The sequence below is a fragment of the Sciurus vulgaris genome, assembly GCF_902686455.1.
Source record: "Sciurus vulgaris genome assembly, chromosome: 6".
Taxonomy (NCBI): domain Eukaryota; kingdom Metazoa; phylum Chordata; class Mammalia; order Rodentia; family Sciuridae; genus Sciurus; species Sciurus vulgaris.
Window position 1 is genome coordinate 61340873 of NC_136466.1, and position 129886 is coordinate 61470758.

The 129886-nt window shown below is 49.0% G+C and overlaps 4 protein-coding genes and 1 long non-coding RNA gene across 10 annotated transcripts; 3 read left to right on the top strand and 2 right to left on the bottom strand.

The window, feature by feature from the left end:
* Window positions 1-8196: 8196 nt before the first annotated feature.
* RBM22 (RNA binding motif protein 22) lies at window positions 8197-17394 on the top strand. Its single transcript, XM_079145991.1, has 11 exons — window positions 8197-8354; window positions 8792-8845; window positions 9967-9996; window positions 10722-10854; window positions 12308-12408; window positions 12563-12735; window positions 13484-13684; window positions 14655-14819; window positions 15835-15923; window positions 16103-16234; window positions 17125-17394. Exons 1-11 carry the CDS (start codon window positions 8301-8303, stop codon window positions 17253-17255), a joined length of 1263 nt encoding a protein of 420 aa, XP_079002117.1. The 5' UTR covers window positions 8197-8300; the 3' UTR covers window positions 17256-17394.
* Window positions 17395-19351: 1957 nt separating this feature from the next.
* MYOZ3 (myozenin 3) lies at window positions 19352-33876 on the bottom strand. Its single transcript, XM_079145992.1, has 7 exons — window positions 33402-33876; window positions 31928-31989; window positions 26548-26702; window positions 25592-25645; window positions 25366-25492; window positions 24830-24992; window positions 19352-21893 (listed from the first exon to the last, which is right to left on the bottom strand). Exons 2-7 carry the CDS (start codon window positions 31986-31988, stop codon window positions 21725-21727), a joined length of 729 nt encoding a protein of 242 aa, XP_079002118.1. The 5' UTR covers window position 31989; window positions 33402-33876; the 3' UTR covers window positions 19352-21724.
* A 1603-nt stretch (window positions 33877-35479) lies between these two features.
* Window positions 35480-91613, bottom strand: SYNPO (synaptopodin). 3 transcript variants are annotated; one of them, XM_079145971.1, is made up of 4 exons: window positions 91489-91613; window positions 72100-72774; window positions 43821-46222; window positions 35480-38147 (listed from the first exon to the last, which is right to left on the bottom strand). In XM_079145971.1, the coding sequence occupies exons 2-4, from the start codon at window positions 72521-72523 to the stop codon at window positions 37485-37487; spliced, it is 3489 nt and encodes a 1162-aa protein (XP_079002097.1). In that variant the 5' UTR covers window positions 72524-72774; window positions 91489-91613; the 3' UTR covers window positions 35480-37484. The 3 variants fall into 3 exon arrangements, with proteins under 3 accessions (XP_079002097.1, XP_079002098.1, XP_079002099.1); XM_079145972.1 differs by lacking the exons at window positions 72100-72774; window positions 91489-91613 and adding an exon at window positions 67081-67198; XM_079145973.1 differs by lacking the exons at window positions 72100-72774; window positions 91489-91613 and adding an exon at window positions 52492-52617.
* Window positions 52757-66376, top strand: LOC306664874. Its single transcript, XR_013764822.1, has 3 exons — window positions 52757-55510; window positions 62967-63080; window positions 64956-66376. It is a non-coding gene; the product is annotated as an uncharacterized lncRNA (long non-coding RNA).
* On the top strand, window positions 73329-94182 carry LOC306664864 (uncharacterized protein). Of its 4 annotated transcripts, none has more exons than XM_079145989.1 (4): window positions 73330-73878; window positions 76097-76432; window positions 88559-88746; window positions 93156-94182. In XM_079145989.1, exons 1-4 carry the CDS (start codon window positions 73840-73842, stop codon window positions 93199-93201), a joined length of 609 nt encoding a protein of 202 aa, XP_079002115.1. In that variant the 5' UTR covers window positions 73330-73839; the 3' UTR covers window positions 93202-94182. The 4 variants fall into 4 exon arrangements, 1 of the variants encoding a protein (XP_079002115.1); XR_013764821.1 differs by lacking the exon at window positions 93156-94182 and adding an exon at window positions 89661-91496 and having other exon boundaries at window positions 73335-75046; XR_013764819.1 differs by lacking the exons at window positions 88559-88746; window positions 93156-94182 and adding an exon at window positions 78861-79783 and having other exon boundaries at window positions 73329-75046.
* The last annotated feature ends 35704 nt before the right edge of the window (window positions 94183-129886 follow it).

Here is a 129886-nt window from a genome sequence, read left to right on the forward strand (position 1 = left end):
TCCACAAGTAGCCACTCATCCATTTTTTGTGCCTACATAACCCTTCCTGTTGCTACAATTAAGTGATTTCTCTTTCTCCTGTCTAAAGCCAGCCCTACCTCTTAATACTCACCTCATCCTCTGACCCTATTCAAGGCTATCACATGAGTAGTTTCCTTCCTTGTCTGCATCATTACCGTTAACATGCTTCTCTCATCTTAAAGAAATTGGCCTCACACTCCTCCCTGACAGCCACCCATTGCTTTACTCCCTTTATGGCAAAACAACTCTACCTTCCTCTTGCCATTCTCACCCAAGCCCATTCCAGTTAGGCCATCACCCCCACTGCTTCATCAAAACTGACCCTGTCAAGGTCACTAGCAATTTCCACACTATTAAGTACAAGGGTCAGTTCTCAGTACTTAACTAGGTAATCTGTCTTTACCTAGTCTTTGTTTATGTGGCCTTCATGTGGCATCTGACAAGTTGTTCTCTCTCTTCAAAGACTATGTTTCCAGAACACAACACTGGTTTTCTTCTGCCTGGCTGGGAACTTTTCTCCCATATCCTTTGCTAGTTCCCGCCTATCTTCTCAGCCTTGCAGTGTTCCTTGTCTCCTCTCTTAACACTTCTTTCTGTGCTTTTTAGTGGTATCATCTAGTTTTTAGGCCATTTCCCATATTCAAGTACCATTTCTAGAATAGTCTCCAAAAGTCCAGAACCATGGTCTGGATTTTCTCACCAAATCTGTCTGTCCTCTAGGGGTTTCAAAATTAAATAGCAACTGTATTTTTGCAATTACAATTAAAAAAAAAAAAAACTTGATTTCTCTTACGTGCCATATCCAGCACGTAAATCATGCCAGCTGTCTTCACACTCTGACCACTTTGCACCATCTCCACCATGACTATTCTACCAAGTCATCATCATCTGTATACAACACCCCTAGAATGTTTTCTAGTGGCACATAAACCTCCCTGGTCCCTCCACCCACCTTAGTCTATCTTCAACACAAGAGGCAGAGTGACTAAGTCATTTCTCTGCTTAAAATCCATGAAAGGTTTCTTAGCTTGCTCAACAACAGTAAATTATAAAATTCCTAGAATAGCATATAAGGACCTACATGACTTGAAATGCTCCCCAACCTCTTCTTTCCAAAATCTATCTCCTATTCCTCCTTGTGCTCATGCCGCCCCAGCCTCCCTGCTGTTAGCGAATCTCCCCAGGCAGGCTCCCTCTCAGGAACTTTGTACTGGCTGCTACCTCTGCTTGGAAAACTCTCATAGATACACATAGCACTCACCCTCACCACAAGGTCTTTTTTCAAATGTTGCCTTCATGTGGCCTTCCCTGACCACTCTTGTCAACTACCTTCCACTAAACGTATTTCCTGGCCCACTTTGCTTAATGCTTGCCCCCCATAGCATTAGTCGCCATTCAACATTGCATACTCTGGTTTATTTTCTGACTCGCCATTCTAAAACATAAGCTCCATTAGGACAGGGGGTTTTTTCTTTCTTTTTAACTGTTATATTTACAAAGCATAGAATGATGGCAAATAGTGGACACCCTATCTTTCTTGAAAAGATTAACACTATCCTGTAGCTGCTGATATTGTTAGTAGACTTTTCTAGAAAAATTTTAGGATCACAGCAAAATTGGAAGACACATTTCCTGCATGCCCTCTCCCTCCACATGTGCACAGCCTCCCCAACTAGCAGTGTATAGTACCAGTGTGGTACATTTGTTACAACTGATGAGCCGAAAAATAATAATACCTAGTGTGTTAGCTTTTCATTGCTGTGATCAAAATACCCAACAATAACAACTTAGAGTAGGAAAATTTTATTTTTGTTCATGGTTTCAGAGGTCCAGTCCATGGTTGGTTGATTCCATTGCTCTGAGCCAGAATGAGGCAGAACATTATGGCAGATGGGTATGGTAAAAAAAAAAAGTTACTCAGCTCATGGCATCTAGGAAGCAAAGAGAGGCGGGCAGGAGCCAGAGGAAAAAGATAACCCTAAGGGCATGTCCCCAGAGACCTTCCTCCAGCCATGCTCCACCTGCCTGCAGTTACCACCCAGTACAGTAGTCCTTTCAAATTATTAATCAATCAAATGCATTAATCCACTGTTTAGGTTACAGCTTTCGGAATCAAATCATTTAACCTGCATCAGTGCAGGAACTTCTGAAGGGCACCTCAAATTTAAACCATAATACCTAGGAATAAATCTAACCTAGCAGGTGATAAACCTCTACAATGAAGACTATAAACACTGAAGAAACTGAGGAAGATAGAAGACAAAAAGATCTTGCATTCTTGGAGAGGCAGAATTAATACTAAAATGGCCATATTACCAAAAGTGGTCTACAGATTCAATGTCATTCTCATTAAGATATCAATGACAAGAAAACACTCTTAAAATTCATGTGGAAGAATAAAAGACTCTAAATAGCCAAAGCAATTTTGAGCAAAAAGAACAAGGCTGGAGGTATCACAAAACCTGATCTCATTAAACAATAGAGTTATAGTAACAAAAACACCATGGTACTAGAATAAAAATAGACATGTGAACCAATGGAATAGAAGACACAGAGATAGACACAGACATCTGATCCTTGACAAAGGCACCAAAAACACCAGAGAAAAGATAGCCTCATTAACAAATAGTGCTAGGTAAAATGGATAGCCATAGGTAGAAGAATGTAACTATATCCCTATCTCTAACCCTGCTCAAAAATCTGAAAATGGATCCAAGACCTAGGAATTAGACCAGAAACTTTGCAACTGCTAGAAGAAAATATAGGGTCAACGCTCCCAACACATAGGCACAGGCAAATAATTTCCCTTGATAGGACTCCTAAGGCTCAGGAAATAATACCAAAAATTAATAAGCAGGATGGCATCAAATTAAAAAGGAAACGAGTGTGGAAAGAGAGCCAACAGAATGGCAGAAAAATCTTTGCCAACTCCTCTTCCAATAACATTAATATTAAGAATACACAAAGATCTCAAAAAAACTGAACACCAAATCAACAACCTAATCAACAAATGGGTAAATAAACTAAAGTCACCTCTCCAAAGAAGAAATATAAATGGTCAACAAATAAAAAAAAAAATGTTCAACAGGAAATGCAAATGAAAACAACACTGAGATTTCAATTCACTCCAGTCAGAACAGCATTATCAAGAATACAAATAAAATGCTGGCAAGAATGTCAGGGGAAAGAATACTTATACACCATTGGGGAAATTGTAAATTAGGATAGCCACTATGGAGATCAATAGCAAGATTCCTCAAGACTAGAAATGAAAGGGGCTGGTTTTGTAGCTCAGTGGTAGACCACTTGCCTAGCAGGTGTGAGGTGCTGGGTTTGATCCCCAGCACCATATGAAAACTGAATAAATTTTTAAAAAGACTAGAAATGAAGACACCATAGGACCCAGCAACACCATTCTTTGGTATTTATCCAAAGAAATTAAAGTCTGCACACTATAGTGATACATGCACATACACCTGTGCTTATGGCAGCACAATTTACAGTAGCCAAATTGTGAAACCATCCTAGGTGTCCATCAACAGATAAATAGATAAAATGTGGTCTATATACATAATGGAGTTTGATTCAGTCACGAAGAACAAAATTGTCATTTGCAGCAAAATGGGTGGAACTTGAGAGCATTATGTTAGACAAAATAAGCCAGACTCAGAAAGCCAAGGGTCAAATATTTTCTCTCATATATGGAAGCTAGAGAAAAAAAAATGGGGGGAGGGGGTCTCATGAAAATAGGAATGAAAAAAGGTGGGCCAAGGAGAGGAAGGAAGGGTGGGAAAGAGGAGGTACTGGGGAATGAAATTGACCAAAGTATGTCATGTGCACATATGAAAGTCACAATGAATCCCACTGTTATATATAATTATAATAAACCAATTTAAAAAAAAAAAAAAACCTGATGAGCCTACCTTGACACACCATGATCACTCAGAGCCCGTAGTTTAGAGTTCATTCATGTTGCACAGTTTGCAGGTTTAGGCAAAGGTATGTGATATATACCCACTATTATAGTACCATCCTCTGTTCTCTGCCTGTTCATCCTTCTCACATCCCAACCATAAATCTTTTTACTGTTTCCATAATTTTTGCCTTTTCCAGAATGTCATAGTTGGAATCACAGTATGCAGTCTTCTCAGACTGGCTTCTTGTGCTTAGTAGTATGCGTTAAGGCTTTTCCATGTTTCCATGACTTGATAGCTCATTTCTTTTTAGTAAATATTGATCATTTATCATTTAAAATATATACACAAATATGTATATATATGTATGTATATATATATATATATATATATATATATATATATATATATACACACACACACACGCACACACACAGAGTCTTTGTCAAAAGCCAAAAGGTGCAGGGCACGGGGGTACACGCCTGTAATCCCAGCAGAGGCAGGAGGATCTTGAGTTAAAAGCCAGCCTCAGCAAAAGCAAGGCACTAAGCAACTTATTGAGACCCTGTCTCTAAATAAAATACAAAATAGGGCTGGGGAATGTGGCTCAGTGGTCGGATGCCCCTGAGTTCAATCCGTGATACCAAGAAAAAAAAAAAAAAAAAAAAAAGCCAAAAGGCCAGCCACAGTGGCACATGCCTATAATCCTAGTGGCTTGAGAGGCTGAGGCAGGAGGATCATGAGTTTAAAGCCAATCTCAACTTAGTGAGACCCTGTCTCAAGATAAAATATTTAAAAAGGACTGGGGATATGGCTCAGTGGTTAGGCACTCCTGGGTTCAATCCCCAGTACAAAAAAAAAAGAAGCCGAAGGGCTTCTTACTTTGTACTTTCTTCTTCTGGTATTTTTTTCTACTTAGGATACTCTTCCCTCTCTCTTAACCGTTAGGATTACTTCTCTTGCTCTCACCTAAATGTGGTTGTTTTTTGTTTGCTTTTGCTTCTGGAAATTGAGCCCAGGTGTGCTTTACCACTGAGCTACATCCCTAACCCTATTCATTCATTCATTCATTCATTCATTCATTCTTTCATCATTTAGACTGGGTCTCTCTAAGTTGCTAAGGCTAGTTTCAAACGTGTGATGCTCCTACCTCAGTCTCCTGAGTCACTGGGATTACATTGTGCACCACCACACCTGGCCTAAATGTGGTCTTAATTCATAACACTGTACTTCTCAAAGGCAGATACCTCTTTCTTCCTTGCATGTAGGATTTTATATGTGCCTAGCTCATTTACTGGATTACAGACTCCCTACAAGCCAAACCCAGGTCCCTTTGTCAGTTTCTCCTACACTCTACTCAAAGGGCAGCCTATAGCAAACTCCAAAACTCAAGCTAAGTTGCTTGCTGAATGGCAATTCAGTCATATGCCACATGACATTTTCAGTTAACGATGAACCATATATATGACAGTGGTCCCATAAGAGATAATAATGAGATTATAGCCATCTTTGTGTAAGGTACACACTATGATATTTACACAATAATAAAACTACATGGCAATGCATTTCTCAGACTTAACCCTATCACTGAGTGACACATTTTCTGGTGGTCAAGATGTTAATAATATATTAAAGCATATTTCACACTATGCAATACCTGCACAAAAGTAGCAACTTAAAGTGTTAAGTGAAAGTAACAAATAATATGGAAATCAAATGGTGGAAAAATTTTTTCTTTCTTGTTATGCTACCACCCCATTTGTGGTTAAATCAAGGGAAAAAATATCAGTGCTATTATGTTTGTATGTTTGTGACATCTAATAGTAAAGTGTCCATACTATTATGTTTGTAACATCTAATACTTCCTTGTTTATTTTTTTTTTAACAGACTTCTGGATAGAGGCTTTCAAAGTCAACAATAGCACTTGCTAAATAACACTGTTTCGTTGTTATTGTACTTGTTTTTAAGGCCACAACTAAGCATGTGATGCTAACTTTCCATCTGCAGAATAATCCTCTTAAAATAAATATAAATAAAAGCTGGTTGACTCCAGAGTTCTGAAGAAGTTCTACCTATCATGTAGACATCTGTAAAGAATCCCACCCCCACCCAAAACCAAAAAGTGAACCGGTGACAAAATCATAACTGTTCTTGGATCTATCAGAAATAATGTGGCACAGCAGTCAAACGACCTGAATTCCAAGGAGAGACAGAGCCCTCAAAGGACAGTCAGGTAGACTGCTTCACCTGTGGCAGATATGGGAGAAGTGTTGACCCACGTACAAGCAGGTAAGAGGAAATCAACTAAAATATTAAAGAACTGCTAAAGGTCAAATATAGGGTACATGATAGTATAACATCTTTGAGCCCAAGACAAGAAGGGAGCTAGCTTGTGTGCACTCACAGGCTCTTTCTAAACCCTCCACCAGGTGTTCATGAGAAAAATGGGCACAGTGGGCGCTCTAGAGAGTCTTGCTTGGTTTGGAGAGCTGCAGGGGGTTGCAAGTGGGAAAGGTTATAAAACTTTGCTCCCTGCCCGGGCCCTTCCCTCATAAGGCGTGAAAGCCCTAAGCCACTGATGGAGGAACAGAAAATCCTGTCTCCCCAGATTAAAATACCATTAAAAGGTCCCCCCCAACACGCACACACCCAGAGGCATAGACAGAGGTTTATGTAGTAAAGTACATACATATTGAAGAAAGAATGGGGGCAATCTCACAAAGAAGTCACCTTTATGGTAAACAAGGATTATGCATCCTATCTCCAGAGGGAGAGACAGCCCATTAAAGGTCTGTGGAAAGGACAGAAACTCTCCCCTACCATAACAGACACAAATAAGAGTTTAACTGCTAGAGGGAAGAGAAGAAGGGAAACTGAGAAAGAAGTCATTCCTAAAGCCCAAAAGACTGAAGCCGAATTGAATTAGAACAGAGAACCCCTTTATCCCTCCTTCACTAACAGCCTAGCCAGCAGCTAGTAACAAGCACCAGTTGCTGGGGGATGGGCAAAGGCACAGAAGGAAACATTCCTCTCTGAGCCTATATGCTCCAGGATAAACTTTCAGAAAAGTTCTACAGCCCCAACCTAAAGCAAAAAATAATGCTAGGGAATGTGAAATCTGTGACACTAGAAGCAACCACAGCAATGAAACCCAAATTCCAGGCATTGAGAGACTAAAGTAGGAGGATCCCAGGTTGAAGGTCAGTATCAGCAACTTAGCATGGCCCTATTTCAAAATAAAAAGGACTAGGGATATAGCTCAAAAACAAACAAACAAAAAATACCTCAGTTCCTGAATAGATTGACCACCAAATTCCAGATAATGGACTTATCAGGATGCAACCCCATATAGGATGGTTGCTCTGTGCTGAGTGCAGGAGTAAGTAACATTTTCTATGGGCACAAAAGAACTCTTTGGGGATGTTGGAACGATTCTGTATTTGTGGTGAATGTATGTAAAAATTCATAACTGTACAAAAAGGTAAAACCTTACCGAATGTAAATCCTACTTCAAATAAACTTGATTTTTTTTAGAAAAAAATGAAGTAATTTAAATAAACTTACTAGTTTAATAAAAGTGACACTAGAATGGCTTGAAGATCATAAAATATTGGCAGAACTGTTGAGTCATTCCAAAAAGGAAAAAATAATGTATGTATTGATCCTAAGGCCTTTCTCGTCAGAAGTTGGAAAAATAGTACTAATGCCTTTGAAGTTGAGGTTTCACCGTTTTAGCTCCACAACCAAGAACAAGTTACTCCATCTCCCTAAATCTCCGTTTCCTTCTCCATAAAAGAGGAATCGACATACTACAGGACGCCTAGTTAAATGTGATTTGCGGATTTAAAAAAATGAAACCAACTTTAGTATAAAATATGTATCAAACGTATTTATACTGAAAGAAAAAAGATTCTTTATCTGAAATTCGACTTAATCAGACGTTCTGTATTTGTTTGCTAAAACTGGCAACCCTACAGAGAGGTTATTGTGAGAATTAAACGAGACTGGCACCGCACGACGTTCACCCAGCGTTTGGCATAATTAGCGCTCGGTGGCGGCTAATGCTGTTCTAATCCCGGCCCCAGCCCCTCATTCATCATTGATTCACTCTTGGGCCTGTACTCGCGGCTTCATCCCAAGTAGGCCACGCGAAGGAAGCGTCAGAGCGTAGGACACAAGAACCTCAACTATTAAGCGAACGTTCCAAGAGAAGCGACGTCACGACGCACAAGGCTCCGCCCCGAGGGAGGCACTAGGCGCGTAAATAAGACGTCGACAGCCGGGCGCCAGCCCCGGGCCTGACGGGATTGTGGCGGTCCGCTTTCCTGACTCGGAAGCTACTGCTGCCTCTGGACGCTCTCAAGATGGCGACCTCTCTGGGTTCCAACACCTACAACAGGCAGAACTGGGAGGATGCGGTGAGTGTACCCGCCGGAGGAGAACGGCAGGAGGCGGCGAAGCCGGGTCTCGTCCAGGCGGGCAGACTGAAGTTGCGGCTCGGCCGACGGAGCTCCAGGGAGGAGCCCGCGCTGTGGCCTAACTCGGCGGGAGCTGGATGCTTGAGCGCGGCCCTCCTGCGGCTTGGAGGGAGGGGACTTAGCCAGGGTCCCGGGACCACCCGCCTTTCCATCCCTGCCCCCTCCAACCTTTTCCAGCTCTTTTTCTCTTCTCCCGCTGCCTGCCGGAAGTGCACACAGCGCCCCCTCCCGCGACCCGGCCCGTGCTGGACCTCGGGTTCCTGCCCTGCCTTTTCCTCCCGGCTCTCGCTCCCCGCCCTCCCCCACCCCCACGAGTGTGACTGAGGTGGCAAGGTCTTTGGAGCTTGATTCTCATCCATATTTCGCATTTTCACCAGGACTTCCCCATTCTATGCCAGACATGTCTGGGAGAAAACCCATATATCCGAATGGTGAGTAATTTCGAGTGTGAAACGGGAGTTATTGCACATGTTCTGTCAATATTGTACTTGAACATACACTGTAAAGTGTTTCCCTTACCGTCAGAAGAAATGATGCTTTCTTACTAACCCAGAGTGCAGGATAATTTGCAGAGGACTGTCATCCTTTCTCTCACTTAGGACTTTAGCAATGACCCTGTAACGGAAGAGTCCACGACTAATATTTGTTGTGTATTTACCTAGGAAATTGGTCTCTATTGACCACAGACCAAGAGAGAGTTTATGACTTCTCATATGGCAAGTAAGGAGTGGAACTGGGATTTAAATTCAAATATTCTGACTTCAAGGACCTTAGCAAATTAGGAGGAGAACCAGGATTAGACAAGTTCCTGACTCCTAAGTCATGTCTCTTAGCCACTGTACTTGGTAGTCTTTTTAGTGTAAGAGACACTCTGTTCTTAAAACCAAGGGTAAAAGAGCAACAGTGATTAAGTTGAAGCTCTATTATTGTGATTAGTCTCAGATATTTATATGTTGTATGTTCAAGGTGTTTAAATAGCTTATGGGAACAGAAGCTTTACTCTCTATACAAGTCATCAGCCTAGGATGCCTCTAGACTAATTCTCTTCAGACCAAACTTTGTAAAAGGTTTGGTCAGATTATTTGTCTTTGTTCCCATGGCTATATCCTGTTATAGGAACTGTGGAAATCATTAGTTCCTGGGAGCCAGAAGTTAACCTAGGAGTTATGGCTGTGCAAAGACACTTACCTGGTATTAGATCCATAGACTTTTTTTTTTTTTTTTTTTTTAACAGTGCTAGGGATTGAACCCAGGGCCTTATGCTTAAAAGGCAAGCACTCTACCAGTTGAGCTGTATCCCCAGCCCCATAGACTCTTGAGAGAGAATAACTCATAGTTTGTTGTTAGAATATTTCCTCTTCCTTTCCCGCCAAAAAGGGTTATTTAGTTTGGTTTTGTTTCCCCCCCTTTAGGATGCCAGAGGTCTCCAGACACATTTCTTGGGTTGTTATATAGTGGAAGAGTAGATGTCTGGTTTTTTTGTTTTGTTTTGTTTTGTTTTTTGTTTTTTTCCTTCCTATAACTAGTTATTTTCTTTCTTTCTCTATTTCAGACCAAAGAAAAGTATGGAAAAGAATGCAAAGTAAGTATGTCTGTTAAGAAGTAATGATTCCTTTTTCTTTCCTTTTTCTCTACAAAATTAGACTTTACATTCTCATCATCAAAGTCAGTGCTCTCTAACTTTCATATATCACTTGATATATTCATTGGCTGGTAACTGTTTAGTGTAGAAGATAAGAAAAGTGATCTCTGTAATGTATAGATTCTTAATGTAGTGATGGTGAATAGTCTTTGAATGACTGAAGTTTGTACAGTAAGTGTTGTTATGACTGTGCACGTGAACATTTTAGCTGAGAAGGAAAGTCATAGCTGTCATAAGATTCTCAATTGATTATGTGATATTCCCTACTTCCTCCTCTCTCAGAAAGATTAAGGGTCAGATTATTTGACTTTGTTGTTTTGTGGTATTTGAAATTGAACCCAGGGCCTTGCTTATGCTAGGCAAGCACTCTACCACTAAGCCACATCCCTGGCCAGGGTCAGATTATTAATGGTGCTCACCTCTAGGGTGGGGAGACTTGACTATTTAAATATTTTGTTTCTGTACTATGTGAATTTTTTTACCTACTGGCAAAGGATGCTGTAAATTTTATTGAAACAGTTGGCATTTAAACAGGTGATTGCTAAGGTCTCTTCTAAACCCTAGATTCGGGGATTCTTTCTGGAATTCTCCATTTTTTTAATATCTCCTGGGTTGATTGTCCAGGTCAAGAGCAGTAACACTCTGTGGCTGTTGTTTGTGTTCAGATCTGTGCCAGGCCATTCACAGTGTTTCGCTGGTGTCCTGGGGTCCGCATGCGCTTCAAGAAGACTGAAGTGTGCCAGACCTGCAGTAAATTGAAGAATGTCTGTCAGACCTGCCTCTTAGACCTAGAATATGGTATGTTTGCCATGTCCAATGGATCTGTAATTGTACATGAGCCCTAAATAACAAACTTGTCCCCTACTTCTCTCCTTGTCTCTGGTTCTGATCCCACTTTGGAATGTCTGTTGTCTACTTTTCCCAGGAATAGAATCATAATTAAGCCACTCTAGAGTCCTGAACAATATAGTAGGATCTTGAGGAACAGCTAAGAAATAAACAGAACTAACCTATACCTCCATCTCTGTAGTCAAGGTGAGGTAAAAGGCATTGATCCTATAATAGGAAATTCTTGGCCTTCAGCTTTTTTCTCAAGCCAAAGCTTTTTTCCTACAATCCCAATCAGAAGCTCATAGGCTAATTGTGCTTTAGACTTTTGTCTCAACTGTGTTGTTAGGACCAAAATACTATATTTTTACTGTTTTCAAGCAGCTGCTTTGGAATGATTTTTTTCTTTTAAACTGTAGGAAACTTATTAAAAATATCAATTTGCCCACTGGGTGCAGTGGCACATCCTGTAATCCCAGCGGCTCTGGAGGCTCAGGCAGGAGGATCATGAATTCAAAGCCAGCCTCAGCAACAGTGAGGCACTAAGCAATTCAGTGAGACCCTATCTCTAAATATAATACAAAAGAAAAAAAGGGGGGACTGGGGATGTGGTTCAGTGGTCAAGTGCCCTGTTCAATTCCTGGCCCCCCCCAAAAAAAGAAAAAAGAAATTTGCTGACAGGAATTCTATATAGTAAAATAAAAGGGGAAAGGAAAATGCATAAGTGTTAACGTATGTTAAATTCAGAAAGGACTCTGCTAACCAGACTACTGGCCACATATTGTTTAACATTATTTATATGTTAAGTAGAATCCTGGTCCTGAAGTACAATGACCCTTATATGTCTGTGACTATCTGTAGGATCTTTAAGATCAGCCTAGAAGTAAACCAATTTACAGTTACTTTAAATAAATTGTGTTAATAAAATTTAGATACATTAATTTTCAGGTCAAATCTGACTATTAACCCAAGTTTGTTTATTTAAAAGATTTTCTAATGCTGGGCATGATGGCACATGCCTATAATCCGAGTGACCTGGGAGGCTGAGGCAGGAGGAGCACAAGATCAAAGCGAGCCTCAGCAACTTGGCAAAACCTGTCTCAAAATAAAACATAGTAAGGACTGTGTGTGTGGCTCAGTGGTTAAGCACCCCTGGGTTCAATCCCTGGTAACAACAACAACAAAAGATTTTCTAAAATATTCACTTCATCAAATTTTATGGCAGCTTAGGAATTTAGACAGTTCTTTGGAATGCTATGTAGCAGTAGTAATCTGATGGTGCTGAAGAATTTGAAAAAAAATACATAGTAAAGTGTCTGATACTAAGTAGGACAAAGAGAAAGGAAGGGTGATTTTTATTCTGTGTATATTGACATGTTTTTAAATATATTTGAGGTTTTTTTCCTCCATTTCTTTGTATCAGGCCTGCCCATCCAGGTTCGTGATGCAGGATTGTCTTTTAAAGATGACATGCCAAAGTCAGATGTGAACAAAGAGTACTACACACAAAATATGGAAAGAGAAGTATGCTGGCACTTTATTGATATATTGGGGTGGCAGGGTTTATTTGTTTTTGTAGTGCTGGGAATTGAGCCTAGGCCTTCTTGAGTGATGTGCTTTTGTATTTGATTAAAATCCTAATTAATTGACAATCTACAAATTTGTCATCCCCATGTAGATTTCTAACTCTGATGGAACACGGCCAGTTGGCATGCTCGGGAAAGCCACATCCACTAGTGACATGCTGCTCAAATTGGCCCGAACCACACCCTATTACAAAAGGAATCGGCCCCACATTTGCTCCTTCTGGGTGAAAGGAGAGTGTAAAAGAGGAGAAGAGTGTCCATACAGGCAAGAGCTGAGCCAAACTTTCAGTATTTGCTTTTGGAGAATGAGTTTGTACTTTAAAACTTAAAGCTTATGCAGCTAGTATACTCTTATCTCAGATCATAGAACCTGATTTAGAAGAGCTTGATTAAATTGTTTGTTTTACTTATGACTGAACCTTAGGAAACTAAATGGCTATGCCATGTAAGATAGATATAATCCTAAGAGTTTCTGCATAAGAAGTGAATCCTCACTGTCATCATATAAATGTGGAATCTCAATGTGGAATGGAAGTCAGAACAAGGCCAGACTTCTAACAAGTGTGTATATTCCAGTCAAGACTGCCAAGCATCTGGATTAGGAGTTCTTAACTTGAGTTTGGTTAACTCCACCCTCCAAAAAATAAAGCCATTTTTCTGGGGCTAGGTCCCTAGTTTTCTTCAGATTTTCAGTGGAATGCAAGACTTCAAATAAATGTTAAGAACAATTGACAGAGAAACGGGTGATCACGTGTTCCTTTTTGTTTTAGGGTGAATTGTGTCAAGAGTATTTATAAGCAAAGTCTGACACCCTAAATGGCCATTTAAATGGATTTTAGGAGACTGGGAAAGAAAGACTGTGATATACTAAAACCCTTGGTATCAGCTGTTTTGATAATTATATTTTGGTATGGCCCTGGTTTCTAGTTCAAAAGGCATAGGATTTTACTATGTAGCTTCTATTGAGTAGTATCAGTATTTTTTCACCTTTATGCATTGCTCTTTTCTCATAGACATGAGAAGCCTACAGATCCAGATGACCCCCTTGCTGATCAGAATATTAAAGACCGGTATTATGGAATCAATGACCCTGTAGCAGATAAGCTTCTAAAGCGGGCTTCAACAATGCCTCGTCTGGACCCACCAGAGGATAAAACTATCACCACACTATATGTTGGTGGTCTGGGCGATACCATTACTGAGACAGATCTCAGGTTTGTGGGTATAATTTTAAGAACTTTTTTGCTTTTAACTGCCTTGGAATAATTCATTTGCAAAAACACAAGCATGATCTATATAAAGTACATTTTTTTTAGCTGTTCTATAGTTAGTATCATGCTGACTCGAATTTTTATAAAATTGTCTTTTATGATGCCAGAGGAATTTGTAATGTTCATCAGGAGTGCTTATCCATCCTTGCATATGCTAATAATTTAAGAATGGCACACTTCCAAGTATGATCAATTATGTAGGGGAGGGAGAGCTTTGTGATTCTAAAACTTTTATGGTTTAAATTGTTGGCTTTTTAAGAGAGACTGGTTATTTGATAAATTTGTGTTATTTTTGGCTTGTATTATGCTTGGCTAGATGAGACATCTGGGCAGATAGTAATGGAAATTACCTCTTCCAAAGAGATAAAGTGGAGAAGAAACTCCTGTAAGTTTATAACCTGCCCTTGGTAGCCTGTCTCCATTAAACCCTATCTTAGTGAGCTACATAATTCCCAGGGGTTGGCAGACTTTCTGTGAAAGGCTAGAGAGTGAATATTTTTAGGCTTTGTGGGCCACATACAGTCTTTCTCCCTTTTTTTTTTTTTTTTTTTTTCTTTTAACTTTAAATTAAAAAAAAAAAAAAAAAATTTTTTGCTCATGGGCAATGAGCACTGTGCTTTGCCAACATCTTATGTAGGACCTAGGGTCCTTAAGGAACCTATAGAGCCCTCTTTCTTCTGTGGGAACAACACTGAGATGTTTGAGAACCCCTGCTTATTGTTTTTTCTCCCACCTAAGTAAGCTGCACATACAGTAGGGCAAGATATGGGGGGAAATAAGTGCAAGTAGTTAGGTACATAACCATGGGGCCCACCTGCCTAGTGGTGAGTCAGAGAAAGATTTCATATCCATTGTCAGTCGTGTGGGCATGTCTGTGTTGTTGACCTTTCTCTTTCTGCCTGTGTCCCTTCAGAAATCATTTCTACCAGTTCGGAGAGATCCGAACAATCACTGTTGTGCAGAGACAACAGTGTGCTTTCATCCAGTTTGCCACAAGGCAGGCTGCAGAAGTGGCTGCTGAGAAGTCCTTTAATAAGTTGATTGTCAATGGCCGCAGACTCAATGTGAAATGGGGAAGGTAAGAATAAGACTATTTTAAAATTTATTGAGACCTTTTTTTATTGAGACCTTTTTTTTTTTTTTTTTGGTACTAGGAATTGAACCTGGGTCCTTAACCCCACTGAGCCACATCCCGAGCCCTTTTTTATATTTTATTTAGAGACAGAGTCTCACTGAGTTGCTTAGGGCCTCACTAGTTGCTAAGGCTGGCTTTGAACTACTTGTGATCCTCCTGCCTGAGCCTCCCAAGTCACTGGAATTATAGGCATGCGCCACTATGCCCAGCTATATTGAAACTTTTAATAAATTGTTTCATTATTTGGAAAGTAGTAAGCTTTTGGTAAATAGGCTTAAATCAACAGTGTCTTTAGAAAGATCTTAGGAAGGTCATTCTCTGTCTGATTCCCATGGGTGTTGGAAGAGTTCTGCTTTGGAAATGTATTCAGGGTTTTGCTGTTAATAATACGACTCTTTGAAGGTTCATGTTTTTTTGACCAGCATTTGTAGACTAAGTATAATGCCCAGGCATAAAAGATAGATTCATGGGTTTATAATAAAATTAGACCTAGATTCTACTTCAGAGACTGATTGCCCTGGGGGAGAAGATAAAACAGAAGAATAGCTGTTTAAGCTTGAAAGTGATGATTACATAAGAAAGACACAGGTAACTGTGTAAGAGACACAGGTAAAATGCTCTAAATTTTAAGTTCAAAGGGAGACCTTACTTCTAGCTTGGAACCAGGGAGGAGGTAGCTAATAGCAGCAGCTCTTCTTACATGCTAAGCACTTTGCCAAACATATATGTTGCCTCTTCTAGTACTGACAACGGTTCTAGCAAGTTTTGAACCCAGATCTTTCTGCCTTCAAAATCATTGCTCTTATCTACTCTGCACTTTGGTATTTATGGGAAGACTGCTTGCTGAAGAGGAGGCAAGGAGTGAAGGAACTCCATTTGACCGGGGAACATGACAAGCAGAGGTATGAGCGAAGGTGGGACAAAGTGCTGATGTCCTGTGTGCATGCATATCTCCCAGATCCCAGGCAGCCAGAGGAAAGGAGAAAGAGAAGGATGGAACCACAGACTCTGGGATCAAGCTGGAGCCTGTTCCAGGACTGCCAGGAGGTGAGTGCAGACTTGTCCTGACCAACAAAGCTCAGTTGCCCCATGTTCCTCTATTAGACGAGAAGCATGTGTGTCTCCTCAGTGGCTGTCACTTCTAGAAAGGCCTGGATTTAAAAGTGATAGAAACAGTGTTGCTGGTTGTCCTCCCTTCTAAGTGTTGCCTGTTTTCTCTTCTCTAGCTCTTCCTCCTCCTCCTGCAGCAGAAGAAGAAGCCTCTGCCAACTACTTCAACCTTCCCCCAAGTGGTCCTCCAGCTGTGGTGAACATTGCCCTACCACCACCGCCTGGGATTGCCCCACCCCCTCCCCCAGGTAACTTTCTTCTTTCTTCCAGAGAAGTTCTTGTGAAAGTCCTACACCTCACCCCCATGTCTAAGACAGCTAAATCCTTTGCATTTTCCCTGAAGAAGTTTATAGATAAAGCTGATAGGTTGAGATTTCTAATATTTCATTATTTTCTTAGTCTGCCAAGGAGAGGAAAAGCACTAGTTTTCTGTAAATCTAAATATATGTGTGATCAGGATAGGAATTACTGGGATTATAGTGATCTACCACCAATTTGTTCTCTCTTCTGAACTAGGAAGTCTGTTCTAAAAAAAAGACTGACAACTGAATAAACAGCATACTTCGTGTGTAATTTAGTTACATTTTGGCTCAACATCTTTATCTTATCAGAGGCAGTAATAAACAGTTTAGAAGACTCACACTTTATATAGCATTCTTCTCTAGTAAATGTCGTTGACAGTATGAATAGTGTAAGGAAATCAATCACAGGTGGCCAATTCAGTGGCAGAGAGCACATATCTTTAAAGAAAGTGGTTTCTGAACACCTTCCATCCTGGTGTCAAGCATTGAAGTTAATGATGACAGGGTCTTGCCATTGGCCTCATTTCTTCCTTACTTCCCACATCCTCACTGAGTCTTGTTTCATAGAATTTGGCATGTTTGATACATAACAGAGGTTCACATAACATGCTAGCAGAAGCCCTGGATCCTGAGGATTATTCTGGGCTGAGGGGAAACATTTTAAAATCAAGGATATAATACAGGTAGATGTTCGCTAAGCAAGTCTGATGGAGTGACATTTACTTAAGCCCATGTCAGCCTTGATTTACATGTAGGTGGTTTTGATCTTAGGAAGACAGGTATGAAAAGTTGCCAAGGGAACAAGTCTTAACCACTTTATTCTCTCCCGTGTACAGGTTTTGGGCCACACATGTTCCACCCAATGGGACCACCCCCTCCTTTCATGAGGGCTCCAGGACCAATCCACTATCCTTCTCAGGATCCTCAGAGGATGGGAGCACATGCTGGGAAACACAGCAGCCCCTAGCACATTGCCACCACTCTGGGGCTCTATGGAAGAAAGGGCGCTTTAAAATCCTAGTAAATGAATCTTGGAATAAATATATTTTTCCTTCCTTCGTAGTTTCCATGGTAGCTGAATGTGTTCAGATGTGGGCAGTTGGAGGAGCATAGCCCTGCTTCCCTACATGTGTCAGAAGGATCAGTGGACCTCAAATAAACTGCCATGAGCACAGCTAGTTACCATGATTATATTACTAAGGAAACCTACTGCTGTTCCCCTTAAACCTGTATGGGGGACAAGCAGATGGGTAAATTGGAATAGCCAATGGAGTTACCATCCCAATTATATGTTCATTTTGTATCTTTTGGGGTGGGGGGCAAAAATTGACCTGCGGTAAAAAAAACTTTTGACCGTTTTTATGTCTATTGGTTATTTTCTTTTTTTATCATCTAAAAAAAAATAGTACTAATCATCGTAGTGGCATAAGTGTGATTTAACTTTTTTTGAAGTCACATGCTCAGAGAGACAAGAGGAAACCAGCACCTAACACAGCCCAGAATTTTTCTTTTCCTCATTTTTAAAAGGAATCTGATAGTTTTACTTCTCTATGTCACCAAAAAAAAAAAAAAAAGACAAAAATAAAAATTACTTTTTATTCCTATCAGAAACACAAATTTTATGGATCTATCCTTGAAAAAATCTGGTGTCTGGGATGAAATTATTTTCAAGAACTTCCCACAAAATACCTTCTTTAACAAACTAAAAGGCAAACCTTGGAGTGTGTTTGAATGGAAGACTCGTGAGCTACCAGTGGAACTCTGGTCTTCAGCGTCCCCTTGTGATTGCCTGCTTCTGGGCAGAGGACTGTTGGTCTTAGAATGTTTGGATGTAACTGAATTGTAGATGATAAGGGAAATTTGATGTTGTGTTGTATTGTTTTTAAATAATTAAAACGGGTCAATTTTCCAAATGTTGTTGGCTTATTTCTAGATTTCTGTTTTGTTTGTCCATCAGTAGTTGAACTTAAATCAATGGAAGTTAAAAACAATTCATGCATAAATGTGAAGTTTTTAAGTCTCGTTTTAGACTGTTTTGATTTTTAGCTTTATATCCATTTCCTAATAGTAATAAAGGCCAGGTCTTTTTGTTCTTGGGTCAAAAGTTGGTTGTGAGGTTAAAGTGATGTTTGTAGCTCAGAGCCTGACGAGATGGTTGATAAAGGGCAGCCTTAAAAGTCATCTTTATTTAAGGCATTTTAAAAGGAAACATACAAAACTTCCCCTTAAATCCAATTCCATGACCCTTTTATCTAAAATGTGTACTTGTGGGATAGACATGCCTCCACTCGAAGGGACAATTCCCCTTCTGCGTTTCAGTCCAGTCTCCCAGCCTATTGGATGGTGCTGCCACACTAAGGGTAGGCCTCCCTAGTTAGTTCAGTGACCGACACTCCAGTCTTCTCTGGAAACGCCTTCATAGACACACTCAGAAGTGTGCTTACCAATTTCTAGGCATCCCTCAAGTGTGATTAACCATCACACTCCTTCAAAAATTATTTTCCATTATTGTTGGAAAACATTGCTGTTAGTTTTGAGCATTTTCCTTTTATTCTCCATGTCTTTTAAACCTGTATCACGTAGTTTCCATTTCTTCATCTGTGTGATGCTTTGTGGGTCCTTTAAGTTCACTCATTCTTCAGATATGTCTAATCTATTAATCTTTTCATTAACTTGAAAGAAGGCATCATTTTGATAGAATATATACAGAAAATGCATAAGATACGTGTACGATTAAATAAAGTGAACATTTATGTACTGATCACCCACATTTAGAAGTAGAAAACTTCCAAGTACCCCAGAGGCATTTGAGTCCATTCACATTTATAAACCCTTCCTCCTCATACTATTATTCTGACTTACATTAAACATTTCCTTGCATTCATAAACAAGCCTTCCCTTGCTTACCATTATTCTGAGATAACAGCCATGTGGCTGCACATAATAGTTGTTAATGTTCATCGCTATGTCTAATGTCAGTTTTCTGTGTTTTTGCTATTCTTGGTCACTTTATATAAAGAACAAAAAGAGGCAGAAATAGTTTTATATGAAGGATTCGTTAGGTGCCCAGATGAAATGAAAGGTTAATTTACCTGATTTTTCAGGATCAAAAGTTTACTTGCTGAATGAAGAATGATAAATGTAGTACAAGTCCATTGAAACAAAGGTATAGCCATATACCTATACATGTGTACACATTTACTCACAGAATTTTACAATTCTAAAAGGACCAGACTTACCAGAGGTTTTTCTCTAGTATGCAGAATAGCAGGTTGCAGGAAGGTGAGAAGAGGAATGGTAAGAGGAGCTGTATAAGAGGAGCTGTGTTGGGCAGACACTTTCACATTTTACTTTTATTTATTTTATTTATTTTTTACAGTAAGCATTCTTTATTTAACATCAGCAAGTCACATGATTAAAGGAAGGGAATGAGGATACACTTTTGGCAGCAGGAATTTCCCGCAGTCTCTCTTCTGGGCCTGGCAGCAGTAGTGACCCTCTAGAGCACTGCAGAACCAAGCCAAGGCAATCCATGTCCCCTCTCCTACTTGCCAGACACTTTGATGGTTGGTCTTAAGCTCATGGAAGCCTGACTTTAAACAATAGCCCTCGAATCCTAGAGAACACATCCAGTGCAAACATTCTTAAAGAGTCTGCTGGCCCTTTGGGATCCAGAAGGGGAGCAAAACTGCAGGTCAAAAGGAAAATGCAACCACTCTCCGCACGACTTAGAGTCAGGGAGGAGGAACCCCTGTGCAAAGGGAGGCTTTCCTTCAGGCAGCAGCTTTACTGACCCCAGTGCCATCCCAACAGCTGACTTCTCAAGCTGCACCCATTGCAAGATCCTAGATTCCAGCCAAGAACCGTGGTTGCAAGAAATCTAACAATGACTGAGCTCTCATGACTGTCCTGCACCCCATAAAGGAATTTCTATACTCACCCTCATCTTACAGATGGAGAAACAGTCTCAGATGTGAAATGACATGCCCAAGTTCACAAGACTTGCAATGGCAGAATTAGACCCCATCCCATCCCATCGGTTGCCCCAGCCTCCACTCAACCTGTGAGCTCCATGGCAAGGCACCACGATCAATGATTCCAGAGTGAGTGGGCACTGGCTTCGTCACCCAATATGGTAAAGAGCCAGACAGGTTCTCATTTTGACTCTGCCCCCAGATAAGTCATTTCCCTCTTTTGAGCTTGAACATTCACATCTGTAAATTGGGAACAAAAATACCTTTCTCTCAGGTTGTATTGAGAATTAGGAATCAGGTATGTGGAGAATCCAACCCAAGCACTAGGCACACAAAAAACCTCCACCACCACCATCCTCCTCACTAGAACTCAGAGGCCTGCTTAGAATGGGGGGGTGGAAGGCCGTCCTTATAAGAGCTCCACTTTGCACCACCCCTGTAAAGGGCCCAACAGGGCAACCCTTCTTTGGATCCCCATGGTCACACCTCTAGTCCAGACCTCACCCCTTGAAGACTTCCTGGCTCTCAGCATTGCTCCTCTCCAACCTGTGTTCCCCACAGCAACCAGCAAGATCCATTGCTAAAACCTCCCCATTTCTTAAAATCCCACCTCTAGATCTCACTGACCCCTAATATAACCTCTTTCTTCCCCAAAACAACCTGCATCTGTGCTCAATTCCACACCCAACTCTGAACATGCTGATCCACTTATCAGGAATGCCCTCCCATCGCACCTCTTTCCTTGATGAACTTGCCTTCCTCCTCCAAGATCCCACTCAAATCTTCTGGGAAGCTTCTAGAATTCCACCCCACATCCAGGTTTAGGAACCCTTCCTCTGCTCCATGACACTCGGTTCCTCAGTTGTCAATTAGCATGCTGTAGGAAAAACTAAGGTGATTTACTCCTTCACAAATCGTCCTTCCCCACCATCTTTTCCTCCTGGAGTCCTGAGCCTGGCACAGTGTCTGGCACATAGTAGGTACTTAGCAAACAGCATGCACAGATGACAAGCAACTGCGTCTCAGTAAAAGGAAAAACTCTCTAATTATCAGAGATATCCTCAGGTAGATGGGCTGCTGGTGAGAGCGCACCATCAGGGGAGTGCAAGCTGCTGGAGCAGGAAGAACAGGGGAGTGGGTGTGGATTTCTAAAGACACTAATTGTGGCCCAGTCACACTGGAATCACCCGGAGTATTGGTTACTAACAGAAATTCTCCACACATGAGATTCTGATGCTACAAGTCTGGGGCAGGCCAGAAATCTGTGTTAGGACCAACGTCCCCAGATGATTTTGAAGAACATCTGCATTTGGGGACTACTGAACTTTGTGACCTTTGAGGTCATTTGCAATAATAGTTTGTGTGTGAAGACTCTTCATAAACTGTGAAGTGTTGTCCACGTGTCTTGGCTCCAGATGCTACCTGAGCTCGGAGACTGAGAAATTGAAGCTTCCGACTGGGGCTACAGCTCCTCAGATTCTGGGAGGTTGCGGACCCAGCCCTGAGCCACCCTGTTGAAGCTGGGCCTGAGGCGGAGGAGTTCCAAGCCACTGAAGGGCTCCGAGACAAAAGGGGTGCCTGCCCTGGGAATGGTCTCCCCCATGAGGGGTCCTCCAAATGGCACTGGGGTCCTGGGGAAAGAACAACAGGAGAGGTGGGCTGTGTGGAGCAGGGATGGCAGAGCACTGACATGCAGGTCACGTGTGGCTCCTTCCTGCCTCTCTCTGGACCTGTTTCCCCTTCTGTGCATAGAAGGCTTTGTACTATGGTTAACAATTTCTCCACTCCTGCCCTTTCCCAAGTCTGCCCCTAGTGGGGAAGGAGTAGCAGAGATGTTTTCATAGAATAGGTTTGTCCTTGGCAAAACTAGGCTCCAGTAAGCTCCAGAAGAGAGCAGAAATAGAAGTAAAAGTTTTTCCTTCTTCCTGTCACCTCCCCTTAGGACAAAATACTCATACACTGGAGAGAGAAGGAAGGATTCAAAAGAGCCATGAGAATCAGGAAAATGCAAATTACAACTGAGATATACCATTTTGGCAAATGGAAATAATTTGAAGAGGCAACATTGATGAGGTGGTAGGGTGGTTTCACTCATAGTCAACTGATTAGAGGACAAATTGGTGCTGCTTTCTTGGAGAACAATTGGTGGGATCTTCTTAACCTTGAATTTGTGTCACCCAGCAACTCCATCTGTAAGCCTGGAGCTCAGGGAGGCTCATGTATGAAAGTCCAAGGAAGCAAACATGAATGGTGCATTAGCAACAACCAGAAGCAACCCAGATGTCCCCTGTCTGACAAGACAGAGACAGTGTGTCACCTGACAGAATACTTGCAGCTTAAAAGGAAAGAACTAGATCTACATGTATTGGTGTGGTAGATTTCAAAAGTATAATGTTGAATGAAAAAAGCAAGTTACAGAATAGAATAAAAAGTATTAAAACATGTGCATACTCACAAACCAGTGCCATAAAGTCCATATGTATGCAGCTGCCTTAACAATGTGTGCCAAAACACACGGGCCAACTTGACAACAGTGCTACCTTTAGAAAGGGATCTGGGAAAGGGACCCGGAGGACAGTGAACCAAGGGCCCTGCCTTTATTCGAAGTTGCCTAATTATTTTTTTTCCAAAGAGAATGTATGTGTGTGATTTTAAAACAATGTCTTAATTCTAAGGAAAATATAAAGCACTTCTGAGGAAAGCAATTCTAAGGAAAATATAAAGGGTTTTCCTGCAGCAGGGGCCAGGGGGAAGAGGGGAATCTTGCCTCTGGGTGGAAAGACGAACCATGGGCCAGAGCCTGGGAGCCTGCCAGGAAAGCACTGCTGCCTGGACCACCTCGGCTTTGGCAGCAACAGCCAGGCCCTGCGGGAATAGGCTGGGCAGTGTCCAAGCCGAGCAGCCACACAGTCTGGTCATTGACTGGAAGCCCAGAGCCTAGCATTCTGACTGAGCCCCACGAGGCCCCCAGTACTGCTATTCCTCCTCTCTATGCCTCAGTTCCTCCTTCTGTCTCAGAAAAGGTCTGGGCTCAGGACTCCCTAAAGCCTCCCGCTGCTGGTGAGAACATGCCTCAGCCTGCCATTCAGAGGTAGAGATGGGTAGGATGGGCGCTCTGAGCTGGCCAGACTGGAAGCTGGCTGCCGGGACTGAATGTCCGCTGTGGATTTTAAATAGCTGGGCAGGCAGGGTCTGAGGGCCCAGGAGGAAAGACAGGACAGCCCTGACTGGCAGGGAATTCAGAATGTCTGCCAACGGCTCATGGCTCACACAGAGCCTGTTGGGCCTGATTCTTCCCATCAGGGCCCTCCCGGGGTATTCGACCATCTGAGGGCAGTCACATTTCTCCTGAGCCATCTCTTCTCAAGGCTGATCACCTCCCATTCCCATCCTTCGGTCCTTCCTAAAAGCACCTCATAACAGCCTAGCCAGGCCCTGGCGTGCACCCATCTGCCTCTATCAGACACAGTCTCCATGTGTGGTCTGAGCAGGTGCCAGAAGAACTGGATTGTAGCCTCCTTTCTGTGGACACCTCTTTTCCTCACTTAATATAGCCTAAGCCAAAGGAGTATGTTCAAAAATAGATTCAGACTGAGGTAGCCAATTGCAATTGAAATGCACCCCCAGTCCAAGGCCTTCCTCCAAGTCCAGCTCCAGCCTTGACTCCTATGGTCTGTTTTTGAATTCCCAGGGCAAAATATGATTGAAGTTCTCCCTTTTTAGCTCTACCAATCATCATTTCAGTCTGCAAATAATAGCAGCAGCAGTAGTAGTAGTACTGTTTATGGAGAGTTTATTACTTGTCAGTAACTTTGCCTACGGCTTTTCATGTCATCCTCATGGCAATGCTATGAAGTAGGTACAGGTGCAGCAATGGAGACTCGGGTTAAATTGCTTACCCAAGGTTACACAGCCAGGCCTGGAGTCTACATTCAAGCCCATACAGAGACCTTATGCACTAAACCAATATAAACCACTCCTTTGTGGCCCTGACCTCTGGCCCTACTCCCTGCTTTGGGTAGCCTCACAGTCACCTTGTAGGTCTCTTCACATCATTGGTGAAAGTAAGGACAGGCTGGATTGGCCTTGGAATGGTGAGATCTGGGGCTCTCCAGGGGGAAGGACAGAACCTGATGTCCAATCCAGAGGTGGCCCACAGCAGTAAAGGAGAACAAGACAACAGCTCTGGGGTCAAACAAACCCAGACTTGAATCCCAGTCCTGCTGTTTCCTCCTTGTTCTGACTTTGGGCAGGTTGTTCCTGAGCCTTGTTCTCTCAATTGACAGAACAGGAGAAATCAAGGCATGTTCCCCATCTTGTGAAGATGCACCAAGATTGGGGCACGATCGCCATTCATTCTTCCTATGTTTATTAAGCACCCACTAGGTGCTGAGGCACTTTACTAGCAAGACCTCAATAAATATATATAAAGTGCTGGAACTAGACCTTGAATGTAGAAAGTACTCAGGAAATTCGAGCTACTGCTGCCATACCCTGTACAGTCCTGGGCTCTTCCCCAAACTACACCCCTCCCACCCCGACCCCCTCCCGCCCAGCCTGGTCTTACTTGTTGAAATTCCGATAGTCTCGAAGGCTAGGGGTGTAACTACGGCCATCGATCTGGTAGTCCCGGTAGCTGATGAACTCCTGCCACGGGCAGCGGTAGCCCTTGGGGATGGCGGTGTGATTGAACTTCTCAGGCGGCACGCCTTTCAGTGGCTCCGCGTAGCCTGCGGTAGAAGCAGCAGGCGTGGGGGCCCCGGCGGGAGGAAGCGGTCGCCTGGCCTGTATCTCCGCGGTCCTATTCCCACCACCCCGATCCAGAGGGCCAGGTTGGGGGAGGAAGACCGGAGTTAGGAAAGGGGCGAAAGGAATGTCACAGCAAAGGGGACCCTCCCTCATCCCAGGAAACAAGGAGGACCTGAACAAGTGAACCGAGGGTTCTAGTTTGGGCTCGGATTCTGACTCGCTGTGTGACTTGGGGCGCTGCTGCCACTCTCTGGGCTAGTGTTCTGATCTAGCGTGTGTGCGTGTGCGCGCGCGAGACCACGGTCGCTCTCCACATTCCATCCTTGGTGGCCAGGACTCAAGGTGGCCACTCACCTGGCGCCAGAGCGCTGGGGCTGTGGGCCGTTGCGGCTGCTAGGTGGGCGTCCTCCGGACCTCCGGGCGAAGCCGGGAAGACGTGGAGCTCCGAGCGGTAGTTCGGCCCCTCGGGGCCATTGGCAACCTAGGCACAGGCCGGGCGCTCAGAGCCTCGGACAGCCGCAGCCCGCTGCCCCGCCCCTTCGCGCAGCTTCCCCTCCCGAGGGGTCCCCTCCGCGCTCACCATTCCCGCCTCCGCGGTTCCAGTTACCCTCCTCTTGGCGCTTCCGGCCAGGATCTGCGGGGGCGGGGGGATAAAACACAGAGAGGCTCAGGAGGGCACGGTGCCAGGGTTCTCCTCCTCCCAAAAGAGAAAGAGGAAGGCGAGAACCCTAGCATTCACCTCCAGGGCAAGTTAATCTACAACACTAAGCTCAGCGCCGGGAACAGAAGAACGATGGGTAGTCACTGCGGTTGTCACATGGAATCTGAACAAGAACCTTCCTTGAGCCCCAGATCGCTTCTCTTTCAAGTGGGCATCACCGCGATGATGACATCCACCTCAGAGCACTCTATATAAGGACAAACTGGAAAGCGCCTGGCCAGCACTGTCTCAGGTGCATAGCGGAGGTAGGTATTTGCCATTCTTATTCTTCCTGTCTCATCATTCCCTCTCAGTTGCCTCTTGCGTGGCCGAGAAATTGAGTGGAGTATGGATAAAATAGCTGTGGTTTCATTAGAAGTACCCAAAACTGCCTGCAACCTTTTCCAAGCCTCGGAATAAATCATTCCCACCTTCCTTTTCTGTCAGCAGATTGTTCCATGACCTTTTCTTTCTTTCAGTGGGAAGGAAAAATTTAAAAGGCATTCTGCATTTTCCATCTTTGATCAAGCTGAAGTCTAACTAACCCCTGCCCACTGCAAATTTAGCCCAGAGCACATGGCTATTCTTTAGCAGTTTCTGTGGAACAGGAATCCCATGACTTCACAGTGCATCCTGCCCAATTCACTTTGTGTTCTGTGTCTGGGGAGAGATGCCCAGGGAGAACGCTTTTCAAGGACCACACAGCAAAGCAGGGGCTCTGTCATTGTCTCCCCAGCTGGAGGGACTCTCCAGGGGGCAGAGGTCCTTGGCCAGGCTCACTGTCTGGCTCTTTCTTGGCCTCAGTTTCTCCATAAGCACAATGGAGGCTTACTTACCGCCCGCTGACTCTCCTCAAGCTCAAAGGTGAACCTTTGCACTCTGCGCTGCCTCTTCTGGAAGAGGAGGGATCCTGGATTATTGCGAAGGGACAGCTCCTCTATCATCAGGTCCTGGGGCACACTCAGCTTCTTCCCCAGGTCCAGGGAAGGGACTGCCAGGAGAGGCCAGAGTGAGCTCTTACTACCCAACCCCCAAGGCACTCCTGGTCACTGCCTTGAAGGCACCTGTCACAGCATCATGTGCTATGTAGGAGAATGCCTGCTTCGCCTCACACTTGCTGACCCTGGGAGTCACTGTGTTTTGGATTCTTTGCCCACCTGATGGGCAAAAATGACTCCTCAGAATTGAATTAGTTGTGCATGATATTCTGTGGAGTTGAGCATTGTTCTGGAAGCTCTTTGGCCATCTGTACTTATGTCATGAGTCCCTCCTGCAGGTAGCATGAAATGGTCAGATTCTAAGTGCTTTTTAAAGGTAAACCACAGGTAAGGAATGTGAGAGAAGAATCGAGTCAACTACAAGATTTCTGACCTGAGTCAACAGAAAGGGCTCAGTAAGATGGAAAAGGATGAGGGAAGAGAAAGTTTGGGGAAACATCAGAAGTTTAGTTTTAGACATATTTTTTTTTATACTTTCTTAGATGTTGAGAGACCTTTATTTTTATTCATTTATTTATATGTGGTGCTGAGAATCGAACCCAGTGCCTCACACATGCTAGGCAAGCGCTCTGCCACTGAGCCACAACCCCAGCCCCTAGACATATGTTTTTTCAAAGAAAATTTTTTTAAAGAGATGGGGCTTCATTGTGTTGCCCAGGCTGACCTTGAACTTGTGGTCTTCCTGCCTCAGACTCCTGAGTGGCCACATTACAGGCATGTACCACCATGTCCAGCTCTGTTTTTAAGTTTCAAATAGTCTCTTACTACTATAAAAACTTAAATGTGCATTTAAAAAGTTAGAAAATGTAGGTATAATTTAAAAAAAGAAACTTCATTATCTGTCACTCAAAGATTGCCATTATTAACCCTGCAATGTTTGACCTTTCACTTCCCCTTCTTTTGGGTATTGGGCATGAATCCAGGGGCACTTAACCGCAGAGCCACATCCCCAGCCTTTTTTTTATATTTTATTTAAAAACAGGGACTCACCGCGTTGCTCAGGACCTTGCTAAGTTGCTGAGGCTGGTCTTGAACTCTCAACCCACCTGTCTTAGCCTCCCGAGCTGCAGGGATTACAGGTATGTGCCACTGTGCCAGGCTTCATGTCTTATAATAACTACACATTCATGTGTGAGTTTTTAGTAAAATCATAGCAAACATGCTTTGTAACTTTTTTTTTTTTTTTTTTTTTTTTACCAATTAAAGAGACGTCACTTTTCCAAGTGAACACATTTTGGTTTTATCTAAATATCTAGTCTACATTTAAACTCCCAATTGTCTTCAAAATGCAGTTTGAGGAGCTGACATCCAAGTGGAGAAACTGAGCTGGGAGTAGGATGTGTGATTCTAGTGTTCATGAAAGAAAATTGACCTGGATATTAAAAAAAAAAACGAAGAATCATGAACTTATAAATGGTATTTTGTTGCTGTCATTTTTCAATGAAGAACATTACATTTATTTTTCTTCTCATGGTTAGGATTTGTCATTTGCCTCATGACTGTCCTTAGTAGTGTGGGACCTGTTCTCCAAATCTGGGCTTTTCCTGCCAACAAAATGCATACTTTTATATTTGACTAGGGAGAAAAGCCTTTTGGTGGACAGAGTGACAGGAGGACGGGAGGTTATGCGTCAGCAGCATGGTCATTGTTGTCCAATTCTGAAATCAGATACAGGGCTGGGCGTGTGGCTCAGTGGCAGAGCACTTACCCAGCACACGCAGGATCTTGGGTTCAAATCCCATCCAGAAGAAAAGTAATGAGTTAGCTAACTTATTAAAATAAAATCGTTTGCACACAGGCTCGTGTGCCAGCTCTATAAAATGATATTTTAAACCGGGAAGCTGAAAAACTTCAGGAAGAAATGAGAAAAGATAAAGAGAGCCCCTATGGAGCCCTGAGCTTTCCAAAATTTAGAATGGGAAGGAGCAGTTAGCGGGGTCGGAGGAAAATCTAAAGAGACTGGTGTCCTGGAAACCAAATGATAGAAGATTTCTGGGATGACAAAGTGACCAAGAGGGTCAAATGCTGCTGATTTGCCAAATCAGAAAAGGGATGAAAATTGACTGTCATATTTGTAACATAGAGTCCCTGGTAATCTTCACTAACACTGTTTCTATGGAGCATTTGGGTGTGAAATTCTGATTGGAGAGGATTCAAGAGAAAATGGATGGGGGAACCAGCTTAAATATCCCACAGGGGAGCGATGAGCCAAGTCCAGGGCTTGGAACATTCTACAGGGCAACTGGCCTGTTTGCTTCAAACAAGTAAATGACATGGGGGAAAAGGGGTGAGTTGTTTTAGATTAAGAGAGATTTAAGAGACATAGCAACCAAATAAAAACTATGAGCCTTGTTTAGATCCTGATTAAAACAAACCAGAAAACTGGAGAAAGGTGAAGATAGGATTGGCTAGTAGATGTTGTTAAATCATTACTGCTAATTTTGTTGGGTATGCTAATTTTTTTATAGCACATAAGGAAATGTCTTTTTATTATTTGCATATATGCTGAGGAATTTAGGAGATGAAATGACATGCTCTTTGGTATTTGCTTTGGGATCCAGGAATAAAGGGGGCTGTGGCACCCTCTACTTATGTGTGTGTTTGGAAATTGGCATGATGTGTTGAAAAGAGAGAATGGGAAGAAAAACATAGACAACTGTGTGCGGAAGCTTCAGGCAGCTTGAGATCCAAGGGGGCTTGTCTGTAACCAGGAGATAATGGCCTGTGTGTTAGCTGTGGGGAACTTTTGAAAATGCAATCGAGGGAGAATTGCTGGAGGAATGTCCTTGAGCCCAAGAAGAGGAACAGCAGGGTGTCCTGCCCAGCGAGCTAGAAGGGTTGGCACCAGATAGGTGTGAGGAGAGTTCATCACCCTTGCAAGCGGAGAGGGATTGAGAATAGATGCAAGCCAGTGTACGGATGTGGCAGAGGGGGCTTGCAGATGTTTTCTTTGAGCTACTACATTTTTCTCAGCAAAACAAGAAGCAAGGTCACTAGCTGAGACTGAAGGTATGGGAAGAGTTATTGGAGGCTTCAGGAGAGAAGTTGCCAAAGTCATCTAAGAGAATAAGTTGTCTGGAGGCATGCCCGAACTGGGGAAAGGAATGCGGCTGCCAGCAGCAGTGAGAGCCACCCAGGTGCTGTGATTCACCTGCATAAGACCCCCTGCTCTCCTGCTAAGGATGCCACCCTCATGACCACCATTAAAGGTTAATTAAATATAAATGACATGTCCTAAAACAGGGGAACTGAGGGGAGAGAGGCCGTAAGATAAAACATGCTAGTGTGCAAAGGAGTCTGTGGTATGTTGCTAAGGGAAAAAGGAAGCAAGCTGAAGAACACAGCACATAGCATTTAGCCCATGTGTGTACACATCATGTAAAGACATGTGGACAGAAGACCTTACACAGATACCTGAACAGTGATTATCTACAGATAGTTCCATTATGAGGCACTTTCACTTTCAAAGTTGTACATGGTGTTTTATCTGAATATTTTTTTTAAATGGATGTATTTTGCTGAGCACGGTGGTGCACACCTATAATCTCTGCAGCTTGGGAGGCTGAGGTAGGAAAATCGTAAGTTCAAAGCCCACCTCAGCAACTTAGCAAGGCCCTAAGCAACTCAGTGAGACCCTGTCTCTAAATAAAAAATAGGAAGGGTTGGGGATGTGGCTCAGGGGTTAAGTGCCTCTCGGTTCGATCCCTGTTTTTTTCTTTTGTTGTCTGTTTTTTTTTTTTTTTTTTTTTTTGTTTTTTTTTAAGAATGTATTCTTTGTGTAATTCTGGAGAAATCTCAAGTCAAATCCCAGCTTTGCTACCCACCAGATATGTAGAAACCTAACACCTCTGAGCCAAAATTTTTCATCTGCAGAATGGGAATAATAATATCTAACTTGTAGAATTGTTATGAAGCTGAAATGACAAGACACAAATCCCCTAGCACCCTTTCTGACACAGAGTACCCATGTAATAAGAATAGTGTTTTTATTATTACTATTTAAAAATGACTTTTTAAGTGGTGAGATCATGAGATTTATTTTTCCTTCCTATTTTTCTTTCATTTCAAAGTGTTCTTTAATGAGTGGTTTAGCAATACTCCACAAGTTCTGTATTTCAAGTTTGGCATAATGATGTGTGTCAATGTTTAGAAGACACTAATTAATTGCTTAGACAAGAGAAATGAGAAGGCACTGCCCATCTCTCCCAGCTGAAGTATGAATTCCTCACGATGTTTTCGTATTTCAGCACACAAAATTAAGGAGCGTTGCTGAAAGAAACACGATGCCAACAATAAGAGACAAGAACACACAAACTAGGTTAAAGGGAAAACTTGCACATCAAGCAACACAACTCGATTGACTGCTTCCTAGGACTGACAGAGGCCAACTGCGCAAGAGCTCTTGGACAAGCATTTCTCAGAGCAAGCTCACTGTCACCAGCTTTGAAGTCACCTGAACACTTGTCTAAAAGGCAAATGTATGGCCCCTACCTGCCCCCAGGTCAATGAAATCAGAGTCCCTGAGGGTAGATGTTATGAATCTTTATTACCAAAAACACGGAACCACTGTGACTCACACTAAAGCTGAGGGTCCCCACTGAGTTGAATCCATTTTTAAAATATTTGAAATGCTCTAATGTAGACCAAATAAATATGGACTCCAAAATTATACCAAGAGTTCATGAAGAGGTCTTATAAAGTTGATAAACATGATTTTAGAGGATTTATTCCAGAGATGAGTCTGCTTTGAAGTGAAATGGCTTGAGTTCAACTCAGTGGTCTGCTCTTGCTCTCCTGTCATACTATCCCCCACCACTAATCTTGAGCCCTGGGCTGGCCACCTGGGTCATCCTGAGGCCAACATGAGGCCCACAGGTATCAAAAGCAGGAGCACGTAGGCCAGAACTTGTGGCTACAGTTGATCTGGGACCACAGCCCTCAAGGATTGATTTAGGACAGAGGGAAGGCCTGGAACCAAGGCCAGGGTCATCTTGGGGTCGGGGCCTACTCGGGGGCACTCAATTTCAGCTCCTGGTCTGTGGACATAAGGGCAGGGCCCCTCCAAAGCCTCAGGAAATGCCTGGGCCCAGGTGGCAGATTCCACAGGCACTCCCTCAGGGCTCTGGAACTCACACCTGCTTGCCAGGCCTGGGGCCAGCAGGCCTGAGTGACCACAGTCTGGGACCAAGAGAGAAAGCACAGGTCTGGGCCACCTTACCTGGTCCAGCAAGGTCCCCCATGACAGCCATCACTGGCTCCTTCTGCTCCTTGGGGATCATCCTGTGGAGTAGAGACTTTGACACATGAACCAGGCTGTCCCTCTCCTCCCCAAACCTCCCCCTCCCAAGGCTTCCTCTAAGTCCCTGGTCCACCCAGCCCCAGCCCTGGACAGTCTTGGCCCACCCCAAAATCACGTGCAAAGTGTCTGAGCTGGAAGGGCCTTGTAGGGTCTTTTTGTAGAAAGGAGGAGACTGAGGCTTAGGGAGGACAGGAGAGGTGCTTGAGACATACACATCGGGGTCCATGTTGCTAGGGAGGTACTCTGTCTTCAGGGGCTGGCCTCTAGGGCTGCTCCCCAGGCCTGAAACGCCAGGGATCAGGGAGGCTGGGTCTTAGGCACTAATGTCATCTACTGACCCAGAAGAGGTGGACAGGGGTTAGAGGTCTAAATTGGAGGGAGAGAGCACAGATCAGGCTGGGGCTCCTCTGGGCCTGCATGCTGGTCCTCACTGCCCAGGCTCTGGGCTTGGCCCTGAGGATGGTCCAACAGAACTGAGAGCCATCACTGTCCTCCCCGAGTCCCCGCCCTGGGTTGACTTGCACAATGTTCTCTTCTCCCTTGACCCTTCTCTTCTTCTTTCATGCCCTTTTTCATCTCATGGCACTTTCCAGGCATCTTGGAGACCATTTGTGATTAAAATGAGCCCCAGAGCCTCAGAGAGTCCCTGCAGGCTCCGAACCCAGATTACCTAACTTTCCCCAGGAAAGGAGGCAGCGCCCTTGGGCTCCCTGGCTAACCACCCACCCCAGTGCCCCTCTCCTTTGCTTCCAGGTCTTACCATACTCCTTTCCTCAGGAAAAAATCTGCCCCCATCTGTGTCCCCACACACATCTGCAAGGGCCCTGAGTTAGTGGACACTTGACTGTGTCCACTGCGTCTGGGCCTCAGTTGCCCCCTGTGTCATTTAAGAGAGTGGGGCTAATCATGGGCGTCCATGATGGGCTTGGGGCATCATAAACAGTTAAAACTGTAAATAAACATGAGGGTGTCCAACATGTTTGGGGAGATCATTAGATTATAGAGAGAGCTCCCACTCTGAGCTTTGGAATGCCACAGTCCACAGTCTATTTCTGGATAAACACTCCCTTCACCAGAATTCACAGGTGCTGGGAAGGGGTCCTAATTTACAGACAGGAAGTGACTCTCTCCATTGCCTGGTGATCCTGAAGTCCTGGGCAGAGCCATCATCTATCCCCAACCGTTAATCCTACTTACCCCCTCCCCATTTAATGGAGAGAACCCAGAGCTTTCTCCCCTCCTCCCGATCCGGGATCCTTGCTTCCATGAGGCCCCAAACTCCCCGGATCCTCTGCAGCTCCCTGTCTCTGCAGGCGAAAGAGTTCCTCTGGGAATTGCCTAGCTTCGTCCACCCACTCCCCCAGCTCCTTTAGCTCCCTTAGGATCCTGGTACCTGAGAGGATGAAACCACAGTGGTCAGGAAGGGTGTCCGACCCTCAAGATTAGCACCTCTGTCGGGAAGCTGAGAGTTGCGTGGTCAGTGTCTGTCACAGTCGGCGGTCAGCGGTCAGTGATCGGGGTGTGCCCTGTAGCCAGCTCTGGCTTCAGCTGACGAGAATCATTCTTGCCTTGTCGTGGGTCACAGCCTTATTTCGGGCTGCAACAGGAGACGGGGCCAGATGCTAAAAGCACCAAGCCCTAGGGAAGACAGGTGCTCCGGCAGCAGGCCCTTGCAGACAGAAGGGCTTGCACCCACGGGTCCACATGCACAAGTGCACATATCCAAGGCACCTGGAAACACTGAGAACCAGTTGCTGTCACTTCAGCTTGTTAACTGTTATATTCTTAGGCCTAGAACAGTGCCGCATAGGAACTCAATAGATTTTTGTTGAATAAATGAATGTGTGGATGGATGAATGAACTCTTCCTAATATCTTTGCTTGACTTATCATTTGTCTCCTTCCTTCTGCCTTCTCTCCCTCCCTCCCTCCAGCTTCTCACATTCTCTAAGCCTTTCTCTATGGACTGAAAATAAATAAGCCAGGGAGGGCCCTGTTCTCAAAGAGCTCAGCCAGCTTGAACTCACACCAGTCCACAAGCCTTGTGATGCATCATGGGAAAGGCTTCAGGGGAGTCGGGGAGCCTGTCACCAACTCAGCCTGGAGGTTGGGGAGGCTTCCTAGAGGAGGAGACATTGGACTTGGGCCTTGAAGGATGGGTGAGAGTCCACCAGGCAGAGAGGAGGTAAAGGCAGTGCAGGCAGAGGACACAGTATAGGTACAGATGATAAGAGGTTGGCAAGTAGGACCAGAGCCAGAGATGTGGGGCCATGTTGTGAGATGAGGCCTGAACGGTGGGCAGTGGCCAGATCACAGCAGGCTTCTCAGAAGGAAACTGTTGTAAAGGACTGCTGAGGAGATGCGCTGGCGGAGTGAAGTGATCAGATGGGCATTTTTCACAGATATTTGGCTACCAAGGGTAGCCAGGTGAGACAGGGTTGGCTGGCCTGGACAGGGACAGAGGGGATGGAGACAAGAAGAGGAGGGGCGTTGAGGGTACTTGGAGAACCTGCAGGTCTTGTTGAGCAATTGGAAGTGAGAGGCAAGAAATGGGAGCTGCCCATGACTCTTGTGTCTGACTTGGGAACCAAGGTGCATAACCAGGAGAAGCAAGGTGGGGCAGGGGCAGAGAGAGCTCGGTTTGGGATGAGCTCGGTTTGAGGTGTCAGGTACCAGGGTGAAATCAACAGTAAGCAGTAGGGTACTGCACCCAGGAGCTGTTCCAGCTGACGTGATGACTGGGTCAGATGCACACAAACTACTCCCGTCAAAGTGTGGGCATGCTTGTGTGCCAGCGAGGTTGGTCCAGGGCACATTTCTGATACCTGGAAGGGACAGAAGTTTACTGGATTCTGCTGTGATCCTGCCCCTCGGGCTTCTCTGCTCAGTGTCTGCTGGGCCTGAGCTTCTAAAGAGGAAAGGCAAGGGATGTCCCCAGGCAGGCGTGCCCTCACCTGGGAGCTGGCCACAATCCTCTTCTTCGGGCAAAAGATACAGAAGAGTACTCTGGATAGTCTGGGTCCTGGCCTCACTAGTGTCCAGACTCAGATGTGACTTCTTATAATGGCTTCTATTCTTGTCCTGGACCTCTGACCTGCCATAAGGAAGCAGCCCCAGAGCACTAGGCCTTGACCCAGCCAGGATCTGCCCACTCCGGCGACAGTGCCATCTAGTCAGGGCCTGGGCAATATGACCCTGAGACCTAGTCTAACTCTCCCATTATAGAGATGGGGAAGTTGAGACCTGCAGGAGTGGGCTCATCCAGAGCCACTTAACTAGTCAACTAGGATTTCAATCCAGGGACTTCTTCTATGGTTCCAAGTTTTCCTATTCTTCCCCGTCTCTACTCATATTCCCAAGCTCTCAGCCCACGTACTCAGATATTCCCACCCACTCAGTGTCCCATGGACTATTCATGCCTAGGGAGAAGGGAAGGGTTTTAGATAAGCCAAAAATGACACAGGAGGCAAAAGAATGCAGGAAGCATTTATTTAGCTGAATTCTACAGGAGGTTAGAGGCAGGACACAAGCAATCTCTAGAGGGTTAGAGGAGAGGGTGGGGAGTCACAAGGAGAGAACAGTCAGAGAAAGAACTGCAGCTTCCCAAGGCTGCCTCCTGTTGGCTCTGTGGAGAAATGCAGGTAGAAATGGATCTTCTTTGCCACTGCATCAGCCAGAGGCCTCGGTATCTTTTCTCTGGGCGGTACTCTTAGCCCTGGTTTCCTATGCTACAAGGGTCCCTGCACCAGGTAGGGGCTTTGGTAAATGTGGTCACTTATTAAATGAGGAGGAGTCCCATCTCATCTTCCTACCAACAGAGTCCATGACTTCAGGCCCTAGGAACCCTCTGGGATCACTCCTTTATTCCAAAGTGCCCCACTCCAACCCCGACTCTCTTTCATCATTACCCTTGTTTTCCCTAGCCTTACACAGAAGGTTCTAGGGCTAAAGTTACTCTGCTGGGTGGGCAAGTCTATCCCTAACCCAAAATTATACTGTTCCTCACCACATCCTAATATTCTTTCACCTACAGATACTTGATCCTTAGCCAGTTTCAGTCACCACTCTGCTGCATCCTGGCAAAGTATTCTGAAACTGATAATCTGAACTTCTAGAGGATACCACCATCCTGCTCTGGAAACCACAGAACAGCCACATTCCTCTCTGGTTCCCTCCCAGGGATTGGAATCAGAACTACTAAGATTTAAGGGATGGGCTAGGGCCTGTAGCTAGGGTCCCCAAGGTCACTGGGACGAGGCATGAGCTAGGCCAGACTGCAATGTGATAAAGAGGTAGGTGGGACAGTGCCCACTCTTCTGGTTATGATATGGACACTGGGGATGGGGCCTAAAACTGAAGAGGGAGGCGCTTCCTAGGTGGCCAGAAACTCTGGCCTAACCCTTCACTTACCTACCTAAGGTTGTCTGCCCCTGAATTCAAGCTCAGCCAATCTGTCACCATGACCCTTCCTACTTCCTAATACCATGCAATGCATCTGAGGACTGGAGGAGCTCTTGGAGGTGGTCTGAGCCAATCTATCCCCTGCTAGATTCTCCTTTGTGCACCCTGCATGGTTTGCATACTTTCTATAACAAGGAACTCTTTGCCTCTCTCTTTCCAAACGTGCAACTCCAAACTGAGGGTAATCAGGTAAGGCCACAGGGTAATTCTGTATTTCTTCTTCTCTCTTTAGCTGAGCTTTGAGCCCAGAACCTGCCATGAACAGACCCAGAAGATAGGCAGGTTGGAGGCCCAAGACAGGACTGTGGAAAATTATTGCCCTGACTACAGAAGGGATGCCCTGAACAGTCTGACCTGGGATGGAGAAAGGAGCATGACAAGGTCCAGGGAGAATCTTTCTGCCCCTTCTCTCCGGAGGGATGAGCAAGGCACCTTGAGCTGCCTTGGGAGATCTCTCTAAAGGTCACTGGGTAAAAATAGAGCTTGTCCCAGAAGGGATGGAAAACAGCTGCTCCTGCTTGGGACTTGGTGCCAGGGAGCTGGGTGGTCAAGTCAGGGCCTGGACTTGGGACATGGCCTAGGTTCTTATGAATATACCCCTTATTTGCCAGACTCCAGAGAGCAAAGAGCCAGGAGGGGGTATGGAACCCTGGAATGCAGCAAGTTCAAGGGTCCTATGCACAACTGCATCCTCCAAGGCACTAGTGTTTATGTGTGTTGATGGAAGGGGAATTTTAGATTTTGGCGACTCCTTTGTCCAAAGCTGTATTAAACAGATGAGAAAAGCTGAGGACAAGACGGAGGAAGGGTCTAGTCCAGGGTCACAGCACTGATTAATAGAGCATGAGCTAAGACCCAAGCTTGGATCCTTACTCGGTTCCTAAACCCAGAGCGCTCCTTCCTGACCACTCATCTCTGAGACTATCCAATGAGGCCAGATCCCTTGGGGGTCGCCAGGCCGGGGTCCCCCAGGCCTAATAACTTTTCTTCCGGCTCGGCCCTCCGGGGCTGGGGCTTTAGGTAGTGCAGGAGGCCTCCGTGGGGAGGCTGCCGCGTTTGAGCCTCAGGCTACCGTTCCATCCGCGGGGACAGATGTTGTAGCCGAGGATGCCAGGCGATTTAACCCCAGAGTCCTCGGAATCAAGGGACACGTCTGAGTCCGTGGGCGACCTGCGGTAGGGAAAGGGCCTGGGCGGCGCAGGCAGTGGGCTCCGGGGACTAGTGCAGGACGAGGGTCCGACCAGCAAGGGGCTGGGCGGGATGGGCGTGAACGCAGCTGCCCTAGCCAACCCTGGGCTGGAGCGGGCGGGCTGCGGCGAGCGCATGCGCGGTGGCGGCGGCGGCGGTACCCCGGGAGGCGAAAAGGGCCGAAGGCTCTCGGCGCCCGCTGACCGCGGGGAGGCGCTCTTGCGCCGGGCCGCGTTGATAATGTTTCGCGCCAGGAGCGCTTGCAGTTGGCGGCTGGGCGGACGCACCTCGGTCTCGGTTCGCAGCGGAGATACTGAACGCTCGCTCCACGAGGGAGACATGGGCGGCGGCGGCAGCGGCGGGGGGCTTCCCATGCTGCTCCCGCGGCCCGGTTCCCACGGCCCTGGGCTCACCCAGCCGTCCAGGCTGCTAGGGGGCCGGGACGCGCTGGGCGTCCAGGGCGGGGAGGTAGGCAGGCTCTCCTGGCGGTCCTGGGGAGAGAGCAGAGAGGGTGGGGGCAGGTTTTTAGTGCGAGAGTTCCCTAGACCAGGGTTTTGGAAAGGACTAAGTCTGATTTGTAATTTCTCTAAGGATAGGACTGCACTGACCAAAGTCAGGTAGAGCCTGCCATAAAACCCAGGTGACCCAACTCCCAGCCCAGAAGGCTTATAAAAGCCCACGCTATCAGGAGTCAGCCTCTGCTTTTCACCGCAGATGACTAAGGGGTAAAGAATGCTAGCTTTGGAGACATAATCCTTAATTTACTGGATGAACTGGGCAAGCTGCTTGCCCCGTCTGGGTTTTAGTTTCCTCCTCTGTAAAGTGGATACCTGTTAGCAAATAGGGCCAACAGGGTCAGGGCATACAGCCACGGGGGCAGGGGTATGAGGTTTTTTAAGGTATTCTTATAGAAGTTTAGATTATTTGAACTTTTTTTTTTTTCAAAAAGTTAAATTTGATCATTCATCTGTTGAAGGGCATCTAGGTTGGTTCCACAACCTATCCATTGTGAATTGAGCTGCTGTAAATATTGATGTGGCTGCGTTACTGTAGTATGCTAATTTTAAGTGCTTTGGGTGTAAACCGAGGAGTGGGATAACTGAGTCAAAAGATGGGTCCATCCCAAGTTTTCTGAGGAATCTCCACACTGCTTTCCAGAGTGGCTGCACCAATTTGCAACTCCACCAGTTCCCTTCAACAGATGAATGGATAAAGAAACTGTGGTATATATACACAACAGAATATTATTCAGCAATAAAGAAGAATAGTATTATGGCATTTGCAGATAAATGGATGGAATTGGAGAATATCATGCTAAGTGAAATAAGCCAATGTTTCCCCTGATAAGTGGATGATGATATATAATGGGAGTAGGGTGGTGGGGGTGAGAGAGGAATGGAGGAACTTTAGATTACGTAGAGGGAAATGAGGGGGGTATTAGAAATGGTGGAATGAGACAGACATAACCCTATGTACACGAATGGTATGAATCTACATCTTGTACGACCATAGAAATGAAATGATGTACCCCCTTTGTGTACAGTGAATCAAAATGCAGTCTGTAAAAAATAAAAAAATAAATTTAAAAAAAGTTAAATTTAAGGACTGAGATCAGTGATACAGCACTTGGCTAGTGTGTAGTAGGCCCTGGGTTCAATTCCTGGTAACACACACACACACACACACACACACAAAGTCAAAAATTTAAAACTATTAGTTACTATTATTAAGGTTGGGCTTAGTGAAAGACTCCCTCAGCCCAAACCACTTGCTATGTTGCTGTGATCACCTCCTTGTTCTTCCTTGATTCCTGAGCAGGGAGGAAGTTCCTACTGACAGATGGAAACACGAAAGGTGAGTTGTTCTTCCCTAGGCAGCACACTCCCGTTGTTGGACTTTCAGCTGGCACGAGGGGAGGAGTGTGACTCCAGATGGTAAACAGCTTTGAGGTTCTGAAGCACAACTCTGCCACGCACTCTGCCATACGTGTTTCCTACATTCAAGGACTTCCTGTCTGCAAGGTTCATTCTCATCCTTTACCTCTCATTGATTCCTCACAGCAAAGTGGTGAGGTAGCTGCCATAGTCACACCCAATTTCCTAATAAGGTAAATGAAACTCAGGGGTGTAGACAGCAGCCCAGGGTATTCTGCCATCCCTCCCCCCAAATGTATGTGTGACTGTGCTGCTCAAAGGCTGTCACGTGTCATCAGTTTTAACAGGATTGGAAGTGGAGGGCTTGAGGAATCCATGCTAGCATGGATTCCTCAAGCCACCCAACTGTTGATCCTGTTGCTCCAATCAGATTCCAACAATAACCAGTATACTATGGCTTGAAATCCAATCTGAGTTCACCATCAGCCATTCATCCGAGTCCCTAGCTAGCCAGTCCATTCATTTTTTGCCTCCTACCCAATCTAGACCCATCCACAAGATCCATTCTTTCCTTCAATCAGCAATCAGCCAAAGCCAAGCCAGTCATCCTTTCAACCAGCTGAGAACCTAGTTCCTCCCAGAAAAAGGAAGCAATAGGCAGATTATACTGTTCTCTAAAGAGAAGGCAGCAAGTGCTAGATCAACCCAGACTCAGAATCAGGGCCCTTTAACCTAAAAGAGGAATGTCATGCAACAGCCTGAAGAGGAAGTTTTTCATGGAGTGGTAATGCTGCAGTGGCCTTTAGAGACCTCCTGAGGACATCCAAGCTTACAGCCATGAGTAGGGAAGTTAAGGCTCAGCATGAGAACCCTTTTTCAGAATCAGAGTTGTGTCTGTGTTTGAGTTGGAGACTGAGATCAGCTCTGTCTGACATCCCTGGAAGTGTGCAGTCCAGCTGCCTGTGGAAGCAGAGCCCACACCACAGGGAAAGGAGCTTACAGGGAGGTCCTGGCCACATAGGAAGGAGGAGAGGCTTAAACCAGAGTCTTGGCACTTAGGCATGTCCTATACCCAATTATCATGTCCTCCTGAGCAGGAAGGTGGGGACAAGAGCTCGTGACCCAAACCATCAAGGCAGAAGAACCAGAGTTCTCAGAAGAGGAGGTTGGGCCAGGGGGAGCTGCAAAAGACTAAACTGTCTAAAGAGTTGCCTCTGTTTTTCATGGCCACTGGGGGATTTCTGGGTCCAACAAGCAGAGGGAGTAATGGAATTAACCAGGACCCTGAGGGGAACAGCTCAAGCCAGGGTGGGATGCTGGGGGTAGTGGTGACCAGCTCCTCAACCTCTGGAGGAGGGCCAGGCCTGACCTCATGCTAACTCCATGTCCCAGGACTGACTCTGCATGAGAGGGCAGGCAGAGGGGGTTCACAATACAAAAAGGCTGCAGAAAATCGGAATGGTTCACTATCTACCAAAGTAAAAATGCATCATATATGCTGAACTCCTTGGACATGTAGTAGATGGAAAATTCAGAAAGTAGCACCCAGTCAACCCAGCCCCAGCCCCACAGCAGAACACGTGTGTGGGGTGAAGGTGGGGCTGTCAGTCATTGACTCCCAAACAGAGCTTCCAAGTCACCTTATACAGTCCTATCTTTGCCCAGAAGGAGAAACTGAGGCCAGAGATGGGAAGGGTTGTGCAAGGTCACACTGAAACTAGGTATACATCTAGCAGTTCTTTCCTCTCCAGCAGAGGCGGAAACCTGATGCTTTCGTGAACCAGGAGGTAGTGGTGATGAATGTGGGAAATGGCCAAATTTAGCTAACAGGAATGGGGAGGGGACCTGTAGGAACTGAAGAGCAAATGCTCTAGTCGAAGGCTTTTCAATTTCATTTCTCAGGAACCCAAACAAGGGCTGGGGATGTGAGTCAGTGGTAGAGCACTTGCCTAGTGTGCCCAAGGCCCTGGGTTCAAGCCCCAGCACTGCAAATAAATAAATAAATAAATAAACAAACAAATAAATAAATCTGGGCCATGAGGGGCAGCATGTGTTCCCCACTCACCCTGCCCCACAGTGGTTTGGCCAGACTGAGGGAAGGAGAAAACAGATCAGGGTTCAGGGTGCCTGCGGGTTAACCTGGGGAAGAGAGAGGGCAGCCTCCACTTCCCAGGCAGCCCAGCAGATCCAAACACACGGGGATACACACCTCGCTCTCACACGGTGGCTGACCCCTCCACTGCACTGCCCAGGCCAGGAACAGGAGTGAGGGAGCCATGACCCATGGCAGCAGTAGCACAGAAGAAAGAAAGAAGCAAGACGGATTTGAGGCAGAGTGTATTGAGAACAGGAGAGAAAACAAAGTTGAGGGAAGAGCTCAGCCCAGCCATGGGAGCAGTAGGATGGAAGGTGGCTCTTCCACTGCTGCCCCACCCCACCCCACCAGGGGTCGCAGGGAGCGAGGGCCCCGGGAGGGGCTTCACCCTGTTCTGGGAGGGGCATGGTGTGAAGGAACTGAGCTCCCTTACGGCTCCCCAAGCATGCCCGCTCTGTCTGTGGTTCTGTGCAGAATGAGCTCACTGAGAAGGCACCCCTGTTCCCATGGAGACGAGCCCAGAGCTCACGAAAACTGCAGGCTCAGCCCAGCATGGGCACCGCCTCCACCACCCCTCGCCCCTCTGGGAGCCCAGAAATAGGACTGGGAAAAAGGAAGTGGGTGGTCCTCAGCCCCCAGTCTTGGGCAACTTCCATCTGAATCCTGCTGCTGGTATCTGTCTTCTCTTAGCCCCCACAAAGCTTAGTTTTGGGGGCTGTATCACATCAAAGGGGCTGGGGACGGGGTTGGGGACGTCAGGCTACCTGACTCAACACCCTCACTGTGTGAATGGGAAAATTGACCCATAGAGACACATGAAGTCAGTTCACTAGAATCCAGGTCTAAGTCCCAGGCTTCCCTCAAAACATTAGGGTCTTTTCTGTCCCTTCCCTCTGAGCTGCTGTGTGCCTATCCCAGCCAGCATCATTTCTAGGGTCTCTAGGCAATCCTGACCTGAGCCATCCCAGACCAGGCTTCTGCGCCTTTGGCCTTCTGCAGCAGCTCATGCTAACCATACCTCACTAGACCGTCCTCACAGACATCTAACTCCATCTGTCCTGTTTCCTTTTCCTTTCTTCCTGAGGACTATCTTGACACTTACAAGCCCTTCCTTCCAAAGCACCAGCCTATCCTCTCAATCCTCACAGCTTATCATGGCTAAAAGGGCCCTTGTTGTATAGATGAGAAAACAGGCTCAAAGAGGGAAAGCGACTTGGTCAAAGTCACACACAGCAAGTGGGAGGCACAGAGGGGAGCTCCTCCCCTGCTTCTTTCCCTGGGGCCTGTGCTGTCGCACTGAGATGAAGCCCAGACAGCCCACTGATACCTTACTAAGGAACCACCTCCTAGTGGTACACACACATTTGTACATCTTTCTCTAAGGGATCCCCTGGGATGTCCCCGACCCCAAAACAGAAGGATAAGCCAGGTGCAGGAGGATTGAGGCCTGGACCAGGAGTCTCCCTCAAGTGGAGCCAGGTCTTGGAGAAGGTGCAGAGGCAGCTGGGTAGAGCAGGAAGAACAGCAGCAGACAGCAGTGGTGGGCTAAGTCCACGTCCAGCAGGAAGCCCCAGGAGAGAAGAAAGGGTGGAGGCCAGGCAAGTTCTCTGAAGCAGTGGAGAGGAAACCGTCCAGAGGCAAAGAGGGAAGAGACAGGCCTGCAGAGGTGAGAATCCAGTAACAGGAAGGAAGATGCCAGGAGTGTGGGCCACAAGGGAAGACCTCCGGCCCACTGAGGAGGCAGACTGGCTGGCAGATCCCTCAGGCACTGGCAGGCTCTGTCTGCTCCAGAAGTCCCCTTAGCATCCCGTTCCAGGCCATTCCCCAGCAAGTCGCTGACTTCAGACTGACAGCCCTGCAGCTCACCAAGGCTGGGAGAATCCGCTTGGCCTTATCATGGCCTGCCAGAGGGGAGCTCTCTCCATGACCCTCCTTCCCACCCTGACGTGGAGTCCAAGACCCCTTGTAGTGGAGAAGAAGCTACTGTAGCTCAGAGAGGGGAGGCAGCTCGCCCAAGGTCACATAGCTAGCTGGCAATGGTGCAGACCTTGAACCATGGACTCCCATCCTCCTCACTAGGCCCTGGGCCGCTTCCTGACATCTTTGCTCTCTACCCAGCCCCTGGAGAAGGGGCTGGACAGGCAGTGGGACCCTCGTGGGACCCGTTACTTGAAGCAGAAGGAAGGCTTCCACACCTGAGCCTCGATCCCTGCGTTCCGGGTAGAGAAGGAGGGCCTAGGGGCCTGCTTGGCGCGGGGAGACCATGCCCGGGAGGGAGACACGGGGGAGATATCACTGCTGTAGGTGGGGCTCACGGCAGTGGGCTGGAGGCCATCCTGGCCAGGTGAGGTGTAGAGGCCTGGGGAGGAGCGGGAAGCCCGAGGCAGTGCTGGAGATGGTGGGAGGCCCGCCTTGGGCAGGCTGGGCACTAGGTCCAGGGAGCTGGGCTTGGCGGGGGAGGCGGCTCTTGGTGAGACGGCTCTTGAGGATGCAGCTCTTGAGGAGGCAGATCGAGGGGTGGCCTTGGCAGGTTCCTTGATGGGCGAGAGGACAAAGAGAGAGGGCCGCATCTGGTAGGGGGGCTGCTTGGTGGGCTCTGGGCGCAGGACCCCATTCTCAGGCAGGTAGCCATGGTAGAGGGAGGCAGGCGGGGTCCGCGCTGGGCTTAAGGATGCCACTCGGAAGCCCCCAGGGGCATTAGTGGAGTATTTCCAGGATGAAGGCAGGGACATGGTGGGTGAAGGGCAACGGGCCATTTCAGTGTGGCCTGAAGATTCGATGACGTACTTCTCCATCCGTGACTGGCGGCGGGCGTAGAGCTCAGCCCCCTTCCCAGAGGCTTCTGAGAGGTTCTGGTTGGGTTTGGGCTTCGGCTTGGCCTGGATGCGGGGTGACTTGAGGCAGGAGGCCCACTCGGGGACAGCCTCCTCAGCTGCAGCAGGGCTGGCCCTGTCCCTAGGGGCTGGCTCCTGCTGGAAGTTGGAAGCCTCGGCCCCCAGTGCAAAGGGCTCCTCCTCAGTGCAGGTGTCCCCCTGGTCCCTCTGCCTCCGCTTCTCATCGGCCGTCTGTACCAGATCCAACAGGTCTGGATTGGGGGTGACCTTCGGCTTCTCCACAAAGGTGAACATGGATTTTCGACTGCCTCTGCGGATCATCGACTCCTCCAAAATGCCCGTCTTGCTGGCAGGAACTGCCTGGCCCTTCAGATGGGAAGGCTTGGGGTCGGAGCTAGGATACAGGGCAGAATAAGAGGGGGGAGACCTAACCCGGGACGCCGGGGGAGCCGCAGACAAGGTCTCTGCATAGGTGGGGGGTGGGGTGAAGTTCCCCAAGGGGCATCTCTCCAAGGCAGGGCTTCGCTGCCCCACCAGCCTCCTTTCCACCATGGGGCTGTGGGATATTACATGTCTCTGTGGCCGGGGACTCCTGTCTACCATGGTGGGGTGCTGGGGAGCAGAGGCCTTCTCCCCAAAGTGTCGTCTCTCCATCATGGGACTCCGCTCTATTTGGCTAGTGCCCCCAGGTGCCTGGATCCCAAAAGGTCTGGCCGTCCTGTTCACCACGGACTGGGGCTTGGCCAGCGTGAGGTGGACCTCACTGTACACCTTGGTGGGTGTGGTGGCTGCTGCCAGCCCGGACATCTCTTGTTCTGTTGACATTACTAGGGTGCTGGGCTGCACATCGATGAGCAGGGAGCTGGACATGAAATCTGGGACCAGGGGTCCGGAACCCTGGATGGGGGTAGCTTCTCTGGAGCAGGTGCTGGTGGCAGAAGGTGGAGTTGAGACCTTGTCAATCAGGAGCATGCTGGATCTCACCTCCTCCACTGGCGCCTGGGGCTGCCCATCAGCACACAGGGTGCTGGGTTTGGAATCTGGCCTTGTGCCGTTCTGTGGGCACTGTGCCTCAGAAGAATTCTGTTGGGTGCTAGAATGCGGCAGGCTCTGGGGGGTGACAGCTGCTGGGGGGTTCTGATTGACATCAGTGGCTGGCAGGTTGCGGTTGCTGTTAGGAGCTGGCGTGGTGAGCCCAGTACTGGATGAGGAAAGGTTTTGGTTGACATCTGCTGCTGGGCTGTGGACCTCCGCTGGAGGAGGGGTGGGCGGGGACTCCTGGGCCTCTCGGTTTTGGGACAGGTGGAGCCCATTGGCTGTCAGCAGAGCTGCGTTCTCCTTTAAATAAACCACCAGTGGGACCTCTTCCTCCTCACTGGCCACCTTCTCCAGGTGCCGCAGCAAGCTGGTCTCTTCCGAGTACCCCTCCATACTTTGGGTAGAGACCCTTCTGTGGCGGGTCTCGGGGTCGGGGTGCCTGGAAGAGCCTGGCTTGGGCAGCAAGGTGGAACTCAAGCTGAGTCCTGGGGCATGGCCTGCGGGGCTTGCACAGGGCACTCTTGGGGACTCCTGGCCAGGCTCCTGTATCCTCTGGCCGTGGCTCTCCAAAGTGAACTCGTTCACTCTCTGCCGGCGCCTGTTGAAGAGCTGGACGCCGCGGGAATTGGAGCTAGGAGGGGTGGTCAGCTGGGCTGCAATCTGCTGGCTCCGCGCCTTGGCCTCTTTCAGATCCTTCTCAGTGAGGCTAGTGCTCCGACCCAATGCTGCAGGGAGGGATAGAGGCCAGGTTAGGAAATGGGAATGCAGTGCCACAGGGGTGTGCAGACAGGTGGTCATCCACGCCCCTCCTACACACAACCACTTCCTCTGGAATTTCATCTTTACTCACAGTTTCCTAGAACCAGCTCATGACCCAACTCAAGATACATGACCCAACTCACACACTACCACCTCCGTGAAACCTGCCATGATTTCCTTTTCAGTATTAACTGGCCCTTCATTTGAATTGCCCCCAAAGTATGTTGATACAACACGTCACTAAACTGAGTCTGAACACCTTGTCCTAGAAGTCAAGGACCCATTAGGCCCTGACTCCTTCTCCACCACCCTTGTCCTCCCTATACTCTGCCACTTTCTTTCTGTTCCTTGAAAATGACATGGGTGGTCCTTCCCCAGGGCCTTTGTACACACTGTTCCCTCTGCTTGCAATATACTCTTTCCCCATATGACTCTCCATGTTGGTTCCTTCTTGCTGCTCAGGTCTCAGCTTGGATGTCACCTTTCTGGAGAGGTCTTCCAGTCTCCTATCCCATCTCTTTGCTCTTCATAGAATTCTCCACAATTTGAAACGGTCTTCTATGCACTTCCTCAATTATTACCTGTCTCCTCACCTAGAGCACAGCTGTAAAGAGATGATGGCCTTGCCCAACTAGTTTCTCTCTCTAACCCTAGCCCCTGCATGGCACCTGGTCTAAAGTGGGCACTAAATTAAGATTGCTGACTGGGCAAATGAGCCCTGGGACATTTTCTATGTGCCTTTCTCTCTCTCTCTCTCTCTCTCTTTTTCCAGTACTAGAGATTGAACATGGGGATGATCTACCACTGAGCTATACCCCTAGCCCTTTTTATTTTTTATTTTGAGAAAGGGTCTCCCTAAGTTGCCCAGGCTGGCCTTGAACTTGCAATCCTCCCACCTCAGCCTCCCCTGCCCAGTCACTGGGATTATGGGTGTGTGCCATCATGCCCGACTCTGTCCCTTTCTTATGTTCCTTTACACTTTCAAGCTCATAGTAATTTTCTTTGCTCTTATAGAGTTGCCACTAACATTTCTTTTTAGAATAGATGATACATTCACATTTCACTTATAAAAATAAGGACATAAAAACGACATACAGTGAAAAAGCATCCCTCTGCCCCTGATTATTCCACGTCACAATCACACAACCACAGTCGTCTGTTTCTTCTGTGCTCTTCCAGTGTTACTTCCTGTTTTTACTTAAAAGATAATTTTAAAATTCACATATTTCATGGGGTCGCAAACCTGTAATCCCAGCAACTTGGGAGGCTGAGGCAGGAGGATCATGGTTCCAAAGCCAGCCTCAGCAAAAGTGAGGTGCTAAGCAACTCAGTGAGACCCTGTCTCTAAATAAAATACAAAATAGGGCTGGGGATGTGGCTCAGTGGTTGAGTGCCCCTGAGTTTGATCTCTGGTACACCTCCCCCCCAAAAAAAATTCACATATTTTAACAGTAGAAAAGTAATAAATTGGGCTAATTCAGCAGTGATCACACTGAACATTGCATCCTTCATCTTCATCCTCACATGCATGCCATAAGATGAGTGTTACTTCCCGTTTTGTAGAAGAGAAATACAAGGTTCCACTGAGACTTGTAAGTAACTGACCCAAGGTCACAGAGCTAAGGATGGCAAAGCTGGAGTCAGTCCCCAGCCCATGCACGAGGTTCCTTGGAAAAGCAGGAGGAGGAGAGCTTGGTGATGGTGCAGGTCCAGTCTGGGAACTGAGGTCAGGGATCAGGCCCCTATTAAGTTCTCCTTCTTTCTCTGGTGCCCAGTTGGTACACAGTCAGTGCTCAATTTGTGCTTGTTGAACAACAAATGAACAAATGGATATATGAACAAATGAACTGATGGACAGATGGAGGGATCAGCCTGTGGCCAGGGTCATGAGCTTAGTCAATGGCTGAGAAAATTCCTTCCTCTGTCACCCCTCTCCCCGCTACTGTGGGAAGCTAATTAGTTCTTGAGGAATGTGACCCTGCCCTCCCTCCCACTTGTCCTCATTAGCGCTGGCCATGACGTGCCTAGTGGGTCTCCAGGGATAGTCTTTCTAGGCACCCTGCCAGCCAGGCTCAGAATTCCTGGACTCCCAGGGCTGCAGGGGCCCTTATACGGGAGCAACTCCATTGCCACTCCATTTTATAGATGGCGAAACTGAGGTTCCACAGAGTAGCCCGGGGCAGAGCCTTCTGACTCTGGAGTCAGTAGGGAGGCCAACAGAGGGAGAATGGCGGTTTCACCAAGTCCAGGTCAAGCAGCCACAGGCTGGTGGCCCCAACTCCTTCTTCCCTGCCTTCTAGAGCCTGAATTTCTCCCACCTGTTGGAGACAGTGAGTGCACACAGCCCGCCCCACGTGGGGCCTCTGGGAGGATTCCTCTAAAGTTTGTGTCACCCCATCAGTAAAAAATGAAGGGCTAAACCAGGCGTGGTGACGCATGCCTGTAATCTCAGTGACTCGGGAGGCTGAGGCAGGAGGGTCACAAGTTCAAAGCCAACCTCAGCAATGGCAAGGCGCTAAGCAACTCGGTGGGACCCTGTCTCTAGATAAAATGCAAAACAGGGCTGGGGATGTGGCTCAGTGGTCGAATGCCCCTGAGTTCATCCCTGGTACACACACACACACACACACACACACACACACACAAAATCGAGGGCAAAAGCCAGGTGCAGTGGCATGTAATTTCAGCCACTCAAGAGATCCAGGCAGAAGGAAGGCAAGTCCAAGGCCAACCTGAACATCTAAGCAAGACCCTGTCTCAGATAAAAAAAAAAAAAAAAAAAAAAAAAAAAAAAACCCACAAGGGCTGGGATTTAATTCTGGTAAGAGGGCCCATGGGTTCAATCCCCAGTACCACAAAAAAGAAAAAGAAAAAGAAATGGTTTAGCTAGTTTGCTCCCCTGGGGAGCTGTAGTGGAAGCTGCCAGCCACATAGGGTACCCTGAGAGGTTGCTCAGCCTATGCAGTGTATGTTTCTGCTCTGCTTGGAACCCAGACCACCTGCCCGAATCCAAGTCATTTGCTAGCCGTGTGACCTTAGCAGGTTCTTGCATCTGAGCCACAGTCTCCTTAACTGAGAAGTGGGGTGAAAGCACTTGATGGCAGTGTTGGGAGGCCACTTGAGGTCATGAATGCCAGAGGCTTACGGTCATCAAGCCCAGGTGGATGGAGCAGAGGGCTCATGCCACCCTGGGAAGAGTTGGCAATTGGTGCTCCTACTCTACTCCCTGGAAGAGGTGAGATGTGCTTCCAGCAAAGGAGATTCACTCCATAGGTCAGGGTCCCCAGGGTCACACAGCACAGGATCCCAGAGTTATGGGGAAGAAGAGTGTATGACCCCAAGTCACAGAATCTCAGTGGCCACCAGCACAGGGTCCAGTTCCCCCACACAATTTTGCATCTCCCAAACCGCACCCCTGACATGAGGTCACCACCCCAGAGAGGTGCCTTCCACCCGTGACCACTCCTCAGCAATAAACTGCCACTAACTTCCACTGCTAGGTGTGCCTCTGCCCCCAGCACCACACACATACAAAAAGCTTTCTCTTTCCACCCTGACAATCCTGCAGAGATTCACAAATTCAAATCCACAGGACATGGTCAGGATAATCATTCCAAGTTCCACCAATGTTTCTTAATGACCCAATGGCAACGACAGTAGCTCAGGTTTATTGGGCAGGTACCATGTATCTCTACCTGGACTTTACACATACTATTTAATACAATAGTTCAATAAGGTACAAACTTGTTACTATGCAGATTTTATTGATAAGAAAACCAAGGCTCAGAGAGGTAAAGTGAGCTGCCCAACATCACAGAGCTGGGTTTACACCCTGCTCTATATGGCTACAGAGAGTGCCAAGCTCCTGGCTGGCAGGTTCTCCAAGGGTGAGAGACTCATGAAAAGTGCTTCAGTGTGGGAATATTTCAGACCTTTCAATGCCCCAGCTTCTTTCTGCTTTTCTCCTTACTTTTTTGCTTCAATCTCATCCCCCAGGATGGCTCTGAAAGGCCATGGATTTAGAAAATCCTCAAATGCCAGAGTGTGACAGGCCCTTAGGAATAAACTGGCCTGGGAGGCTCAGAGGGAAAGAGTCACAAAGGAGGACATGCACTCAGGACCAGCTCTAAGTCGGGCTCCACGCACAGCCACACTGCTGCTGCTGAGCGCTTCCCACACCTCTCAGCTTGTAACTACCCCAAGTCACTGGTCTGAGACAGGAGGAATGGCAGAAAAAGCCAGAGGGGAGTGAGCTCTGCCCTGAGGACAGCTCCCGCACCCCCACACCAGCCTGCAGTGACTGCACAGAAAAGGAATTCAGCAGGAGGTTTGGACCAGACCCAGCCAACAAACCAGATGATTTTTGCCACCCTGCACAAACAAAGCTGAAAGAAGGGGGAGGGCTTGACCAAACACAGTCACCCTCAGTCCCTGTCCAGGGCTCTAGGGAGCAGCTCCATCTAAAATTCCCCAGCCTAGGGAGGGGAAAAGGAGGAACTAGGGAATGCAATTGACCACATTATGCTGAGTGCATGTGCCAACATCTAGCAATGAAGCCCACTGTTATGTAAGATGAAAATGCACCAGTTTAAAAAAATCTTAGAAATTAAAAACATAATAAATAAAAAAAAAAAAAATTCCCTGGAACTAGGGAACTGCCACCTGTAGCAAGAGTCACCTGTTCTAAGACTGTGCTCCCTAGTTTCAGAGAGACAAGAGGGGACCAAGGCCCACAGGAGATGTGCCTGGCTGGGGCCTGCACCTGTGCAGGTCATAGGGGCCCCGCCGCCAGCAGTCTCGGCCTCTGCAGGGCCAGGTTGGGATGTTAGCCCACCCTGGACATTGGATCTGGCCTTCAAGGGAGGAAGGGGTGGAGGGCAGATGCAAGGAAGAGCTACCTGGGGTCAGCAGACTCTGTCCAAGAGGGTAAGTCCCCAGGTGGGGGAGGGGTAAGTAGCCCCAAGCGCTGCCTTGGGAGGACTGCAGCAGCTGCCTAGTCACCGGACCTCAGCACAGCCCAGGTGCAGTGCTGTGCACTTGATGCTCATCTTATTTCAGCCTCAAAACCCCAAGAAATAAGCACTGTTAATTCTCCCCATTTGCACATGAAACCAAGGTTGAGATACCTGCCCAGGCTCATCCCACGTGTCCGGGGCAGAGCTGGAATTCAAAACTCAGAAAGCTTGGCTGCTAAGTCTCATCTCCTAACCACTTTTTCTTCTAGACCAATTCAAGGGAGGAGCATCAAGAAGGGCTCCAGGGCTCCTGGATGATGGACTGCACAGCCCTGTTTCCTCATCCCATGATCGGTGCCTTCAGCAGTGCCCTCTCCCCTGAAAACTCAGCTGCCTAGAACAACTCAGGCATTCTCTCCCTTCTTCCTCCCAGTGGGAGAGCTGGAAAACTCATTTTTACTAAGGTAGAAATGACTGATAGGGTATGAAAAATCAGTGGAGTGGAAAGAGCATGAGGTTGGGAGCCAGGAGACCCCCAAGTTCTAGTTTTTCCCTATCACCCTCTGTGGGCAGCTGCCTGTCACCCTCTGAGCCTGCCTGGACCGAGAATCTGAAGGAAGGGGGTGAGGTAGGTACAGGGAAGCCAGAGCGGAAGTTCTAACAGGGAGAATGAAAGGAAATGCTTCTTCACACAGCTGCCGTCAATGGAAATGTCCAGGCCCAGATCGAGTCGGGTAGACAGGGAGCCAGATGTAGGAACAGAGACTGGCGCGGGATAGCCCATTGTGGCTGCGCTAGAGTCTTGGCAGCAGGATGGGTAAACAGTTTGGGTAAGCAGCTCCCCTGGTGGGATCAGGAAGGAACCAATGGCTGGCCTCTGCACAACCTCTGGCTGGGCTGGGGGCAGGAAGATGAAGAGGCCTGAGTAATGGTCTGGCTACCTAGCCAGCACTGGCCTTGCATCCTCCCCACTGAAAGGAGGAAATGACACATTCTCCAAGCCCCAGGCAGCTCTGCAGTCAGCCCTGGGCAGAGGAGTGCAACCCCACTGAGACCAGCAGATGGAGAAAACCCCTACTTGGGTGGGAAGGATTGCAGGCACAGGGGACACAGGAATGGGAGTGGGGAGACCCAGCCTGGCCACTAATAGGCCGACAGAAGTCACCCGTATGCATCTCCATTGATGCCCAAAGTGGAAGCTAAGATCAGAAACAGGATGCCACATGCCCTGAGTCACACCCCCAGCCTCAAAGGCACCTCTGAGTGCTCCTCTTACTCACTCCAGCTGGGTCCTCCCCACAGCCCAGCTCTCCCCGGGGTGCTCTCGCCGGCTGCAGGGACTCCGTTCTCAAAGCCTCCAGGAAGGCGCCCAATCACCCGGTTGCCGAAGAGAGGAAAATCCCACCTCGACAGCAACACGGAGAAGCTGAATATGACTTCTCTCCTCCACAGATGACTCAGCCCAGCTCTTTATCAGGAAAACTGATTTTGCAACAGCCTTTTAAATGGCCTCTCCACCCCCAGTCTCTTCCCCCGCCAATCAACCCACCCCACGCAGCCAGATTCACCTTCCCCGCTCCACTCTCCTTTCTCTCCTGCTCAAAAACCTCGATGTCTCCCAGGACATGGGGATTGAGAAGAGGGTCTCGCTCATCCTGGCATTCAAACACCTGACATCAGGGCCTGCCTGAGAGCTCACTAGCCCTCTCTCTGCGCCCTAAGCAATGGCGGAGGGAGTTCCATGCCTCATGGTTCCCACACCTGCCCTGGGACTTCCTGCCGGCAGAGAGCACCTTTCACACAGACCTCCCCACACGGAACACTGCTGTGTTTCACATTCTTTTTGTGTACCCTAATCCCCAGCCTCCCAACTAACTCAAATGCTACTGTCCCCTCCCACAAGCCCTCCCTGATCACCAAAGTTTCATCTGCACCATTCGGTGCATTATTCATGTTAGTAAAAATTACCCTTCAAGATGTGCTCACGTGCCAGTCCCCACCACAGGCCCGCGCCTCATTTACCTTCACAGTGACCCAGAAGGACAGCAGTAACCCCATCTCCACATTAGAGGAGAAACTGACTCAGTGGGCACAGTAACTTGTTCAGGGTCACACAGTCTCAGAGGTACAGCTATGTTTCAAACCCAAAATGGCCCAACTGAGCCTAGGCCTGTCACATGGCCTGCACGGTCTCTACCAAGATTTAGCTTCATAGCCATCATGGTCTGGGTCTTACCCCCCACCCCTGCCCATAGACTATATAAGCCTTGAGGGCGGGTCTCACTTCTGTATTCCTCCAGCCCATCTTCCACAGCCGCTTGCAGAATAATGATGAGCTGATCAGGATGACAGTAGACAACATTTGGGGAGCACCAGATGCTGCAAGCAAGGGGTTCAATATGTCTTTCATCGAATCCTGACAGCAATCATAAAGACAGTCACTTTATGACCAATGAGGAAAACGAGGGGTGGAGAGTTAGCTAACTCATTCAGGGTCTCACAGCCAGCAAGGGGCACAGCAGAGCTGGAGCATGAACAGTCTGATCCCAAAGTTGGGCACCTTCCTTCTGGAGAGCTCTGCCCGCAACGTGCACACACTTGCCCCACCCACTCTCCTAGACCCAGCCCAACTGCCACCTCTTCCAGGAAGCCCTCATCAACCATCCAGACTCCTAGATTAGTGCTCCTCCCTTGCTTATCCTGGCTCAGGGATCCCAGAACAGGAGGGAGGCTCAGAGGAAATCACAGGCTAAGAAAGCTCAGAAACCACTGAAGAAAGAGGCTGGATCTGTTTGAACTCTTGTATTTTCCCTGCTGACAGTGGAATGGGATCAGGGAGGGCACAGATGGGGGAAGAGGGGAGACAAAGATGTGGGGTCCCAAATCAATGCAGGCGGGACTGGCTGCTATCCCTGCAGACAACAAGCACAGTCCAAACTGCAGGTTTACCAGGACCCTGCCTCAGTGTCCTGGCCAGGAACCAGGAGTCAGGACCAGAGCATCCTTCCTGCCTGTTCTATTGGCCTAATCACTAATATAATCAGAAGATTTTAGAAACTTAGACACTTTGTAAACTTAGGCAGTTTTAGTCCTAGGCAGACAGCAACCTGCAGAGCAGTTTTCCAGAGGGCCAATGTCAGAGCCCAGGCTCCCAGCTCCCATCCCGCCCTTTGGAAGCCAGTCCTGCCCTCTCCGAGCCCCCTCCTCTTGTGTTACTCCCTCACCCCAGCTCCCTGGAAGCCTTGGGCGACTAAAAGGACTGTTGCATCCTTCCCTTCCAGAAAAAACACATAATCCAGGTGACGCAAAGGTGGCAGCCTAGGGCAGAGAAGAGGTGGATCCCCTTAATCTGTGTTTCTGCCAGGAGCAGGTAAAAGCCTAGGTCATCTTGGTCCCCACCACGAGTCCCAGGGCCTGGAACACTCTGGGTCCTGCACAGAGATATGGCTCTTTCCCTTAGCCCTATGCCAGTCAAGGGCCAAAGCCAGCCTTCCTCCTCTCTAAATGCCCCCAGACCCAGCAGAGGTCTTCACCAGGAAGTCTTCAATAATTGCTGACTAAATCACCCCCTTGGGAGAAGCACTCCCACATCCAAAGCCTCCCAGCTTCACATCTGCTTCAACATTTGCCCCTGGAGCCTGATTCTAGATCCCTCTAGATTCTAGACTGGAGATCTTGAGAGCAGATACTGGCGGGTGGGGGAAGAGGGAAGGAGAGAGCGCTACATCTGCGGGTGGAGACGGTGATGAAACCTCAAGTTGCTGTGTTGGACCTGAGAGGTAGACTGTTCTGTGAGGTGCCAGGAGAACACGAGGGAAATGAGTTAAGAGGAAGCAATCAGGAAGGCTCCCTGGAGGGGACGGCATTTACTGCAAGTCTCCAAAGAAGATCTAAGGGGGCGTTACAAGCAATGGGGACAGCGCTCCAAGGGCTGAAAGGCTCAAGGTAATCCCCACACTTCCTTAACCCACCCCCATTACCCAAATGAAGAGCCTCAGGAGAGGAAGGAACCTTTGACGCGACCACGCCCATCGGCCTTGCGCAGAGGCGAGGCGAGGGTGAGCCGGGTGAGCCAGGCACAGATCCACCCGGCCATGTATATTGCAAGGCTCGTGCCCCGAATCCAGGCGCCCCGTGTCCCTGCCCCGGGCCTCCGGGTGGGTTACATAACGCCCACTGCTCCAGTCTCCGAGCCAGCGCGGCCCAGAGCCTCCTCTCCTCTCCTGCCTTCTGTCTCGGCTGCTTCCTTCTCATAGAAGAGGCCGCTGTGCAGCCGAAAACGAAGGCCAGCGCCCTGCGGTAAATTCCCCACATTCCTTCCTCACAGAAAAATAAATAACCCGGGAGGAAAAAACGCAGGAGGAATGGTAATGACGGCCCAAGCCCGCTGGAGACGCAGCGCGGGCTCGCGGGATAAACAGCGAGGGGCCGGGGCGCCCTCCTGGGAGGCAGGTTCTCAAATGTCGCTTTGGCACCGACGCGGGCTCTGGAGCACCAACGCACCCCCGGCCCCTCGCCTCTCGCGGGCTCCCCAGGCGGTGCTCATCCTCCCCGGTCTCGAGCTCGCTCGCACCTGCCCACGAAGGCGCTGGGCATCCCTGGGCAGATGGCAAGGGATCACCATGGGACCATGAGCAAACGTGGCAGGGGCCGGTGCACTCAGGTTCACTCAGGCTGCTGCCTCCTGTGCACGTCTGTGTGAGCGATTCCACCATTAAGTAGGGTATCGTTTTTATGACATTTGATTTTATCCTGGCAAAGCTGTGAGGTAGGGAGTGCGCTTCTCTCCATTTTGCATATGAGGAAGCTTGAGGCTCAGAAAAGTTTGGGAATTAAGATTCAAGATATTTGTCCAGTGAGTTGAATGCGGGTTGCTGGAAGCCAGCCTCTCACTCCTGTATCCCTTCGACTGCCTACTTCTCCCCAGATAGCCCTGCTTCACCATATTCAACCACATGCAGCCTGTTCCCCTCCCCCTGTGTTCAACAGGACATCCCATTCAACATGCTGGGCTACCTTTGGGAAATCACTTCACCTCTCTAAATCTCAACTTCCTCATCAGTAAAACAAGAATGAAATATCTGCTTGAAGGAGTAACTACTGAGCAAATGAGATGCAGAAATGATTTATAAAGTATAAACCACTGTACACACGTGAGCGGAATTTTAACTCTGGACTTTTGCACACACCTACCTCTGCATGACGCTTCAAGGCTGGAGCTCTAGCTGTCTCCTCCCCTTGCTCTTCTTCACCAGCTCTGTCACAGCACACATATCCCAGTTCCTGCCCCATCCCTCACAGCACCCTCTGCAGAGGAGACCCTGGCATTGACCTCTATCCATTGTGCTGTAGCAGGAGAGCAAGTTTGAATCCCTGGGCCCCAGGAGCAGAGCCCAGAGGGATTCCTGGGAGGGAAGGAGCAGCCTGCACTGGCTGGGGGGCTAAAAGGTCCCACCGTGGCTCATCACCAACCAGGGGTTCATCACCAGAGGGGAGCTGGAGGCCACTGCAGGCTGCAGACCCTGCCCCTGCCCCCACTGACATTCCCGGAGTTTCTGACTCCCTCCAACAGGAGGAATCTCCTGGCGGGAGGCTGAATCATCCAGGCCTGCCCTCCCCCTTTCCCTCACACTACAAAAGAAGACTGGAGGTCAGGACATTTGGTGCCAGTGTCTGTCCTATCACAGTTTGGATGACATTTGGCTAGTCCCTAAGGCTCTTTGAGGCTCAGTTTACCCATGTGTTCAAAGGGGTAATTGGACTGGACCAACAAGTCCCAGAGTGTGGTGCCCACCCCCTCTGGTGAAAGCAAAAAGGATTTCAGGTGGAATCCTAACATCTGAAAGTCCCGATAGTTTCAAATACATATTGGAAAATACACACCAAACCTGTGGTCTCAGGTATATTACTACTTACCTGACTAGGGGAAGACTAAAGTTGATATCTCAGTAACAAAATTAGACAATTTAATCTAGGTGGTACATGGACTCATTCATTCAACCCATAGTTACTCATAACGATTAAAAGGTCAGGCACTGTTCATGGTCATGGAGAAAAACAGACAAAAAAATATATATCACTGCTTGTGCCAGGTACAGCGGCACACACCTGTAATTCCACTGATGCAGGAGGCTGAGACAGAAGGATGGCAAGTTTGAGGCCAGCCTTAGCAACTCAGTGAGACCCTAAGCAATTCAGCAAGACCCTGTCTTAGAAAAAAAAAAAAAAAAATGTTAAAAAGGGCTGGAGATGTGGCTTAGTGGCTAATCCCAATCCCCCGTCCCCTAAAAAAAAATCTGCTTGTACCTAGTAGGGGAGCAAGGTAATAAATGTATGATTAAGTCAGATGGTAAATGCTATGGAGAAAAATAAAACATGGATGAGATGCATGGAGTGGGGAATGGTTGGCAAAGGTAAATATGGTAATCAGAGTTGTCCTTACTGAGATGGCACATCCCAGTGAAGCATCCAGAGAGTGAGGCACAGGCCTGTCTAGGGAAAGAGAAGCAGGGGGAGTAGCTAATGCTAAGGTCCTGAGGCAGGCGACACCTGGCAGGTTGCAGGATGGTGTGGAGGTGGAACACAAAAAGGAAAGTGGGTTCTCTAAGTGGAGCTCTACTTTTGCTCTTTGGGATCACTGGGATTCCCCCTGCATTGCCCCCACCCCTCTCTCTCTTTCTCCCGTTCCTGTTCACTTCTCAATGCTGGAGAGAACCCCAAAGAGCAGCAGCATAACTCCTCTGCACATATGCCCAGGCATGGAAGGGCTGCTAGCTTCAAACCTGCACTACATGCATGTGTGCGCTCCACGGCGGGAGCGAGATGTACACACATATATGTGCACACTGAGCATCTGAGGACGTGCGCACAGAGGAACACGCATATATGTGCATCAGGTGCTCACCCTGTGGGAGGGCGCCTGTCCCCCTCCTGCCAGCCTGCCCTGTATATAGGTGACAAGTTCCCAGACAACATTTGCCTCGAGGACACGTGCTACCGGAGGAAGGGAAAGGGTGGTGAGGCTTCAAATCACATCTCAGTATCTCTGACCCTGAGTCATAGTCTTCCCTTTCCCAAGGGTCCATTAAAATCTGCCACCTGATGCTCAAGTGACCCAGGGGATCATGCTGCTGAGGAAAATGTCTCCTTTTCTACCCCTACAGCGATGAAACAGGATAAGTCATGTGAAAGGCTCAGCACAGCACTGTAACGTTAGCAGCCACTACCAGCAGCAGCCACCATCAGAGCCTCCCCACTCCTTTAGGTGCCTGGGGATAGCTGAAGAATAAGAGGCACTGGAGGCCTCGACTTGGTCTCTGACTCAGTGTGAGGCCTGGCGCAAGTTCCTTCCCCTCTTCTGCTCAGACCAGAAACTCAGAAGGTACATCAGAATCCCTCAGGGAATTAGTTCAACATGCAGATCTCTGGGCTTCAACCCAAGCCCATGAGAACACAGTATATGCATAGGCTCTCTGAGGGTTTCTGATGCACAGCCAGGTTGGGGACCCACTGGCTTTAGACTCAATAATTTTATAAGTAATTTATAGTAACACATAGGAAAATGCCTGAACTGTGGTCAGCACATAGTAAGGCTCCATAATGTTAACCAAATATGCATTTAATAAAATATATTTAGATAATTACATGCAGTAATTATATTCTATTCTTTGAATACATGCAACACTTTTATAGTTTTCCTAGCACTTTTTATCTATCAGAAACAGAGGCAGAAGCTGGGTGCTATCGTGCATGCCTGTAATTCCAGCTACTTGGAAGGCTGAGGCAGAAGGATCACAAGTTTGAGGCTAGACTCAGCAACTTAGTGAGACCCTGTCTCAAAATAAAAAATAAAAAGAGCTGTGGGTATACCTGGGTGGTAGAGTATCACTGGGTTCAATGCCCAAGACAACCAAGAAAAGGAAGGAAGGAAGAATGAATAAATAGAGGCAGAGGAGGGACTGTCAAGACGGTTTTACAGACTAGATAAGTGTGGCAGAGAAAGGCCAAGGAACCTCCCCAGGATCTCACAGCACACAGGTACACAGGTCTTTGAGTCCCAGCCTCATGAGATGTGCCACCTTGGAGTCTTGTACACTCACCCCCTGTGATTTCGACTTCCAGCCTACAGAATAGCTGACCTTCCATCCAGGCTCATGAAAACTCTAGACACACATGACTAGCAACTCAGGATTCACCAAGAGCAGGACGATCTCTACCAGCTGATTTTCCTCCAGCATAAAGTTCCCTCTCGTGGGGCAGAACAGGGGTTCCCAAAGCCTTCCCCTCACACTACCATTTGATCTAAAATAGTTTTGTCCTAGCCCATCTGATCATGAGCTATGGTGACTTGGAGCAAGCCTTGTGTGTGCCAAGCCTCAGTTTCCTCCTCTGTAAAAGGGTCTCCTAATTCCTGAGTGGTTGCACAGACCAGCTTACACCTGTGCAAAGTGCCCATTGTCAGGCCTGCACACACGCTGACTTGCTGGCCAACGTGTGAGCTTCTGGAGGCAAGAACTGGGTTTCATTCATCAGCGCACCCACACTTGCTGCCTGTGACCCGTGCTCAATAAACATGGGCTGCACGAATAAAAAATGAAACTATTTCGCCAAGCAACTTTTTCCCAGCCCTAGTTAACCATTCTATTTTATGACCCAATACCCTGCTGGATGGCCAAGGATGGAGGGATGGGCGATGGGTCCTGGGAAGTTTCTCTCCCCTCCGCACACAGACGCAGTGACGAAGGCTGTGCTGTGAGGGCCGTGTCCCAGGAGTCCTGAATGTAATCCTGTTGACTCAGAGGCATAAATAATGCACTAGTATGTTCTCTGCTCACCACCCTGACACTCTAAGAATAGCACTGGCTACCCTTTCAGGGACTCCAAAGGGGAAGAGGGCAGGACACCAAGATGGGGGCAGGCAGGAAAGATGTCACTGGGCTGTGGACTGTGAAGCAGCCTTTATGCAAGTGCACCTTTCCAAACTCCTAAGACAGAGGACCCTGGTGATCAGAGCCAAGAAGGCTCATGAAGGCCACCTGGGCAGCAGTTCCCCCAGGGGTCAAGAGAGGCCTGAGAAGATGTCCCCTCTCCCCACACTGTTTATCTTTTCCTCCTACCCTGACACTCTTCCTGATAAAGCCTGTGCTTCTAACTTACCCTTCCTCGATCCTGGGATGAATCCAGAGTGGCTAGGTCTCCTCTTATGTGTTTCATATTACAAACTTTGGAGAGGGATGATTTTACCGGACCTTAGCCTTTTTTTTTTTTTTTTTTTTTTTTTTTTTTTTTTAAAAATGGTTGGCCTAGAAAGGTGTACTCCTTTCGAGGAGCACAGAGGAATTACCCACAGATGTCGCTGAAATGCACATTCTGATTCAGGAGGTCTTGGGTGGGGCCTGATTCTGCATTTTCAACAGCAAACTTCATTGATGCTGATGCTACACCCATGGGCCACACTTTGAGTACAGAAAAACAAGGGTATTTCCTGTTGCACAGATGGGGAGACTAAGGCCCAAAGAAAAAAGAATGTGGCCAAGAGCAGACAGCAGAGCTGGGCTCAGTATACAAGCGTCTGGACCGCCTTCCTGGGCCTTTGGCTTTAGGGGACCTTGAGTGACTGCAGTCACCTGCCCAGGAGCATGCTCTCACCAGCTGGAGGCTGAGGCTGGTAGACCACCATGCCCTTCCTTGAAGGCAGGTGCATCAGGTGGTCATTCAGATGCAAACGAGATCCAGGCAGAGCAAGAGACAGCCCCATGTACTCTGCATGAAACCACCCAGTGTGGAGGGACACCAGGATGGGCGTGCAGGGAAACAGGTAAGGCAACACCAGCTGAGACCAGCGTCAGGGAGGTTTCTCCTTCCTGGCATCTGCCTCATCCCCTTTGGGCTCCAGACCCAGAATGACTAGCCCCACTGGCCACTGCCTCACACTGCAGATCCTGTCACCTCTCTGAGTGGGGTCTCCAGAACTGCTTCTTAGTTCTAAATGAGAGAAGGGATCTTGGAAGGTTCTATACAGCTATAAAGCTTTTACTGATGTCATTATTCTGCCAATACTTGAGGCCCAGAGAGGGACAGGGCTTCATTCAAAGCCACACAGCCAGTGTGTGGTGACACCCGACCTCCCTGGCACAGCTCAAAGCCAAGAGCTTAGTTTCAGGCCCACCCAAGCTCAATAAGAGCACCATCTGCCTGGAGGCTGGGCAGGGGTGGAGGAGGAGAGGAGAGGGTAGCCAGGGAGCAATGGGCCTCAGGCTCAGAGCCAGTGGGAGGTGGGTGGGGCCCCCAGCAGGAGACCTGAGTGGGGCCTGGCAGCCGGCACAGGGTAGCCAACTGGCTCAGGCTGGGTAGTGGCAGGCTTATTCCCCTTGCGCGTGACAGTCTATTTTTTAATCAGTATCCTCCCCATCCCCCAACTCCTAAAGAGCCCTGTATCAGGAGTCAAGTTCTGGCTGAGGTCTGGGCTACCCTGGGGATCAATGAAGGGCACCCCACGTCCGTCTTTCCATGCTTAGTACTAAGCAGCCCCAAAAGTACACAAGAGGTGTAGGGATAAAGAGCTCCCTCCTCTGTGCAGCCTTGGCTGGTCCCTGGACTCTTCGACCTCAGTTTCCCCTATCTGTACGGTGACGGGGAAGGGGAGCTGCCAACCTGCATGGCAGTATTACACCTCGAGCGTTCAGCATCTACTCCAGCCCCACAACATTAACAATGCTCACTCATCAGGCCCTGGCAGGGCCTTCCATGTTCATGGTGCCCACAGGGCACACTTAATCCTCCCTGACCTACTCCTAGAAGAGGGGAAGGGAAAAAAAGGTGCTGAGCTGGTTCAAATGCCAACCTCAGAAACCTCTGCTTCAGACCTAGTGAAGTTTCCTCCTTCCAGGTCCTGAGGAACAGAAATGGTAAGGATCAAAGGAGAACGCTGTGTGTTCTTGGGCAAGTGGTGTGATCTCTCTGTCTTTGGCACTCCTTCTACAGTAGGAGAGATTGTGTTGTATACTAGTGAAGCTCACAGTCTTTGGTGTCAGACGGCCTGAATTGGCATCTGGCCACTTACTAGCTGTGTGAGTGTGGGAGCTCACTTACCTGACCTCTGTGCCTCAGGTTCCCATATATAAAACGATGATACTGCAGTACTCACCTCACAGAGACGCTGAGGTATAAAGAGCTTGGAACACTCGTGGCCCATAGGAAATAACAATAAGTACTTTTCAGTAACGGTGGCCTTTTACTAGGAATAAAAGTAAGGCTCCCCTTGGAGATCCTTAGTCTGTAAGACATTTTATTCTAGAGGATTAGGTGCCAGGGCCTCAGGTCAGCCCACTCTCTTGTCCTGCTCATCTGACTGTCCCTTCCTTGACCCAGTGATTTTGGTGTCTTTCACACCTAGGATCTCAGATCCTCACTGCCCATTTCACAGCCACTGAGGACTGAAGCCTGAGACCCAAAGGTTTGCCCAAGACCACCAGCCTGTTAGCCATTCCATAAGCTCCGTCCAGACCCCTTCCCATTGTGCTCATGTCCATCCTCCCACTGTCAAAATCTGTTCCTGGGAAAACATCAAAAAGTAATTTACACTGATATATGATGAGTCTTGGGCCCCAGTCCATCTCCTCAAGGGCTTGTTATTTTCACAGAGATCAAGACATGATAATACTATTAATAAGGTGTAGCTCATTTTTAAAATATTTATCACACATTTCATTTTCATAGTAACAGTACAGGGTCTATTATTGTCTCTGTTTTATAGATGAGGAAACAAAAGTCCAGACAGCTTACATAATGTGCTCAAGATCTCCAGCTGATCAGCAGTGGAAGCCAAGGGTCCACCACAGTCCTTGAGCATTGGCCTCGGGGAAAGCGGGTAACACAGGAGCAGGCGGACTGGGTTCCACCTGCAGCACCCTGGGAGGCTGAGCAGACAGGGCAGGATGGGGTCAGCCCAGTACCACACCAGCCTGCCTCACCAAGTGGAAAAGATGAAGCCAGGACGGAGGAATTCCAGGCAGCAGCCAGTGGTGACGATTTCATTCCAGAGAGAGGGCTTTTTGTAAGCCTCTGGAATTGCAGGGCCTGGGGGCTGTTCCCAGATTGACTCCTCCTCTGTCCACACTGAGTAGCAATTGAACCCCAATGCCCTGGGACAGCTCACAAAGGACTCTGTACACACACACTGGCCTAACTTGCAGAGACTCCCCCTAGGCAGGCCCAGGCTCCCTCTGGCCAGATCCCAGGCCCAGCTCCTTTGGGTCTGCAATTGACAGCCCTGGGAGTGGGGGACACAACTAACACCCACCCGCCCACCCCCATTAGGACATTTACCACCCTCTGCCACACCCTTCCACCCAACCCAAACCCCTCCCATTCTTCTGGACCCCAGTTCCTGACAAGCCCGCTCCAGGAAGCCCTCATCACCCTTCAAATACCATTTAGACTTCTGCCCCTCTGTCACCTCCAGAGAAAAGCCTTCCCTAACCATAAACCCAAAGTAGCCCTTCTCGCTCTTCTCCATCTTAAAAGCACAACCTTTTTTTTTTTTTTTTTTTTTCATGCTGATTTACCTATCTGGAATCACCTTGACCATGTATTTCCCTTTTTTCTTTTCTCAGCCCCTCAATTAAAGTGCATGCTCCTTGAGGGCCGGAACCTGCCTGTCCTATTTACTACTAACCCCAGTTCCCAAGCACCCATCCAACCATGGACACTGAGGTCCCTAGAGGGCAAGGGATTTACCCAAGGTTACGAAGCCAGTGAGTAGGCGGCAGGGGTCAGCCTGGCACTGCAGCCTGGGCACTTGGCCTTTCCCAAATCTCTCCCCATTGACCCTTAGCCAGCCTGTCTTGCCCTCATTACAGTGGGGTCAGAGCCTGCAGGTCTCTGCCAATAGTGTCCCCTTCATTTCCCTGGTGACCCATGATGCCCAATCTAGGCAGCCCTGCCTGCTTCCCCTCTGTCCCTCGTCCCTCCCTTCCTGGCATCAGCGGCTCCAATGAGCTCATGTCTGGAAGGTTGGGAGCTGCCCTGAAGGAAAAGGTGCCTCCGGGGGGCCAGAACCCTGGGGCTGGAGGTGTGCTGATCCTCGTGGGAAGGCATCCCTGGCAGCGGGAGGGAATCCACTGACCACACGCAGTCTGCCTCCTGGAGCTACGAAGGGAGCTCAGGGAGACACCCATCAACCGGAGATCAACATGACTAGGGGTGGAGGGGAGATGGAGGGAAGGCTCCTCCTGTGCTTCTCTCCTCCCTCCAGATGCTTCACTGTCACTTGTGCCCTCCCACATATCAAGGAGTTGCTCTTTCCCAAGGAGAGAGGGCTCTGCTGCCTTCTACCCACAGAATCACCCTGGGCAAATAGCTTACCCTTCTTGGTCTCAGTCTCCCTGACAGGAAAACTGGAGACTAGGTAAAATGACTGAAGAAGCTAGCCAGGAACCAAGCACCAGAATGCCACAGGTTTGTGCTCCCCGTCCCCACACTTTAGGGAAAGAACAGAGAAGGGCAATAGCTGACAAGGGGGAGAAGTTCAAGACCTTATTTTAACTATGTAAATGCTGTGACTGAAAAATCACAACTTAGTTCAAATGGGGGTGGGGGTCATGGGGCTGGCTGATGGTTTGCAAAGTGGGAGCAGACCTAAAAGGTGGGGCTGCAAGCCAGGGTGACACAGCAGCAATGATTTATGTGTGAGAAGTTCTTCGAATATCAAACTTGACTGATCCTAGTTCATCCTCTTTTACAGATAGAAAAACAGGACCAGAGAGAAAGAACCATCCCAAGATCTCATACAGAGAACAAGGAAGCAGATGCCCCTAGCAAGCAAACAGGGCATTTCCAACTCTCTTGAGGGGGTCTCATCTCTTCCCAAAGCAATAAGGTAAGTAGTGGCAGGAGTGAACCATTAGTGTCAGTTTGTGCCTCTGGCCCTTGAGACTGGATGGGGGTCAGGCCCAGGGTTGGTGACGGGGCCTTTCCCCAGTGTACCCTCTTTCCCCTGATTAGCATCCTATCTCACCCTCCACTTTCCAACAGGACAAGGTTGGAGCACCTCTGACTGTTCTACAACCACCAGCACAGGGGCCCCTCAGTGACCATCCGGCCAACACTCCCACTGGGAGTCCCAGAGAGCAAGGGGCTTACTCCAAGATCATGCGGCAAATGGTTTGTTCCACTGCCACCTGCCAATCAGGATAGGGTGGAAGTGGGGAATGGGACACATGCTGCTTTCCACTCAGTTCTTGTCCCTTCTAGAAAATTCAGACATGGAACCCGGGGGGGGGGGGGGGGGGTCCCTGTCCCCATCCCAAATAAGCATATAACTTGGGAGTAGTTTGGGGAGATGAAAATAGACCTTTCCCCAAATTCCTCAGAGACCTTGCCAGGACAGTGAATGATGCTCTCCCACCGCCTATTCAACAGCGCTGAGGTTTGAAAGGAGCCCCACCCTAACTCCACTCACTTCACCTTTGGGGCCCCGATTCTCAGAGCAAATGGGGCAATCCCAGGGGTGTTGTAAAAATTTGATGTGGAAGGCCCAGGAGTTTCCCTCAGCCGGAGGGCACTCCGGAAAGCCCGTGATTTCCCCAGGTGAGGCGCCGGCCGGGTGGTCGGTGGCGTAGCGGTTTGGCGTCCTGCGTCCCCGCGCTGAAGGCAGATCCCGGTACCCGGCGGCCCCGCCCGCGGGAGGCGGGGGTGCAGGCCCAGCGCAGGCCGTTCCGCTGCCCCACGGGCGCCCATGTTGGTCCACCCGGGCCGCGCCCCACCCGCGGTTTCCCTGGGTCAAAGTAGCCCCACTTTCCCAGAGCGCCCGTGGGTCGCAGACCCCGGGCGGCTTGCCCGTTCGTGAGCCCGGGGCTGCCTTGACCCCCGATCCGCTGGCGGAGAGGGGCGCGAGGGCTGGAGCCCCCGCAACCCAGAGAACAGCTTCCCGTGGTCAGGGCGTCCTCCGGCTCCGGGGTTGCGGGAGAGCCGGAGATCTCTCCAACCTCAGCGTACAGGTGGAGAAACTGAGGCCCAGAGTGGAGGAGCAAGTTGGCCAAGGTGACCCTGCGTGCGGCGACTGGAGCCCAGATGTGCCACCGCTCCCAACGCGGTGCCAGCAACTGCGCAGGTGGGAAGGGCGAGGCGCCCGGCGCCCGCACCCCTGCCACGCCAGAGCCCCTCACTCACCTCCAGCCGCTGCGCGCGGTCCCCGAGCTCCCGGGCGCCGCCGCCTCGGCACACCTGGCCGCGTCCGTCAGCGCGCCCCGCCCCGAGGTCCCCGCTACCCCGCCCCGCGCTAGGCGCCGGCTTCGCGCCCGAAGCCCCCTCCTTGCCTCCGCCACCGCCGCCGCCGCCGGGAGGGCTGCTCGGGACCGAAGCCGGGAGATGCGAGCGGGGCGGGCGGGTCCGCGGCTCTCCAGCCGCCCGCTCCCCGGGGCCCTAGCGCCGCCCCTCCCGCCCGCCCCGCCCTCAGGGGTACGACTCCCCCCTCCGCTGGCTCGGCCTCCTGTCTCCAGGCGGGTCCCCCTTTCTCTCCCTTTTTCCTCTCGCTCTGACTCCCTCTCTGCTGCCTGGTTGCCTGTCTCTCCCATTTCCTCATCATTTTCTCTATCTCTAGGTCTGTCCGTCTGTCCCCAAATTCAATTTTCTTTCTGACCTGATGTGCTTGGTCGTCTCATTTCCCCCTCTTTTCTTTGTCCTTCCCATTAGTCCCCCTCCCTTAAATCTTTCTTTGTGATTCTGTGCGGCACCAGTGACACCATCTCCCGTCCCGAAAAAGTCCCCTTCAGGGCCATCACCCACCTTCATCTCAGCCTTAAAATCGAAAGGACTCTTTACCCTGGTAGGATTAGGCAAATGGGAGCTGAGGAGGTTTGCCATCTCACCATCAGCCAGACGCTGTTCCCAGACTAGTGGGTCAGCAACAGGGGCATGGGTGCTGAGATGCCTCTGTGGGGCTTTGGTTCCCCATCTTTTCCTTGAAGGGAATGGCATTCACATGGAGCTCTGCAGTCTTGTGACAGTGGTCAGTCTGCTTCAGAGTCACCCTGGGGATGCTATTAAAAGCCCATATTCCCACATTCCAGTCCCCCTCCCATGGGGAGGGTTTGGTGGACTTGGAAACAAGACTAAACAATCACCCTCCACAGCTCCCAAAAATTTTGAAGCAGGACTACACTTGGAAAAATGTTGACCTGAGCAGAGCACAGCGGTGCACACCTGCAATCCCAGTTACTCTGGACGCTGAGGCAGGAGGATGAAAAGTTCAAGGCCAGCCTCAGCAACTTAGCAAGACCCTATCTCAAAATAAAATAGGAAGGGCTGAGGTTGTAGCTCAGTGGTAGAGTGTTTGCCTAGCATGTGTAAGGCCCTGGATTTGATCTCCAGCATAAAAACAACAACAACAACAACAACAAAATGTTGAACTGGGTTTTCACAAGGTTTCCCTGGGTTTCCCACCCCTTGAACCAAGGTGATTGCACTTTCATCTGTCTTCTGTATCAAGAGCTCTATTTAGATTTCTGCAAAAGGGAAGTTAGAAGTGTGCTGATATAAGCCCACCCCACTCAAGGTTTTCTGAAACACAGACCTACAGGAGTTGGGGTCTTGGTTGTTCCCTGTCCACAGTGGGCAGGCTCAGAGTGTAGGAGGTCAGGTGACTGAGGAGACAAACTCTCTGGCCACTCCCATCCCACTGCCTGGCCTCAAGGGCCTCAGAATTCCTCTGACCCTATAGCCACTGGTCCTGTTTTGCTGGAGTGGGGCGGGGGGGTGGGGGGGGGAGGAGATTGGCACCAGGCAGGGTATTGCTTACCCTGAGAGTGCCTGTGCTGGAGAAGTGGTTGCAGCCCAGCCTGTGGGAAACCAGGAAACAAACTGTGTGGGTGAGAGGGAAAGAGAGACAGAGGCTGGGATTACTGTGTGGGTGGGTATGAAAAAGAAAGAGATGGGGAAAAGAAAGAAGGAGAGAAAGTGGTTCTGTCTGTATGTGGGTGTGTGACAGTGGGTGTGCAAGAGGGGATGTGCCTGTAGGAGAGAACGGGAATGCAAGAGAGCGTTCAAAGTGTAGGTGTGCAGCAAAAGAACATAGAAAAGAACAAGCTTTAACCTGCATCTGCGCTGGTAGGAGAAAATGGGCACATGTCTGCTATGTGTTTTCAGGTGGCACTGTAACTCTAAGCAAATCTAAAGCACATGTCCACATGTGACAGGCATGATGGGTGACAGGGCCTTCAGGAGGGTGTGTGCCAGTGTCTCCCCATTGCCCAGATGTGTGTCTGAGGGTATCCGTGTGTGCAGATATGTAAATCCATACATGTGTAACTGTTCGCATGAGAACATGATGTAGTATACATCATGGTTATATACATGTGTTTATGGATGCTTGTGTGTGAGTGCACAGTGAGGTATTTTGATACAGCCACTGTGGTGTGGGGTGTGGAAAGGGCAGTGGGCAGCTTCCTGCTCAGACTTCTGTTCTGGCTGTCCTCTCTCCCACAAGCCTGAGAAGCAGGGGCCTTGTCCTTGGCCCAGTGGCTACTGTCTGCTCTTAGCCTGGGTGCAGGCTCTTCTGTTTAATCAAAATCAATGCAGCCAGGAGCATGGCTCATCTGACAACCTAGACCCCTACTATCACCCCAAGACCATCCTGAGGCTCAGAACAGTATCTACTACAGTTGGAGAGACCTCTAGATACCCCTACCCCAATAACAAAAAGGTCACTGGCAAGGGAGAGGCTGGATTGGCAGTGGGTCCCAGTACCCCACCCCCAGTGCATCTGAAAGGGAGAGAATGTGGTTTGTCCGAATCCCCCCACCTACTCCCAGAGCCTGAACAACCTTTTACCAGCCCCAGGTGGGTGGAAGAACACGGCCTGCTGCCTCGTCTCCATGGAGACGAGGCAGCAGAGAGGGTGTTTAAAAGCATGGGGCCAAACCTCTCAGGGTTCAAATCTCGGTTTCTCCACCCACAGGCTGTGAGACTTTTGCCTTAGTTTCCTCATCTGTAAAACAGAGATAAGAAAAGTATGAACTTCATAGGGTTATTTAGAGCATGAAATGAAGTAGTCCATATGAAGCATCTAGCACAGTGCCTGGCAACTGAACAGGCACTGTTCAGTGAGGTAGAAGCCACCGGTTCCAGCCATTAGCTTTGCCACCAATTTACTATGTGACTTTGGACAAGTTGATCATTGTCCCTGAGCTTCAGAGCCTCCATCTGCAGTGATAATCTCCATGAGCCCAGTTATAACCAGATGAGACTGTGGAGAGGATGGTTACAGCATGAGGCTTTCTTGGTGAGCTGTGGAACAACTAGTTTGGCTGAGACCTGATCGTGAGCCCTATATTACACTTTCCTTCCCACATATATGCTCCTAAGTTGGCAGCAACTGGTGACAAGACACTTGAGCTTCAGGCTGCTGCCCACCTCAGCTGTCGGCAATCCCTCCCCTTACAGCCTACTAGCTGGTACTCAGACCTTGGAGAAATGGTACCAGTGCCCACTAACTCCAAGTGAAGATCTCTGCAGAAGATGCCCTGCCTGTACTTAAAAACCACCAGGGAACCCTCCAAGAGGCAGGTATAATTGCGGAAGAATGGGTGTAATTGTCTGAAGATGCTTATAATCCTTTGGCAATAAAGGAGGAAGCTTTAAAAGGAAGCCCTAATCCACTAATAACCTGGCAGTCCCACAGGCTCCTCTGCAGCTCTTCAGGCAGAGGGAAGGGACTCTGGCCACACCCTTTCCCCAGGGAACAGAAAGTCCAGTATGGGCTGTGACCCAAGACCACCCGGATTTTGTCTCTCCTGCATGACCCAGCTTCCTTCCTGTCTCCACCTCTGAGAAATCTACCCATTCTATCCTCCTGAGGTCATTCTTGTCCCCTTTGTCCCTAGAAATATTCATACTAGAACTAGGTGACCAGTGGATTGGACATTAAAGGAAAAAATGAACCAGACTGTTCAAGGCAAAGAACACCACCATAGTCTCAGTGCTGGTACTGCATTGCCTTGGGCAAGTGACTTGAATCTCTGAGCCTCAGTTTCTTCACCTGTAAAGTGGAGAGAATACTACCAGCCTTGAAAGGCTCTACAAGACAAGAAGAATGACCTAGCTTGGTGTGCGATACCAGTGGGTTACATTTAAGGTAATTCTTTCTTCTCTCCTCTCTACCCATGCTTTTCCACTCCAGGTATCCACGGACAGCGCATACAATTCCAGAGCAGAGTGACGGCTATGAGCACATGCCCGTATTCACAACACTGTGGTTGAAACATGTCCTAGCAGCTCGCTAGCCCCGCATCTCGGACAAATCACTTACATTCTCTGAGCCTCAGTCTTTTCATCTGTATAATGGAGATAACACTACACCCCCGGGGCACTGCCACCTGACTGAATGAAATAATACAGTGGGCTTGGCACAAGAAGCCTCGGCAAATAGTCTAATGGTTGAGTTGATGATAATCATTTCAATTGTTATCAGAGTCCCCACATACCTATTCAGATGATTGTAAAATTTCCAAAACTTTGCCACATCTAAGATCATTGTAACCTCCCAACAGCTTTATGAGGTAGATAGGACACTCCTAGTTTTATTTTACTTTCACAGATGAAAAAACTGAAGGTCACCAAGGGGAAGGGACTTCCTAGGGTTTGGCCAGTGAGCATTGGGTCCAGACTCTGAGCTCTGATCTATGTGAGGGGAGGCAGTAGATCCTGGATTTTCAGGCTCCAGGGGCCCCAGATTTGGACTGACTCTGGAATGAAGGCCCACCTCCAAATTTAATTCTGGTGAGTCTCCCTGGAGCCCTCTTCCTGCCTCAGAGGCACTGAAGGCCCCTCTTTACTCCTGCCCAGCTCCGTGTGTCCCAAGCCTGGGTGGGAACTGTGTTCATGGGGGTGATCAGAGACTGGAGAGAATTATTTCAGAGAGTAGAGTAGGCGGGAAGGCTGGTGAGATGCCAGCCTGGGCGTCAGAAACGCCTGCAGAGAAATGAAGTGTTCCTTCAGTTTCCTGACGCACGAGCCCTCCCAGGACTATGTCCCCCACACGCCCTGCACCCCTGAGATCTCCTGGCAGCAGCTCCTGCCTGAGCTGAGCATGGCCCCGCTCACGTCCTCCCCATCTGGACCCACTTCAGGTTTCCATGGGCCCAGTGGTGGAGGTGATTCAGCGTGGGTTTCCCTGCCCCGCCCTGCTCTGCAAACTCCAGTGCCTGCAGAGAAAATGACCCTCAGGCCTTCCTTCCTCCGTGCCACACGTGGAGTGCTCCCCACGTGCTGTCACTGGATCCTGCTGCAGCCCAGGTGACATAGCTTCTCCTTTGTCATCTCTAACAGATGGGAAAGCAAGGCCTAGGTGAGGAATATGGACCCAGCTCAGTCACTAATATGCCAAGTGACCTCCAGCAGTCTCTCGCTCACTCTTGGTCTATTTCCCCATTGAGGCTGGATTAGATAAAAGACTTCAGTGGCAAGCTTGGGCGCAGTGACCATGTCTGTTTTGTCCTGTCTGTACCCCCGGTATCCCCATGTGACCAGAACTCTCTTCATTTAATGAGGGGTCCTGCCCCATTGAATGATTGGAACTTTCATGGTCATTCATTACCTAATCATTAAAGGGAAGATGAGACTGAGAAATGGACCTTTTTCCATTCAAGGATGATAATGACGATAACGTGGCTTTCTTCCATTGCCTGATCACGTGCCCTCTTTGGCAGAGAAAGAAGTGAAGTTAGACAGGGTGCAGCTGGACCTGCCCGTAACTCACAGCTGCTTCTCTCTCTCCACAGCTGCTAATCTGGGCATGGTTGAGGGACTGCGACAGATCGCCATGTTTCATGGGAAAATATGCTGAAGAACCCCTGCTGGAGGACCTCTAGGGAGAAGGAATGCAAGCTTACCTGGTTTCTGGGCCACCCTGGGCCCAGGGCTGGGGCTGGGGCTGGGGCTGGGGCTGGGGCTGGCTGTCATCACCTGCTGGGCCTTCACCACATTCCAGTCCTGGTTGGTCCTGTTGTCATGCAGGGACCCCCCTGGTGCTTCCCTGGAACATCTGGGTGGCTGGATGCCCAGGGCTCTGGGCAGCTGTGGCAGCTTTTGGGTGGCTCTCCAGGCAGAGTTGCTGCTGCCGCTGCTGCTGCTGGCCACCTTGTTCTCTCCCAGGTCCATGGGCCCCACCTCTCCCTGCAGGCCCTCCTCACTGCTGCTTTCCTCGGCCTCCAGCGCCAGGCACCTGTAGCTCCCATCAGGGATCTGGAAGGTGCAGGGGGTTGGCCTCTCTTCTCCAGGCCCGAGGGGCTGTGGAGGGAAGTGAGGGCCCAGCATGAGGCTGCCTGTCCTGATGATGCAGAGGAGTGGGCACTGGCCTTAGGCTGGGGCAGCCTGAGTGAGCACTGCTCTTGGCTCCTCTTGGGGGCGTCCTCAGGCTCTCTGCAGATCCACCTTCAGAGAGTTGGGGGCGAGGTCCAGCCGAGAAGTAAGGTAAGTCCTTTCTGGGCTGGATGAGGAGACGGGCCCCCAATACCTTCTTCTTAACCCTTCTTGACCTCTGGAGTGGGAGGTCCCTTCAAGAAGATCTATCTGTACAAAGAGAAAAGGAACGGCACATGAGACAGCTCATCAAGTGTTTTGGGCTGAATTTCTGAGACCTGTCCATCTGCGGGTGGGCCAGAAAACTGACTAGGTTTCAGGGTACGGGCCTCACATGTGCACGGGGAAGGGTTGCCTAAGCCTCCATCATTCAGCATCCTAGATCGACACCATCTATTTGTGCTACCTGACACTCTGTTGACTTAATATTTTCCTTTGATAGACTTTAAATAATTTACTTCTATTACTTTAGACTTTCTTAAGCAATAATTACAGAGGGACCACAAGTATATTGAGCTAAGTCACTTCCCCCCCACCCCGATTCACATTAAATAAAAACCTAGTTATTTAAAAATATTTATCTGGGCACCACCAAGAAAAAATTCTTTCATGTCCCACCAAAAGTATATACACCTCAGGAATCACAGGAACAGCAGGTGAGGGTAAGAGACAGGGGACAGTTTTATGGTTGAAATTGGAATGTCCCTCAAGGGTTCATGTGTTGAAGGCTTGGTCTCCAGCACAGCAATATTCTTTTTTTTTTTTTTTTTGTACTGGGAATTGAAAACCCAGGGGTGCTGTATCACTGAACTACATCCCCAGCTCTTCTTATTTTAAGACTGAGTCTCACTAAATTGCTGAGGCTGGCCTCAAACTGGCAAGCCACCTCAGCCTCCCAAGAGACTGGGATTACAGATGTGCACCTCTGCACCTGGTTCCCAATGCAGCAATGTTCAGAAGTGGGACTTTGGGGAAGTGAGAGCTCTGATCTCATCTGTGGTTGAAACCTTGATGGATTTATGATTGGATGGTATTATTGGGAAGTAGTGGAAACTGTACCTAGAAGAAGGGAGTGGGTTCCTTGAGGCTGTGCTCTCGAGGACTCTTTCCCATACCCTTTTTCTCTCTCTCTTTCTCTCTCTCTCCTTTCTGACCTCCTGGAGGTCAGCAGTTCTGCTCCACCATACACTTTCTGGCATAATGTTCCAGATGTCTTAACACAGGCCCAGAGCAATAAGACCAGCTGATCATGGACTGAAACCTCTAAAACCATGAACCAAAATAAAACTTCCCTCCTTCAGTTTTCTCAGGTATTTGTCCCAGTAGCAAACAGCTAACCAAGGCGGTGCACCATGATGTGCTTATATGCTCAGGATCTGAGTTTGACTTGTGATGGTCTCTGAACTTCCACTTCTCCACCTTTAAAATGGGTATTGTAATATAGGTTGATCATCCCTAATCTGGAAATTCAAAATCCCAAACATTCCAAAAAAATAAAACTTTTGGTGGGGGGCGGGGGTGGGGGAAACAGGATACCACAAGTTCATATTCCACACCTGACCTCATGTGGGGGTCACAGTCAAAACATAGGCACACTAAAAGTATTGTGTAAAATCTTATTCAGGCTACATGTGTATATGAAACAAAAATGAATTTCAGTTTTAGGCTTGGGTCCCCTCCCCAAGATGTCTCATTATTTATATGCAAATATTCCAAAATCTGAAAATAGCGGAAATGCTACTGGTTCCAAGTTTTTCAGATAAAGGATACTTAAGCTATCTCTCCAGGGTCACATTGAGGGTTAAACTGCCTCAGTGTTACAGTGAGGTTTAAATGAGAAAATGTATGCAGAGGACTGAGCACAGTTTCTAAGGCATATCTTTGTACATTTTGGCTATTCTCTCATTCCACAAAAAGTTCTTAAGCTCTTATTCTATTTCAGATACCATAAAAATTCGTGGGGATATAGTGAGGATAAAGAAGATATGGTACTCGGGCTCATGAGCCTTAGAATCTGGTGGGAAGAGCTGTGAATGATAATAAGGACAATAATAATAATAGTACGATTATTTATAAATGTTAAGAGTGATGAGAGTCAGCAGAGAAGGGACATAGGCTTCCTGAAGGGATGGATGGGAGAGGTACTTGGGCGGAAGAATTGGCCGGGGCTGGAAGCAGATGGAGAGTGGGTGTGGAGGAAGGGGGAGGAGTCCCGGATACAGTGCAGGTCCCCAGCTCTGGTGACAGAGTGATTTTGTTAATAGAGATCAGGAATACACGGGAAGGAGCTGGTGTTCAGTGGAACATGGGAAGGAGCTGGTGTTCAGTGGAACAGGGAGATGAGATTTTTTTTTAATTTCCAGGGAAGGTGAGCAGTGGGTTCACGGATCAGGGAGAGTTCCAGACTGGGATGGAAGGTTTGGAAAGCATTTGTGGAGGCACAGAGCGGAGGCAGGCGAGATCCCCTAGGTTGAACAGGTAACACTTAAGACAGGGCTCAGGGTCGATTGTGCTTGGAAGGAAGCCTTGGAATGAGCAGGACCCCATGGTTTAGCTGTGTGGACTCTGGATCTCATGTATCCTGTTGGAAAATGGGGAGAGAGCCACATGCCATGAAAGTCTGTGGACGTGAATGACCTCAGGAACTGGACCGACCCTCGTCCCTGAGCAGAGGTCAGGAGCCCCCGCCCACCGCAGCAGGCTGGGTGGAGGCGTTGGCTGCTGGTTGGGACTGTGCCAGGAAAGCATGGTAGGCAGGCGGGGAGATAAGTGCATTACCAGGCCCTAGGGCAAATCAGAGCCAACCAGGGGAAAGGCAAATATACGTCAGTCAGAAAGATAACCAGGCACCTGTTAGAGCAGCCGCTACAGCAGGAATCAGGAGGAAGCAGACAGCCTGTGCTGGGGAAGCAGGGAAGCTCCCAGTACTGAACACATCCCCATCCCGGGTTACACACTTAGGTTATTGCCGTGAATTCTCACAAGCCTGGAAGACAGGCACTGTATTATTACCTCATCTCAGAGGTGAGGAGGTTGAGGCTCAGACAGGTAAAGCAACACAGCCATTGAGGGACAGGGCTGGCACTGGAGCCTAGTTGTGTCACCCTGACGGTAAGTCTGGAGCCAGGGACAGAGGAGATGGCAGCAGGCCCGCAGTCCTCTCCTGGAGCACTCTCACTCACCAGCTGCTGCCACACATCTCGAAGATCTTAACCTCTCTTGAAGGGCTGGGAGATTTCTGAAGAGACCTAAGTGGCTGTGTGATCTTGGGCAGATGGCCTTGCACTCTGGAGTCAGTTTCCCCAAGGGCACAATTTGGGGTTGAGACAGACGGTGCTGGAGGGGCCCTGGGCTCTGGTGTTGCAGGATCCCATGATTCTAAGCTCTGGAGTCACCCACCCCCATCACCACCAGAGCCAGATGGCAGGAGGCAGAGGGAGTGGGTGAGGGGAGGGGGCAGGGCTCTCCAGCTCCCTGCAGGGGCCTCGCCTCACTCTATCCCTGCTTCTGTTTTGCTGCATTTGACAGTGGCCACGGTTTCCAGGAAAGAAGAGAGAGGCGGAAAAGTTAACTTTCCGCCACCCACACAAATATTTTTGGCTGGCGTCGTCTTCAGGCTGCCAAGCCAGGAGGGAGGGGTTGGCAGGAGCACTCCAATTCAAGCCTCCCTCCCATGGTGGGAGGACTCCCAACCCTGCTGGCGGGTGTGGGCAGGCCCTCCACGGGCCTGAGCCCAGGAACATCCACCCTTGGTGCCCAGGACTCAGTGATAATGGTAACTGCCACTTCCAAGCATCTGCAAGGTGCTGGGCCAGCCCCAGACCTTGTACTCCTGTGAGGCAGGTGGATGAGCACTGTCTACAGGTGAGGAAACTGAGGTACAGAGAGGAAACCATGGGGGCCAGGGGTAAAGCGGGGTGTGTGACTCAAGTTCGCTGGAATCTGTGCTCCTACCCGCTGCTCTCTCTGGCTGTGAATTCTGTCTCCAGGGACCCCCATGGCTCCTAAGGCTGCTGAGCTCGGATGGCAGGCCCATCTGTGGGAAGCAGTCTCCTCAGTGGGCAGGAGAGGACCACCTCTGACCTTGGCAGAAATGGGAGAGCGGCCTTCCAAGCCTGATTCCATTTCTACCCACCTGCATACCTCTCATCTGACCTTGGACTCTAAAACTCCTGAACTTTGGCAATCAGGGCTGGTAGAGTCATGGAGCTGCTGCTCTCATCTCAGAGGGGAACTCTGAGCCCAGGTTATATAAGGCATGGCTCTGGAACCCATGTTCCAGTGCAAGAGGCCCAGTTGAGCATCAGATGCCGCTTGGTCTGAGGGCCTGACCGGACATTCTGGGGCTCCTTCTGTTGTTGGCTTGTGGATGGGTGGGTCCAGGGATTGTGGCCTGGGACCCTCACATTCTTTCCACTGCTCCTTTTGGAGTGGGGGAAAGACACTGCTTAGAGTCAGACCCAGGTTCTAATTCTAACTCCACCATCCGGTGGCTGCCTGATCCTGGGCAAGTGCCTTATTTTTCTGAGCTACAGTCTCTCTGCAAAATAGGGTTTAAAATTGGGCCTGCTTCCCAGGGTTGTTGCAGGGATTAATAGAGAAAACATAGGCTCATTGCGGCACCTGGCAGGGAGTGAGAAGGCACTGCTGTGTGCTCACCTGCTGGGCTCTGTGGGCGCCTGGGAAACTGCTCCTTGATGCACAGGCTGCACAAGGCAAGGTCCCGCCTCCCTCAGAGTCCCCACAGGCCTGAAGAGCATGTGGCTGCAGAGGAAGCCAAAGGGAGAGAGGGACTCAGAGTATCAGGGCACATGTAGGTACATGACAGGGGTCAGGACATAGAGTCCTTGTTTTATCTCTCCCATTGCCTCGCTGGGTCATGCTAGGGAAATCACAGCATCTGATTCCACATGTAGAAGACAAAAGTAGGCTGAGAGGAGAGAAGTAGTCCAGGAAGACTAGACAACTCAGTTCTTCAAAGTCCCTTCTGCCAGAAGTCTCCCTACCTGACCTCCCTCCACCTGCAGTTTCTTCCTCGTCTCTATACTATTATAAAGGCAAACCCATTTTCCCAAAGTGCAGCTCAGAATGTGTTGCTCACCTGCTCAAGAGCATTCCATGGCTCCCCACTGCTCACAGAATAAAGTCAAGTTGCCAAAAAGGGAAATGTGAATTTAAAGGCAAATCTCGTTATTCTTGATTGAGGGGAATGAAGGAGGGTTTCCTTAGGAAGAATACCAACCAAGGCCCAGAGGAAACAAGAAGGTAGGGCCACTGGGCATAAATCCAGAGAACACACAGGCTTGGATAGACTGAGGCAGCTGCATGTTTGAAAGAATGAATTAGGATTGAGGGAGAAGGGGGCCAGATCATGACAGACTTCAGTGACCCGGACTCTCTCCTGCTGGCCCAAGAGACGACCTCGGGAAGAGCATTGTAGGATTGGGGAACTGGGCAAGGCCCGTCCCATGGGTTGGTTCTGACAGCAGTGAGGCTGTAGCAGATGGCAGGAGGCTGAAGCAAGGGCTGGTGTGCAGGGTTTCCTGGGAGAGGAGAATTTTGAGAAAGCTCCTCAGCAGCTGGCACGGTGCCAGGCACGTAAAACAATAACGATGATAATAGCTGATGGTCATGAAGTGTGTATTATGTCAGGTGCTATTCCAGACACTGAGTATGCGTGAACTCATCTGATCCTCATCACGAGCCTGGAAGGAAGGTGCTATTATTATCCCCATTCTACAGATAAGGAAGTCAAGATTCCAGACCTGCCAAGCTCACCCAGGGAGCAAGCGGCCAAGTCAGGCTTCACATCCTGATCCTGATTATCCGGCTCCAAATATCACTTTTATCTACAAGCCTGTATTATCCCAGCCACAGAAGTTGTTACTGAATGAATGAATGAAAGAAAGGATGGATGAATGAGCGGAAGGAGGGGAAGATGGAAGGACGGAAGAGAGGGAAGGAGGGAGGGAGGATTCCCTCCAAAGCCTGGTACATGGTCTGGCACATTGTAGGCACTTATTAAGTGAAACAAGGAATGTGTTTGGACCCAGGGGGCAGCTGTTTATGTATCCCATGGTCAAAATGATTGTCCCAGGGAATGGGGTAGCTCAGAAGAGGTTCAGATGGCTCAGGGAGCACCTGCCTTCCCCCCACTGCCAGCAGCAGCTTTAGCCTGAGGTTGTGCGAGGAGCAGTGTCTGGCCTGTCCAGTTGTCCCTGCCACCAGAAAGAGAGCTTGAGCCTTCCTCAAGATTCTAAGCTGAGAGGACGTTCCCTTTTTCTCTCCCCAGGGAAGTATGGGAGGCGGGGCAGGGGCTTCCTTCCAATGGCACCCAAGGTACGAATTCCAAGCCCTTGCTCACACCAGAACTGCCAGGCAGGAGGGGGTTCAGCCTCTGCCACTACCTTGCTGTGCATTCTTGGAAGAGTCACCTCCTGTCACTGGGCCTCTGTCTCTCCAGTTGGAAAAGGCCTTGGCCCTGTGGCTGGCGGGAGCAGGGGCAGCCAGGGTTGCTGCTGCTCCTGACTCCTCCCCGCACCTGCCCTGTCCCACTGTCTTCCAATGGGTGATTTCAGTTCAAGAGGGATATGCAAGGGGTGACCCCACCTTGCCAACCCTACTCCTCATCCTGCAGGATGAACTGAGGGGTGCTGTGCTCTCCCCTTCTGTCTCAGCAGCCTTCAACAGCATTTGGCAGCCCAGCCTGCTGTGACCTCTCCTCTTCTTCCTTCTTCTCTCTGTTCCTGTCCACTTCCTGAAGCAAAAGGGGCTGGTGTTGGATGGGAAGTCTGTGAAGCTTGGAGAGCTCAGGGAGCAGCAGGAGGGTGGCACAAGGGTGCCTTGAGGGGCCCAGAACTTCCAGCTAGCCCTCTTGGTGGGCTCAGGAGCTGTGAGTGTCAGCCAGGCTCAGTTCAGCCTCGAGATAGCTGAGCAACTTTGGATGAGTCACTTCATCTCAGTGAATGTCAGATGCCCTCTTGGCAGCACGGGGACTCAATCATTCATTTATTCCCTCGTTCACTCAGCACGCACTCACTGAACGCCTGCTATATGCCGTTGCTATTTTCAGCGCTGGCAGTACACAGTGAACAAAAGAAAAAGAAACCCTGCCCACGTGAAGCTCACATGTTAGTTGGGATGAACAGATAATAAATAAATAAGAAAGCATATCAGATGGTGCTAAATGGCATGGAAAAATAATTAAGCAGGAAAAAAGACCAGGGGTGGGAGGGTGGGGGGTGCTGTGGATCACTACCATAGAGGAAACCGTGAGAAACCTCCACAGATGCCTTTCTGGGCTTTGCTTGGCATATGTATTTCAAGTTCACTATTATGTTAAATTATCATATGCAACTGTAAAAAACATAAAATCAATATTAGGTAGCAAACTCAGAAACATAAGCCCTGCAAATCCTCAGGAGGTGTATTTCTTTAGCTACTATGCTGATTATACAATTACTTGCCACTATAGAACCTCCTTGTTCCACTATGACTATGCTGACCATTTAGGACACGATTTTTTTTTTTTTTTTGCAATCTGTATATAAACATATCATTTTACATATTAGCATTTTTTTCCTTAAGAATATTCTCTTCCAAATTCATTAAATTGATAGGGCATCTCCTGAAGAATGGCATTGTACGTCACTGGGAAAGTTAAGTAAGTGCTCAACAAGATGCCAAGATTGTCATTGTAATGACTTTGGTGAAGAGATGGCTCAGACACAGTGAGGATGAGAGCTGCCACCTGTTGAACATGACCGTGTGCTGGGCACTGTACCCATGCACAGTGTCAAATGTGGTCCTGTTTATTCCTCACAGGAGTGTTCTGGGATTACCTACTGCTATTCCCAATTAACAGATGAAGAAACAGACTCTCAGGGAGGTGAGACTTAGCCCCTATCCAGAGCAAGGAAATGACCAAGCTGGAACCTGAAGAGTGCCTAGGACAAGGGGCGGTCACTGGGGGTCCACCCAGGGTTCAGAGAGTGGCCACCTCACACGGCACAAAGAACACCTCACTTTGGCATGACTCTGCCACACCTTCTACGACTTTGTCCACATCCCTCCATTCCTGGCTCACTGTGACCCCCACCATACAATCACAGGGCTGGCCTTGAATCTTAAACTCCTCTTCCACCTCAGGATTGCCTGTGGAACCTGGCACCTGAGGACTCGAGCCCGATCCAAATGGACTCACGGAATCCAGTCTACTCACAAATCAGCTAAGTCCCATGCACGTCACATCTATTTCTGCCCTGCTGGGTTTATAAATACATGGGCTAGGGAACCAGCTTCAACAGAACTGGAGAAACTGAAGTCATGGCTATAAATACAGACCTGAGGCTAACTGGGGTCTGGTGGGTTGTGGCAGGTCCAAGGCCAGCCTGGGAAAACACACCCAGGGGTCCTACATGCCGTCTCATCTGCTCCTGGCCAAGGAGGAAATGGAGGCCCAGATGGGAGGTATTTGTCCAAGTCCAGGTGTCTGGTGAAAGTCAAGGGTGGGCATGAAGCATAAGACCCCTGACTCTGAGCTATTCCCAGCCACCCTTGCCCTGCCCTATGGACTCAAATGGGAGGTAACCCCATTGGAAACACAGCAGGATAGTATGAACTGAAACTTTTGCTGGTGCCGTATTTTATCTGTTGTATATATTGGGATTCTCAAATATTTCATTAGCTAAATGATTCTAGATAAAAAATCCAGAAAATTCCTAACCATTTCTCCTACACACCTGATAGGACTGGCGCTACCATGCTGGCTCCACAGAAAATCTCTTCCCACCTCTGCACCTTGGGACATCAGTTGGTAGCTTCAAATAGGCTATGTTGGGAGTAGTTACACCATGGAAATGGGCAGATGACACAAATCAAGGCCCTTGTTTCCCTCTAGAGCACCCGTTGTAGTGTTTATCAGCACAGCACTGGTTAAAACCCTGGCCAGTGACTCCCTAGCAGGCTCCTGTCCTGGAGGTCTGAACTTGAGCCAGTTTCTTTACCTTGCTGATCCTCATGGGTAATGGGAACTCTGACCACACCTGCATCACACCTATTGTGAGGGCTACCTAAGCGTGTGCCCCCAAGGGTTAGCACATAGTTCCAAACTTGCCCACACATTAAAACCACCCAAGAATCTTTCACATGTTCCAAAGCCACAGCCACACCCAGATGAGTTAAATCACAACCTCTGGGAAGAGGATCTGGCCATTGGCACCCTTCGATACTTCCTAGGTGATTCCCATGGGCAAATGACTTTGGGCACCACTGGCTATTTGCAAACACTCCTCGGCCATCCTAGGACCCTAGAGAGAAGGGGAAAGTGCAGACCCCATATCCAGGCTCCATTTATTAATTCATGAGGTTTCCATTAAAAAAATCAGTATTAAAGATGGTGGAGTTTTTTGTTTCTCTGATTGTTTGTTTTTGCCCTGTTAAAGTCCTTGCTTACTGAAGGCATGCAGGAACCTAGGAAGGAGATGTCTTTGCCCCCTCCCTTGCAGCTGTGGGCCTGGTCACCCCTATACCCCAGAGCAGATGGGCCATAGGAGGCCTCCCCAGGAGGCCTCGATTCACGTGACACCTGGCTGGCCAGTCAGGGATATGAGGGGCCTCCATCAGCCTCTCCTCCCCTCTTAGAGAATCAAGCTTGGGCTTCTCAAACCACAGACTAAAGGTTCATGGAGTCGGCTCAGCCTGGGAGACATCAAGCTCCTGGCTTGGAGGATTAAGAATAGGGACATCAGTGTACAGCTTATGCCAAGGGCTTGGCACCTTGACCCAGCGTCTCACTGGCCCAACAACAACCAGTGATAAAAATAATCATACAAGTGGATGACATTTATTGGGTTCTTCTTGTGCACCAGGGTATTCCATAGTAAGAACCTTGAAAAGCAATAAGGTGTGAAACTGTGCTGTCCACAGCCACATATGACATAAGCACTTGAACTGTGGCCAGTCGGAATCATGATGTGCTGTGCATAAAGAATACACACATATTCCCAAGACTTAGTCCATAAAGGACTGTTTAAAATGTCTCATGAATAACTTTTTAAAGTTTATTACATGTTGAAATGATGTTATTTAGTTTTTAAATAAATGCATTATTAAAAAATGATTTCACTGGCTTTTTATAAAACCTTTTAGTGTGACTGCTAGAAACTAAAGTTACATATGTGATCACATTATATTTTGGTGCATAGCACTGGTGTAGAACCCAGGAGGGTATGTTCTCTGATGCCACACCCTGGGCTTCAAATCACATTCTGCATTCTGTCACCAGCTGAGAGAATTTGGCAGGTCATATGACCCTTGCCCCTCAGTCCCCTCATCACTAAGAGTTGGATAGTAATAGTCCCTACTCCTCACAGCTGTAGTTTAAGTGTGCTGGGCATGGAGAAAGCACCCGATAAAGACTAGGGCCAGGGTCAGTAGCACACACCTGCAATCCCAGAGGCTGAGGCAAGAGGATCACAAGTCCAAAGCCAGCCTCAGCAACTTAGCGGGCCCTAAGCAACTCAGTAAGACTCTATTTCTAAATAAAATGTCAAAAAAAAAAAGGACTGGGGATGTGGTTCAGTGGTTCAGCGACCCTGGGTTCAGTCCCCAGTACGAAATAAATAAATAAGATCAGGACCCTGGACCACATAGCACTAGAAAATGATTTCCTTGGCTGGTCCCAGTAGATACAGAGCTCCCCTTCTCTGGGGGGGAACAAGCAGAGCCTGGGAAGGTCGTCCTCAGCCTTCCCCAGGCAAAGTCCAAATAAGGAACCCGGGAGGCACTGGGTGATGGTCTTTGAGGATGGTGTCCAGCAGCCATGCCAAGTGGGAAGGCGGGTGTCCCCGCTGGGTGGGCCCTCCACTCATCCTCCCTCGCCTGCCATGTGCCCTCTTCCTTTCCCCCGTTTCCATTCCATCCAGATGAGCATGATAAACGCCTTTAGGTGCCACTGGGCCAGCATCCCTCAGGACACTGTGCAGAGGACAGAGGGAAGGCAGCTGTGCTCCTGCCTTCAACGACTCTAGCAAGGACAGGAGGCCATGAGGCAGGGACTGGAGTGTCTGTGATCAAGGTGGAAGGTGACAAGAGCTGCGAGAAGCTACTTAACCTCTGGCCTCGGTTTCCCCATCTGTAAAATGGGGCTAAGGACAGTGCCGGCTCCCAGGCCCTGTTGTAGAAATGAAACGAGAGGATGCAGGAGAAGCAACAGACACCGCCCCAGGTCCAGGGTCGGGCTGGGGACGGCTGTTTACTCCATTCCTCGCGGGTGGTGCCCTATTGGTTTCCCCTGCTGTCCATTCACTGGGCAAGTGGTTCCTGAGTGTGTACTGCAAGCCGGAACTGCTCTGTGAGCTGGGAGCCCGGGCAGGGCCTGTCCTGTACTACAGAGTGCTGGGAGGCTCCCGCCATGCCGGCTGACGTCAGAGAATGAAAAGCACTCCAAAGGGGATAGGGCAGGAGGAGACTGTCACATCCCCTCCAGTGCAGCAGCCACCGGGTCCCTAGACCTCCTTGACTGCCTGGCCTCCAGGAGGCACTTGGAAGTCCACGTGAACAGATCTCAAACAAGAAAGGCCATGGGGTGTGGGGAAGTGGGGCCGATTCTTCCTGGACACCTCCTCTGAAGGGGGAATCCGATTTTCAGTCCTTTGGTGACCTGACAGGCTGGAGCCAGGAGCCAGGGCCGCAGACCTGGTTCTACCACCTCCTGGGAGCTCACCTCAGTTGCCTCAGTTTACCCCTCCGTAAGGCGAGGGGTAGACAAGGTGCTCACCAAGGGTTCCCCAACTTCGGAAGCCTGTGGATCTCCCCTGCCCAAGACCCTGTCCTGGCCCTGGGGCAGGGGGAAGCAGCGGGACGGGTATGTGAGCAGGGGCCATGAAGCACACAGGGACTTGAGCTGGCAGGCATGTCCAGGTCGTCATCGTCAGCACCAGGCCCGGAAAGAGCCAGAAGTCGGGAGACACTGACTCAAGGCGGTGAAACGTCGGGTCAAGTCTTGGAATCCCTGTCATTCAGGCACCCAACCTCAGCTTGCTCATCTGTGGGTGGGGGAGCAGATCCAAGCATTCCATCTGTAGAATCCGGTTTTGTTTGTTTGTTTTTTGGTAGAGGGGAATTGAACCCAGGGGCACTTAACCACTGAGCCACATTGCCAGCCCTTTTTTGTATTTTATTTAGAGACAGGGTCTCACTGAGTTGCTTGGAGCCTCACTAAGTTGCTGAGGCTGGCTTGAACTCGCAATCCTCCTGCCTCAGCCTCCCGAGTGGCTAGGATTACAGTTGTGCCCCACTGTGCCCCAGTAGAATCCCTTTTCTTCTATAAAGGTGAAATTTCCCTCCTGGCAGATCCCCACCCCTGTCGCTGACAATCCCTTCTTCAGGGGATGTCCAGAACAACTCATCTCTCTTCTCTTTTTCTCTCTCCCTCCAGTTAACCCTCAATACCCTCACCTATTCCACACCAGAAAGAATTTTCAGAGCCCTTTGCATCCTGTTCACAGCCCCCTCTCTCAGTTTCTCAGAAGTGAACTGAACACAACATTCCAGGAAAACCAGACCTGCACAGAGTATGACAAGACCATCACCTCCCTCCTTCTGAGACTTCTACTTTTATTAATGCAGCTAACATCAAATTCATGGTTTTTCTTTTTTTTTTTTTTTTTCCTTCTTTCAACAGTTACATCCCTGGTGGATCTTATTATGCTCCACAAAGACCTCACCGTACAACTGGCATTTTTATGCCATGTCTTCCACATTCCATACCTGTGTGGTTGGCATTTTTAGCCCAACGGGGGACTTGATAAATATTTTAGTTAGTGTGACCCCCTGCGGGCAAGGACTCTCAGTGGAGACAGACTCAATCCTATCAAAAGAAGAATTCCCTCCCCACCACACACCAGTCCGAAATGAAATAACGGGAGGGAAGTGTGTTTTGTCAACAGTTACCTGACTTACTATTAAGGAAGCTCAGGACACACTTGTTGAGGCAATGTCTGGTGGAGAGAAGAGACACTGGTCAGGTAAGGTCCAAGGGCCAGGTACAGCCCTGGGGCTGGGGCAGGTAGAGGAGAGCAGCCCATGGCAGAGGCTGCAGGAGAGGCCTGGGGTGCGGAGGCTAGCTCAAGCCTGAGGGTTCCGCCCCCACCCCCACTTCCCCTGCCACTCTTCTTCACTGAGCCCCAGCTGAGAGGACACCAAGACATCCTGTCCTGTTCTGTCCATGCACTGTGACCAAGGGCAGGTCACTGCCCCCCTAGCTGGGCTTGGGAAAGGTCAGATTCTATTGCTGCTTCACAGGGCAGGGCCATGACAGAGGTGAAGAACTGATCCCCGAGCAAGAGACTGGTGCCCCGGAGAGTGGGGCAGTGGTCAGTGTGTATGTCTGTCCACATCTGGGTCTGTGTGTGCATGTGTGCACTGTATGTATATGTGCACTGTATGTATCTGTGCATCATTTTTCTGGTACCCTGCTTTGGAGTAGCTGCTAAACAAACTGTGAAACCCTGGGCAAGTTTATTTCCCTCTCTGAGCCTCAATCAGGGCTAATCTCAGTGCCCACCTCATGGGGATTGTGAGGATTAAATTAATCAGTATCAGTGAGGAGTTAGAGTCTGGCCCAGGGTGTGCTCAGTACCTGGTAGGTGTTCTGGTCATTGCAGTAAAGGGGTTGATCTGTACAAATTGTTGGCACAGAGGGGCTGGAGGAAGTTGAACTAGAAGGAGCTACAGAGCCCCCTGTTCTGGCAGCTGCCCTCTAGCACGGAGCTTCTCTGCCATGTGTCTGCACGGGTGTATGTCTGTGTATGGCTTTGTAAGTGCACGTGTGCATGGTATGTATATGTGCAGATATGAATCTGTGTCTGCGTATCTGCATATGCATGTGTCTCTGTTTAGCTGTGTCTGCATCTGGGTGTCCGTGTACACATGCCTCTGTGTCTGTCTATATGTGTGTCTGGGCGTGTACCTTTGTAACTGTTGTTCTGTGTGTCTGTGATTGTGTGTGTGTGTGTGTTGTGTGTGTGTCTGAGAATGTGTGTATGTGAATCTGTGTATATCTGTGTGTATCTGGGATGTTTGTGCATCTGCATGACTGGGTATAGCTCTGTGTTTATGTCTTTGTGCGTCTCTGTGTATGTGTTTGTCTCCGTGCGGTAGTGTACATCTGCGTGTGTGTGACTGTGCGTGTGCCTACACTCGCGCCGTGGGGCTGGCTGGGGGTGGCCCTGGTGGTGGCTCGGCTCTTCTCTGACTGCTTTCCTCCTCTCCTTTCTGGTTCCCCTTTAACCCATTGCTGCTTCCAGGGGAGCTGGGAGGGAGGAGCTGCCAGGGAGGTGCTAGGTGGGGGCCTTCCGCCCTCTCTGTGAGGTCTTCTCACCTCACTTCTCTAGTCCCCGCCCACACAGGTCCCCTCCCTCGCTGAGACTCAGTTTCCCTAACTTCCTCATTCTCTTCATACCCTTCAGGTCTGACCCTGTCCCCCTGTGCCTGCTCTTGATGATAATGAAGAGCACCCTCATGACTACCCACCAACCCAGGAGGCTTCAGGCAGAACAATCCAGGAGGTGCTTTGGTACTGTTTATGGCATGATCTGAGACCCCAAAGGGCTCCACTGGGGGTCCCAGGCCAGAGGCTCTGGCTGCCTGGCCTCACTGCTGACAAGGGCTGAAGCCCCACAGGGAACTGCTGGAGGGGATCAATTTGAAGGGCAAAGTCGTCCGGGTCCCCGCTCAGCTGGTGTTTGCTGAGCACCTAGCTGTGTGGCCGGAGGTTTTGTGCCTCTCCTACCCATCCCCTCATCCTGCACGGGGCTGGCCTCTCCTACCTGTCAGGAGATGCTCATCTCCCTCCTGAAGTCAGCAGAGCTAACGGTGGGCCTGATGGCTCAGAGCATCTGTTTACCACGTGCCAGCCTCAGCATGTGCCAGGGCTTCTGTACTGTCCCCTTGTGAATCGTCATGACAACCCATTTCACAGGTCAGGAAAGCAGAGCTCAGGGACATGCAGAGGCCTGGTCAGCCCACAGCTGCTGTCTGTGTGCAGAGCAGGTTCACCTGACTTCATTTGACTTTTTCTTTCTTCTTAACTCAATGGCAACCTCTGTTTTCCTTTGCTTGTAGTTGAAACTGTCACCCGTAGAAGCAGTGTGACTTTATAGGACACTGCTTTGTCACCCTTCCACACTGCCCTCTACCAAACCCAAGAAAGAGAAATCAAGAGGAAATCTGAGGAGATGGGGATCCAGACATCTCTGTGGTGGGTCAGCTTGGAACTTGAACCTCTGCTCATTGGAACCCCACTACGCAGCCAACTGAGGCTGGCATATTTGTGTCACGGTGGCGTGAACAGTTTCATCTTCTACAAAGGATGTTTCTTTGGAAAGGAGCTGCCCTTTCAGCTCCTGTCCTCACACTCCCTGGTCAGGCAGACCTCTAGAACAATGATCCAGCTGCCCAGGGCATCATCAAGCACATCTCTGTTTGCCCTTGGCCTTGGGTGTAGCTGTTGGTGGTTCAGCGGAACTCACAAGGCCACCGAACTATTAAGTTCCGCAGTCAGGGACTGTGCCCCGACCCTGGCCAGCTGCTTCCTAGAGGTTTAAAATAGCTGGCATGGGCCCCAGAGGAACCTGGGCCTAAGGAGTATGGACGACTCCCATGCTTCAGGGAGCCCAACCCCAAAACTCACAGGGTTTTTCCAACTAGAGAAGGCACTGTCTAGAGGAATGAGAATCCCCAGGGCAGAGCTAGAGAACCACTTCAGTCTCATCAAGGACAATGACTCCTGAGGTCAGAGAAAAGAAGGCCAGAGAGGGTAAGGAGCTTGCCCAGGATCACACAGCACATTAGTGGCAAATTTTAGATGAACCTAGCCCTGGGCTCCTTATTCTGCACCTGCTACCTCCTCACAAAGGGGTCATGAATTCATCCCTGTCCAAGAGTGATATTCACATCTTTGAGCTTTTACATCTCTGTCTGTTACAGGATGAGACAAGAAAGAACAGTTCCAGAAGTTGCCCTTTCAGCAGCAGAGCAGAGCAGGGCTCCTCCAAGGACCTGGTAATAAAACAAATCACCAGTGAAGATCCCTATACAGGCAACCATCAAGAAATGAGAACAGCAACCGTGACTGTACAGGAGGAGAGGCTGTGTCCTCAAGGGTGGCAGCTCAGGTGAATTCAGCCCAGAGAAGTGACTGGGGTGCTCTGCTGGGGTGGGAGGCACAGTCCCCATACCCTCCAGTGCACCCAGCTGGGGCAGGTCCTGGATGGGCAGATAGATTACAGCCAAGTGGCCAGGGAGCCCAGGCTGAATGGCAAGAAAGGTGGAAGCCAGGGTGGCCTCACAACTACCTACCCACCCCTACAGTTCAAAGCACAGCCGAGGCTGACAAAGCACTTAAAAATTTAACTTAGGGAACACTCTCTTTCCCAAGCTCCCTGCCTTTAACCTTGGGTATCTCACCCCCATCTAGAGTGGGCCCATCTTTCCCCTGGCTCTGCTCATACCGCTCCCTGCCCCTTCCCACAGAGCACATGCCACACACATACAAGGTGGCAACTGGGTTTTCTACTCTGTAATCACAGAATTACCGGGCTGCTAATTTGTGGGGGCAAAGAGACAGTCTACACAGCAGATCGTATCTCCTGGCCCTAGACAGCCAGAACCAACACTTTTTTTGGGGGGGTGGGGGTAGATACTGGGGATTGAACCAGGGGCACTCTACCGCTGAGCCACATCTCCAGTCCCTTTAATTTTATTGGGCATGGTCTCGCTAAGTCACCCAGGCTGGTCTTGAAATTGTGATTCTCCTGAGTCAGCCTCCCCAGCGACTGGGATTACCAGTGTGCACCACCACACCCAGCAGCAACGCTCTTAGGAACGTTTGAAATGGCAAAAGCATGAAGAGAGCCCAAGGCCCAAATGGACAGGACCCAAAGGACCTTCTTCTGGTCCCTGGTCTTCATTCATTTGAGTAATTTAAATCTACTCACTGGTGTGATGTTAATGCCATGTAGACATTTTTCCCCTAATGTAGGTAAAAGTCACACACATTCCTTGTTAAAATGAAACTCGCCATCCACAGGGCACTGTGCACAAGCTGCTGGAAGTAGCTCAGAAACACCATCCTGGCCAACCCTGCCACCGCAAGAGGGGAAAGAGGCTGGGATGGGAAGGGACCTGTCCACACCCAGAGCAAGGCAGCGGCAGGGCCACCAACAGAACTGGCTCCCGGCAAGGTTCATTCTTTAGGGAGAGATGGCTCCAGACTCGGGTCAGCCGGGCCCCTCAGGAATGATCCCATTTGCCAGAGAACCTGCGCACAGCCCCTCAGACTTTCCCCTACTCCCAGGAATCCCCCTCACGGGTCTGGACCCTCCCTGCTCCCGCCTGCCACAGTCTCCCTGACAGCCATGGGCAAGTTGTCCCTTGCTTGGGCTTGGTTTCCTCACCTTCCAGAGCTACAGAGAGACGCCAAACTCCTGGAGGGAGGGGACAACCCTGAAAAACAGGAAAGCAGATGAGGAAGACGGGGATGTTCTCACCCGCTTGCTCTGCTTCTCAGCTTTTCCCTCTGGGAAATGGGTAGAGCCCCCGCAGGTGCGAGATCGGATGGGGCTGGAGGGAGAGGAACGAAGGGGATCGTGGTGGGGGGCAGCTCTGAACAGGGGTCCCTCCCACTCAGCGGGGCTGCCGCCTGGCCTCCCCCCTGCAACCACAGACTCCCAAGTCCCAGATGACAGGTAGGCGTCCACCTATCACTCGTGCCACCGGAGGCCAGGAGGGAGGCCACACCGGCCCAGAGAATGGGCAGGCTCTCCGACCTGCAACTGGGTCACGTACGTGCACGCGTGTGTGCACACACGCACCTCAGACACACACACACTCCTGGACACGCTCTCCATTGTACAAAGTCAACGACCCCAAGCTGCCTGCGCAGCCCCTCACCCACTCTGGGGCACACAGGGGGCCATCTGCATCTCTCTCCCCCCAGTCCCAAGCCCCAGGCCTGGCGGCGTCCTTGTCCCGCTGCCTGGGAGACACATGTGTTTTCAGTTAGCGGCAGAGCGGGCACTTCCGTCCCAGCCAGCGGGGCCCTGCCAGGGCCCCAGCCCCACAGAAGCCCTCAAGAAGGGCCACCTCAGCCCTCACTCCCCACTGGCCATCCCAGGGACCTCTTGGTCCCTCTTCCCTAGAAGACCCTGCTGTCCCTTCCTGCAGGCACCCCTCACCTGGAGCCGGATTCTGCACCCACTCAGCGGGGACCGGCTGTGCCCAGCCTGAGTCCACGGCTGCCCGGCTGCCCGCCGCCTGCCCGCCAGCCTCCTCACTCCCGCTCTGTCTCCAGCAGGCTGGAGGGATGGGAGGAGGGCAGGGTGTCAGGGGGCGGGCGGGAGGGAGGGGAGGGGGCGTGTGGAAATGAAACTTTAATAACAGAGCCCCTTTTGTTTCCGAGCATATGGGATATTTCATACATACTGAAGACATTAGCCGTCTATATTTTTAAGGGCTCAGGCTAAAGGATGAATAAATACAGCCCATATTCTGCTCAGCAAACACACATGCAGGGCGCTGACTTCTGGAGCATTTCAAACCCAAAGAAAAAGCCCCTGGTGACACGGGACACTTAAAAATAAATATGCTTCCAGACCCTCAGGCTCGGCTAGCCCCGTCTTGGAGCCACCTGGAAGCCTTGGGGCTCCTTTTCCCCCAACGGCCCTCACCCCCCTGCCCCTACACCTTCTGCTCTATAGTGGGAAACAAGTCCCTGGATTCAGCTCCCCATCCCAATTTCCCTTTCCAGGACCCCAGACCCCCATTGGATTCCAGAGTGTCAAGGTTCCAAAGAGCTTGGAAATCTCTGTGCTCCTCATTGCAGAAACAGGGGCCAAGGCGCAGAAAGGGGCAGGGACTTGCCTGAAGTCACACAGCAAACAAATCAGGATCTTGGGCCAAGGGGCAGTGCTTCTTCTTTCAACAGGAGAAATCCCTCACTTCCTCACCTCAGGGGTAAAGGTGGGGAGACCCCAGGGCCTTGGAAGGAAGACCAGCGTGTGGGCTGGGAGTGTGCCCGTCTGCCTTTCCCACTGGTGTACTGCTCTGGGCACCCCCCAACTCCAGGCACCCGTCCAAAGATGACGTCAGCAGGGCTGGGAACTGGGCCGGCCCCAGGAAATCCCCTTCAGGCCGGCAGATCCCAACAGGCCTGGAGGCCTCAGGTGCAAGAACCTCCTTCCCTGACAGCTCCACTCCTGGTCCTCTGGTGCCCTCCATCTGTCCTCCAGGAAGGAAAACAGAGGCCCAGAGAAGAATGGACCTTCAAAGTTACACAGCAAGACGAGAGCAGGCACAAAATTAAACCCAGATCTTCAGGCCTATGTTTGGGACCAGGCTTTCTTATTGAACAGGTCTCCAACTCCCTCCAGCTGGGACCCCTTCCTCCTGGTCTGCACAGAGACCTCCCTGCCATGTTTAGCCATCCTCCAGAGGTGGCTTCAGCTCTCTCCTGTTCGAATCCAGTCTCTTTTTACTAACTGTCTAGCATCCATTTAGCTAAGTGGGTAGCACAGTACTTAGAAAGTGTTCATAAAAATCACAAACCCTAGATGATGACACTATTGATTGAGTTTCTGCCATGACTAAGTCGGTGCCCAGTACTGGTGCTGCAGGTTACCCTGTGACCAGCCCACCCCTCCCATGCTCACAGTGCGGAAGTCAGCCTCTGTCTTCACGGGTGCTGCTCAGGGACCCTGCTCTCACACTTTGCAGTGGGTACTGCAGTCATTCCCATCAAGGGCAACTGAGGCTTAGAGCAGTTCAGAGCTCCTCAGGCCACAGTGGTGGTGAGCGACAGGCTGGGCCTCCAGCCAGGTTCTGAGTCCAGAGCTGGTGCACATGACCTTCTTGTGGCTCACTTATTGCTTGTCCCCAGCCCTGGGCCTAAGACTGCAGAGCACCCTTCTGAGCCTCTCTACATTTTTTCCCCCTTTGGCACTGGAGATTTAACTCAGGGGCACTTAACCACTGAGCCACATCCCCAGCCCTTTTTTAGTATTTTAGAGACAGGGTCTCTCTGAGTTGCTTAGCACCTTGCTAAATTGCTGAGGCTGGCTTTGAACTCACAATCCTCCTGTCTCAGCCTCCCAAGCTGCTGGGATTACAGGCTTGCGCCAGCGCCCAGCTCTCTACATTTAATAACACTCTCCCAGCCTGCCAGGCAGAGCACCCCCAAGCCCTCCATGAAAAGGGGCTGGACACCTGGCTTTTCAGCCTCTTCCTGCTGCTGTCAAGCTGTGAGTGGTCCCTTCTCTGAGGACCGTTTTTCTCATGGATGAAGTAGAGAGAACCATTTCACTAGCAAGGATCATACGATGCAAAGATGTGAGAAAGGCTTGGTCCGGTACATGGTGATTTCCCTGTCTGGGATCTCATGTTATGGATGGATCCTGGCATTAAATTCTGTCTAGGTTCCAACAGGCCCTGACTGGCCTCCTTGCCCATGGGTGGCCCTCCCTATAACCTGCATCAGCCCCCAGAGCCAGCTTCCTGAAGAAGCTTTTCCATCTTGACACCCCAACAGTGAACCGACAGCGGCTTTGGTTGCTGCAGGACAACTAATGGACTAGGGGAGCCTTCAAGACCCCTGTGAACTTGGAACCCACCTCAACACCCTCTCTTCCCCACCCAGACCCTCTACCCATGTCGGCCTGGCCCCTTAGGCCTCCAAGGACACTCTGCACTATCACCTGCCTGCCCATCCCTTCCACCTCTGTCACCAGCTCACTGTTGAGCAAAGTCCATGAACTTTGCAGCATGGATGTGGAATCTATTGGTGAAGCTCAGAGGCTTTTCTAGAAGCAGGGATTCTCTAAGTTCTGGGCTGGGTTCTGAGTTAGGAAGTTTTCCAGGCTAAGAGACTATAGTCTTGATGTTAGTTTTTTCATAAAATAATAGCACTGCTACTGGTGGAGCACTGATTCTGCTGGCACCGAGCTAAGTCCTCTCGTTCCTGACCACCGTGTGGAAGCTGGGAGGGAGGCTACACTGCCTGCCTGAAGCCTGCCAGCCTGCCCGCCCGGATCTGGTATCCAAGCCTCACCCCAGGCTCCAGCCTGTGCTCTCCAGTGCTGCAAGACTGACTCTGGGTCAGCATATTCTATCCCCAGTGACAGCACCAGTCCCTGGGGCGTGAGACTCGACCTTAGACCCCATTTCTCCCTGCAGTGGAGCTGAGCACGGTTTTGTTCTGAATCGTCATGACTGAACATGCTCTGAGCTAAACACGAGGATGATGCTGGGTAGACACCCAGATGGAGGCAGGGAGCGTGCTCCCGTCCATGTGTGCATGTGCGCATGTGCGTGGCTTCCTCGTGCTGGCCAGTCCCACCTGGCCTACGGGGAGCGCATGCCCTCCTCCTGGAAGGCATTGGGCATTCTCAGGCATGAGCCTGACGTTTTGACCCGCTGTCTCTTATCCAAGCCAGGTCATCCCTGCTAAGGCAATCTGGTGGTCCCCCACTCCCAGAGGCCACCATATTGGTGCTAAGTTGAGACCCGGTCAGCAGTGCACTGCAGCTTGCATTGCTTGGGCCCCTGGATCCTCCTCCCTAAGCTGATGGGGCGGGGTGGGGGGGGGGTGTGAGAGGAGAAGCAAACAGCTATGCTATCCAGGAAATCAGTCCTTGAACTAGGGGCTCAGAGTAAGAGGAGATCTGGTCACAGGAAACCCACTGTCCCCCACTACTTGACTTAGCAGAAGCCACAGGAAGACAGCAGAGTGCTAAGATACAGCACTAGGTCCCAAGCCCTCACTGTCTCAGCCTGGCAGCACCAGCCTGACCACCAAGCCTCCTGTCTAGGGTTCAGGATGTGAATGGGGACATGAAGACCACCACCACTTGCAGACTCCATTAGCTGGGCATTTGGTGGGGCCAGTGGATAAAAAATCCATATACCATCTTCCCTCACCCTCCAGCCTCAAGGCCCTGGCTCAGTCTTTGACCTGGGCGTCTGAACCACTGCAGAAGGGGGAAACCCCTCCCAGGTCCCCTTCCCTTGCTCTACAGGACACTGCCCACTACTACACCCTGTCTCCCCAGGGGAGAAGGCACCCTAGGTTGCAAGAGAGATGGATCACAGTCCCGGGAACCCTCATCTCTGGCAAAACAGCCTTCACCAGGGCCCCCTCCGACACATGAGCCGTCCTGATCGAATCACCGGTAATTGAGTTGCTTTGGGGGGTAAATTCCATCCAGATGTGGAGGGTGGGGTGTGGACTTCCCGAGCAAGGCAGAGGCGGGGCACTGATACACGGGGGCCATGCAGCCAGCTGCCAAGTACCCAGGAAGACTGGAGGAGAACATCGTCTTCTGAAAAGCCAGGGGTGGCACTTCAGGGCCAGATCTCTCACCACCCGCCTTGTTGGGCAGAGGGGGAAACTGAGGCCCAGAGAGCAGAAGGGACAAGGTTACAGTGATTGTGGCCAGATCTTTTCTGTCTGGGGTTTCAGATGGAAGTCGGCCTTCTTCTCCAGAAATCCTCATGGCGCCTTGGATTAGGAGGTCAGGAGTTGGGGGTTAGGAAGTAGAGACCGCAGCTGGGGGTGGCCCTGATCACCTCCAGCTTAAACCCCCAACCCGGCATGTGCTGTGTTCTGCTTGTAGAGATTATTGGGGTGGGGTGGGGGAGAAGGCTCTCTGGGTCCAGGCTGCAAATGACAAGTCCCCCACCCCCACCCCTGCTGTGGCCTGGGCCTTTCTCCCCAGGGGAGGCCCCTCCACGCTCCTCTCCTTTGACCTCCACGAGGCCACATACCTTCCTGGCTCCTTTGGGCTGGCTTACTGGAAGGCAGGAAGAGGCCAGTCAGTGGGGGGGGCGGGGGGGCATGAGAACTTGGAGAGAATGAGAGGAAATGGGGGGGTGGACTAGGGTGGGGGGAGATTAAGAAGGGAATTTTTGCCTCCTGCCTCATGTTTTGGCTGCCTTAGTGTGAACACGTCTAGGCGCCTTATCGTGAAGGCCAGCACAGTCTGCACTAGAAAGAAAATAGTGTCTGCAGCAGGAAAATTACATCTTGATAAAATATCCCTTTGGAATGGCACTGGGGTCTCTTATCAGCAGACAGCTGGGCCCCACATACCTCTGTCTGCCTGTCCCCAGGCCTCCAACCCCTTCTTTCCCCTCCCTCTCCCCTGTCTCCTCCCACCCACCGCTACCACTCCAACCAGTACCAAAATTGTCAGGGAACCCAGAAGACCCACATGTTAGTCCTGTCTCTGTCACTAATGCTGTGTGACCTGGGTCAAATTCCTTGCCCTCTCTGAGCCTCAGTTTCCCTTCAATAGAGGTCACGGAGGGCAGGATGGATCAGAGGGCTTCTAAAGATCCTTCCAGCATTAACACTTGGTGAGGTTGACATTTTTGTACTCTGTGATTCTCTGTGGTATGAAGTTTTCCAACCTCCACCCAAAATGCCATCACATGCTAAATGTCTCTAATCTAAAATGTGCAAATCTTCTTTAGTTCCCTGAGACGCTCGGAGCATTTGCTTAAGCCCCAAGTAAAGCTACCCAACTCAGAGCTTGTGCCGCTCAGAAGAGGGTCCGCCTCAGCTCTCCCTGGAGGAGTCCTGCAACAAGATAGGGCTTTCAACATTTTTAGAACCAAATTATTTTTAGCTTCAGAATACATCCCACATGAAATCCACATAGAAAACAGGTCCGTGAAGCAATTATGGCTGTTTGGACTCCCCCACCTGCCACATACACTCTCCAGGCCTCTGACCCTCTTGCACAGCACCCAGGACCCCACTAAAGCCCCCTGCAATCCTCTGGATCAGTGGCAGGAGGTACGCCTGCAGGAGTCCCAGCTCAACCACAGTCTGGCTGCGTGAGCTCAAGAACTCCTTTTATTACCCGAAAAAAGCTGGAGGGTTGGTGCCCACTCCGTGCCCACCTCACCAGGTTGTTGAGAGATCTACAGAAAAGTAAATAGGGACGCTCCAGTAGGAGGACTGTCATTGGCAATGATTAATTACATATTTCCAAATAGCGAGTAGAGTGGATTTCAAATGTTCCCAACACAAAGAAAGGATGAATGTTCGAGGTGATAGATATGCCAATTACCTTGATCTGATCATTACACATTGTATACATGTACAAAAATATCACAGTGTAGCTCATAAATATGTATGATTATTGTGTCAATTAAAAGGAAAAAAACAGAAAAGTGCTCTATAAACCTAAGAGCTTATGAAGATGTTGATGGAGGACTTGGAGGCTGCAAATGTGAGACCCGGGACCCCTTTGACTAGTGACCCTCTATCCGGATCTTCCTCCTATGGTTGGGGAAAATGAGGCCCAAAGAGGGGAAGGGACTTGGCAGAGGTCACACAGTGAGACAGTAGCAGAACCAGGAGCCAAGGAGAGAGCAGGGAGGTGGAGAGACCCACTGCTTTGGTCAGGAAAGCCTGTTTATAGGTCGAGGAAACAAAGACTGATTTTTAGAGATTCTTCCCAGCTTGAGGATTCTATATGGCCCCTCCAAGATGCTCAGGGCCTGAACCGCCCCCCCTCCCCTTGTCCGACCTCCTGGCCCTGCAAGGCAGAGTGGGAGGGAGCCCTGTATGTGGCAGCCAAGTCCAAACTCTGACCCATGATTTTGTTCCCTAAAGACTTTTCCCAAGAGAAAAGCCACCTCCTTACCTCCTGCCCACCACCCGCCTGTCCAACACCCTGCAGCACGCTCCAGTCAGGACCTGTGGCCTGAGCACAGGATTCCACAGATAGCCCTGGTCCTCTGCTGGTCTGGGTGGCAGGACTAACACATGTGGTGGCCTGCAGACTGGAGAAGACAGGGACAGGGGCAGGGCACTTTCCTCCACCAAGCAGGGACATCCCTGACTTCAGGGAGGGCCGCCTTTTCCCCCGCTTTCTTATTCCTGAGCCAAACGCTGCCAAAGCTGGCTATCTCCTCAAGACCACCATTCACTGGCCACTTGCCACCTACTTCCCCCCAAACCCAAACACAGCCTCTGAATCCTGCAACCACAGAACTCCAGCTGGCACTAACCAATCAGAACAGACATAAATATTTTTACTATGGAAATAGCCAAGCACCATCGGTATATAAAATAGAGCTAAGGCCCAGAAAGGGGAGGAGATGGCCTGATGTCGCACAGCAAATTAGGAACTGAGCAGCAAACAGAACCCAGGCCTCCAAGGCTCCTCCTACAGCTCCTGCAGACTGAGCATCACAAGAAAGCAACTTCCCTCTTTGTCCTGGTCCTGTGTGGCCAGCCTTCCCCTGGGCCAGTCTCTTCCTTGCTCTCTGCGTGAAGACAGAGCACAAACTAGGGCCATACCAGTCATGCCCGCAGCCCCAGTCTGGGGCCCCAAGACCAAGCCATAAGAAGGATGGTTCAAAGAATTAGGTCTCTGAGACTTCAGTGGGCTATCAACACAGCTGGCAAATCTCGGAGAGACCTGTCTTGGAGCAGAGGGGAGCTCCTTGTTCAAAAGGCAGAAGTCAGTCCGCAGAGACACTAGAGAGGGCAGATTTCTGCCGTCCAAGGAAGAGCTTTCTAACTGCCAAAGCTGCCTGTGGCAGGAAGAGAAGTCTTGGTAGGTGGCAAGCCTGCCCCACTGGACACAGATTTCAGGTTCCTGGAGGGGATGGGCAGAGGCGGGAGGAGGTGCAACGGGAGGTGGCCTCAAAAGCCCTTTTCTGTTCTGAGAGGGTGTGACTGGGACAAACACAGTCACTCAGGCTCATAAACCAGTCACTCAGACACAAGCCCCTCTTGTCCTCTGAGGGCAGGGTCAAGCCTTTATTCTTGAGGAGTGTCCTCTGTCCCTCAGGCCATGGGGCCAGGGTGGGGAGGGGTGCTCAGAACTCCTAGGTTGTGGCCTTGCACTGCTGATCCTTAGGGTCCAGTTCCAGAGCCTCCTTCTCCTCCATGAAACCTTGCAGAATTCCTCCCTTGGAATGCTCTGACCTACTTCCAAATTCCTACAGAAGTATATTTTGTTGGGCTAATTCCACCTTGAATCAGAACAGGCTTTCTCAAGATTATTTTTGGTGACATAGGGGACACCACTTGGAAACATCTACTCTCTCTTTTTTTTAAGCTGAGTTTTTGTTGTTGTTGTTGTTGTTGTTGTTGTTTGTAGTTGTAGGTGGACGGTATGCTTTTATTTTATTCATTTATTTTTATATTGTGCTGAGGATTGAACCCAGAGCAAGCGCTCTCCCGCTAAGTTACAGCGCCAGCCCCAACATCTACTCTCTTAGCAATGAGAAAGTTATTCCTTTGAAAACTTTCTTTCATTCTTCAAGGATAGGATTGCCTTATTTAGCAAAGAAAATATAGGATGACCCATAAAATTTGAATTTCAGATAAACAGGTAATTTTTAAATATAAGTATAGCCCATGCAATATTTAAGATATACTTATGCTAAAAGGCTATTCCATGTTTATCTGACATTCAAATTTAACTGGTCATCTTGTATTTTATCTGACAAGTGGGATAGAGATGAAATTCTCAGCTGGGTGCTAGCCTGTCTGGAACCCAGCTTTCACATTTATTAATCTTCCTTTTTATCAGAAAGAACAGGAATCTCAGGCACTAGGTAAAATTTAACATCATTTCATTTTTTATTATAGTCTACTTATATGGTGACTATGTTAAAGGAAGTGAGAAAAGTCTTCCATTTACAGTAGCAATAGAAAGTTCTTCTGAAATAAATGTATTCAAGTTTTTCAACGTGACTCAATTTAAAGAAAAATGTCATATAACAGGCTAAACATGGATATGACAGAAAAATCGGAAGGTGGAACCCTAGAAACCAAGTTTTGGAACGTCTGAGAAGGTGTTTCTCCTCTTCCCCCATGGGCTCCAAGCTTCCCTCCTCCTCTGCCCTGGAACCTTCTCCCTAGAGCACAGCTCCAGGGCTGGAATTCTCCAGACCCTGGGCAGATTTGCAGGAAGTACTGGAGTCTCTGGAGCAGAGTTACAATTCCAGGGAAGAGGATTCAATCTGCTCCCCATCGCTGAGTTCCCTGGAGCCCCTTTATACAAAACAGCCTCCCCAGTCCGGGCTCGACTTCAGAGAGGCTGTTTCTGAGGAGGCAGCCACTAGGGACTTCTCAATGTGTTTCCAAGTCAAATCAAACCTTTTCAGCTTTGCCAGGAAACCACCCCCACCCGTCCTTTCCACTCTGGCTGCCTCCAGGAGTCAGAGCTGTGTCCTCCAGACTCCCGCCCCCACCTGCCAGCCCTTCCGGACCAGACGGAGTCATGCCCCCACCCTGGGCCTGGCACCTTTCTATCATCTTACTCCAACCCCGGGGCTCAGAAGGTAGCCTTTGAATCAGAGGTGTGAGGATGAGGGTGGGGGCAGAGAAGGAACTAATTCTCCAGATGGCAGTGAGGGCCCCAGTCCCTCTTGGACCATGACCAGGGCTGGGGAGAGAAAGTATGTCAGCAAGTCAGTTTCGCACTGGCCCCTCTTAGAATCCCCTTCTGCTCTCCTTTCATATCACCATCATCAACAACAAGAGCCATTCTTTGTGAGACTCTCTATACATCAAACACTTGCTAAGTACTTCCTACAAATCTCATTTCACTCTCGAAGGGACCCTCGGAGGTGGGAATTGCTATGGTCCTGTTTTAGAGAGGAGCAAGTTGAGGCTCCCCTACGTTAAGTAACTTGCCCAAGGTCACAAGTAATCAGGAAAAGACCCAGGCTTGGAAATAGGCAGTGACGGCAGACACCCACACGTAACCACCCTCGGTTGCAGAGTATCTGCACCCAGAGAGTTCTAGAAAGCAACTGGGGAAACAGATCAAGAGTGACAAAGGCTGCCAGGCTCTGTCTGAGGCTGGCAGCTGCGGTGCTCTCCCAACCCACCCTGCAGCCTGCACGGCCCCTGCCTTCTCGAGGCCTCCACGTCCCCTCCTGGGCTCCATCACAGGGCCTTGCCGTTTGGTCCCTCTGCCTCCCCCGGGAGCCTGCAGTTAAAGCTGGAGTGCAGCCAGGGGAACACATTGGGGAGAGGCCTGGGGACCATCTCGGGCTTCACTCCCTTCTTGATCCTCAGCAAAGATGTGTCTCCCCAAGGCGGAGGCAGGCTCCGACCCAGACATCAAAGGGCCCGCGCTGCGAGCGCTTTGATGGGAGCCTTGTAGAGTAATGGGAAACATGAGGATGACGCTGTGCCCCAGTCAAGCGCAAGGCTCCGGGGAATGAAAAGAAGAAACTTGGCAGCCTCCTCACGGGCTTTGGCTGAACTCAGCCCTGCGCAGCTGCCGGCAGCCTGTCCTCTCCCCTCCAGGCCGTTGGCGGCTGCCCCTGGGGGAGACAGGTCCTTTCCTGGCCAAAGAAACAAGGCCTCTCCCCGCAGCAAAGAAATGTCTCCACTGGGCCCCTCTCCCAGGCTCCAGAACGCACCACAGAGGCCACCAGAGCTCGAGATCAGGGAAAATTCCTGGGGCCTCAGAATGGATTCATTATAAGATCCTTCAGCCTGTCTCAGACCTCGAGACTGTGTGGCTCATAATCCAGTCATTGGCTCTTTCCACACCCTGCCAAATACATCAGCAGCAATGAACTAGACCATGGAAGTGACAATTTGGTAATATCTGCACACACACTCAGCAACGCCAGTTCTAAGAGGTTGCCCAGCTCTTCAACCAGACCGTGTACTCAAAGGGATGTACCAGGATATATATTCTCTGCAGGGTTATTTGTGAAAGCAAAAGGCTGGAACCAATGTCAATGTCCATGGGTAAGGACCAAGTACAAAGTGCAGAGCATCCATCGCAGCATGCCAGCTCGTGGGGGTAAAATCAATGACACAGACCTATGTATGCTGCCAAGAAATGCTCTCTAAATCCTACACTGGACAGAACGTATGTATGACAAATATGATACTACTTGTACAAAGGAGAGTTGGGCTGAGGTGAAGCTCAGTGGAATACAACCTGCTGAGCGTGTGCAAGGCCCTGGGTTCACTCCCCAGCACCGGAAAAATAAATTAATTAATTGACAAATAAATGAATACAATCAAAAGGAAACGATGGGTACGTTGAGTCAATATAGCCTAGAATATCTCTCCAAAGATGTGCAAGAGCGGTCCTCAGGGGAGGGAAAGGGGAGTTCAGATGTGCAAGAGCGGTCCTCAGGGGAGGGAAAGGGGAGTTCAGTTGTACGGTTTGTTTTTTAATTATTACAAGTATACAATATGAATTTTAAATTTCCAAAGCCTACGAAAGCCTTTCTAAAAATAGGGTAGTCTAGTTATGGAGGATAAAGTCCAAAGACTACAGCCTGACTTTTATGGCCTCTGGGAGTGCCACGCAGCCTCCTCTTCTCTCTGCCCCTTCCTGCACCCCACTCCTGCAGGTCATGGGGCATGGTCCTCCCCAGCCCAACAACACAGAATGAGAAGCCCTCTCACCTGACTCCGTGGCCCTCTGGGGCTCAGAGCATGCTTAAGACCCCCTTTCAACCATGACTGCCTCAGAGGCCCCTTCCTTACCAACACAAGACCTTTCACCTCAGGGCTGGGACAGGCAGCGCAAGGCCTGTTGTGGGGGTATCCCCCCAGTCAAGCATGCCCCCAGCTTCAAGGCTGGGGTTGCAGGCATCCAGGAGGGTGAGGACGTTCCAGGCAGGGCCAGATGCTCACTGAGGGGCTTCCACCACTGACAGCTCCCAGGCACACTGGAGTGAAATCACATGTGAGATTCGGCAGGTGGTCAGGCTGCCTCAAGTAGGGATGGAGGCTGGTCCTCCCACCACAGACCTGGGGCCTCACTCCACACCTGGGGTCCTCCTTGTCAGATCCATGGGAATTTGAGGAAGGCATGAGGAGGGATATCCAGACCCAGACATGACAAAGCCCAGAGAGGCTGACCTTCCGGAGGATGCAAAGTGAATGCTGCATTTGGGGCCCTTGGAGAGAAAATGGAGATCAAATAACTTGTCCCAGGTCACACAGAAACCTCAGGGCTGGAAGGAGGGATTTTGACCTTTTTCCCAGAAGCTGTTTACACAGTGGTGAGAAAAATAAGGATTTTGGATCCTCTAATTTGCTGTGTGACTTGGCCCAATTGACTTCACTTCCCAGAATGAGTCTGTTCATCTCTGATAAGACAGAGGTAAGCTCTGTAATTGTCCCTTCTGATTATGTTGAGGCTGCTATAGTCAAACAATATAAATAAATAATATCTATTGTTAGCAGTCTAGAGTTTCTAACAGTCTAATATCACAAAGTCCCACCCACACTTCCTTCCATCTACCTGCCATTCACCAACACATCTACCCATCCTCCAACCTATCCAGCATCAGTGCATCTATGCTTCCTTTTATCTAATCACCCACCCATCCATTTGTTCTCCCATTTGCCCATCCATCCATCCACCCATCCACCCATCCATTCATCCATTCATTCTCTTATTTTCCCATCCAACCGTCCATCCATCCTACATCCATCCACATGTGCATCTCCCTATCCACGCATTCATTTGTTCAACAAACATTTCTTAAGTTCTTACTATGTGCCAGTGCCTGAGATTACTCTGGTGAACATTATAGAAACATCTTTTGCCCTCTCAGAGCCTGCTTCTAAAACAGCACTATGTCAATCAAATAGTCCCACAAGTGAGGGTATAAGGACAAACTGACAGGAGGAGCAGCCTGACTCCAGAAGGCTATTCTGGAGGAGTCTAACCACATCTCCCATTCGCCCATCCATCCGTCCATCCATCCATCCATCTGTCCAACCAACCCTGTTCCAGGGTGGGGCAGGCTTTCCAGAGGAGGAGTCACTAAGCTGAGGCCCAAAGGAGAGGAGGTGTTTGGCTAGAAGCAGGGAGATGGAGCTCAAGGAGTGCCTGCAGGCTGGGGGCTTCCACCTGAATCACATGCTGGTTCTACTCTAGTGTCGTTGATTCTTCCATTGATTTGGGGATTTACCTGAGCACACCACTCGTCTGGCCTCGGCTGCTCCACTCTACAGAAAGACAACTGATGATGTGGGGTCTCCCTTCTTCGTCCCCACTTTCCAGCCACCCTCCACAGGCCCGCCAAGGCCAAAGGCAGCCTGGCATACTGACCTGCAGCCACAAGGGAACTTGCTTCTCACGCATCCTGAGGACCTTGAGCCTGGTACCTATGCCCGCCCCTGGCAGTGTCCCTCTCTGGGGGTGGCACAGCCACTAGAGTTCTCTTGACTCCTCCTTCCATGGGGCCTGGTTTATGACACCAGAGAGAACTTTGACCAGCTCAGGGCTTCCTACAGCTCCTCTGAGGACAACCCTGGCAGAGCTTTCGAGAGCTCCCTGGACCTGGGTATCTGGCCAGACTGACTTGGTGGCTCCTCCTTTGAGAAAGAATTTGAATAATGCCAAGAGCTCACTTTGCTCCCCTAGCCATTGCCCCGATTGCTGTGCCCTCTTGTTGGTTGCAGACTCACAATGTACAGTTCTGCCTCCATATGTTGGCTCAAATAGTGTCCACTTTCCAGAGCACTCCCCTGCCATGTTTTGTTTTGTTTGTGTTTTTGTTTGTTTGGTTTTTTTTTTTTTTGCAGTACTAAGGTTTGAAGCCAGGAGCTCTTTACCCCTGAACTACTTCCCCAGAATATTTTATTTTTTATTTTGAGGCAGGGTTTTATTAAGTTGCTGAGGCTGACCTTAAACTAGCAATCCTCCAGCCTCAGCCTCCTGAGTCACTGGGGTTACAGGTATGCACCGCTGCACCCAGCTCCTCCTATCCTTTTTAAGTCCTGTTCACAGCTCAGCTTTTTGCCAAAACCTTCAACCAGGGCAGTGCAACCTGGTGGGAGAGCTTGGGTTTTGAAGAAAATAGACCTAGACCTTGGCTGTCTGTGAGCTTTGCTTTCCTTATCTGTAAAATGGCAAAAAGATGATCATCCTGGTATCCACTTAGTGGGTTATCAGGACAAGTAAGAAAGAGAATGCACACAAGTGCCTGGAAGACAAGGGCTGATGCCTTGGGCCACCAGCTGTGTCAGGGCTTCCCTGCACTCCTGAGCATTCCAGGTCTGAGCCATGAGTTTGCACAGCAGTTTACACCGCCTTCGACCGTTCACTCTGGTAAGCCTGTGCTGGTTCCCCAGCTGAAAGCCCTGGCCTGGCAGAGGGGCCTCACCATCTGGCCTGGCTCTGCCGCCCGTTCCTTGTGTGGCCTTGAGTGAGTGCCTTCTTTCTGGGCCTTGTGTGATTGGATGGCTGTCAGTTCCCTGAAGATGGAAACATAGGCCCCCTCCCCACACAGGCCCAGCCTCCACCCCAGGGCCAGGCACACAGTAGGTGGCTTGAAAGAGCCAAGGGGGAGCAAGGGGAGAGGACTGGGAGGGAAAGAAAAGGGACTCTGAGACATGGAGGGGGGTGTGGCTACTGTCACCTTCCAGCTACGAAGCTCAGGTTTGGGACAAATTCTTGAGTTACACACGAATCCAAGGAGGTAGTTCATAGCCTAGATTTACTGCATCTCCAGCTGCCTAACTCTGGACAAGCCAGGTCTGTTTCAACTGTGTACCAAGGGCTGGGTGAAGCAAGGCAGGGACTTATGTGGCAAGCAAGGAGCCACCACAGCCTGGGCAGGAAGGCAGCAAGCCAGGGAGTGTCCAAGTGGGGCGAGGGCTGTGTGTGTGCAGGGCGGGGCTCCTCTGCTCAGCACCCCTCTGACCTTAGACAAGTGACTTCACCTCCTCAGCGCAATGGAGTTAACAATGAGAGGATTAAACAATGCCTGGGAAGGGCCTGGCACATAGTAAATGCTCAATAAATCAATGAATGTGCTATTAAAAGTATCATTCTATTATTGTGTATCTGAGTGACATGACGTGAGTGCCTGAGGCATTGATAGTCCAGGCTTCAGTGTGTGTGTGTGTGTGTGCACGCGCGCTTGCATGTGTGCGTGCGCTTGTGAGCATGTGAAGGGCAAGGCATGCTGCTGGGAGTTCTTGACTAGCAAGTTTTCAAGTAAATTTAAAGACAGATATGTGCATTCAAATGTCACAAAAGTGCTGGTTCCCTGCAGTCGGCAGGATTCTTGGGTTTCAGGAAGCCTTGAGTCATCACCCCCACGTCTGAACTCCTGCTCCAACTCCTCTGAATGGCAGAGCTCATGCCGCCTTGACACACATCCCTGTCCTTGAGGAGGAGCAGTCAAGTCTTCCTGAGCTGCCCACTCCAGGGCTGCACTGTTCTCACCCTAGCCAGGTCTCCTGTGGTCAGAAGCCAGCCTGTCACTGCACAGGCCCATGCCTGGGGCAAGTGTTCATGACATGGAAATCCTGATTTTGTACGCACCAGTCCCTCCCAAGTTGCAGAAGCCCCTGCCTGCCGGGTGGGATTGGAGAGGAGACACTGTCTTTCACACACTGAGCCAAAGAGCTGGATGCTGGCTCCCCCGGTCCAGGCAGGAAAGTACACCCCAGACAGAAACTTACCTGGTGGCTGCCGTGTTCTAGGCCAGGACTTCCCCACCCCGCGAGGGCTTCTAGAGAACCCTGGTGCCACAGACACAAGCCAGGCCCCTGCAGGCCCCGCCAGCCACCTTCCTCCCCAGGCAGGGCCAGGGCTGGCGGACATGAAGAGCAGCAGAGGGAAGGGTGAAGGCGAGCCAGGGGAAGGTGCTGCAGGGCCAGTGCAGCTGATGCATGACTTAGCCTTTGAACAGCTTTATCTCTTGGAATTTCTTCTACGCAAACAATCCACATGTGTACCAATGTGCAGATTCAAAGAGACTCTGGGTTGTCTTGACCATATTAGGGCAGTTTTGAAACTCACCTAACATCCCACCAACATGGGGGGGTTACACATGGAAAGGCACTAAAAAGGTTGATGTGGCTTTACATTTCCTAACGTGAGCAGATGTTCACGGCACGCTTCGGAGCGGGGAAAGGCAGTGGGGAAGCTGGAAGATATGAGGAGCCTCCTTTCTGTAAGTGTGTGTACAGAGGTACACACACACACAGATCTATATGCATTGACCCAGAATATAAATACTAGAACAATTTATACCAACATGTTAGCTGTTAATCATTGTACATGGTGAATCTCTTTGTTTGCATTCTTTCTTTTCATTTCTTTGTGGTGCTGAGGATGGAATCCAGGGCCTTGCATATGCTAGGTAAGGGCTCCACCCCTGAGCTATTCTCAGGTCCTTGGAACTGGGCAGCTCTGCTCCAAGCTCGTGAGACAACATGCCCGGGTCTGTCTTAGCACCTGCTGCTGGAACCTTCTTTGAGGAGTCCAGTCTGCCTTCAGACCCACCCTCCAAACCATAAATCCAGGGGCCTCACCTGTATCTCACCACCCTCTGGAGTGTTCAGACGCTGGTCACATCTCTCCCCAGGCCTCTGAAGAGAAAAACAAAAGCACCTTGGGCAGGTGGAACACTCTCCTTTTTGGAGCTGAAAGCCCCTTCCTGGGCAGCCATGTGCCTCCCCCAGCAGGACAAGGTAAGGGAGGACCACCATTCCCCATTCTCAACAGAGTGGAAGTTCAGGGAGACCCATATACTGGCCCAGGTCAGCAACAAAACCAAAGCCCCCTGAGCCCAGTCGCTGAGGGGGAGGTAGAGGCCCGACATCTGGGTGACTGCCCTCCGGCCCACTGCCGGCCTTCCCTGCCCCCACTCTAGCTCCCCAAAGGCCAAGAACATCTGGCTGCTGGCCTCACTTCAAGAGGGTGAGGGAGGGGGCCTCCTTCCGCCAGGCCCGGGCCTGAGGCTGCCTGCCGCAGTGCAAGGCACATCAATCAAGGCTACAGAGCTGGCTGGTGCTCGGAGAGGAGCCGGCTTCTCCCCACCCCCTTCCCAGACATTCCTGCGTAATGGAATCTCCTTTCCTGTTCATTTATTACCAACCCACAGAGCTCCGCCAAGCCCAGTCTGCAGACTCAAGCCCCACTCAAACTGCCTTTTGCTGGGGAATGAGGTTCCCTGGGGAGGCTGGAAAAGCCTCAGACCCTAATGCTGCCCTGCACATGGATATGCACAAGGGGCAGACTCTGCTGAGTGCTTCACCTAACACATCTTCTGTGTCTGTGCTCATGAACTGAGCATTTCTCATTACTTTCATGTTAACAGATGAGAAAACTCAGGCTCAGAGATATTAAGCCACTTGCTCAGAGTCACACAGCGAGACCATGGCAGATGCTCAAAAACAAGTTCTTTCCTTGCCCTTCTCTTCCTGTTGAAAAATTATTCTTTCCTCAATGAATGTTTAGCAACACTTGTTGACAATTTGTTGAACATAGTTGTGTGGATTTACTTCTGGACTTCCAGTTCTAATCCCCTGATCTACATGCCTCACCTTGGGTTGGTACCACATTGTGTTCATTAATGTTGTTATGTAGTAGGATTTGAAATCTGGAACAGGATTTTTCTACTTTGATCTTCTTTTTCAGGATTGCTCTGGCTATTCTGAATTCTTCAGAGTTCCATATGAATTTTAACATAAACTGGTCAACTTGAACAAAGAAATCAGCTGGGATTTTGATAGAATTGTGTTGAATCCATAGGTTGGTTTAAGAAGTGTTGCCTTTTTAGCTATGTGAATGTGTCTTCTGGTCCGTGAATACATGATGTTTTTCCACTTATGTACATCTTTAATTTCTTTCCACCAGTTTTGTGGGTTTTAGAGTGTAAGTTTGTGCTTCTTTAAAGTTATTTCTATGTATTTTATTCTTTTTGATGCTATAGTGATAGAATTGCTTTCTTAATTAATCTTGGGTTGTTCATTGTGAATGTATGGGAAGACAATTGATTTTTGTATACTGATTTCATATCCTACAATCTTGCTGAACTTATTAGTTCTAATCATTATTTAGTGGATTCCTTGGGATTTTCGGTATATGAGATCATGTCGTCTGTGAATAGAAATAGTTTAATGGCTTTCTTTCAAGTCTGGATCTATTTATTTATTTATTTGCCAAATTGCTCTGATTAGAACCTCAAGTTCAATGTTGGGCAGAGGAGGCAAGAGTGGGCATCCTGAACAGACACTTCACAGAAGAAGATATACAAGCAATCAACAGATAAATGAAAAAATGTTCAACATCTCTAGTAATAAGAGAAATGCAAATCAAAACTACCCTAAGATTTCATCTCACCCCAATTAGAATGGCGATTATCAAGAACATAAGCAACAATAGGTGTTGGCGAGGATGTGGGGAAAAAGGTACGCTCATACATTGCTGGTGGGGTTGCAAACTAGTGCAACCACTCTGGAAAGCAGTATGGAGATTCCTCAGAAAGCTTGGAATGGAACCACCAACCACCATTTGACCCAGCTATCCCACTCCTTGGCCTATACCCAAAGGACTTAAAATCAGCATACTGCAGAGATACAGCCACATCAATGTTCATAGCTGCTCAATTCACTATAGCCAGATTGTGGAACCAACCCAGATGCCCTTCAGTGGATGAATGGATAAAGAAACTGTGGCATATATATACAATGGAATATTACTCCGCCATGAGGAATGACAAAATTATGGCATTCGCAGGCAAATGGATGAAATTGGAGGATATCATGCTAAGTGAGATAAGCCAATCTCAAAAAACTAAAGGACGAATGATCTCGCTGATAAGCGGATGAGGACATATGGGGGGGGGGTAGGAAGGGTTAGTGTTAGGGTTAGGGTTAGGTTTAGGGTTAGGGATAAGGAGGGTGGTAAGAATGGAGGAAGAAAGGAATGTATAGAGGGAAAAGAGGGGTGGGAGGGGAGGGGGGAGAGGAAAAAAATAACAAAATGAATCAAACAACATTGCCCTATGTAAATTTATGATTTTTAATTAAAATTAAAAAAAAATAAGTGCAATAGATAAGTAACCAAATTTAGGAAACTGCTCTCAGGCTTTAGACAAACTGGACTAAATAAAGTAACTCACCAGTTCTAGGAAAAAAAAAAAAAAAGAGTGGGCATCCTTGTTTTGGCCCTTTTCTTCTTTGCGCCCTATATGCCTCCCTGAGGCATATAGGCTTCCTTTTCCTTTCCTTCCACCCTAGTAGGGATGGGGCATATATATACAAGATGTATATCCACAAGATGAGTGTGAAAGGGAAGGGAAGGAAGGAAGGGAAACAGAAAGGTAGGTCAATGTATTGGATACCTAACATTCCTAAGGACTACACCAGGATCCCCCCTGAGGCCCAGGAAAAGAGATGTGACCGTTAATATCTACCAAACACCTATTTCTATGCCAAGGACTCAGGATACAAAGATGAATCTGACACTCAAGAGTCAAGCTGGACTTCAAACTGAGACAGCTCCAGCAGACCCACACTTCCATCTTGTTGAGAGGCAAACAAAAGGAGCCCATCGCTGTTGCACCAAAACCCTTTCAAGTTCTAGAAGTGGCAGGCCCAGAGCTGTCGGGAAGGCACTGGGTGGAGTCTGGTTCAGGTTGAGCCTCTGATTGTTCACTTCCTAGCTAAGGGAACTGGGCACATAACAGCCTCCCTGGAATTTAATTTGCCCTTCTAGAAAACAGGGTGGATGACAGCAGCCACCTCAGAGGGCTACTGTGAGGATCAACTTAGTTAATAGGTGGAGTGTTCAGTGGAGACCGGCATGCAGGGGATCTCTATGAACTGTTCCTCTTCTGCATGTTTGGTACCCAGAGAAGCCAGCCTGATGCGCTGTGGGGTAGGTGATTCTCATACTGGGGGAACCTGGGAAGTGGCTTCTCCTTACTGCCTGCACCCCTTTGGAATTATGAAAGAAATTGCCATAACTTCTGTTCCCCCTTATAAGTCAGGATTCCTTGGTTTCTGCCTAGGTCCTACTACATACAGACCCACTGCTGGGAAATTCTCAAAAAGGAAAATGATCATAATGATTATTATTACAGCTCACTATGTGATCCATCATGGTTCATCTAGAGAAACATAGTCAGGAAGAGATTTCTATTACAAGATTTATTACCAGGACCTGGCCTCCCTGACTGTAGAGGCTGGCTAGACAAGTCTGAAATCCATAGGTGTGACAGCTGATTTTCTATATAAATTTGACTGGGCCACAGGGTACCCAGATATTTGATCAAATATTATTCTGAGTGCTTCCATGAGGATGTTCTTGAATGGAATCAACATTTCAATCACTGGACTGATTAAAGATGATGGCTCTTCCCATGTGGGTGTTCAATTAATCAAAGGCCTGAAACTACAAAAAGATTGACCCTCTGGAAAGAATTCTTTCTGTCTACCTACCTTGGAACTGGAATATCAGCTTTTTGCTGCCTTCAAACTTGAACCCAAACATTGGCTCTCTGGGTACTCAAACCTTCACACTTAATTATAACTGTATCGTTGGCTCTCCTGGGCCTCCAGCTTATCAGCTGCAGGTCTTAGGACTAGCCAGCCTCCATAGTTGCATGAAGCATTCCTTATAATAAATCTCATTGTATGTATAAACACATACACACACACACACACACACACACACACACACACACACACACACACCCTATGGGTTTCCTTGTCCCCTTCTCTGAAGAACCCTGGCTGTTCCAGTAGGCCAGGCCATCAGGAAGGACAGGCTGGAACTCTCGGGCATAGCACAAGCTGAACCTGATGTCCACAGGCAAACCATTCTCTTCAAGAGGACCTCAGGTTAAGCCCTCAAACTGACTAAACTAGGTCCACCCAGGTCATTGAGGATACTCAATTATAGTGAATAAGGATTATGAATTCAATCGCTACTAGATCCCTTCAGGTAATACCAGGGAAGCGTCTAACCGCACACCTGGGGGGTTAGAAGTTCGCACATCGACTGGCCATCGCATGTGCCAAAAGTAATGCTGAACCATATCAGCTGATTCGCTTCCCCAATAATCCCATGAGGAAGATTTTTAAAAACTCTTTCTTGGAAAAATGTGACCTGCTAAAGGTGACCCAGCTGGCAGGGAGAAGAGCTGGGTCTGAACCCCGGTGGCTTCCAGAGCACTGGGGACCCTGCTCTGCTAACTCACCACCTCGGTTCTTCTGCTTTTCTCTGCCTTAAGGACCTGGAGGCTCAGAGAAGGCGGTGGCCATTAGCCACACAGCTGGGGAGTGGAGGGCTGTCCCAGCTTGGCCCAGTTCTTCTTCTCAACTCAGCAGCCCATCATACTTGCAAACGCTACCCATGAGCCCTGGGGAACACAGCGCCCCCTTCCTTCCTCCTGGCCAGCCTCAGCATCGCCCTGTGCAAGGAGGCTTCTCTGGCTTCACACTGAAGTTCTGGCCTCAGAACACAGGGTAGAGTCCAGGGGTCATGATTCCAGAGAGCTGCTGCTCTGGGGAGAGGCCGCCCTGGAGAAGAGGAGATGAGGGTGCTGGTCATTCGGGACCAAATGCCTCTCTCCCCAGCCTCAAGCTACACAGGCCAGAGTAGCCCCACAGAACATGCATTTCTTGGGAAACCAGAGTACTGGCTGAGAGACCAGCCTCCAAAGGGTCGCAGCTAAGCCAAGCCTGCGGTCAGTGCCGGCCATGGTCTGGCCTACCCACCCACCCCTTCCTGTGGGGGCCTCCGTGCCAGGAGAGGCGGTCCTGTGAACAATGTCCCTCTCTGTTCTTGGGCTAAGTCGGGGAAGCTAATTTAGGTATACCTCACTCTGCTGGGGATCGTACTGCCCTACTCGCCCTCTCTGGAGGACACCTTTGGGCCTCGCAGGAAACATGATTCACACACGGCATGTCCTCGCTCCCTGACAAGTCACAACTCAGAGGTCAGGAGCCAAGCAAGGGTCCTGGGGTTGGGGACTAGGAGTCACACACCAATAGAATGTCATGAACATCCAGAACCCCACCCCAGCCAATATGGCTCCATCTCTACTCAGTAGCTTCGACCAGGCCTCAGCCTTGATTGTCATGCTGTGAATGAGGACAGAGGGCTCAGAGAGGCTAGGTAGTTTGCCTCTGGTCACACAGCCCAGAAGCAGCAGAGGCAGAACTCAAGCCCAGGTCGGTGACCTCCAGAGTCTATATTAACCACTGCACCAAACCATGCTTGGGAAACCCTGAAGGGATCTTGAATCCAAAAGTCCAGAGATTTCAGCACATACACACATGTTCATGCTGTGCGCACCACATACCTTCTTTAGTAACCAAATCCTGTCGGCAGGGCCTGCCCTTCCTGGGAAGACTTGGAAAGGTACTTGCAAGGGCCTGAGGCATTCCAGGCCTGGCTCCTCACCCTCACCTGGAGAAAGCCTCTCAGCCCTCCACATGCCCAGCCTGGACCCAAGTCAGGGTCCCAGTCCAGGGTACCCTTGGTGTGTGTAGACGGTGGGAGAAGGTCAGTCCTACCCACCCCCAGAGCACCACCAGCCTGGTAAGCCTGTGGGTCAGCAGACCTCCCTCCCCCACCTCCCAGAGCCCACAGGCCGTGGGCCAGGCCTGGCTTCCGGAGCTGCCGCCACCTTGGCCGGCCACACCACACATGGTTTTAATCAGCAGCCCGCCTGGATGAATGGTGCCTTGTGAGAACGCCACGGGGCTCACCTCCATGGCAGGACGGGGCCAGGTGGGCCGCCTCCAGGAGGGAGGAGTGTGGGGGGACCCCAGCGATGGAAGGGGCAGGGACAGGGGACCGCACAGCACAGCAGTTATGAGCCAAGGCCTGTGGTCAGACATAGAGGGGCAGGTTCTGGCCCTGACACCCACAGTCTGAGTCTAGGCCGCTGAGGGACAGCTCTGAGTCTCGAGTCCACCCTCGGTACACAAGGGTGGTAATGGAGCCCCCAATGGGGGCTGTGAGGACTCGGTAAGAGGACGTTTGACACCTACCTGCACCTCACACCTGGAGTCCAGCCCAACCTGTTGGACAGAAGCAGGGGACTCACAAGCCAGATTTACCGGGAGGGCAGAACACCAGATGAGAGGAAGGGATCTGGCCTCCGGGAGGCAGGGGGTGGCATTTCTGAAGGGAGGGAGGCTACAGTTGACTCTAGGGTTCATCAGCTCCTGGGGCATGGGTCTCTGCTGCTCCTTCCTCACCTCAAAGGTGTCTCACCTGAGTGTCAGGAGAGACCTCAGCACCTGAGGGCCCTCTGCCCACCTCAGTGGCAGTCAGAGTTTCAGACAGCAACAACTCATGTCCACTGAGCACTACCTGGGTGCTGCACTGTGGGTATCTCATGCTCTATCTCAGGTAATCTTCCTTCTTTCATTTTTGCTTCCATTTACAAAATTATGAGTCAGAAAGGGCAACGAGGCAGCTCTGGGGAAGAAGACTGGACTGTGAAGCCACAGGTGGCCCCGCTCCTGTGCCCCGGCTCTTGCTTCTAAGGGAGCACCTTGTCCCACCTGAGAGTGGCCTGCCTGAGAGCTCAGGTTGACTATCCTGTGGACCCCCAGTGGACAGGGCTGTTTTGCACACTGGCACCCCTGCCTAGCCTCCTTTCCCACCCACAGAGCTTCCACAGGCCCAGGGCCCAGGACCCACCACCTCTGCCCTGACCTTGAGTATCCCACCACCAGGTACACAGAAGGGGCTGCTGGGCGTTGAGAACAGAGTGAAGAGAGGAAAGAGATGTCTGGGGCAGGCCAGACCTCTCCATATCTCTCCTTACTGGACCAGTGTGGGGTCCTGTCACTCTTGGTAGGAAGTGTGGGCTCCTTACCCCTTGTGCGAGGCGCCACAGGACTCCAATTGAGCAAAGGCCCCCCAGCTCCTTACGCCCTTCGCTGCCTCCCTCCAACCTCTCCTGTGCAGACTGCAGTCAGGGCCTCAGCAGTCCTTGCCCTCTGGCTCTCACCTCCAGGCTTGCTCATGCTTCCTCTTGAGTCCCCCTGCCCCACCCTGGTGACTCGTCCTCTGAGACCCAGCCCAGCTCCTGAGCACCCCGTGTGCCAGGATGCCCAATTTGTCTGACTGGGTTGGGTCATTCTGCTCTTGGGTTCCTGAACATCTCTCCCAGTGCTTCTGGGAGTAGAGCCCTGGGGCTTCCGGGAGTTGCCCCAAATTCAGAATCCATCTCTGCAGAGGTAAGAGCTACTTCCTCTCCCCTCTGCTGGGGACCAAATGCCACCTTTTCAGATTGATTTGTTCTTGTTCCTCTTCTAACCTACCACCAGAGTGGTGGGCTGTACTCGCATGTCCACCTGGGCAGCATCTGTAGAAGGGTCATTCTTAGCTCCCGGCTTTCTGGGCTTCTCTGAATTCAGCTGAAAGACCATTTCTGGGGGACCATTTAAAGAACAAGCCTTCCTGCTGTCTTCTACCTAGACCAGGATGTCTCCCTCAAGCCTAGCTGGCCCTGTGGAGCGCACCCCACGGGTCTGCTCCAGAGTCACCCTGACTTCCTTGCCTTTTGGTAGAATGGGTCAGTGAAGGCCACTGGAGAAAACAGCCCTGTGAAAATAACTGTGGACATGCTCAAAGGTTAAGCCACAAAAATGTTCAGTATGCCTTTGTTTATGATGCTAAAAAACCTAAAATAATCCACACACTGTACAGTTTAAGTGTGGGGCCTTCACAAAACTGAACCCCCTGAAGGATATTTATGTCACAATTTTATCTGTAAGTGAAAAAAGCAGATTTTACAATATTATGTTGAAAGAGAAAAACCTCCATTCAGCTCTGTAAAAGAAGCCAGAGGGGTGTGGAGCGGGGAGAGCTCAGAGTGGAGCCTGGGTCCACAGGCAGACTCTGCCCTCTCAGAGTGAGAGACTGCGCCATTCACCACCTGCAAAATGGGGCCACTACTGAGCCTATCAACATGAACATCATGCACTGAGCCCGGTGTAGGAGGCACAGACTGAACCCTGTAAACACACCAAATGTGGGCAATGCTTATTTCCATATCATGGGTGATTTTCATTTTCTTGGATTTGCTTATTTGTATTTTTAGAATTGTCTGCAACCACTGTGTATTACTTGTATTAATCTTAAAAATAAAAGCAAACATGGCTTTATAAGGAAACAACCCAATGGCACACATTCCTGTGTTTACTGCCAGCATGTTGTTGAGGACATTGTTGGTTATGTTGCCCGAATGAGACTTTTTTGGGAGAAATTGTGATCTGATCTTGTTATCAGAAGCTTTTCCCTAGTCACACTGGCTGCCTGTGGCTTCAAGCAGCAGCTGAACACCTAACCTCAGTGCCCAGTGTGAGGGGATTGTTTAAAGAAATTATGACACAGCTATACCACATACATATGTTGGCAATGTGCAAGGAAAATGTCTGAGGGATTCCCAATTCCCAAAGACTTAGAAGTGTTACCCCAGGAATGGGGTCAGGGGGACACTTGTGCTCTTGATTCTGTGACCTTCACTAATAATTGCAATTCTTTCAAAATAAGCTGGTATTGTGAGAAAAATGGAACTTAGTGAGACCCTGTCTCAAATTGAAAATAAAAAGAACTAGAGATGAAGCTCAGTGACAGAGTGCTCCTGGGTTCAGTGCCCAGCAACACACACACACACACACACACACACACACACACACACGCACACACAATCGTTCATATATTCTCCTTTCTACAAAAATAACTTTATATAACAGATAGAAAGCAAAAGTCCTAAAATGTGAAGTGGTTCTCCCAAGATGGTGGGATTTAGACATTTGCATTCTTTTTGATTTTTGTGTTCTAATATTTCCACAATGAATGAATGAATGAATAAACACACACATACATAGACACACACATGTCAATCACAGCATGTGTGTGTGTGTGTGTGTGTGTGTGTGTGTGTGTGTGTGTGTGTGTGTGTGTTCTTAAAAGAAAAGGCCAAGCACTGTGGTACAGGCCTGTAATCTAATCCCAGGCACTTGGGAGGCTAAAACAGAAAGATCACAAGTTCAAGGCCAGCCTGGGCAACTTAATAAGACACACTCTCAAAATAAAAAACAAAGGGGGGTGGGGATGGAGCTTAGTGGTAGAGTGACCCTGGATCCAATCCCAGTTCTATAAAAAGAAAAAAGAAAGATTTGACCCCAGCTTCTTCCCATACTAAGTGCCTCAGGCACCTCAGATTGCGTTTTAGCTTTTCCTCTGCCTCCCCTCTCTCCCCATGTGTGTCTGTTTTCTCACCCGCTTTTAATTTGCGCCATTTTGCTGTCCTTCCTGTGTCCTTGTAAAAGGCCTGAGGACCTTGCTGGAACCAGGCAAGGCAGAAGCCAGGGCACGGGCCATCCAGTGGCCCCCTCCACCTCACACCACCTCCTGGGGTATTGTTCCAATTAGTGGGGACTTGAAGCAGATCCAAAGGCGGAACTATAAACACCAGAGGCAGAGACCCATAAACAGCTGGGTAACCAACTCCAGCTGTGCAGATGGGCCCTGGTCCGTGTTCCCAGTGGGACCAGAGGGGAACTAAACTGGCCACTGAGAGTCGCCCTCTGCCTCCCCTCCTTAGAATGTGAGCTGTCGTGATTAGAGCAGGCACCCTGAGTTAGAGTCGGGGACAGGGATCCCTAAACAAATCCGAGTCAGCTCACGTCCAAGAGAGCCAGGTTGTAGGGGCCGAGGGTTCTCAATCACCTAAACCCCATTACCTTTATATCTGGGCCTCAATTCACCTGTCTGTAAAATGGGGAAGACAGGAAGAATGGAGTAATGGGCCTTCTCAGCTCTATCACATCATGATTAATTTGTAAATCTATGCACTGGGCCTAAATGCTTATAGTATACTTCTATAATATAATAAAAATATATACCATGTGATAACATACAGATGGTTTAATAAAATCATCTGTAATATAAGCCATACACATTCTATATTATTGTATCATACTCTGGAGTATGATTTTTCCTTAGTCTGTAATGATCATCTCTGGGTACCTGTGATCAGAGAGTATGTGGGACAAGCCAGGAAGACTTCTTGTAGGAAGGAAGGTTTAAGGGTCATGAGTTTAACAGGGGAAATAAGCCTCCAAAAAGGTCTTAGTGGAGGGGAAGGGAGAGACTGAGAGTAAGAGGATTTCTAGGACTGTTTGGGTGGGTGGTCATCAAGTAAAAGGGACTAAGATGACCGAGACTTGTCAGTCCATTTATCGCTCCTAAACCTGGCTACACAAGAGATTCCCTTCCGTGCTGTTCCCAGAACTCCTGAATCATTATCAAGAGCAGTAGGGCCCATCTGAATGTTTGACAATTGTGTGGTGAATTCTGAGCCCAGAAGTTGGAAATAAGTGGGTGTTGGAGAACCCTTGGCCCAGAGGTCCCAAGGGCCATGGATAGGATGGGGGTAAGGGGTCACCCATGATTTTCACATCCTGCCATGTGTCGATCACCCAACTACAGGGCACTGTCATTGCCAGGCAACCAGGTGCCACCCTAGGCTTAGCCCCTGGCAGGGTTTGGGACTCTGAGGAAGCTCATCACCTAGTGAGGGGTACCGACCCCCACATCAGTCATCTGAGCTCAGAGCTGGAGGTTGGGGTCTTCCTGGCATCATAGCCCTGACAGTGGGTGCTGGAGGAGGTGAGGGGAGGGGGATCTTCCCCTGAAAGCAGGAGTGGGAGGGGCCATGAGGGCGGGGTGCAGGCCATGGCCTGGTATGGGTGAGGCCCAAGGTTGGCCCCAGCACTGCGAAAACACAAACAAACAAAAGGACCACAGAAGGCTTTCTGGAGAAGATGCCCCGAAAGACAAGAAGGATCCACGTGGTGAAGAGAAAAAGGAGAGGTTCAGTAGCAGGAAAGTGTCAGGGCTACTTTCTGGCCATGCAGTTTGTTAGGAGCTCTCCCCTCTGGGCACAGAGTAAAAGCAAGGCACTGGACAGCACAGGGCCCAGGGGCTAGCAGCACACCCCAGTATCACAGACGGCTGGCCAAGCCCCAGGTGGAAAGCCCAAGTCCAGGGCTCCGCCCTGGACTTCTCCCCTCGCTCCAGCCCCATCTGGAATCCCATGGGGCAGGTATGGGACAGGGGTGAGTGGCAAATTCCAACCCTGTCTCCAGTATCAAAATCTCCTTTTCTAGAGGGGCCCCTGGCCCAAACCATCCTTGACCCAGGTCACATCTTCCCAGGCCAGCTCAGTTCCAGTTGCCATTCCTACATGCATCCCTTTGTTGCACTCGAAATAATTCCTATGTTATTGTAAAAACAGCAGAGCCAGACTGGAGACGTGTGAAGCAACAAAGACTCCTTGAAAACAATAAGGACCACATAGATACTTGGAAAGACATCCCCTGTTCAAGATCATGGAAGGCTTCATATTGTTAAGATTGTAGTACTCCCCAAATTGATCTATAGATTTATTGCATTCCCTATCAAAATCCCATCTATCTTCTGGTCTTCAATTGACAAGGTGATTCTGAGATTTACATGGAAATGCAAGGAACCCCAAATAGCCAAAACCACCTTGAGAAGGAAGAAGAAATCTAGAGGACTCACCCATCCCAGTTTCAATAATTACAACTGAGTTACAGTACTCAAGACTGTGTGAAAAACTGGCTTGGGTTTAGACAAATAGACCAGAGGAAGAGAATTATAGAGTTTATTTATGTATTTATATTTAAAATCAATGTTTTTTGACTAGAGCACCATGACAATTCATGGAATGAAAGAATAGTCCTCTTATTTAATGGTGCTGGGATACTGCTGGGGAAGTTTAGGCCTCTGCCCACACCATATACAAAAATTATCTCAAGCTTGAGGCCCTGGGTTTAGTCCTCAGCATCACACATTAAAAAAAAAAAAAAGACTCAAAATAGATCAAAGACCTAAAAGATAAGAATCTAGTATCCAAAATACTAGATTCTTAGAACTCTTCAACAGAAGCTAGGCACAATGGCTCATGCCTGTAATCCCAGGAACTCAGGGGGAACAAGGCAGGAGGGTTGCAAGTTCAAGGCCAGCCTGGGCAATTTAGAGAGCTCCTGTCTCAAAATTTAAAAAAAGAAACAGGGCTCCAGATGTAGTTCAGTGGTAGAGCACCAGTGAGTTCAATCCCCATTACTGGGGGGATAAAAAAGATCTCTACAGGGGCTGAGGATATAGCACAGTGTGTAGAGTGCTTGCCTTGCAAGCATAAGGTTCAATCCCCAGCACAGAAAAAAAAAAGATCTCTACAACAGAAAGGCAAACAGTTCAACTCACAGATGAACAAAGAACCTGAATAAACATTTCTCCAAATTCTCCAAAGAGATATACAAATGAACAACAAACACACAAAAAGATGATCCACATCATTAGTTATTAAGAAAATGCAAATGAAAACCATAGTAAAATACTACTTTGCACCCATGAGGATGGTGTGATACCAAGAAAGTGGAAAATAACAAGTTTGGGTGAGGATGTGGAGAAATTAGAACTTTCCTACATTGCTGGTGGGAAAGTAAATTGGTTCAATTGCTGTGGAAAACAGTGTGGTGGTTCCCCAAAAAGTTAAACATAGAATTACCTTGCGACCCAGCAATTCCCCTCCTGAGTACAAACCAAAAAATTTCAAACAGATGCTAGTACATCTAGTACACAGAGGCTAGTACAACGCTCACAGCAGCACCATCCACCATAGCCCAACACCTATCAGCTGGTGAACTGATACGCTCCACCTGACCATGAACATCACTCAGCCATTAAAATGAGGTCTTGATGGACACTATGAAATGGAGGAACTTTGAAAACATGATGCTAAGTGAAAGACACTAGACACAGAAGTCCACATGTTGTAGATTCCATGTGTGTGAAATGTCCAGAAAGAGCAATCCCTAGAAACAGGAAGTCGTTTAGTGTTGGCCAGGGGCTGGGAGGGAGGAAGAATGGGGAATGGCTGCCACAGGAGAGGAGGTCTCTTCCTGAGGTTATGAAATATTCTGGAATTAGATAGTGGGATGGTTGCACAACTGTGAGTACACTAAAAAGCCACCGAATTACACACTTTAAAGCATTATGTTATGTGCTTGAATTATATGTTGAATTTTAAATATAGAACTTTCTTGATTTCTATATAATCCTGCATATTTATTTTTATTGTGGTAAGATACATATAATATCTGTTGTTTTAAATATTCTTAAGTATACGATTCAGTGGGTGTAAGTACAGTCACAGTGTTGAGTAACCGTCACTACTTCCTAATTCCAACATTTCCATCACCCCAAGCAGAAACTCTGAGCCCATTAAGCAATAACTCCCATCCTCCCCCTCCCTTGGGCCCTGGTCAGGGCTCATCTGTTACTTCTATGAATTTACCTCTTCTAGGTACTTCATGTACATGGAATCATACAATATCCTCTTATGTCTGGCTTGCCTCCCTTGGCTTATTGATTTCAAGTTTAATTCAGGTTGTACCATGTATCAGAACTTCCTTTCTTGTCTGGCTGAGTAACATTCCATTGTATGTATTTATCTCATTTCATGTATGCATTCGATTTGTCTGTTTGGGGGCACTTTAAGTTGTTCCCAGTTTGGGGCTACTGCATTTAATGTTTAGTTTTTTGAGGAGCCATCTGATCATTTTCCACAGCAGCATCCCTATTTAACATTCCCACCAGCAACACAGGAGGGTTCTGATTGCTTCACATCCTTGCCTTTGAAAAAAGTTATAGCCATCCCAGAAGGTGTGAGGGTGTGATCAGCATTTGCCCAATGACTAATGTTGAGCACCTCCTCACATGCTTATTGGTCATTGGAGGATGTCAATTCAAGTTTTTTGCCCATTTTTAAGTTGGGTTGTTATCTTTTTATTGTTCAGTTGTTCTTTATATGTTTTTGATAGTAAACCTTTATTAAACATGATTCATAAATATTTTCTCTCATTCTGTGTATTTTTTTTTTCACTATCTTGACAGTATCCTTTGAGGTACAAGAGGGTTTCTTATTATTTTAATGAAGACCAATTTATCTATTTTGGTTTCCCTTTGTTTTTTATTCATGAGAGCTTTATGGTTATACATAGTAGTTGGGTTCATCCCATCATACTTACACGCATAGAAATCGATTTCAGTTCATGATCCCCCCTTTCCCGCCCGAACACCGCCAATTTATCATTTTGGTTGTGTTTGTAGCTAGTGCTTTTGTTTTCATATCAGAAACCATTACCAAATCTAAGGTCATGGAGAGTTGCACCTGTATTTTCTTCCAATACTTTTATAGTTTAGATCTTATATCTAGGTGTTTGATCCATTTTGAGTTAATTTGGGGGCATGGTATAAAGGAAAAGTTCAGCGACCTTCTCTTGCATGTGTTATCAGTGCAGTTCCGTTTGTTCAGAAGTCTGGCCCTTCCTCAGAAAATGGTCTTAGCATCCTTGTCAAAAATCAGTTGATGCCTGTAGCCCTACCTACAGGGAAGGCTGAAGCAGGAGAATCGCTTGAGCCCAGGATTCAAGACCAGCCTGGAGAACATGGAAAGGCCCTGTTTCTTAAAAAAAAAAAAAACAAAAAAAAAAAACAAAAAAAACAAAACAAGGAGTAAAGGTTTATTTCTGGCCTGTTAACTCTACTCCACAGTCCCTGTATCTATACTATGCCAGTACCACACTATTTTGATTACTGTAGGTTTATAGTGAGTTTTAAATCAGATATTATGAGTCCTCCTCAACTCTGTTCTTTTCTAAGATTGTTTTTCCTATTTTAGGGGTTTCTTAAAATTCCATATGAACATTAGGGTGGATATTTTTATTTTTTGAAAAAAAAAAAACCTGTTGGGATTTTGATAAGGATTACACTACATCCATATATTTCTTTGGGTAGTATTGTCATTTTTTCCCATTTCTTATTTGTTCTTTCTTTAAATATTTTTTTAGTTGTCAATGGACCTTTATTTATGACCTTTATTTAATTAATTTATTTATATGCAGTGCTGAGAATCAAGCCCAGTGCCTCACACATGCTTGGCAAACACTCTACCACTGAGCTACAACCCCAGCCCCTATTCATTATAATTACACATAATAGTGGAATTCATTGTTACATGTTCATACATGCATCTGATGTTACAGTATAATTTGGTCAAGATCATTCCCCAGTATTTCTTCTTTCCCAGTATTTTCATGTTAACAATATTATTTTTTAATCAATAAACATGGACTGCTCTTCTGTTTATTTAGGTTTACTTTATTTAAACAATGTTTAATACTTTTCAGAATACAAGACTTATGTCTCTTACCTTCTTCATTAAATTATTGATACATATTTTATTATTTTGTATACTATTACAAATGGAATTATTTTCTTAATTTCCTTTTGGGATTGTTCATTCTACTGTATGAAAATACAACTGATTTTTGCACATTGATTTTGTAACCTGCAATTGTGCTGAATTTATTAGCTCTGATAGTTTTCTCTTTGTGTATAGAGTCTTCAGGGTTTTCTAGACATGAGATCATGTCATCTGTAAGTAGAGAGAGTTTCACTTTTTCTTTTCCATATGGGATATCTTTTATTTCACTTTTGTTCTAATTGTTCTGGCTAGAACTTCCAGTGTTATTAACAGTTAGACAGAAGTTCCCAAACAGAAGTGATGGAAGCAGTTGTCCTTGTCTTGCTCCTGAACCGAGGGGAAAAGCTTTCCATCTTTCACCATTAAGAATGGTATCAGCCATGAGTTTTTCATTCATGACCTTTGTCATGTTGAGGAACTTCCCTTTCACTGCTAGAATATTAAATATATAAGTATTTTTATCACAAAAGGATGTTGGATTTTGTGAAGAGCTTCTTCTGCTTCAATTGAGATGATCATTTTCTCCTTTCACTAATGTGACAGATTATCGTCTTGATTGATTATCATATACTGAATCGCCTTTGCATTCCTAGGATAAAATCTACTTGATCATGGCATACAATTGTTTAGTATGCTGCTGAATTTGGTTTTCCAGTATTTTCTTAACAGATTTTTGTATCTACAATCATAAGGGATACTGGCTTATAGTGAATGTTCTCTAGCTTTAATATCAGGGTAATAATGGCCTAGTAGAATGAGTTAGGAAATGTCCCTCCCCTTCAAACTTTTTGTGAAAATTGGAGAAGGACTGGTGTTAATTCTCCCTTAGATGTTTGGTAGAATTCACCAGTGAAGTCATCTGGTGCTAGATTGTTCTTTGCTGCAAGTTTTTGGATTACTGACTGATTCAATCTCCGGACTTGCTGAATAGATTTTCTATTTCTTTTGGAGTCAACACGCCTGTAATCCTAGCAGCTCGGGAGGCTGAGGTAGGAAGATGGCAAGTTCACAGCCAGCCTCAGCAAAAGTGAGGCCCTAAGCAACTCAGTGAGACCCTGTCTCTAAATAAAATACAAAATAGGACTGGGGATGTGGCTCAGTGGTCAAGTGCTCATAAGTTCAATTCCTAGTTACCCCCCCCCCCACACACAAAAAGGGGTGAGTGTGGGGACAAGGGTCAGGGACTAGAAGGAGACTTATGTCTCACTGTATGTCCTGTTTTTTTGCGGGGGAGGAGGTACTTTAGATTTGTGGATACGTATACTTTTAAGTGCCTGAGGTGGCTTCCTAGCCCTGAGAGGAGCAGGGTGGGGCTCAGTGCTTTGGCCCATTCTGCCTCAGGGGCATGGCATCTCAGCTCACAATGCCATGGCTCACACCCAGTCTCAGGCCCAAGGGAACTTCAGGCTGTGGAGTCTTAAGGACCAGGGACTCCAGGCTATGTGATCCTGGCAGCTCCAACGCCTCTTTGCACCGCAGACTTCTGCACAGTGGGAAGGTGGAAATGCCTCCCTCAGGGAAAGCCCTAGGCCAGCAGTGTGCCTAACTTATGCATACTGAGAAATACTTTTATTTATTCATGTTTACTTAATGTATTGGTGTAATTATTAGAATAGCCTTACCTCACCATCAACTAGAAGCCCAATCTCAGAGGGGACAAGACAGTCAGAGACTGGGGTAAGAGTGCCCCCTGGTGGACACATTCTGGACTGCACCGGATAAGTGCCAATCTGCCAAAGAAACGCAAAATTCAGTTCCATCTCTTCTTTGTTTTCCCTAAATATTTCAATGTTTTTTTTTTCTTAAAAACAATGATATGCCCTTATATAACAGTACAATAATCAAAGAGAAATTTTAACATCGAGAGAATACTATCCTCTAGTTCACACAGCCCATATTCACATTGCCGATCATCACTATGGTGTCATTTAAAGCTCATTGCTTCCTGGTCCAAGAACCCTCCAGGATCTGTGTGGCCTTAATTACCAGATATCTTTACTATCCTTTAATGCTTAACCATTTCTCAACCTTTCTGGATTTTTCATGACCTTGACATTGTTAACATCCAGGTCAGTTATTTGGCAAAATGTCCCTTTATAAGGTCATATCTGTCATTTCCTCTCAGCTCCATTCAGAATCCCTGTTTTTACAGGTGTTAGGCGGGTCCTCAGGGGTCACAGCAGGGGGGGACATGATGTCAGTTTGTCACAATATTGGTATTAACTTTAACCACCTTGTTGGTGAGATTGGAGACGTTAAACTCCCAGACCAAAGAGGAGCTGATACTTGCCTTGAAGGCCAGACTCCCCATTTCAGGATAAATATTGCCAGATGAGAAATTCTCCACCACCACCTGTGCCTCCTCAGGACGGAGTATTGGCCTTCATGACACCATCATGACCAGTCCCGTTGTCTGGAGCCTCCCTTTCTGCTTTGTCCATTCCTGTTAATACTTTTCATTCCACAAATGATATGTGGTTACATTAACCTTGTTTAAAAATATGTATACCCACCAACACTTAAATCCCCTTTGCAAACTCTCCCCTTCCAGGTCTCCTCTGAACTCTCCAGAAGTAACCACACTTTTTAGTTTGCATGTGTTTTGGTCAGTTTTTTCACTGCTGTCACTAAAAACACCTGACAAGAACAATTAAAAAAGGAAAAGTTTATTTGGAGGCTCAGGGATTCAGAGGTCTCAGTCCACAGACTACCAGCTCCATGCCTTGGGGCTTGAGGTGAGGTAGGACATCATGGTGGAAGAGTGTGTGAAGGGAAGTGGCCCTGGACATGCCCAGGAAGCAGAAAGAGACTCCACTTGCCAGATATGTAATATATACTCCAAAGGCACACCCACAATGCCCACCTCCTCCAGCCACACCCTACCTGCCTTCAGTTACCACTCAGTTAATCTCATCAGGGAATTAATTCACTGATTGGGTTAAGGCTTTCATAACCCAATCATTTCACCTCTGAATGTTCTTGCAGTGTCTGACACATGAGATTTTGGGAGATACCTCACATCCAAACCATAACAGTGTGGGATATTTATATTTATACCCCACAAATGGCCTCACCATATAGAATTGTAGAAATTTCTTTGGGCAGGACTTCGAGATTGGATTCATTATTTTTTATTGCATCATCATTTCCCAGCATGGAGATATACACGAGGTCACTATTGATGGATATTTAGGTTGTGTCATCATTTTGCTGTTATGAGACATGCCAGTTCATACACGATCATGGGCTTATCTAGAAGCCTGGACCACTTTTGAGGTAGCCGAGTCCCTGCATCAACTACTCCCCAGAGGGGATGAGGGCCTGATGGGCTTTTGTTCACGGCACCTATTAGAATTTTAAGACTCCTGGGAGCAGGACTTCTGCGAGAAGGTGGGCTAGGTTTCCATCATGTGTTTCAAGGAATCTAAGGGTTCCAGGATAGGATGGGAGAAAAGAAGGAGCTGAGCTAGCAAGACCCTTACCCCTACCCCAGCAAAAGCAGGTCTTGATCTGGTTTTCTATTAAGTGACTCTTATGATAAAAATTTTTCAGCTGTTTTCAAATCCAGAAACCTCTGATGGGGTCTGGCCCTGTAGCTGGTATGGGTGTTCCTTCTGCACCATGCCTTCTGGATCTGCTTCTGGCAGTGCAGCCTCCAATTCCATTAGTGTTGGTGATGCCACATGACCTGTACTAGGTTCCCAACTGGCAAACTCCAAAAAGGTGTTTGCAGGTGCTGCCCTGGGCCATCAGGATTGGAATCTTGGTATTTTCATTTTGACCCCTTGGTCTCCTCTCCTGGGTCCTGAGACCCAGGTCTGTAGCTATGTCACTGGCACATCCCTCCTCTACCCCTTGAGAGCTGTGCATGGGCTCACACTTGGTGTAAGAGAGATTGCTAAATCCACATTGCTGGGTCCCACTCCAAGAAGTTCTGAATGAGTGAATCTGGGGGCAGTCCAGGAATGTGCATTTTTAAAGCTTCCCAAGGGGATTCTGGGAAGAGGTTCAGCTTCTGCACTGTAGACAGCTGGCCAGGGCCTCTCTGCTTGGCTGGGTTCTGTCCCTTACTAAGCAAGTCTCAGGTCTGGCACTCAATGAGGTGGGGAGGTCTAGAAAGTCACTTATTTTACCTAATGTTTTCTTGGACAGCAGGGCTTTCTGCATTAATTAGAACCTGCAGGAACTTTCAGCCAGCCAGGATTTCCCAAAGTGGAGCCTTCCAAATGCTAGAGAGCTTGTTCATAAGGCCCATCCCACATCTACTTGAGCTGAACCACTAGAAGTGAGGTCAGGGAATCTGCAGCTCAGGCACATTCTCTGGGTAAGGCCATTGAGTCTAACTCCCTCATCACTAACACCAGGGAAACTGAGGTCAAAAGTAAAAGTGACTTGTCCCCAGTCATGATACACATTAGTAGGAGAGATCTTCCTAGCCTCTTGGTCTCCTCTTAGTCCAGCATCAACTCCTCAGCAAGCTGACAATCCAAAGTGTCTGCAGGCTCTTAGTCATCTGAGATGCCCCACATGGCTGCTCTGGGATAGGCCTCTGCTGTATTTGAAAATACTTCAATTTATAATCCAGTGGGAATGATCTGATTTGACTGGGTGTTGTGGCTTGGATGTGCAGTGTCCCCAAAATTTCATGTGTGAGACAGTGCAAGAAGGTCCAGAGGAGAAATGATTGTTGAGAGGGTTGTGAGAGTCTTAACCTAATCAGTCAATTCATCTCTGATGGGGTTAATTGAGTGGTGACTGGAGGCAGATGAGGGTGGCTATAGGTTATATATTTTGTATCTGGAGAGTGGAATCTGTCTCTGTCTCTCTCTTTCCTGATGATGCAGGCTGCTTCCCTGTGCCACACTCTTCTGCCATGATGTTCAGCTTCACCTCTAGCCCCAAGGAAGGGAGCCGGCCTTCTATGGACTAAGACCTCTGAAATCATAATCCCTCAAATAAACTCTTTTTCCTCTACAGTTGTGCTGGTCGGGTTATTTAGTCACAGCAGCAAAAAAGCTAAGGTACTGGGTCACTGTGTGTGTGTGTGTGTGTGTGTGTGTGTGTGTGTGTTGGGAAGATATTGGGACCAACCATGCAAACATCCCTAACTCATACCCTCCCTTCAGGTCTTGCAAAGAGATCAGACAGACAGACACACAGGACCAATGTGTACAAACAGAACCCCACTTTATTAGCAGTTAGTTCGAGGTTGTACATTAATGGAGGAAGGTTCCCACTTTTAACGCAACCCAAAACGGCTGGTTCGAGAGCCCTCGTCAGATGAGCTGAGTAATATTCCCCCTCCTCCCCTCTCCCCACCCCCAAAAGGGAAGGAAACCTCTGCCTGTTCCCTAATGTGCCCCCCACCCGCTCCAGTCAGCCCTCTCCAGGGAACAACATGAATTTCATGCACACATTACAAAAGGAGCCCTCTGCAGATGAGAGAAGCCAGCCCAGTCCAGATCCCCCTGCCTTCACCTCCTCCAGGGCAGAGAGAGGAGGAAGTGTAGGAAGATGAATGTCTTAGCAGAGAACACAGCTGAGGTCCTCCCCAGGCCCTTGGCATGACTCACAGCAAGCCCACACCTGTCCCTCAGGGGAGCTGGAAATGCACAGCTCCTGCTCCAGCCCAGCGCTCCTGTCCTCATACCACAGCTTAGGAGAGGCAATTCCCCCAAGGACATTCCTGGTAGGGGCCAGAGGCCTAGCTCTGCTCCAGTGCATAAGACCGCAGGCCTCCAAGAAGTGAAAACCCTGGGGCCACGGAAGGGAGATGGACGCTATGTCTGGTGTCCTGTGGCCCATCCCAGGGTCAAAGGAGCAGCCAGGCTCCTCCAAGCCAGAGAGCCTCCTTCCAACAGGTCACATGCCTGGCTGGCATCCACAGTGTGGTCACTTCAGCATGCCCTCCATCCCCTCCTCCCAGGCCAGCCTGTGCTGCTATGTCCATGGGGCACCCTTCCCTGGAGCGCCTGTGGCTCTCACAGCCCCTCTGCTGGTTTGGCACTTGCTACAGGTGATGTTGGAGGGGCATCAGCACAAAGGCAAAACCACCCTTGAGATACAGGAGATGAGGAAACTGCTCACAAGACACCATGAGGAAACGATCAGACAGATCCGGATGGTGCACCTTCTACCTGACAGCAGGCCCCCAAAAAGATGTCACTTAAAATACCAGACGGGCAGGAGGAAGACTTTTCAGCATTCCAAGAGATTTGAAAAACACAGTGACAAAATGCATCGTATGCACCTTGATTGGATGCAATTCCATACCAGGTATGTTATCTGGGGGACAATTGGGAGACAGCAGATGTTGTCAGGAAATGTCCATTTCTTGGCTGTGGTGTTGGCCAGTGTGCAGGAGAAGGCTCTGACTTGGGTGATGCAGGCAGAAGCATCTGGGGGTAAAGTCTCATGATGCTTGCAATTTACTTTCAAACTAGGTCAGAAAAACATTTATGTATAGAGAGAAAAAAAAGCAAAATGAGGCAAAATGTTAATCATTTTAGCTCTTGATGCTAGGTAGTGGGCACTCAAAATCAAATGTTTGGTAAAGTATTTTTGTACTGGCTCTTCCCACTAATACCTGTAGGAGGGCTCGGTGTTGGGACCTCAGTCTCTGTGGGTCAGGCCAACAGTCTTCTTTGCTGGGAACTGACGGCCACCTCCTCAGTGCGACCCAGAGCACTGGGGGCTTGTAGGCAGGCTCAGACTCGTCCTCCATGCAGTAAGATGCCCGAGACACAAAAGACTCTCAGATCCTGAATGACACCCCCACCCTGGGGTAAAGGCTGGCAGAGGGACTGCAGACTGGATGACAGATACCTGCATAACTTAAGCTATTTTTCTCTCTCTTTCTCTCTTCATTTTTATTTTTTGCCAAATGCTTACAGTGGAAAATAAAGACTAACAATACTGTACCTGCTCACCTTGGTTTTGTCTTCTCATAAAGGGGAATCAGTGTGCCTGTTAGATGAGAGCCCCTGGACAACTTATCTCCCTGTTCTCATCCAATACCTGCAAGTCCTGGTTGTGTCCGCCTGGCTGGTCCTTGAGAAAGGCTTGTGAGTGGGAAGGAACGGGGCAGCCACCTACACAGAAACTTACAACAGGGCCGGGTCCAGTTCCCAGGCTTCCAGAAGGGCCTAAGCCATACTCCAGAACATCTCC

Bases quoted from the DNA above. Each gene is read 5' to 3' on its own strand.
- RBM22 (XM_079145991.1), top strand. From the start codon at position 8,301: ATGGCGACCTCTCTGGGTTCCAACACCTACAACAGGCAGAACTGGGAG. The intron at 8,846-9,966 runs GTGAGTAATTTC...TCTCTATTTCAG, and splicing joins AAAACCCATATATCCGAATG to ACCAAAGAAAAGTATGGAAA. The intron at 14,820-15,834 runs GTAAGAATAAGA...CATATCTCCCAG, and splicing joins CTCAATGTGAAATGGGGAAG to ATCCCAGGCAGCCAGAGGAA.
- MYOZ3 (XM_079145992.1), bottom strand. From the start codon at position 31,988: ATGATCCCCAAGGAGCAGAAGGAGCCAGTGATGGCTGTCATGGGGGAC. The intron at 24,993-25,365 runs GTGAGTGGCCAC...CTTCTACCGCAG, and splicing joins CCCCAGCGCTCTGGCGCCAG to GCTACGCGGAGCCACTGAAA. The intron at 21,894-24,829 runs GTAAGACCAGGC...TTCTTTCCCCAG, and splicing joins GACTATCGGAATTTCAACAA to GACCCCAGTGCCATTTGGAG.
- SYNPO (XM_079145971.1), bottom strand. From the start codon at position 72,523: ATGCTGGGCCCTCACTTCCCTCCACAGCCCCTCGGGCCTGGAGAAGAG. The intron at 46,223-72,099 runs GTAAGCTTGCAT...CCCTCCCTGCAG, and splicing joins CAGGGTGGCCCAGAAACCAG to CATTGGGTCGGAGCACTAGC. The intron at 38,148-43,820 runs GTGTGGAAGCCT...CTCTCTCCCCAG, and splicing joins ACGCAGGGATCGAGGCTCAG to GACCGCCAGGAGAGCCTGCC.
- LOC306664864 (XM_079145989.1), top strand. From the start codon at position 73,840: ATGAACCAAAATAAAACTTCCCTCCTTCAGTTTTCTCAG. The intron at 73,879-76,096 runs GTATTTGTCCCA...TGCATTTGACAG, and splicing joins CCCTCCTTCAGTTTTCTCAG to TGGCCACGGTTTCCAGGAAA. The intron at 88,747-93,155 runs GTGAATTCAGCC...ACACCCCAACAG, and splicing joins CCTCAAGGGTGGCAGCTCAG to TGAACCGACAGCGGCTTTGG.